Source organism: Oncorhynchus gorbuscha, linkage group LG03 (assembly GCF_021184085.1).
Source record: "Oncorhynchus gorbuscha isolate QuinsamMale2020 ecotype Even-year linkage group LG03, OgorEven_v1.0, whole genome shotgun sequence".
In the NCBI taxonomy this organism is placed as follows: domain Eukaryota; kingdom Metazoa; phylum Chordata; class Actinopteri; order Salmoniformes; family Salmonidae; genus Oncorhynchus; species Oncorhynchus gorbuscha.
Genome location: NC_060175.1, coordinates 40571708 through 40690411, shown reverse-complemented (window position 1 = coordinate 40690411; position 118704 = coordinate 40571708). Strand labels below are relative to the sequence as shown.

At 43.7% G+C, this 118704-nt stretch overlaps 3 protein-coding genes across 10 annotated transcripts; 1 reads left to right on the top strand and 2 right to left on the bottom strand.

The window, feature by feature from the left end:
• Nucleotides 1-2049: 2049 nt before the first annotated feature.
• On the bottom strand, nt 2050-39305 carry LOC124031379 (chromodomain-helicase-DNA-binding protein 5-like). 5 transcript variants are annotated; one of them, XM_046342531.1, is made up of 39 exons: nt 38779-39305; nt 28079-28230; nt 21415-21663; nt 21178-21296; nt 20519-20766; nt 20321-20412; nt 19948-20074; nt 19622-19788; nt 19293-19511; nt 18888-19094; nt 18461-18672; nt 18113-18244; nt 17707-17821; nt 17421-17612; nt 17024-17224; nt 16771-16908; nt 16404-16525; nt 15927-16100; nt 15668-15809; nt 14968-15217; nt 14739-14863; nt 14262-14541; nt 13663-13835; nt 13268-13442; nt 11893-11979; nt 11648-11736; nt 11426-11559; nt 10631-10775; nt 10211-10376; nt 9999-10078; nt 9558-9777; nt 9328-9417; nt 9057-9221; nt 7788-7896; nt 7541-7673; nt 7060-7321; nt 6752-6915; nt 5483-5609; nt 2050-5223 (listed from the first exon to the last, which is right to left on the bottom strand). In XM_046342531.1, exons 1-39 carry the CDS (start codon nt 38843-38845, stop codon nt 5099-5101), a joined length of 6174 nt encoding a protein of 2057 aa, XP_046198487.1. In that variant the 5' UTR covers nt 38846-39305; the 3' UTR covers nt 2050-5098. The 5 variants fall into 5 exon arrangements, with proteins under 5 accessions (XP_046198487.1, XP_046198489.1, XP_046198488.1 ...); XM_046342533.1 differs by having other exon boundaries at nt 11893-11958; XM_046342532.1 differs by having other exon boundaries at nt 14274-14541.
• A 15236-nt stretch (nt 39306-54541) lies between these two features.
• On the bottom strand, nt 54542-59541 carry LOC124031378 (60S ribosomal protein L22-like). The gene is made up of 4 exons (XM_046342530.1): nt 59485-59541; nt 58813-58929; nt 56561-56685; nt 54542-54728 (listed from the first exon to the last, which is right to left on the bottom strand). The coding sequence occupies exons 1-4, from the start codon at nt 59494-59496 to the stop codon at nt 54584-54586; spliced, it is 399 nt and encodes a 132-aa protein (XP_046198486.1). The 5' UTR covers nt 59497-59541; the 3' UTR covers nt 54542-54583.
• A 473-nt stretch (nt 59542-60014) lies between these two features.
• LOC124031377 (RING finger protein 207-like) lies at nt 60015-85350 on the top strand. 4 transcript variants are annotated; one of them, XM_046342527.1, is made up of 19 exons: nt 60015-60156; nt 60348-60376; nt 60761-60951; nt 64017-64152; nt 64360-64504; nt 65518-65599; nt 65689-65764; nt 78431-78556; nt 79057-79103; nt 79882-79954; nt 80146-80214; nt 80312-80380; nt 80685-80791; nt 82877-83054; nt 83187-83372; nt 83531-83582; nt 83740-83857; nt 83961-84053; nt 84203-85350. In XM_046342527.1, exons 2-19 carry the CDS (start codon nt 60365-60367, stop codon nt 84351-84353), a joined length of 1911 nt encoding a protein of 636 aa, XP_046198483.1. In that variant the 5' UTR covers nt 60015-60156; nt 60348-60364; the 3' UTR covers nt 84354-85350. The 4 variants fall into 4 exon arrangements, with proteins under 4 accessions (XP_046198483.1, XP_046198485.1, XP_046198482.1 ...); XM_046342529.1 differs by lacking the exon at nt 60761-60951 and having other exon boundaries at nt 60087-60156; XM_046342526.1 differs by lacking the exon at nt 60015-60156 and having other exon boundaries at nt 60195-60376.
• Nucleotides 85351-118704: the final 33354 nt, after the last annotated feature.

Here is a 118704-nt window from a genome sequence, read left to right as displayed (position 1 = left end):
TAATAGCGTTTATACACACTATATTCAGTACTAGGATTCAAATAAAATTCATACATCTATACAGTAACATAATAGTATTCTGATTAGTCCAGCCTGATTGAAATGTATACATAATTGAGTCATTATTGATAAAAATCCCATAACCCTAATTCACTGAAAAATGTCTCAGATGGGCTATATATTCACTCATTGGGAGGCTCTCTCAACGAGCGGGATCCCGCTTATAAATACCTGGGCGTTTGGATTGATAAAGATCTAACGTTTAAAAAACATACTGATGAGCTAGATAAAAAGCTACGATTCAATATGGACATCTTCATTAGAAATAGATCTTGCCTCTCCGTGAACAGCAGGAAGCAGATTGTGCAGTCAACTTTCCTGCCGGAGAGTTGGACAGACATGTTGGGCTGAGGAGAATGTGGGCTCCTGAGTGACACAGCAGTCTAAGGAGAGTGCATCTCATTGCAAGAGGCATCACTACAGTACCTGGTTTGAATACATGCTGCATCACCTCCAGCCATGATTGGGAGTCCCATAGGGTGGCGCACAATTGGCCCAGCGTTGTCCGGGTTTGGCCAGGAAAGGCCATCATTGTAAATAAGAATTTGTTCTTAACTGATTTGCCTAGTTAAATAAAATAAGTAAATAGGGGAGATATGCCCACCACTTTTCCTTTCTATTTTCTTTACATACCTATTGCATTATTATTATGATCATTTCTCTGTATGTAATTATTGTTTTGTTGTTGTGGCAGCCTAGGGTATAAACTTTGTAAATGTACATGAATATTGTACCTGTAAGCAAAAAGATAATACAAGCAAAAAAAACAGCTTTTCTCCAGTTCCTTCATTCTCTTTATTGATGTTTCAGAGCAACTTGACTTACGTGACTTAGTCCTTTCAGCTCCTCAGTGGAGCATCTCCAGCTAACTCTGTTCTGGAACGTTTAAAAAAAATAATAATTCCAGGTGGTTCCTGCCTTCTTCATCTCCTTCTCATGTGTCCTGTTCCATGCCTTTTTTTGGGCGGCCAACCTTCCATTTGCCCTGTGGGTTCCACTCAGAGCAACAGGAAGTCTACTTAAAAATTAAGCTTCACAGTTCACACATACATACATACTCAAGCTGAGAATTAGCTTATTTTCTCAGATGTGCATTTATCAAAGCAACATTGAGATATGTCTATTGTTGTTGAGAGGATTTATTAAAATACATTGAACAAATACACAAAGTACAAAGTAAAAGATTACAATTAACTTTTTTTCATTGATTTGCAATTTAGCACAAACATCTGTACCATTATAATAACACTGCTTGAATTCAATAGCTCTCTCAAAGCTAGCTACACAGAGCAACCATCTCTTTCTTTACCAAAGTGAACCTTCATACAAAACATTTCACATGCTGTGCATTCTCCGCAACAAAGGTGCCTTTACCACGGTCTTTTGGTAGCTTTTTGAAGCCTTGTTTATAAGCATGTACATGTACCGTAAATATATTTATAATATTAGACTGAAGCCTTCTTACATACACATTACATTCATACTGACTTCAGTTTGATTGCATTTAATTTAAACAATTTGATTTCAGTCACTTCCGCACTCCGTAAGGAAACAGACGTGGATTTGATTGAACACATTCTGTGTGCACATTGCAGTTCTATGGCAACTACCCTGCAACATTCATTTTCTCTCACGCATACTATGAACACTGAACAAAAATATAAATGCAACATGTAAAATGTTGGTCCCATGTTTCATGAGCAGAAATAAAAGATCCCAAAAATGTTCCATACCATAAGCTTATTTCTCTCAAATTTTGTGCACAATTGTTTTTACATCCCTATTAGGAAGCATGTCTCCTTTGCCAATATAATCCATCCAACTGACAGGGGTGGCATATCAAGAAGCTGATTAAACAGCACGCTCATTACACAAGTGCACCTTGTGCTGGGGACAATAAAAGGCCACTTTAAAATGTGCAGTTTTGTCACACAACACAATGTCACAGATGTCTCAAGTTTTGAGGAAGCGTGCAATTGACATGCTGACTGCAGGAATGTCCACCAGAGCTGTTGCCAGAGAATTGAATGTTAATTTCTCTACCATTAGCTGCCACCTACGTCGTTTTATAGAATTTGGCAGTACGTCCAACCGGCCTCACAACCGCAAACCACGTCCAGCACAGGGGGGGAGAACCCTTTTGTGGGGAAAAACTCATTCTGATTGGCTGGGCCTGGCTCCCCAATGGGTGGGCCTGGTCATGTGATTGGCTGGGCCTGGCTGCCACCCAGGCTCACTCATGGCTACAACCCTGCCCAGTCATGTGAAATACATAGACTAGGGCCTAATTAATTCATTTCAATTGACTGATTTCCTTATATGAATTGTAACTCAGTAAAATATTTTAAATTGTTGCATGTTGAGTTTATATTTTTTTCAGTATAGTTAGGTACATGATCGATAAGAGTATGAGAGAGACAAAACACTGGAAATCTTAGTATTTACATAGCATTGCTATTTGCTTCTGTCCAGTGACACAATTCCAATTTATGACAAGGTGTGGGTCTTGTCCAAACCATCCAAAGCAACACTTTAGTTCACACAGGGACCCTCACATGACTTACAAATGGAGTAACAGGCTGAACAGAAACACTGGGACTGCACTCTCCATGGACAGAACATCACTGATAAACACGCACTCAATTGGGTGCAAAATAATAGCTTACGAACTGATATGTGCCCTATTTGTTGAAATTCCTATCTAAACTTCAGGTGAAGTGCTTTGTCTGAGAAGACAGTGGCCCAATCCCAAATGGAGCCTTAAGACCTACAGTACGCCCTATTCCCTTGGGAGATCTTAGAGGATTTGATGTAAGCAATATGGTTATAGCTCCACCTTGCCCTATGATACACTATCTGGACGTCTTGCCATGTTGCTTATACCGTTAAAATCCTCTCAGACCTCCACAGGTGCATAGGGAGTAGGGTTTAGCGGTCCATTTGGGATCAACAACTGAAACAATATGTAGTTACACATTCCAGCCAACAGAGGGCATGACAGAGCACCTCAGGAGATTCATATAAAAAGCCGCCAGCGCAGAGCTACAATCAGACCCTGTATACAGGAATCTCTTCAGTTCAGGATGGTCCATTCACAATTTCTTTCTCAAAACCTCCACATACTATAAGTGCTATAGCCCTGTCATTAAAAACAATACAAATAGGTAATGCCTCCACTCTTTGAGAGAAAAATAAGAGCAAACATTGCAATGAGAAAATTGAATACACACATTCTTGAAAAATCTGAACAAATGAAGTCTCATTAAACACATAAAACAGTAGTTTCACTTTGGACAATCACATTAGCAGACAGATGGAATAAACAGTATTGTCAAGTGAATCCATGCTGTCGCTCTGATACAGTTTAGTCCTCACAACACGCAATGCAATAAACAGTTCTCTTCCAAGGAACCCATATATAAAAAGAAACATAAAAATACGTTTTGATACTTTTTCTGCAATGCTCTCCAACCATGTTCCTTGATGGCTAATATCTATGAAGATTCTAATCTATAGATGATGAATTCCAACATGATAATTCCACCACTGCCCTCACTTCTTAATGAAAACATTTTCACCAAAGTCTAAGATTATCAGCATACAACCTGGGACGTTAGCCATCCAGGACACGGAGTGAGCAGCCGTCTTTTAGTGGCACTAAAGCAGTAAATACTGAAATAACACTTTACCTTAACATGAAGAACACACAATAAAGCACTTTTCATGGAAAACATGAAACCTAGGCCAAAAGGTGACGGACGCACAGTCAAAAGCACTTTTTTGATTTATCATTTCTCAAAATGGAACAGGGAGGGAGGAGCTGTATGTGTAGCAGGCAACAGCCAATAATCACATTCAAATGTTAAAGAAATACATGTACCATACCACTGGCAGAAATAGGCTAGTCTTGAGTCTCTTCTGAAATGTACAAATGGTTACAAACTGTACCACAGTTAGATATGTTCTGTAACTTCTATGTGATCGTCACTTTTTGCACTAATCCAGCCTGTTACAGTGTTATGCATGTATGCATTAAATTCACAATGATTATGCAAGGCAAAATAAACAGCACTCTCTTGAACTATGTACATTACAAGGGGGAACCCTTAGTATATTAGTAGCTTGCTCTGTAACTAGGATCCCTTTCTCCAGAGGCGGGAGATGGCAGTCTTTATGGGTTGAGGCATAGTGCAGCTGTACTTCCTTAAAGTCACTCTTATTCTTACAAGTTCCAACTCAAGGCTCTGCCCCGAAACTATAAAAACAAACACATGTACTACAATTGACCAGAGAATTGGCTGCTGTATGAGCACCCACTTATCATCTCTATAATTCTAGGAGGGGAGACTTATGCCTTCGTGGTTTTCCTTCTATTTGTATGTAGCTAAAGCACAAAGCTCCAGCAGAGGTCAGTCCCGCTGCTCAATGAAGAGGCCAATGATGAACGCAGGAGGAAAAGACTCAGAACGAAGGAGCAGAGCCAGGCCTAAATGGAATAAATAGACACAGATAAGTCTCATTACAGCAGCCTTGGCAGCTCCACTGGCTCATCTTCATGTGAACTTTGACTTTCCCAGCTCTCCCTGTAGCCAAGACAGGGCAGTTCCAGTCCTCCTACAAGATCACCACGGTCGTGTTCCTCTGCCCAGCCGTTGCTGACACATGGCAGAACTTACAACCCCTGGATAGGTATTTTATGTATAGCCATGTGGTGCCCGATGGCACAGTCGATGGCGTAGCACCCAACCATTTGTTGATGCATGCAACATCTGAGCAGGGGAACATGCTTCCACATGTCAGGTAGCAGAGGTCGGGGCGTATGAGGTCGTTTGACTCTCACATCCTAATAGACAGTTCCTCTGCTTGACTCACCAACCTAAGTCATAAAAGCAAATAGCTACAGCAAAGTATGTTGAAGAATCCTTGAAAGATAGAAGTGCAATTGATACGATAGACAGATACATCAGTGTAATGTTCTTAGTGTTATCCTATCATCCCTTGGCTTGGCTGACTCCAGATCAGTTTTGGAGTAGATTACCTAATCTTCAATACAGATAACATCACTGGGCTTGCCTGACTTAAGGTCAGGGGTGGTGACATCCCTCAGGTGGTCGCAGGACTTCTTGTCCAAGTGGCTGGATGGAGGAGGGGGGCCGTTGGACACTAGAAAGGGGGGGAATGATTGGGGAGGGGGGAGGGATACCAAACAGGGATATCAAACAAAGAGTGCTCAGCAAAAGAGATGACCCAAATAAAATATTTGAAGCTATGTATTCCCTAATATATTATTAGAAAGAGAAGCAGAGCAGTAGTTAATCTTACAGTGCTCCCCTCTTTTTCAGTTATCATACATTCTGTCCTCGACTGTTCAGCTGAAACATCTTGTATTACAGTTAAAGTCGTGCAGAGACAGGCCACTTACCACTGACATAGGGTCCCAGGGGCATCTGGCTATAGTTGACCATGGCTTCACCTGCAGGCCCCCGGAAACTGCCACCAAAGCCAGTGCTGTACATCTGGGAACAGGCAAATGAGCCCTGGCCGAACGGCTGGAGGTAGAGTAAACATTTTACACATCCTGTCAATGATGGAATCAACCAGTCACTTGGCTCTGTCATAACCTCACATGGTCTCTCCTATCATTGCTATGCAGACGACACACAATTAATCTTCTCCTTTCCCCCTTCTGATGACCAGGTGGCGAACCGCATCTCTGCATGTCTGGCAGACATATCAGTGTGGATGACGGATCACCACCTCAAGCTGAACTTCGGCAAGACGGAGCTGCTCTTCCTCCCGGGGAAGGACTGCCCGTTCCATGATCTCGCCATCACGGTTGACAACTCCATTGTGTCCTCCTCCCAGAGCGCTAAGAACCTTGGCGTGATCCTGGACAACAAACTGTCGTTCTCAACTAACATCAAGGCGGTGGCCCGTTCCTGTAGGTTCATGCTCTACAACATCCGCAGAGTACGACCCTGCCTCACACAGGAAGCGGCGCAGGTCCTAATCCAGGCACTTGTCATCTCCCGTCTGGATTACTGCAACTCGCTGTTGGCTGGGCTCCCTGCCTGTGCCATTAAACCCCTACAACTCATCCAGAACGCCGCAGCCCGTCTAGTGTTCAACCTTCCCAAGTTCTCTCACGTCACCCCGCTCCTCCGCTCTCTCCACTGGCTTCCAGTTGAAGCTCGCATCCGCTACAAGACCATGGTGCTTGCCTACGGAGCTGTGAGGGGAACAGCACCTCAGTACCTCCAGGCTCTGATCAGGCCCTACACCCAAATAAGGGCACTGCGTTCATCCACCTCTGGCCTGCTCGCCTCCCTACCACTGAGGAAGTACAGTTCCCGCTCAGCTCAGTCAAAACTGTTCGCTGCTCTGGCTCCCCAATGGTGGAACAAACTCCCTCACGACGCCAAAACAGCGGAGTCAATCACCACCTTCCGGAGACACCTGAAACCCCACCTCTTTAAGGAATACCTAGGATAGGATAAAGTAATCCTTCTCACCCCCCTTAAAATATTTAGATGCACTATTGTAAAGTGGTTGTTCCACTGGATGTCATAAGGTGAATGCACCAATTTGTAAGTCGCTCTGGATAAGAGCGTCTGCTAAATGACTTAAATGTAAATGTAAATGTAAACCAAAACTACCTATCACCACAACAGAGCCAATGACAGTACAGTACCTGTTGGGGCGGAGGTTCGTTGCCGCGGCTGGTGAGGCGGCTGAGGATGCTCCTCTCAGACATCTGCAGACGCGAAGACACTGGGGGGATCCGGGACAACATGTTGGGAAGCCGCGTCACATCCGCCTTCATGTCACTTAACAGCTCCTCCAGCTGGTTCAGTACTGGAACGCACACACACATACACACAGAACAAACACACACACACACACAGAACAAACACATAAACACACACACTGTCAATAACGAGAATGCACTAACGTATTCAATCTTATCTACAGTTCATGCAATGCTTAATTATTATTCACCCAGATCTTGAGTTTGTAGACAGTGTTTTAGTCCTGCTGCTGTGTACACACTGGGAGATGACAGACCTTTGTGCAGCACAGCGTTGGCTGGCTTGTTTCCAGCCAGAGACTCCTTGGACAGGTGCTGGTGAGACTCAGCCAGACACTCCACCTCAGCAAAGCGAGTGTTTAGGGCCATGGCCGGGTGGCTGGGGTCCTGGGTCATGTTCAGGTACGCTGCCCTCCTCAACTGCTCCTCTATCACCAGAGCCTGCTCCAACAGCTAAAAGAAAGGGAGAGGGAAAGAGAGAGAGAGAGAGAGAGAGAGAGAGAGAGAGAGAGAGAGAGAGAGAGAGAGAGAGAGAGAGAGAGAGAGAGAGAGAGAGAGAGAGAGGGTGGTGAGAGAGATGTGGAGATTGAATGTTGCCTTCCATTGTCTTGTCCACTTTTCAGATTCAAGGTGTTCACAAATGTGTTCGTATGACAGCAATAAGCATTTCACCTTAAAGCGACGAGCCAGGAACTTGTTCTTCATCTCCAGGTAATTTCCCTTGTGCATCTCAGTCTTGAAGGGCTCATTGTGGATGGCATAGCGTGGGTCGTTCTGAATGTCCTGCCAACGGGCATAGCCATGTCTGAGGTTCCCCCGTAAAGGAAAACAAACATGATAAAAGGGCTTCACATCACAAACAGAGAGACCTGCACACTGTGAATTCCGAACAGCTGTGTTAGATGCAGAGGAAGGATACGTTACGATGCCAGCCAGTAGCCAGTAGTCGTGGCGACGGTGCCAGATGTCATACATCTTCCCAGATGACACGGCAGCCCGCTCCTCGTTCTGCCACAGGGTGTGCAGCTCTGAGATATAGTAACACATCAGATCATACATCTACACTATATATACAGAAGTATGTGGACACCCCTTCAAATTAGTGGATTCGGCTATTTCAGCCACACCCATTGCTGACAGGTGTATTAAATCGAGCGCACCGCTATGCAATCTCCATAGACAAACATTGGCAGTATAAGGGCCTTACTGAAGAGCTCAGTGACTTTCAACATGGCACCGTCATAGGACGCCACTTTCCAACAAGTCAGTTCGTAAAACTTCTACCCTGCTAGAGCTGAATAAATTATGAATCATGCTTTACCATCTGGCAGTCCGAATGACGAATCTGGGTTTGGCGAATTCCTACCTTCCCTAACGCATAGTGCCAACTGCAAAGTTTGGTGGAGGTGGAATAATGGTCTGGGGCTGTTTTTCATGGTTTGGACTTAGGCCCCTTAGTTCCAGTGAAGGGAAATCTTAATGCTACAGCATACAATGACATTTTAGATGATTCTGTGCATCTAACTTGTGGCAACAGTTTGGGGAAGGACGTTTCAGCATAACAATGCCCCCATGCACAAAGCGATGCCATACAGAAATGGTTTGTCGAGATCGGTGTGGAAGATCTTGACTGGCCTGCAGAGAGCCCTGAACTCAACCCCATCAAACATCTTTGGGATGAATTTCAAAGCCTACTGCGAGCCAGGGCTAATCGCCCAACATCAGTGCCCGACTTCACTAATGCTTTTGTGGCTGAATTGAAGCAAGTCTGGAGTGCTGTATTTCCCATTCACATGCTCAAACTCCTGGACCTGGATACAGACACAACAGTGAGTTAACAAACTAACAACAGAAGAAACTGGATTTCTCCACCATTCTAGACTTGTTGCATTTTATTGAATGCATGCTATCTAAAACCAGATGCTAGAGGCAGGGAACCAGCCTTACTCAATCTAAACATAGGCTACAAGACATTTCTCAACCCTGTTAGGATGTAATGTTCCATTATCTAGTGGAAAGCCTTCCGAGAAGAGTGGAGGCTGTTATAGCAGCAAAGGGTGGACCAACTCCATATTAATGCCCACAATTTTGGAATGAGATGTTTGACAAGTAGGTGTCCAAATACTTTTGGTCATGTAGTGTATGTAATGTTCCTACACCTTAGCTGTTTCTCCCGCTCATCCCTCACCTGTGAAGCCTCCGTCGGCAATGTTGAACATGAACCTCATCTTGAAACCCTTCTTCTCCAGTAACTCCCTCCTGACCTCCTCCATCTCCTCCTGTGCTTCTTTTTCTCCATTCAGCCGTCCCTCGGGCGCGAGCAAGTCCTCGCTCTTGGCCTCGTCTGAAACAACTAAGGAAATAGAACAACTAGCTTACATTTTCGAGGTCCTCTTTCTGCAAAAAGTGTCACTCAGAGAGTGACAAGGTTTTAATGTTTTTCGCTGTTCCGCAAATACCTGGATTCAGTTCCTTCTCCTCAGGTTTGGCTGGAGCAGGATCACAGTCTCCTTTTTCTAAGGACTTCTCTGTCTCTCGACAGGGCTCCGCTAGAGGATCATTGACAAACAGATTGCCACATCAGAACAGAGACATGTTACAACTGATTTTTATGAAGTGGGACAAACCAAAGCCATTACACCAACCATTTACACTTCATTTGATTATAACCATGTAATGCACCACTCACCTTTTGGTGAGCTTTGATTGGACAACAGCTCTGTCTGTATGGATGGAGGCTCTTTAGGATTGATGGATGGCTCTATCAGTGCGGAGGGTATGTCTGTCATTTCACTGCACTCCTCTGAGGAGACTGGTTTGTCCTCTGTGCTGCCTTTCTCTGTCTCATCACTGTCAGGAGCGATGTCCGTCTTCTCTACCTGGGATGATGACTCTGTACTAACATGAGTCTGGAGAGACAACCATCACAGATGGAGAGGGAGACAGAGTAAAACAAAAAGGAGACTGTTTACTTTAAAAGGTGACAGTTAGAAAGTGGCATGTGTTTTGTATTATAATAATAATCAAATGAGATTTATGGGGAGATGTTTGAAGACAGTAAAGGATGGAGGGATGAGAAGGATAAGAGCGGGGAATAAAGGGACATTTCTGAAGAAGCGTGAACTCTGACCTCCAGTTCTGGCAGCTTCTTGCATTCCTGTTCTGTGGGCTCCTTGTCTTCAGCAGGCCCTGAGATCGAGTCCATCTTCTCTGTAGAAACAGCAAAACAATCACCAAACAGTGTCTCACATTTCCTGTCTATTGAATCTAATGAACTAAGCGGAGTTCTGAAACACACACACATACCACACACACTGGACAGGGTGAGGATGTGACTCTGACCTGGTGGGACAGGACTTCCAGGAGGCTGGGGTGTGGCAGCAGGGCTAGCAGGGACGGGGGTGTTGGGGTCAGAGGACAGACTCTCAGTCAGTTTCTTCAGCTCCAGTCCAATAGGGATCAGGTCTGGAGTGCTGTATTTCCCATTCACATGCTCAAACTCCTGGACCTGGATACAGACACAACAGTGAGTTAACAATCTAACAACAGAAGAAACTGGATTTCTCCACCATTCTAGACTTGTTGCATTTTATTGAATGCATGCTATCTAAAACCAGATGCTAGAGGCAGGGAACCAGCCTTACCCAATCTAAACATAGGCTACAAGACATTTCTCAACCCTGTTAGGAGGCTAACTTACTGCTTTCTGCTGGGTTTTATTCATGTAACTATTGAGTCATTGGATGACTGGTTGATAGGTACCTTTTTCCTGACCAGTGACATAACCCCAATCCTGGTGAGGACATGCTGACGGGACAGCCCTTCTCGTGGAACCCCATCTGCAAAGGTCTCCGCCCCGTCTGCCCCGGGCTCACAAAGATGTCTCATGAACAGGGACACGTAGGCCCTAAGAGAGACAGGGTCACATTCATACAGCTAATCAATTTCCGATCATAGTAACAAAGATACTTGAATTGGGGCCTCCCGAGTGGCGCAGTGGTCTAAGACACTGCATCGCAGTGCTAGCTGTGTCACTAGAGATTCTGGGTTCGAGTCCAGGCTCTGTCGCAGCTGGCCGCGCCCGGGAGACCAATGTGCTGGCGCACAATTGGGACAGCGTCGTCCGGGTTAGGGGAGGGTTTGGCCGGCAGGGTTGTCCTTGACCCATCGCAAACTAGCGACTCCTGTGGCGGGCATAGCGCACGCTGACACGGTCCCAAGATGTACGGTGTTTCCTCAAACACATTGGTGCGGCTGGGTTCCAGGTTAAGTGGGCATTGTGTCAAGAAGCAGTGCGGCTTGGCTGGGTTGTGTTTCGCCTCTCCCGAGCCCGTATGGGAGTTGCAGCAATGAGACAAGACTGTTACTACCAATTGGATACCACGAAATTGGGGAGAAAAAAAGGAAGAAAAAAGTAACTAACTAGAAAAAGATATATATATATATATATTTTTTTTTAATACTTGAACTAACATTGTCTTGCATTTCGTATGGGAGTGAACAGTAGACTGCAGCAGAACCCCAGTTAAAATACAGTACAGGAAGAGCTTTAAATACCTGAACTCTTTCTCACTTTTCCCTCTCAGGTCTCTGACCAGCCAGTGAGAGTTGAAGGCGTCCTGAGGAGGCATGCCCCAGCGCATGATAGCGTTGAGGAAGGCCTTCCGCTGACGGGCGTTGAACCCCAGCACCTGGCACAGGGCATTATACCTATTGGTCAAATCAATGTGCATACAAATGTTGTCTACTACATTAAAACCACAGTGCTTTCTTCCTTACCTCGATATTGCCCCCTACGCGTGCCAGCAGGGGTGGCAGAGGTTTGTCCCTGTCACTCTTCAGCTGCCTGCGAGAATGCCTGCGCCCACCTACAGAGAAACACCCCCCCCCACCACCATCAGCCAGGTGCCTCAGCAACATCTTATCAATGATAGGTTCCAGGCCCATCTACACAGGACAGAGCAGGCACTGAGAGAGTTAGTTATCTATAACGTAGTGATTACGCAGGTCTCATTGACACCCACCTTCCGGCCTCTCCTCGAAATCTTCGTCCTCGTCCTCGGACCCCACGGAGTACTCGGAATGATTGTCTGAAAGATCATCCTGCCACTCTGAGCCACAGATCAGATCAGAGAGAAACAGCACAGTGCATTCACTTGTGTAGGGGCCTACTGGGGGAGGAGGGGAGGGGGGCTAGCACCTCAGACCGCTACAGTGGGCATGCACACTGACACTACTCCACTACATCACTGGGGGGCAGGCATTCTTTCAAAAACTACTACTGACTAGCAGCAGAGCCTCTGTCTGTTCTGTCCTCCCAGCCACTACACTGGTGGACTGTGTACTTCATCAACATGTCTCTGAGTGTGCATTTGCTTTAGATGGGTTTAAATGTTTCCCTTTCAGTCTCAAATGCCTGTTGTTGAGCTATGGGGGGTAGTGTTATAAAAGGAACTCTACACAACTTGCATACTGTAACGCTATAAGCAATATAAAGCAATCAAGCTTCAAATGTGCTACTATTTTCAAGCAAGCTGCCATAGTTATGGACACACAGCCAAAGAAAGGCATAGTGTGCCACTCGTGTTACCAGAGGTATAACTAGAGCAGTGGGCTTCAAAGTTGGGGTCGCGGGGGAACTGCAGTGGGGTCGACAAATTAATAAATGAAAAAGTACATATTATTGTACGGGACCCATATGCTAAACATTTTGAGAAAGATCATTTGAAAAATACCATTTTATTGAGTAAATGTATTTATTGGTTTCTTTTCAAGATGAAAATGTGATGAATTGAAGGTTATTTGTTGATGTAAGAATATACATTTACCGATTGTAAGGTTGTGTCATTAGATTTGGGGTGGGGTCACGCAAAATTCTTGGGAAAAAAATGGGGTCCCCAGACATTCTGGCCAAAACAAATGGGGTTCCCACTGAAAAAGTTTGAATACCACTGTTCTAGAGTGATGCTAAGTTCACTCAAATGTTTTCTAAAAGGAGGGGGACCAATAAGCATAGCATTACTGTTACAGTAAAGGGATACTTCAGGATTTTGGCAATGCAGCCCTTTTTCTACTTCCCCAGAGTCAGATGAACTCATGGATCCATTTTCTATACTCTGCATCCAGTATGAAGTAAGTTAGAGGTAGTTTCATGAGCCAATGCTAACTAGCATTAACACAATAACTAAAAGTCTATGGTATCTACTAACATGCTAGCAGTTAATACGTCCAGTCATTGAGTTAGCAATTGCACTAACGCTAGAGACATGACAATGGTATCCACGAGTTCATCTGACTCTGGGGAAGTAGAAAAAGGACTTCATTGCCAAAATCCTGAAGTATCCCTTTAAAGAAGAAGAGAATAGCAGGCCAGAGTGTACAGTACAGTATGAGGCAAACCTTGGTCCTCCTGAGACGTGTCGTTGTAGTTGACCTGCTTGCGGATGCGTTTGCCTTTGCCCAGGTTGCGGGCCAGGTCCTCCTGCTGCTGCTCATAGTGGTGCCTCAGTAGCTTCTCCCAGTAGTCTGGATCCACATTCTCCTCCTGCTTAATGATCTCCCGCTGGGGCTCCTCCTGAACACACACGCATGCACACAACGTAAGAATACTGAACAAGGATACTCCAGGGTAAACTAAATGGTTAGCTACTACTGAATAAACACTGGTAATCAATGAGAATACAATGAAGAGACTGCTAAAATACTCACACATACACACTTGAGAATACATAACAGAGCCAATCCTAGACATAGCAACGCCCATGCTGACTGAGTGTGTTAGTGTGTGTCCTCACCTCTGCGTCCTCGTCTTTGACAACATACTGGGCCACCTTGAAGGAGCTGAGGTATTCGTTCATGTTCTGGATCTCAGTGTCCTCCGTGGCATTCTGGCTACGGTCCAGCAGCTTGGAGATGGCATTGTCATCATAGTGAATGACACTGCCCTCATCTCCATCCTTTATGTCCCCTGGAGTAAACACAAGTATCACAATATATCAGAGGGATACAGGCTGGTTTACTTTACATTCATGTCAAATCTAGAGACAATATTAGAAGAATGCAAATTGGTTTAATGCTCAGTTCAAAATGACTATATGTTCCTAGCAAAACAGGTCTGACTTTTCAAACAGAAATGCTAAACCCATGGGGTGAATTGTATATTGATCCCATACAATAATCCCTACTCAGTTATTTATTTGTCGACCCCACTGCAGTTCCTCCGCGACCCCAACTTTGAAGCCCACTGCTCTAGTTATACCTCTGGTAACACGAGTGGCACACTATACCTTTCTTTGGCTGTGTGTTCATAACTATAGCAGCTTGCTTGAAAATAGAGGCACGTTTAGAAGCTTGCTTGCTTTATATTGTGACACAGTGTAGTCAGTGTGCGTACCATTATTCTTACAGAGTTTTTGATGCGAACCCATGGCCCGTGCAGCTGCCTCCATCTCGTCCTTGAAGAGCTCCTCAGTGCCGAACTTGAGGATGTCGTCCAGCTCCTGTTTGGACATGGAGCCGGTCTTGGAGCCCAGGCCGGGCCTCACCACCAGGTGGGTCAGCATCATCTTCCTCTTGGCCACCTGGGTGATGCGCTCCTCCACGCTGGCCCGCGTCACAAAGCGATAGATCATCACCTTCTTGTTCTGACCTATACGGTGGGCCCTGCTGAATGCCTGCAGCAGAGAGATGGAGGGAGGGGAAGCGAGAGCGGCAGGGACAGTTACAGAGTTAGAAATAAAGAAACATAACAGGGAGTCAAGGAGGAAGACAAATAGAACGAGATAACACTGTGAGGGTTATAATGCATTCAGAAGACGGTATACTGTATGTACAGTATGCCTGTGTTAGTCGGTACCATGTCCCACAGTACCTGGATATCGTTGTGAGGGTTCCAGTCTGAGTCGTAGATGATGACGGTGTCTGCCGTGGCCAGGTTGATGCCCAAGCCTCCAGCTCGGGTGGAGAGGAGGAAGCAGAACTGCTGAGCACCCGGTGCTGCAGTAAGAATCAAGGCACATAGTCAATGGGTGAGTATGCGAGTGTGAGTGCTGTTTGTGCTGCTCCCTGCTGGAGAATGACAGAACAGCAGCGTAACTCACCGTTGAAGCGGTCGATAGCCTCCTGTCGTAGTCCCCCTGTGATGCCTCCATCAATGCGTTCATATTTGTAGCCCTCGTATTCCAGAAAGTCCTCAAGCAGATCCAGCATCTTAGTCATCTGGGAGAAGATGAGAACTCTGTGTCCTTCATCTTTGAGTTTCTTCAGCATCTTCTGGAGCAGGGTGAGTTTGCCTGAGGACTTGACCAGCTGGTTCCCATCATAAGAGCCATTGGGTAACACTGGTGCCTCCTGCGTATACACAATGAGCAAATAACCCAACAAGAGGCCACAGCCACTCACACACAGACAGTCAACTCTCACTGATAAACAAACATACCTGCATGTTGGCAGCCTATCAACTTCTACAATACACACCAGTGGAGGCTGCTGAGGGGAGGACGGTTCATAATAATGGCTGGAATGGAGTCAATGGAATGGTATCAACCACATGGAAACCAATGTGTTTGATACCATTCCATTCACTCCATTCCAGCCATTATTATGAACCGTCCTCCCCTCAGCAGCCTCCAATGACACACACATTTAGAAATACAATTCCTCCGAAACATCAGTCCCTCCCCGCACATCAGTCCCTCCCCGCAGGTCTTAGCATGGTCTACCCCCTCTGCCCTGTCTCCTCCCCTCCCCTCCCCTCCCTCCCTCTACCCAGAGGGATCCCATCTCTCCTCCCTCCCTCACCACAGCTGCCACGGGGAACAGATAGGGGTGGTTGCAGCACTTCTTCAGGTCCATCATGATGTTGAGCAGGGACACCTGGTTGCCCCCGCCCTTGGAGTTGAGCGCCTCAAAGTTCCGCGTCAGGATAAACTTGTAGTACTTCCTGTGGGTCAGAGGTCAAACATGAAAGGCGGGATTAGGCCTGGGGGAACCACTCTGAAGGGGTTTTATACAACAATGGGAGGTTCAACAGAAAAGTACTAGAAGAGGACTAACTAACTTCTGCATGGGGCTGAGCTCCACTCGTACAATGAGCTCTGTCTTGGAAGGCATATTCTTGAAGACGTCAGCCTTCAGTCTCCTGAGCATGTGTGGGCCCAGCAGATCATGCAACTTCTTGATCTGGTCCTCCTTGGAGATGTCTGCAAACTCCTCCAGGAACCCCTCCAGGTTACTGCACACAGAGCGAGCACAGACACAGCAAAACCGTTTATAGACACCATTTAAAGACAGCACAAATCCCCATTTGTTCCAGTCGATGTTAAGAGGAGCAACTGACGCTTAAGTGTCCGCCATGGCTTTAGGCTGTACTGTAAGCCTTAGTATGCAGGGATTTGAAAGGAGAACACCGTGGTAACAATTGAATCTCCCTCAGCATTAGGTCTTTGCTCTCAGCTACTGCAGCAGGTAAGAGGACCAAGAGGCAGGCTGCCAGGCTAATGGATGGCCACAGGAGGAAGTACAGCACAGCTCTTACTTGAATCTCTCTGGGGTGAGGAAGTTGAGCAGGTGAAACAGCTCCTCCAGGTTGTTCTGCAGAGGAGTGCCAGTCAGTAGCAGCTTATAGTAGATCTTATACCCATTGAGAATTCTGAAAAACTGTGGAACAGTGACAGCGACATTAGACACTCAGCCAAGCCACAAATAGAGTTGAGTCATAATGCTATGCAAGGTTGATGATGTTGGAAGAGAGGAGATAGATAAGTTACTGATCATAGATTGTAAAGAAATCAGAATTTGGACCTTAAGAAACACTATTAGCCAATTTACCGTTCACCAGTGACAAAAAAAACAACAATTACATCCATTTGTTGAATGCATTGGTTTACTTTGAGGTGGGTTACCTTTGACTGGTTGTTCTTCAGTCTGTGGGCCTCGTCCACCACTAGACAGGCCCAGTTAATGGAGCCCAGAATGGTCTGATCGATGGTGATTAGCTCATATGACGTCAGCAACACATGGAACTTGATGGCCGTGTCTTTCTGTCAAGACCAAAACAGAGAGTCTTATATATGACCACCACTCTCCTTTGGCCTGTAAATTACATGCTTGTCGATGTTTACTGAGATTCAATACATTTGTATTTTATGGGGATACCTTCATACGGAAGACCTTGCGGCCTGTCTTGACCACACTGTCCTCGAAGGTGAACTCGTTCTCCCGGATGACCGCCCGGCTTTCTTTGTCCCCAGTGTAGGTCACCACGTAGAAGTCTGGGGCCCACATCTCAAACTCCCTCTCCCAGTTGATGATGGTGGACAGGGGGGCACTGACCAGGTATGGCCCTTTGGAGTGACCCTGAGAGGGGAGGACATGTTTCAGCCGTGTTTCAGTCATGACTAAGGACACTGTTTGATGATATACACAACAGATATTGCATTACTACTTTCATCACTACTGATTCTATTGTGTATTGTATTTACTTAATAATGTCATGGAACATTTCATAAACAAATAGACCCCTGTTCTGTATGAGCCTGTCCTCCTCACCCACCTCTTTGTAGAGTGAGTAGAGGAACACGATGGTCTGGACAGTCTTGCCCAGGCCCATCTCGTCTGCCAGGATAGTGTCTGTGCCCTGTGCCCAGGAGAACCGCAGCCAGTTCAACCCCTCCAGCTGGTACGGGTGTAGGGTTCCCCCAGTGGCATTGATGTACCAGGGTTGATGTTCAAACTTGATGGTAGGCTAGTAACGGGGAAAGAACAACCAAAGGTGTATCAGCTTATTGTTAAGCCAATAGTACAGTATGTTTTCGTCCCTAGTAATGATTCCCACTCACATCTATGATTGGAGCGTTAGGAGGGATTTCTCTCTCCCTCCTCTTCTCCTCCTCTTTGCCCTTCTTTCCCTTTCTCACCACTAAAGGGCGCTGGTCGTCACCAATCATCTGCTCCCTGTCAAATCACAGGAGACGTCAACAAACAGTCTACTCTGGTTGTGAACTCGTGTGAAATATCTTTGTCTGTATGTGCATGCGTAAGAGAGAGAGAAAGAGAGATACAGTGAAAGAGAGAGAGAGAGACTTCTGTGAGTGTAATGTTTACTGTTCATTTTTGTTGTTTATTTCACTTTTGTATATTATCTACTTCACTTGCTTTGGAAATGTTAACATATGTTTCCCATGCCAATAAAGCCCCTTGAATTGAATTGAGAGAGAGAGAGAAAAGTTTGAGTTCTGAGCTGACCTGTGGTCCCAGTAGGAGTGTTTGGCGTTGTGATACTCAGGGACGTCAAAGTCATCCACCTCCCAGGTGCACTGGTCATAGGGCAGGTCTCTCCACTTGATCAGGTAGTGCACATCCCCATCCTTATCATAACTGTGGAGAACGCAATGAACAATAACAATCACAACTCTGGGAGCTTCAGAATACAAAAGGAAAGGTTGCAATTACATATTTCAAACCTGGGACAAAAATGTATGGTTGAGATTCCGGTCTCTAGTTTATTCCACTGTATATCAAGTGCTGAGCGTGAGTCTGGGGGAGAGAATGTCCCGACAGGGAGAGGAAGGTGTGTGTGTCTGGGGTGGGCACCTGTGGTTGAGGATCCTGTGGATGACCATCCACTCTGGCTTGATGCCGTAGCGGTAGAATCTCTCCTCCATGGCAGCGTACTCTGGGTCTTTACTCTTCCTCTTCTCGTTGTTCAGCTCCTCCTCCCCAGAGCCGTAGTCGTACGGAGGTGGCTCGTCCATGTCGTTCTTCCTCTGGTAGTTACGGTACATCACCGCGTGGTACAGCTCCAACTGCACACACCACAGACAAGACCATGGCTTAACCAACGATGCTGCAGAAAATTATTGTCGTATTTGTGACAATATGCTGTAGCAAATGTAGAGTCTTGTAACTTCTGCAAGCTAGATTTTTAAAGTGAGAGTAAGCCAGTATATTTGACCATGGCTGACTTTCAAACACTGGCAAACCCCTCAGCAGCAGTCAAACAGACAAATGTGTGTCTCACCTGCAGTTCACTGACCCAGGAGCAGTGCCAGTAGGAGAGACCAGCCCACTTGACAAACAGCTCCCTCTCCGGGTGGCCCTTCAGGGGGGGCTTTACCAGCGGGTCCACAGTCTCTCCATTGGGGCCAGGGGGCACCTCAGTTGGTAAGGGGGGGTTCCCCCAAATCCAGTGGAGAATTCTCTGTACCTTCCCCTTTGGAGGTGGGCACTAGAGGGGAAAAGAGAGTTGTGTGAGACAGCATGGTATTATCTCTCTGTTCTCTCTTGGGAGCCTGCACAGAGAATGACATTTTCATTTTGTTTCCAGCAGTCTATTTTAATAATGGAGAGCCAAGTGCATTCTCACAAATAACATGGTTCATCAACTGGATCATCACACTGACTGGTGGGAGAACTTGTCACTCACCATGCAGCGTGGGCACAGCCACTCCCCATTGGGTATCTCAGGCAGTGGAGGGTTGAGGCAGTGGATATGGTAGGAGGAGGGGCAGGTGTCACAGCACAGCAGCTCCCCTCCGTCTTTACACACTCTGCAGAACTCCAGGTGGTCGTCCTCTTCCTCAACCGCAACCTCCTCTTCCTCATCGTCATCATCTTTGGCCTCCCACTGGATGCCCTCCTTCTCCTGAATGCACAGATGAGGGATAGTGATCATGTATATTTTTCTACAATGTGATAGGGATGATATACTTCTGTTGTGTTTAGTGATAGTCCAGGTTAAGGTGTACTACTCACACAGTGGGGGCAGCTCCACTTGCCCTCGGGAGCTTTCTCCAGCTCAGGGTCCAGACACACCAGGTGATAGGCTTTGGGACAGGTGTCACACAGGATGATCTCCCCTCCCTGCTGGCACACCTCACAGTAGTCCTGGTGGTCTGTCTCATAGCCATCCCCATCCTCTCCTGAACACAAGACAGGAAACACAGATAAAAGTTAATGTAGTCTGTGTCTTCACACACACAGCAGTAACAGTCATTAGGTTATGAGGGTTATGAAAAGGTAGGAAGATATACAGTATAAACTAGTGGAACTGGTTAGTGTAGATAACGGACATTGCATACTTTTCCTTTTTTTCCGACCCTTCCGGGCTTTCTTCTTGGCATTCCCTGAGGTATCAGAGCGCACCGAGGCACTGTGGATGCTGACATCATCAAAGTCCGACTCCTCCAGCCCAAAGTCCTCCTCACTCTGCCAACAGACACGAGTCATTCACAACCACACAGTCAATCAGCAATGAGAGCCAATAATGTTCACACACAAGTTTGGACATAAAACCCCAAAATGTGTATTTTGGGTGCTGTTTAACTAAGACAATAAGCACACACACTGTACCTCATCCATACCTGAGTGTGGGAAGAACAATCTACTGTATCTTCTCAAGTCATAGTTATGTGACTTAAGGTAAGAAATAAGACGTGCCGCACCAAACCTTACCGAGGATGCTTTCTTCTTTGTTTTGGTCTTCCTCCCTTTACTTTTCTTCTTTACCTCCTTTACAGTCTTTGTTTTCCGTCGAACCCCAGGCCCTATAGGACAACAACATTCAGCACAGGCCAGAGAGGTATAGAGGGTACTTTATTAGTACATTTCAATACATACTGATATACAGAATTATTTAATGACAGCCCTTACCCTTTCCCTCTTTGGTTTTGGCTTTTCTGATTTGCCCAGGCTGAGAACTTGACAGTGTAGTGATCTCTTTGACAGAGGTGGGTGAGGCAACGGTGACCGTTTCCACGGCAGCAGCCACCGCAGCAGCCACAGCAGTTGCAGAGGTGCCTTTGAAGGGGTTGTTAGCGCTGAACTCTCGCCACTTGGCCCCTAACACTGTCATCATCTTTGACATGGGGATCTTAGGGTTCTTCTTGGCAATAAGTGGCCTGAGGAAAGTCAGGGAAAGAGAAAGAACACTGTAATCTTTCTATCTTGTTATTTTCTTAGTTAATTATATACTGTAACAATCACCTGAACTAGTGGTGACCCATCTGTGTGACGTCCCCTCTCTGTTGTGTGAGTACTTTGATTGTGATTTGTCAACCAATGTCTTGTGGTTCGGCACATTGGTCTCTCTGAGATACTCGGTCAATGCATTCAGTCTCTGAGCTTCCAGGCTGTCACACACAGCCACAACATCTCTATCTCTCTAACAAACAGTCCAGTGTTCACCACACTGCTCCAGTATCTCTATACAGTTTTATTTGGATATACTCAAACTACAACTAAGCTACACAGCCATGACAGCCATCCATAGACAAGAAAGGCAGTAAATGATGATCCTACATGTATAGTACCTGAGGAACTGGCTGAAGGCCTTGTAGTTGGTGAGGGTTGTATAGTCCTCCTCTGTGAAGCCATACTGCACATCCTCCAGACCCCACTCCTGCATCAGCTGACTGGACGACTTGGGCTCCTGGGGCACAACAACACTGAAGTAAGAGTTCAGTCTATAAATCCACAAAGGCCCCAAATAATATCAAATACATATCAAACTAGACAGAGATGTTTTAACAGAGGCACTCTTACTGTACCTTATTATTTTCATCATCTTCGTCATCATCATCATCGTCATCCTCCTCCTCCTCTTCTCTCTTCTTCCGTTTGGGTTTCTTCTCTTTCTTATCCTTAGGTTTCTTCTTCTTCTTTGTGGTAGAGGCGTAGGTGCTGCTCTCGCTCTCTGAGCCAATCTCTGGACCCTGCAGTGGACGGTCATCCTCCCGCTCAGGGATCTGCTCCTTCAAGTCACTGCCACCACCTCCTACTCCTCCACCTCCTCCTCCCTGTCACACACACAGATACAACATTGTTTATCGTCTCAACACTATCATTACTTTCACTTATAATCTCACCCCCTCTGCCTGTCAATCATTCAGGAGACATTTGATGCACAGACAATGAGTCAGCAAATAACACTAACATACAGAGTCTGTACTTCAAGAGGAAAGATAGTCCCCCATACCATCTGGATAATGATGACCATTTGTAACCGTTTCAGGAAGCTAGGCATATGTCAGTCTGTACTTCAAGAGGAAAGATAGTCCCCCATACCATCTGGATAATGATGACCATTTGTAACCATTTCAGGAAGCTAGGCATATGTCAGTCTGTACTTCAAGAGGAAAGATAGTCCCCCATACCATCTGGATAATGATGACCATTTGTAACCATTTCAGGAAGCTAGGCATATGTCGCACATCACTACTTCACAGGAGAGGCATTTGAACGTAAACATTTATTTTTTATCAGAATGCTTTTTTGGCAGGAATGCCTTCTGGAACATGTGAACTTTCATGTGCCTTTATAACAAAGGTGTATGCCATCTGTGTGAACTTTCATGTGCCTTTATAACAAAGGTGTATGCCATCTGTGTGAACTTTCATGTGCCTTTATAACAAAGGTGTATGCCATCTGTAAATATTAATGAAACGGTTCAATTACAAGCCTAGTTGGTTTAGCCACGAAAAAGCCAGGAACCTTCACACTAGCCACAATTGGCTGAGATAATGGATAGGCTGGACATGCCGGGAGATGAGTTCGAATTGGTCTGCCACGGAGCCCACGTCTGCCTATAACCGAAAGGTTGTAAGATAAAAAATCTGTCGTTCTGAACACGGCAGTAAACCCACTGTTCCCAGGCCATCATTGAAATTAAGAATTTGTTCTTAACTGACTTGCCTAGTTAAATAAAGGTTAAAATGTATGGATATTCCTTGCTACTGTGGATTTTTTGAAAAATATAATGTTAGCCATGGAGAAATGCAAAAGTGTTGCTATTGCTCTCAACAACAATGATACCCTGAATTTAGCAGGCGCTATTGACAAAGATCAGTGGGGAAATGTTGTGATGGACTGCTTTATGCACAGGGTCAGTGAAAACCAGAGTGACTTGACACAATGGGCCAAACAAGCTGTAGCTCAAAAACAAAACAGAAACGACACAGCTCTTACTTAGTTAAAGTGGTTCCAGTCTTCCGTGAAGCAGACTGGAACCATGTATACGGGTAAGAGTCTAACAAAATATTCAGATATTATAAGTTTCTAATTTTGTCAGAAAGTCGTTTTCATTGCAAGTTAAAGCATACTGTTCATTAGCTAGCGAACGTCAGCTTTCTGGCTCACTAGCTAACATTACGTGTATGATCTGTGTAGTAATATTATTTGTATCTCAGAAAGCTATTTGCATTGCTATATATAGCCTAATGTTAGCTAGCTACAGTAGCTAACATTGAAGTTAGTTGGTTAGCTTTAGCTACCTGAATATTCACACAACAGCATTTCATGCATGGTGGCTAGCTATGATAATCAATTTGTACGGTAAGGGTTGGGATTATAGTTCATTGTTTAGCTAGCTAACTAGCTACATGCCAAAACAAAAGACTTCACTTCGCCAGATGGTTACATGATCCATCAAGTTAGCCAGGTGTGTCTAGGGGTGATTATGGCCATCTATTGTATTTCATGAACATGCATACATGTCTAGACAATAATGACCCATCCACTTAGCTAGATGTGGCTGGGGGGTAGGTATAGCATTTTGTTCACATGACCCATTATTTACACACGTGTTTACCAGAGACAGTAAAGTGAAGAAAAACATGACCTACACCAAAGTTAGATTGGGATATAGGCCTAGAACTAGATACATTGTATTTTTACTAGAGGTTGGCCGATTAATCGGCAAGGCAAATAAATTAAGGCTGATTTCAAGTTTTCATAACTATCGGTAATCTGCCTTTTTGGACTCCGATTATGGCCAATTATATTGCAATCCACGAGGAAACTGCATGGCAGGCTGACCACCTGTTACACGAGTGTAGAATCAAAAGAACCTGGTGGATGCAAGGAGCCAAGGTAAATTGTTAGCAAGCATTAAATTTATCTTATAAAAAACAATCAATCTTAACATAATCACTAGTTAACTACACATGGTTGATGATATTACTAGGTTAACTAGCTTGTCCTGCGTTGCATATAATCAATGAGGTGCCTGTTAATTTATCATCGAATCACAGCCTACTTCAACTTCGCCAAATGGGTGATGATGTAACACAAGCGCTTTCACGTAAAAAGCACAATCGTTGCACAAATGTACCTAACCATAAATATCAATGCATTTCTTAAAATCAATACACAGAGGTATATATTTTAAACCTGCATATTTAGGTAAAATAAATTAATGTTAGCAGGCAATATTAACTAGGGAAATTGTGTAAATTCTCTTGCGTTCAGTGCAAGCAGAGTCAGGGTATATGCAACAGTTTGGGCCGCCTGGCTCGTTGCGAACTGTATGACCGTAATTCATTTGCCAGAATTTTACGTAATTATGACATAACATTGAAGGCTGTGCAATGTAACAGCCATATTTAGACTTAGGGTTGCCACCCGTTCGATAAAATACAGAACGGTTCCGTATTTCACTGAAGGAATAAATGTTTTGTTTTCAAAATTATAGTGTCCGGATTTGACAATATTAATGACCAAAGGATTGTATTTCTGTGTTTATTATATTATAATTAAGTCTATGATTTGATATTTGATAGAGCAGTCTGACTGAGCGGTGGTAGGCAGCAGCAGGCTCGTAAAGCATTCATTCAAACAGCACTTTACTGCGTTTGCCAGCAGCTCTTAGCAATGCTTGAAGCACAGCTCTGTTTATGACTTCAAGCCTATCAACTCCCGAGATTAGGCTGGCAATACTATAGTGCCTATAAGAACATCCAATAGTCAAAGGTATATGAAATACAAATGGTATAGAGAGAAATAGTCGACGCGTCATAATTCCTATAATAACTACAACCTAAAACTTCTTAACTGGGAATATTGAAGAACTGGGAATATTGAACCACCAGCTTTCATATGTTGTCAGGAACTTAAACGTTAGCTTTCTTACATGGCACATATTGCACTTTTACTTTCTTCTCCAACACTGTGTTTTTGCATTATTTAAACCAAATTGAACATGTTTCATTATTTATTGGAGACTAAATAGATGTTATTTATGTATTATAATTAGTTAAAATAAAAGTGTTCATTGTTCATTCAGTATTGTTGCAATTGTCATTATTACAAATATATATATATATATATATATATATATATATAAAAATCAGCCGATTGATCGGTATCTGCTTTTTTTGGTCGTCCAATAATCTGTATCGGTATCGGCGTTGAAAAATCATAATCGGTCAACCTCAAATTTTTACCTTGAGTTTTGCCTTATTTTAGGCTACTACTTTCCACTGTAGTCTTGAAATCTTTGCTTGTTTACTACAATACCTTACTCAGTATGTTTATCACATTGCCCCATATGTAAATCTGTAAAGAGATGGGTGGGGCTAAAGCTTAAGAGAGTGTGAATGATGCTGAATTGGTGTAGACAAAGAAGAGCTCTCCAATAGGGCCATTTTCTAAAAAGTGTGGTTACAAATGTATCAACTTTCAAAGCAGAATTACTTTACCAATGCTCCTCAAATGCACTTTCCCAGTGTTCCTCAACTGCAGTGTATGATACACCATTTTGTAGCTGAATCTCTACTTTTATCCAATGTAAGAAACACCATTTCAAATTTTGCTATATAAGACGGAATCGAGGTGGTCAGTCACATTTCATCAATTGAATATCTTATTGAATGATCAGAGGCTTGTTTACCTCTAAACTGGCTGCTGCTTACACAGAGAACTGCAACAACACAGCATCATACACCTTGAGCAGCTGCTCAATCACATCTCCCCCTCCCAGCCACAGTCAATAAGACTAGGGCAGGTATTGTCTCCATGGCCTCGCTATGGCAACATCTGGAAGGCTACACAGATGAACGTTTATAGATAAAGTGTATGAGTGAGCACTGGCATTGGCTTGTGTGTGTGTGTGTGTGTGTGTGTGTGTGTGTGTGTGTGTGTGTGTGTGTGTGTGTGTGTGTGTGTGTGTGTGTGTGTGTGTGTGTGTGTGTGTGTGTGTGTGTGTGTGTGTGTGTGTGTGTGTGTGTGTGTGTGTGTGTGTGTGTGTGTGTGTGTGTGTGTGTGTGCATGAAAGAGCTGTGTGCAGCTTGTTGCCTGTTGCACAGTAGGCCTGTGTGGATCCATAGAGAGACTCGCAGGCGTCTCGCTCTGTGGCGCAGGGGAAAGGCTCACGTTGCCGCAGCGCCCGCCAACTCCACCGCCAGCCCGTCTGTGTTGCCATGGCGACCAACCCGTGCAGAGTCTGGAGCTCTCTCTCTCTTACCCTCTCTCTCTCTTACCCTCACTCTATAGCAGCAGCAGCCAATGAAACAGTGCCATCCAATCAGACACGTTTGCATAACGAGCTTGTTATGCAGAGGCCTGTGGTTGCAGAGCCTGTGTTCCAGCGCCCGTCTAGACAAATCTCATTTATGCATACAGAGAAGGAGAGAGAATGAGTTTGGAGGGAGGTCCAAATGAAAAAGGGTGGAGGGGTGGTGGAAGTAGTAGAAGCAGAGAAGCAGAACCTCCGTTAATCTAGAGAGAGAAACTGCAGAGAAGTGACTTAACCCAACCACTGACGGCACACACAGGGTTCAATGGTACACAAACACATCACAGGATACATAAGACCAGCGTGGAAAGAAAGAGGAGGACTCTCCTGGGAGATCATGAAAAGTAAATAAAGTCCTAAAGCATAACCAAATGGTTTATTCCTATATATAACCACTTCCCTTTGGTATCAACTTCATTTCTGTTCAGCATCTAGTTTCAGTACTAAATTAAATTAGTACATACTAATTGTATAATGTGCAACCATTATTTAAGAAATGAATGTCAGATTGAATACACAAACTTCACATCCTTACGATACCATAAACACCCAACTGCGTACAATTGTACAGTGCAACAGGGGGGGGGACACTGCTGTCTATCAACTCGCAGTCCCCCTAAAGGGATTTCTCTCCTTAAAACTGATCTAGCCAGTCATCAGTGCTAACAGCTCTCCTGTGATGTGTGCTTGGGCCCTGCTTGAGGGAGTCTGAGCACTGCTTGCTTTCTCAGCTCTGAGACTGACCTGGGGGAGAGAGGCCCACTGACAGGGCTGTAACCTCCATTGATCCGTGGCCTATGTCTGACAGTAGACTTTGGGGAGAGATTGTAAGTGAATAACAGCTAGTTGTGGTTTCCCTTAACAGAGAGTGCTGCCTGATAAACACGTACAGTGTACTGTCTAGCAGAGCTTGTGAACTGAGCATGGAAAGAGAGCGGTATGGAGAGAAAGAGAGAGTGTGTGAGAAAGAGGAAAGAGACAGGGAGACCCCTCATTAGCACAGCAGGGTCCAATGCTCAGTGTTTGTCGTGGCCAGCCAAAGGGCCGGTGACAGACTGGCCACCAGAGCTCCTCACAGTGCAGCTGGCAGCCCTGGACAGGGACATCCCTGCTCTGTCACCGCCACAGTTCAGAACACTGATCAAACGCGAACACAAGCAGGGGACACACAAATGAGAAACAGGCACCGCAAAGCCAACACAAACTGTATAAAGAGCAAGGCCCTCAAATGGCAGAGGGATGTTTTACACCAAACACTTTACTCCGGCTCACTGTCACTGTGTTGCACCAAACATTTTCCCCTGACTTCACTATGATGTCTTTCAAGGCACACTTGTGGTTAACCTCAAATAGCCAAGAATCTAAGGAGCAGTCGTGGAAACAAATAAAATGCAGGAGTGGTTTGTTGTCTGTTTTGATATATGGTGGTGGTGTGGTATGTGGAGAGCCTCAGCTCAGTGCTGCTGTTTAAAGCTTGTTTTCTGAATGCCAGGAACTAATGCCTGGTAGAGTTCTGCTGTCAGAATAGCTCTGTCACAATGTTGTTGTTGGAACCTACTGGCACACGCTCTAGCACTCCTGACCGACCGCCCATTTTGACTGCCACAGGGACAGGCGCTTCTCCTGATCCACAATCTACACTAGCACTCAAAGCCCACAGCTTACACTGGCACTCAAAGCCCACAGCTTACACTGGCACTGGTGCCAAGTGCCCCTAAGCCAAAGACACTACTGTTTCTCCTTGAAATTAGAGAATAGTCCAAGAAACCAAATATTGTACCCCAGTAAAGAAATCGGAGTTCAATCCCAGCCAATATAAATGGCTGCTCAAGTACTACAGTATACGGCACAACATCTACTGTAGCTTTTTAGAGGTTCTGTGTTATTCTGCATGACATGATTGTAATCTGATAAGGGTTTACCTCCTTTTTCCTCTTCTTGACTTTGGGCATCTTTCCCTCCTTCATCTTTTTGGGTTTCTTCTTCTTCTGTTGTTTGAGGGAGTCGTTGTCAGTGAAAAAGCTGTCCAGAGGTGTGAGCGGGACAGTGTTACGTTGACCATCCTCATCCTCATCTAGACACACACAAACACAAACATGGCCTTCAGAACCACATGATACACGTATTCACAACTTTGACTCTTATTGTAACACATACAGATTTCATGGGGCTTCTGTTAGTCATCACTTTACCATCCTCCCCTTTTACCTTATATCCTGTTGGCCAGGCACGGCTCAAACCTTAACCTAGTGGGCTGCTACTTCTCTGTCAATTGTATTGTATCAATATTGTTGTATACATATAAGCATGCTGACAACAGTGTATAACGGTGCTCCAGACTTCAATGCTGCCATAGTGGGTCACAGAGGAGTAAGAGAGACAGCAGGGCCAGGGAGACTGCCTTAGACAGTAGACAGTACATCACTATAAAGAGACACTCCCACGGTGCCTCCTCACACACAAACACCGACTGGAGGGCATGAAATATGCAGCACATGTATCAGAGTCAATCAGCCAGCCAACACTAGACTAGCCCTGCAGCCTACCACTCCCAGAGGGACACTGAGTAGGGAGGAGGGGTTCCCCGTCTCCATAGCACAAACATTGGCTTGCAATCCACTTATCCTCCATTTAGCCAGGCTAGTCAAGAGGGGCCACACAGACACTAGGTGCTTCCAAGGTTCATTATCAATGAGAGACCCATAGAAATGTCTATCTATACATTCCCATTCACCACTGGATAAGCTGGATGCATCTTCCCACGTGTGTCCGGCAAACGGTACCGAAGCATTTACTCTCAGACCAACAGGCTCCAAGACAGCTTCTACCCCCAGAACTGCTAAATAGTCAAACTGCTCAATAGTCAATAATAGTACCCAAACTATCTGCGCTGACTCTATCTTGCTCTGACCCTACGCAAAGCAAAATATACACACACCATATACAGTGCATTCAGGCCCCTTGACTTTTTCCACATTTTGTTATGTTACAGTCTTATTCTAAAATTGATTAAATAAATGTTTTCCTCATCAATCTACACACAATACCCCATAATGACAAAGTGAAAACAGGTTTTTAGAATTTTTTGGCAAATGTATTAAAAATTAAAAACAGACATAGTTTATTTATGTTAGTATTCAGACCCTTTGCTATGAGACTCGAAATTTGAGCTCAGTTGCATCCTGTTTCCATTGATCATCCTTAATATATTTCTACAACTTAATCGGAGTCCACCTGTGGTAAATCCAAATGATTGGACATGATTTGGAAAGGAACACATCTGTATATATAAGGTCCCAAAGTTGGCAGTACATGTCAGAGCGAAAACCAAGCCACGATGTCAAAGGAATTGTCCATAGAGCTCCGAGACAGGATTGTGTCGTGGCACAGATCGGCGGAAGGGTACAAAAACATTTCTGCTGAATTGAATGTCCCAAGAACACAGTGGCTCCATCATTCTTAAATGGAAGAAGTTTGGAACCACCAAGACTCTTCCTAGAGCTGGCCGCCTGGCAAACTGAGCAATCGGGGGAGAAGGGACTTGGTCAGGGACGTGACCAAGCAACATATGGTCACTCTGACAGAGCTCCTCTGTAGAGATAGAGGGATCTTCCAGAAGGACAACCATCTCCAATCAGGCCTTTATGGTAGAGTGGCGAAACGGAAGCCACTCCTCAGTAGAAGGCATATGACAGCCAGCTTGGACTTTGCAAAAAGGCACATTCAAAAGGACATTCAAACCATGAGAAACAAAATTCTATGGTTTGATGAAACCAAGATTGAATTCTTTGGCCTGAATGCCAAGTGTCATGTCTGGAGGAAACCTGGCACCATCCCTAGGTTGAAGACTGGTGGTGGCAGCATCTTGCTGTGGGGATGTATTTCAGCGGCAGGGACTTGGACACTAGTCAGGATCGAAGGAAAGGTGAACAGAGCAAAGTACACAGAGATCCTTGATGAAAACCTGCTCCAGAGCGCTCACGACCTCAGACTAGGGCGAAGGTTCACCTTCCAACAGCACAATGACCCAAAGTGCACAGCCAAGACAATGCAGGAGTGGCTTCAGGACAATTCTCTGAATGTCCTTGAGTGGCCCAGCCAGAGGCCAGACCTGAACCCAATCGAACATCTCTGGAGAGACCTGAAAAGACCTCCCAACCTGGGAGAAACTCCCCAAAAACAGGTGTGCCAGGCTTGTAGTGTCATACCCAAGAAGACTCAAGGCTGCAATCGCTGCCAAAGGTGCTTCAACAAAGTACTGAGTAAATGGTCTGAATACTTATGTAAATGTGATATTTCAGTTTATATATACAGTGGGGCAAAAAAAGTATTTAGTCAGCCACCAATTGTGCATGTTCTCCCACTTAAAAAGATGAGAGAGGCCTGTAATTTTCATCATAGGGATACTTCAACTATGACAGACAAAATGAGAAGGAGAAAAAAACAGAAAATCACATTGTAGGAATTTTAATGAATTTATTTGCAAATTATGGTGGAAAATAAGTATTTGGTCAATAACAAAAGTTTATCTCAATACTTTGTTATATACCCTTTGTTGGCAATGACAGAGGTCAAACGTTTTCTGTAAGTCTTCACAAGGTTTTCACACACTGTTGCTGGTATTTTGGCCCATTCCTCCATGCAGATCTCCTCTAGAGCAGTGATGTTTTGGGGCTGTTGCTGGGTAAACAGACTTTCAACTCCCTCCAAAGATTTTCTATGGGGTTGAGATCTGGAGACTGGCTAGGCCACTCCAGGACCTTGAAATGCTTCTTACGAAGCCACTCCTCCGTTGCCCGGGTGGTGTGTTTGGGATCATTGTCATGCTGAAAGAACCAGCCACGTTTCATCTTCAATGCCCTTGCTGATGGAAGGAGGTTTTCACTCAAATTCTCACGATATATAGCCCTATTCATTCTTTCCTTTACACGGATCAGTCGTCCTGGTCCCTTTGCAGAAAAACAGCCCCAAAGCATGATGTTTCCACCTCCATGCTTCACAGTAGGTATGGTGTTCTTTGGATGCAACTCAGCATTCTTTGTCTTCCAAACACGACGAGTTGAGTTTTTATCAAAAAGTTCTATTTTGGTTTCATCTGACCATATGACATTCTCCCAATATTCTTCTGGATCATCCAAATGCTCTCTAGCAAACTTCAGATGGGCCTGGACATATACTGGCTTAAGCAGGGGGACACGTCTGGCACTGCAGGATTTGAGTCCCTTGCGGCGTAGTGTGTTACTGATGGTAGGCTTTGGTACTTTGGTCCCAGCTCTCTGTGGGTCATTCACTAGGTCCGCCGTGTGTTTCTGGGATTTTTGCTCACCGTTCTTGTGATAATTTTGACCCCACGGGGTGAGATCTTCCGTGGAGCTCCAGATCGAGGGAGATTATCAGTGGTCTTGTATGTCTTCCATTTCCTAATAATTGCTCCTACAGTTGATTTCTTCAAACCAAGCTGCTTACCTATTGCAGATTCAGTCTTCCCAGCCTGGTGCAGGTCTACAATTTTGTTTCTGGTGTCCTTTGACAGCTCTTTGGTCTTGGCCATAGTGGAGTTTGGAGTGTGACTGTTTGAGGTTGTGGACAGGTGTCTTTTATACTGATAACAAGTTCAAACAGGTGCCATTAATACAGGTAACAAGTGGAGGACAGAGGAGCCTCTTAAAGAGGAGAAAACAGGTCTGTGAGAGCCAGAAATATTGCTTGTTTGTAGGTGACCAAATACTTATTTTCCACCATAATTTGCAAATAAATTCATTAAAAATCCTACAATGTGATTTTCTGATTTTTTTTCTCATTTTGTCTGTCATAGTTGAAGTATTTCACTCCATATTTCATTATCTATCCTGATGGCTAGTCACTTTAATGTACAATATTTGGTTTCTTGGACTATTCTCTAATTTCAAGGAGAAACAGTAGTGGCTTAGGGGCACTTGGCACCAGTACCAGCGTGAGTGCCTTTATGTACATATCTACCTCAAATAGCTCATGCCTCTGCACAATGATCTGGTACTTGTACTCCCTGTATATAGTTCCATTCTCATGTATTTATTGGTATTATTCTTGTGTTACTATTTTATTTGGATTATTATTTTGGGCAGGGCTCGTAAGCAAGCGTTTCATGGTAAAACACCAGTTATATTTGGTGCATGTGACAACACCAGTCAAATGTTTGGACACACCTACTCATTCCAGGGTTTTTCTTTATTTTTACTATTTTCCACGTTGTAGAATAAGAGTGAAGACATCAAAACTATGAAATAACACATATGGAATCATGTAGTAACCAAAAAAGTGTTAAACAAATCAAAATATATTTGAGATTCTTCAAATTAGCGACCCTTTGCCTTGATGACAGCTTTGCACACTCTTGGCATTCTCTCAACCAGCTTGGGAAGTCACCTGGAATGCATTTAAATTAACAGGTGTGCCTTGTTAAAAGTTAATTTGTGGAATTTCTTTCCTTCTGTTTCTGTATGGAGGAATGGTCTAAGATCCCTACCCAATGTGTTCTTCAACTCATAAAACATTTTAGAAAAAGGCTCAGTGCTGTTATCCTCGCAAAGTGAGGTATTGAAATGTATTGAAAACAGGGGTGTCAATAATTTTAACTATCTTTTGAGAGAGAAAAAATTAAGTGTTAAATCAAATCTGTTTGCAGCCTGCCAGGCATGTCATCATTACGACAACTCAGCTAATGCTACAGCTCTTTCAAATGCACTCATGATAAAATTGGCTGAGATGACAAGAAATGCAGTTGTTTATTTAAGACCTACAGGAAGGTTGAGAGCGAAAATCTGCTGTTTCCATCTCAAGACATCTAATTCTCCTCCTTGCTGATATGTGAAACCCGCCATTATTTACCACCAAGTTTACCAGAAATGGCCACTACCATCAATGCAATTGAGACAAACACATTATGTCTGCACATGTAAAAATGTATTTAAGGCACCACATCTAAGTGTGTGATCCCAGAGAGAATCCTCTGGCGTTCTGGCAGCTATTGTTCTAATGCTCTGTGATGTCTTCCAGAGGTGGCTGCTTCATACCGGGTGATGAGGGGGATCACTGTGGCATGTGGCAAAGAACAGCTGGCACCAGGACCAGTTTGAACTAGACTGCAGCCTCACTTGGCACACTGTGCCCACATTGAAGCGTGGACGGCGGGCAGGCAGCACCGCTCTGACCTTCTTGCAAGGTCTTGGCCACCGGACCGCTCCATTAGAAGGGAGATTCATGACCCTCTCATTCCTGAGAAGTCCAGCATTTACAGGAACACACATTAGGCCACTCTCTCTGACAGGCTCCTTATGGAAATAGACAGTTAATGGTGCCCTGACCGCAAATGTGAAGAGTGACTTCAGGCTTCTCCCATCATTGAGAGGGTGTTTATAGCTCACTCTACTTATGTCTTAGGACACACAAAGGCACCCTCACATGCATTTACTCCAAAGCTTTGATCTCAAGGCCATCAGATTGTAAAACAGCCACCACTAGCACAGAGAGGCGGCTGCCTACCTACAGACTTGATATCATTGGCCACTTTAATAAATGGAACACTAGTCACCTTAATAATGCCACTTCAAGAATGTTTACATATCTTACATTACTCATCTCATATGTACAGTGAGAGAAAAAAAGTATTTGATCCCCTACTGATTTTGTACATTTGCCTACTGACAAATTATCAGTCTATACTTTTAATGGTAGGTTTATTTGAACAGTGAGAGACACAATAACAACAACAAAATCCAGAGAAACGCATGTCAAAAATGTTATAAATTGATTTTCATTTTAATGAGGGAAATAAGTATTTGACCCCCTCTCAATCAGAAAGATTTCTGGCTCCCAGGTGTCTTTTATACAGGTAACGAGCTGAGATTAGGAGCACACTCTTAAAGGGAGTGCTCCTAACCTCAGTTTGTTTCCTGTATAAAAGACACCTGTCCACAGAAGCAATCAATCAATCAGATTCCAAACTCTCCACCATGGCCAAGACCAAAGAGCTCTCCAAGGATGTCAGGGACTAGATTGTAGATCTACACAAGGCTGGAATGGGCTACAAGACCAGGTGACAACAGTTGGTGCGACTATTCGCAAATGGAAGAAACACAAAAAAACTGTCAATCTCCCTCGGCCTTGGGCTCCATGCAAGATCTGACCTTGTGGAGTTGCAATGATCATGAGAATGGTGAGCAATCAGCCCAGAACTACACGGGAGGATCTTGTCAATGATCTCAAGGCAGCTGGGACCATAGTCACCAAGAAAACAATTGGTAACACACTACTTCGTGAAGGACTGAAATCCTGCAGCGCCCGCAAGGTCCCCCTGCTCAAGAAAGCACCTATACATGCCCGTCTGAAGTTTGCCAATGAACATCTGAATGATTCAGAGGACAACTGGGTGAAAGTGTTGTGGTCAGATGAGACCAAAATGCAGCTCTTTGGCATCAATTCAACTCACCGTGTTTGGAGGAGGAGGAATGCTGCCTATGACCCAAAGAACACAATCCACCCCGTCAAACATGGAGGTGGAAACATTATGCTTTGGGGGTGGTTTTCTGCTAAGGGGACAGGACAACTTCACTGCATCAAAGGGACGATGGACGGGCCATGTACAGTCAAGTCTTGGGTTAGAACCTCCTTCCCTCAGCCAGGGCATTGAAAATGGGTCGTGGATGGGTACTCCAGCATGACAATGACCCAAAACACACGGCCAAGTCAACAAAGGAGTGGCTCAATAAGAAGCAAATTAAGGTCCTGGAGTGGCCTAGCCAGTCTCCAGACCTTAATCCCATAGACAATCTGTGGACGGAGCTGAAGGTTTGAGTTGTCAAACGTCAGCCTCGAAACCGTAACGACTTGGAGAAGATCTGCAAAGAGGAGTGGGACAAAATCCCTCCTGAGATGTGTGCAAACCTGGTGGCCAACTACAAGAAACGTCTGACCTCTGTGATTGCCAAAATTGATTTTGCCACCAAGTACTAAGTCATGTTTTGCAGAGGGGTCAAATACTTATTTCCCTCATTAAAATGCAAATAAATATATAACATTTCTGACATGTGGTTTTCTGGTTTTTGTTATGCTGTCTCTCACTGCTCAAATAAACCTACCATTAAAATTATAGACTGATCATTTCTTCGTCAGTGGGCAAGTGTACAAAATCAGCAGGAGATCAAATACTTTTTTCCCTCACTGTATATAATGTATACTATATCCCTTTCTATCTATTGCATCTTAGCTGCTCTGTCACTGCTCAGCCGTATATTTTATACTTATATATTCTCATCCCATTCCTTTACTAGATTTTGTGTATTAAGTTTTGTTGTGGAATTGTTAGATATTACCCGTTAGATACTGCTGCACTGTCGAATCTAGAAGCATAAGCATTTCGCTACACTCGCAATAACATCTGCTAACCATGTGTATGTGAGCAATAACATTAGATTTGATTTGATGTTGGTCTTTCTAGTAGCGGAAATGCTGTTATAGTGTAGCATTCTGAATTGTGGACTGTATGACTTCATGATAGAATCAGAGTAGTAGTCATTGACTGTGAGCTCACTTTCCTGCTCCTGGGTCTTGGGAGTTAGTGGTAATAAATGGCGGCAGTGCAGTCTCGATCTAAGGGTACAGAGTGATGGTGTGTGGGTGAGATAGCTGTACTGTGGGTCAGTTTAGGGAAAGTCAGCAGAAGCCTGGTGGTGGCAGGGTATAATCTGGTAGCTGATGTAACATTACAGCTCCTTTGTGATTTGCTATTCTTTTTCATGCACCATAAATATTATGAGATCACAGTATATTATTATGACAGTGTAATTAGAACATACATGTGCAGTTGAACAGAAATGCAGTGGTAACAAGTGTGACAGAGTAAACACATAAAACACACATTTACTTGGGTAAGCATTACACACACACACACACACACACACACACACACACACACACACACACACACACACACACACACACACACACACACACACACACACACACACACACACACACACACACACACACACACACACACACACGGTCAAAAATGGTGTCAGCTTTCACATTGGAGTCTCCAGAAATAGCCCCCACCAATCAGGGATGACTTTAGTAGGCACACAAAAGCCCATGCTAATCTTTCAATTTCATTGAAGGACGAAACAATTTCAAAAGGAAACAAGACAAAGAGAAATGTCAGAGGCAGTAGCAAAAGGTAAAACTGAGACACGGGGACAGCGCTAGTGACATGACCAAGAACAGGACAATGGGAAGGACAACAATGAGTTTGAGGCAGTGAGTGGTGGAGTGTATGGCTGTGACAGCAAACAGTAGAAGCTACTGTACTGTGGGTCCTCTGCTCTCCCTCCATAGCTTGTGGAGGGCCCTTGCCAATCCTGAAGTTCATTAGACTGCTGTCAAGCTTGGCTGGGTCTATATGAAGAACATTCTCATCAAAGCATCAGGCACATGCATGGTTAGGAAGATGCTATATGCACAATTATAGAACAGAACTGATTGATACACTCAGAGAAAATAAATCTAAAACATATGAAGAACCAACTGGAATATAATAGGAGCAAGGTGTATTTATTAACACATTCCATAGCTATTTGTATGCAATTTACCTCCCTTTTTAACCACTAGTTGTTGCTTATTTTACTAAAGTTCTGCATTACTGAAATCAAATCCCCCAACTAAAGATCCAGTTCCAACACAAAAAAAGTTACTTTGTACCAACACAAAAAAAGTTACTTTGTGAGTCAGTTTGCTCCAAAACACCCATGACTACATTCATTAACCTTTTCTGTATGTTCCAAAGTCAGAAATGTTGTTGGAAACTTTTTTAAATAAATGCAACATAATAATGTACATGTATTGATTCCATAGGCTACTATCAGAAAGAAGCTCAGACACAGGCATTTTGGTATTAATGACAGGCTAAATGCAAACCCCCAACTATCCACAGTGCATAAAACTCTTACACGCAAACAACATGAAATTCAAGAAAAATACTTAACATACAAAACAATACATTACAAAGGTGGGCCTAACGCGATGTCATTTTTGCACCATGATAAACTGGTGCCATAACCAGCCAACCATTTCACACTAATAGGCTAATGCAAATGCTAGGAGGGCAGGAGGGCATATTGGTCTGCCCTGGCTGCTAATCCAGGAGTAAACCATCTGGGGCCTGGCACTAGCTGGATGAGAAAAGTATGAATGTTTGATTCTATTTACTGAACTGACATGGTAGTATAAAAAGGCAGGCTCCTGACTTAGGCACTTGCTGTAGGGCACTTCATCAACTCACCCCTGGCTCAGCAACTGGCTCCCCAGAGATGTATGACCTGGTTGACAGTCATGGATGGAGAGATTTATGAACCAGGCTCAGGGGCCACATAGACACCCTCTTTAACTAGCAGTGTATATAAGAGGCATGTCCTGTTGCAGATGACCACATGAGTTGATGGGTTTACAGATTTCATACACCATGCTCTCACCATTCTAACTTTGGAGGATTCACCTGGTCTTGAGTGCATTAAATGTGCAGGCCTATTAGTTTTGTTCAGTCATATTCTGTGAAAGACTAACACAGCAGTAGTCCTGCATGGCTCAGTTGGCAGAGCATGGTGCTTGCAAAACCAGGGTTGTGGGTTTGAGTCCCACAGTGAACCAGTATGAAAAGGTATAAAACTGGATGCATTCACTACTGTAAATCGCTCTGGATGAGGGTATCTGCTAAATAACTCAAATGTGCAGTAACAAAGACACCATTGTGGAAAATGGCATGTGCAATTAACTAGCATGATGGATGTGTGGAGAGTATCAACCCATTGTGCTGGTTGACAGCCACAATCAGTTTGATTACATTTGACTTATCAACAGGACAGTTGCCCTAACCAGTGTTTTCCTGGTACACGTGGGTTCAGTCACAGCCTAGCACATTTGTGGCCACTACCGAATCAATTGGACAAGAGCTTCAAAACAATTGGGACACAGCTGTTCAATTTTGATGATGGTGCATCACCAGGGAGAGTTGGACAGTCTATGTACATTAATTTAGTAATAACGTATACCATTTATTTAGTTGTCACAACATGTGAGGTGAAACTTCTGACCTCAAATGGAAACACACAAATATATTATATTGTTGCCTAACAGCAAAATAAAAGGGCGCACCCTCAAAACAGCACAAATAAAATGGTGTGCATGTGCCTAATTCTAATAAGAAAAATGTAGGATATATACTGATCGCAATCAAAGTCAAATGGAGATCGGTGGCCTAACATCTGAGCTTTTAATATAAATAAATCTCGAGAATGCACGGATTGTAGGCTGTCCCCCTTTTCTCGGACCGGCTCATTTCAGTACCACAGATAGTGGCTTTTCATTCGTCTATCTATATCATATTTGAAGATGACACATTGGCGACAAGTGCGGACATGTGCCCCTGAGGAAAACAACGGGTTGTGCAAAAATTGAAACGCTTACTGCACCCCACCCCTCTTGTCTCCTATAACGTACAGTACGACAAGCCCTTTTCCCGCATTCAACTAGGCGTAACAGCGCAAAATATCTGACGGGCAGAAACTCCCCCCACCTTACTTCACTCGCTCACCTGGTATTTCGTCTTCAAAATCCATGTCCTCTTGTCCCTCGTCTTCATTGCTTAACGACCCAGGCATCTTTATCGCATACCAAAAAACCTCTTGCCTGAGAATTAACTGAAAGTTAACCCTCAAAACGCCACTGTTCACCTCGTATTGCCTCCCCGAAAATAATTATTTGGGTCTTGTGTAAATAAAATGTATATCTGTATATTTTCAAGAATGATGACTTCCCTCTTTTTGTAGGAAAACATGTATTTCCTTTTACACTCTTCTCTATCCAAGTCCTCCAGTCTGAAAATAAGAAAGAGACAAAACTGGAACACACATGCCCAGATTGTGACGTCTGGTCTGTTGCCATGACAATCCATCCCATAATTTTCACCACAACTAGTTAAGTCATGCTCCCCTAGTTACCACTTTTACTAGTCGTATGCAGTGCTGCAAGTAGCAATGTCAATGTGTGCATCTCTCCCCGTCTGTCTCTTTGCCCGTTTTCCCAAGCAAGTCTGTAGAAATTGAGGTTACACCAGGATATGGGGAAAAAACTTCACTCAATCCCCTCCTGAGCCCCCACTTCGCATTTAGTCTGAAATTGATTTGATGCAGTGTAATGTATCCAGTTGTAAGACCATCTAAATCCAACTTGGTTTGAATAATCGACAAATTTGCGTATTTTAACGAAACGTGGGCTATTATGACAATGGCAAGAATCATAAAGCCAAGTTAATATATCTATTGGCATTATTAAACTTGAGGCAATGTGGGTAATTCGTCTTTAAACTTTAAAATATAGGTTGCAAATAGCTCGCTGACACAAGGGCAACGATAATATGTTTGTGTGTATTGCATGCGGCGCATGTTGAACAGTCAATGTTCCAAAGTAATATTCTACAGAGAATGTATTCGTTCCTGAAATTATTGCAACCTACACTAAACTTGTTTGAATTGGCAATTTCAAATATATTATACATTTTGTTTGAGCAATTATTTAGTCAAGGTATACATGCATTCAACAAACTTACTTGTTTTTTCACCTACACAAAATTGCAAGTACGCAGCCAGTGCTGTGTTGATTGCTTAGAACAGTTGTCAAGGTTACGCTGCAACCTGAACTCAGGGGTAGACATAACATAGTCCATTTTAATCCGGAAACCACAATTATTATGAAATATTACGATTTGTATTGGTATTTATTAACTTGTGGATGTCCATCATCCACCTTCGTATGATATGTTAATTTATTTTATTTTTGAGGGGGTGGATCAGCTTTAATATTGAGGATAGATTATTGCTTCCATCAATGTAATTGTCTGCATAATTTCCAATCCCTCATATATGTTTTTGGTAAATATATCTATATCTATATATAGATATATATATGTGTATGTATGTGTATATATATATATATACACATACATTCACATACCCACATATTTATATATATATATATATATATATATATATATATATGTAGGAAACAGGTACAAAAGTATCTATATCCACAGTAAAAACAAAAACTATATCGACATAAGCTGAAAGGCCGCTCAGCAAGGAAGAAGCCACTGCTCCACAACCGCCGTAAAAAAGACAGACTACGGTTTGGAACTGCACATGGGGACAAAGATCGTTCTTTTTGGAGAAATGTCCTCTGGTCCTATGAAACAAAAATAGAACTGTTTGGCCATAATGACCATCGCTATGTTTGGAGGAAAAAGGGGGAGGCTTGCAAGCTGAAGAACACCATTCCAACCGGAAAGCACGGGAGTGGCACCATCATGTTGTGGGGGTGCTTTGCTGCAGGAGGGACTGGTGCACTTCACAAAATAGATGGCTATAAAAATTATGTGGATATATTGAAGCAACATCTCAAGACATCAGTCAGGAAGTTAAAGCTTGGTCGCAAATGGGTCTTCCAAATGGACAATGACCCCAAGATTCACCCAACTTATTGTGGGAAGCTTGTGGAAGGCTACCTGAAATGTTTGACCCAAGTTAAACAATTTAAAGGCAATGCTACCAAATACTAATTGAGTGTATGTAAACTTCTGACCCACTGGGAATGTGATGAAAGAAATAAAAGCTGAAAGAAATCATTCTCTCTACTATTATTCTGACATTTCAGATTCTTAAAATAAAGTGGTGATCCTAACTGACCTAAGACAGGGAATTTTTAAAAGGATTAAAAGTCAGGAATTGTGAAAAACTGAGTTTAAATGTATTTGGCTAAGGTGTATGTAAACTTTCGACTTTAACTGTATATAAACATATATATATATATATATTTATATATATATATATACACAGTGGGGCAAAAAAGTATTTAGTCAGCCACCAATTGTGCAAGTTCTCCCACTTAAAAAGATGAGAGAGGCCTGTCATTTTCATCATAGGTACACTTCAACTATGACAGACAAAATGAGAGAGAAAAAAAATCCAGAAAATCACATTGTAGGATTTTTTATTAATTAATTTGCAAATGATGGTGGAAAATAAGTATTTGGTCACCTACAACCAAGCAAGATTTCTGGCTCTCACAGACCTGTAACTTCTTCTTTAAGAGGCTCCTCTGTCCTCCACTCGTTACCTGTATTAATGGCACCTGTTTGAACTTGTTATCAGTATAAAAGACACCTGTCCACAACCTCAAACAGTCACACTCCAAACTCCACTATGGCCAAGACCAAAGAGCTGTCAAAGGACACCAGAAACAAAATTGTAGACCTGCACCAGGCTGGGAAGACTGAATCTGCAATAGGTAAGCAGCTTGGTTTGAAGAAATCAACGGTGGGAGCAATTATTAGGAAATGGAAGACATACAAGACCACTGATAATCTCCCTCGATCTGGGGCTCCATGCAAGATCTCACCCCGTGGGGTCAAAATGATCACAAGAACGGTGAGCAAAAATCCCAGAACCACACGGGGGGACCTAGTGAATGACCTGCAGAGAGCTGGGACCAAAGTACCAAAGCCTACCATCAGTAACACACTACGCCGCAAGGGACTCAAATCCTGCAGTGCCAGATGTGACCCCTGCTTAAGCCAGTACATGTTCAGGCCCGTCGGACGTTTGCTAGAGAGCATTTGGATGATCCAGAAGAAGATTGGGAAAATGAAACCAAAATATAACTTTTTGGTAAAAACTCAACTCGTCGTGTTTGGAGGACAAAGAATGCTGATTTGCATCCAAAGAACACCATTCCAACCGTGAAGCACGGGGGTGGCAGCATCATGTTGTGGGGGTGCTTTGCTGCGGGAGGGACTGGTGCACTTCACAAAATAGATGGCTGTAAAAATTATGTGGATATATTGAAGCAACATCTCAAGACATCAGTCAGGAAGTTAAAGCTTGGTCGCAAATGGGTCTTCCAAATGGACAATGACCCCAAGCATACTTCCAAAGTTGTGGCAAAATGGCTTAAGGACAACAAACTCAAGGTATTGGAGTGGCCATCACAAAGCCCTGACCTCAAACCTATAGAACATTTGTGGGCAGAACTGAAAAAGTGTGTGAGAGCAAGGAGGCCTACAAACCTGAGTCAGTTACACCAGCTCTGTCAGGAGGAGTGGGCCAAAATTCACCCAACTTATTGTGGGAAGCTTGTGGAAGGCTACCTGAAATGTTTGACCCAAGTTAAACAATTTAAAGGCAATGCTACCAAATACTAATTGAGTGTATGTAAACTTCTGACCCACTGGGAATGTGATGAAAGAAATAAAAGCTGAAAGAAATCATTCTCTCTACTATTATTCTGACATTTCAGATTCTTAAAATAAAGTGGTGATCCTAACTGACCTAAGATAGGGAATTTTTAAAGGGATTAAAAGTCAGGAATTGTGAAAAACTGAGTTTAAATGTATTTGGCTAAGGTGTATGTAAACTTTCGACTTCAACTGTATATAAACATATATATACAGTGATATACAGTGGGGCAAAAAAGTATTTAGTCAGCCACCAATTTTGCAAGTTCTCCCACTTAAAAAGATGAGAGAGTCCTGTAATTTTCATCATAGGTACACTTCAAATATGACTGTCATGTTTTGTCTTATATTGTCTTGTCATTTTGCTTTTCCTTCTGTTCGTTTTCCCCCTGCTGGTCTTTTTAGGTTCGTTCCCCTTTTTCTCTCTCCCTTCCTCTCTCTCTTCTCTCTATCGTTCCGTTCCTGCTCCCAGCTGTCCCTATTCCCCTAATCAATCATTTAGTCTTCCCACACCTGTTCCCTATCTTTTCCCCTGATTAGAGTCCCTATTTCTCCCCTTGTTTTCCGTTTCTGCCCTGTCGGATCCTTGTATATTGTTCACCGTGCTGTGTCTTTGTATCGCCCTGTCGTGTCGTGTTTCCCTCAGATGCTGCGTGGTGAGCAGGTGTCTGAGTCTGCTACGGTCAAGTGCCTTCCCGAGGCAACCTGCAGTTTATTATCGAGTCTCCAGTCAGTTCTCGTGATTACGAGTGAAATTGTTTTTATGCTTTATTTACCGCTCCGATTTGTCTAGGAGTATTGCTATTTCCTTAAACTGGATTAAAGACTCTGTTTTCGCCAAGTCGCTTTTGGGTCCTCATTCACCTGCATAACAGAAGGATCCGACCATAGAATGGACCCAGCGACTACAGACGCTCGTAACACTGCCGTCGAGATCCAAGGAGCCATGCTCGGCAGACACGAGCAGGAATTGTCTGCTGCTCGTCATGCCATGGAGAACCTGGCCGCTCAGGTTTCCGACCTCTCTGGACAGTTCCAGAGTCTTCGTCTCGTGCCACCTGTTACTTCCTGGTCTGCCGAGCCTCCGGAACCTAGGGTTAATAACCCACCTTGCTACTCCGGGCAGCCCAAGGAGTGCCGCTCCTTTCTCACCCAGTGTGATATTGTGTTCTCTCTCCAACCCAACACATACTCTAGAGAGAGAGCTCGGGTTGCTTACGTCATTTCACTCCTTACTGGCCGGGCTCGAGAGTGGGGCACAGCTATCTGGGAGGCAAGGGCTGATTGTTCAAACAATTACCAGAACTTTAAAGAGGAGATGATTCGGGTTTTTGACCGTTCAGTTTTTGGTAGGGAGGCTTCTAGGGCCCTGGCTTCCCTATGCCAAGGTGATCGATCCATAACGGATTACTCTATAGAGTTTCGCACTCTTGCTGCCTCTAGTGACTGGAACGAGCCGGCGCTGCTCGCTCGTTTTCTGGAGGGACTCCACGCAGTGGTCAAAGATGAGATTCTCTCCCGGGAGGTTCCTTCCAGTGTGGACTCTTTGATTGCTCTCGCCATCCGCATAGAACGACGGGTAGATCTTCGTCACCAAGCTCGTGGAAGAGAGCTCGCGTCAACGGTGTTTCCCTGCTCCGCATCGCAACCATCTCCCTCCTCTGGCTCAGAGACTGAGCCCATGCAGCTGGGAGGTATTCGCATCTCGACTAAGGAGAGGGAACGGAGGATCACCAACCGCCTGTGCCTCTATTGCGGATTTGATGGACATTTTGTCAATTCATGTCCAGTAAAGCCAGAGCTCATCAGTAAGCGGAGGGCTACTGGTGAGCGCTACTACTCAGGTCTCTCCATCTAGATCCTGTACTACTATGTCGGTCCATCTACGCTGGACCGGTTCGGGTGCTACATGCAGTGCCTTGATAGACTCTGGGGCTGAGGGTTGTTTCATGGACGAAGCATGGGCTCGGAAACATGACATTCCTTTCAGACAGTTAGACAAGCCTACGCCCATGTTCGCCTTAGATGGTAGTCATCTTCCCAGTATCAGATTTGAGACACTACCTTTAACCCTCACAGTATCTGGTAACCACAGTGAGACTATTTCTTTTTTGATTTTTCGTTCACCTTTTACACCTGTTGTTTTGGGTCATCCCTGGCTAGTATGTCATAATCCTTCTATTAATTGGTCTAGTAATTCTATCCTATCCTGGAACGTTTCTTGTCATGTGAAGTGTTTAATGTCTGCCATCCCTCCCATTTCTTCTGTCCCCACTTCTCAGGAGGAACCTGGCGATTTGACAGGAGTGCCGGAGGAATATCATGATCTGCGCACGGTCTTCAGTCGGTCCCGAGCCAACTCCCTTCCTCCTCACCGGTCGTATGATTGTAGTATTGATCTCCTTCCGGGGACCACTCCTCCTCGGGGTAGACTATACTCTCTGTCGGCTCCCGAACGTAAGGCTCTCAAGGATTATTTGTCTGTGTCTCTTGACGCCGGTACCATAGTGCCTTCTTCCTCTCCGGCCGGGGCGGGGTTTTTTTTTGTTAAGAAAAAGGACGGTACTCTGCGCCCCTGCGTGGATTATCGAGGGCTGAATGACATAACGGTTAAGAATCGTTATCCGCTTCCCCTTATGTCATCAGCCTTCGAGATTCTGCAGGGAGCCAGGTGCTTTACTAAGTTGGACCTTCGTAACACTTACCATCTCGTGCGCATCAGCGAGGGGGACGAGTGGAAAACGGCGTTTAACACTCCGTTAGGGCATTTTGAGTACCGGGTTCTGCCGTTTGGTCTCGCCAATGCGCCAGCTGTTTTTCAGGCATTAGTTAATGATGTTCTGAGAGACATGCTGAACATCTTTGTTTTTGTCTACCTTGACGATATCCTGATTTTTTCACTGTCACTCGAGATTCATGTTCAGCACGTTCGACGTGTTCTCCAGCGCCTTTTAGAGAATTGTCTCTACGTGAAGGCTGAGAAGTGCTCTTTTCATGTCTCCTCCGTTACTTTTCTCGGTTCCGTTATTTCCGCTGAAGGCATTCAGATGGATTCCGCTAAGGTCCAAGCTGTCAGTGAGTGGCCCGTTCCAAGGTCACGTGTCGAGTTGCAGCGCTTTCTAGGTTTCGCTAATTTCTATCGGCGTTTCATTCGTAATTTCGGTCAAGTTGCTGCCCCTCTCACAGCTCTTACTTCTGTCAAGACGTGTTTTAAGTGGTCCGGTTCCGCCCAGGGAGCTTTTGATCTTCTAAAAGAACGTTTTATGTCCGCTCCTATCCTCGTTACTCCTGACGTCACTAGACAATTCATTGTCGAGGTTGACGCTTCAGAGGTAGGCGTGGGAGCCATTCTATCCCAGCGCTTCCAGTCTGACGATAAGGTTCATCCTTGCGCTTATTTTTCTCATCGCCTGTCGGCATCTGAACGCAACTATGATGTGGGTAACCGCGAACTGCTCGCCATCCGCTTAGCCCTAGGCGAATGGCGACAGTGGTTGGAGGGGCGACCGTTCCTTTTGTCGTTTGGACAGACCATAAGAACCTTGAGTACATCCGTTCTGCCAAACGACTTAATGCTCGTCAAGCTCGTTGGGTGTTATTTTTCGCTCGTTTCGAGTTTGTGATTTCTTACCGTCCGGGTAGCAAGAACACCAAGCCTGATGCCTTATCCCGTCTTTTTAGTTCTTCTGTGGCTTCTACTGATCCCGAGGGGATTCTTCCTTATGGGCGTGTTGTCGGGTTGACAGTCTGGGGAATTGAAAGACAGGTTAAGCAAGCACTCACGCACACTGCGTCGCCGCGCGCTTGTCCTAGTAACCTTCTTTTCGTTCCTGTTTCCACTCGTCTGGCTGTTCTTCAGTGGGCTCACTCTGTCAAGTTAGCTGGTCATCCCGGTGTTCGAGGCACTCTTGCTTCTATTCGCCAGCGCTTTTGGTGGCCGACTCAGGAGCGTGACACGCGCCGTTTCGTGGCTGCTTGTTCGGACTGCGCGCAGACTAAGTCAGGTAACTCTCCTCCTGCCGGTCGTCTCAGACCGCTCCCCATTCCTTCTCGACCATGGTCTCACATCGCCCTAGACTTCATTACCGGTCTGCCTTTGTCTGCGGGGAAGACTGTGATTCTTACGGTTGTCAATAGGTTCTCTAAGGCGGCACATTTCATTCCTCTCGCTAAACTTCCTTCCGCTAAGGAGACGGCACAAATCATCATCGAGAATGTGTTCAGAATTCATGGCCTCCCGTTAGACGCCGTTTCAGACAGAGGTCCGCAATTCACGTCACAGTTTTGGAGGGAGTTCTGTCGTTTGATTGGTGCGTCCGTCAGTCTCTCTTCCGGGTTTCATCCCCAGTCTAACGGTCAAGCAGAGAGGGCCAATCAGACGATTGGTCGCATACTACGCAGCCTTTCTTTCAGAAACCCTGCGTCTTGGGCAGAACAGCTCCCCTGGGCAGAATACGCTCACAACTCGCTTCCTTCGTCTGCTACCGGGTTATCTCCGTTTCAGAGTAGTCTGGGTTACCAGCCTCCTCTGTTCTCATCCCAGCTTGCCGAGTCCAGCGTTCCCTCCGCTCAAGCGTTTGTCCAACGTTGTGAGCGCACCTGGAGGAGGGTGAGGTCTGCACTTTGCCGTTACAGGGCACAGACTGTGAGAGCCGCCAATAAACGTAGGATTAAGAGTCCAAGGTATTGTTGCGGCCAGAGAGTGTGGCTTTCCACTCGCAACCTTCCTCTTACGACAGCTTCTCGTAAGTTGACTCCGCGGTTCATTGGTCCGTTCCGTGTCTCCCAGGTCGTCAATCCTGTCGCTGTGCGACTGCTTCTTCCGCGACATCTTCGTCGCGTCCATCCTGTCTTCCATGTCTCCTGTGTCAAGCCCTTTCTTCGCACCCCCGTTCGTCTTCCCTCCCCCTCCCGTCCTTGTCGAGAGCGCACCTATTTACAAGGTACGTAGGATCATGGACATGCGTTCTCGGGGACGGGGTCACCAATACTTAGTGGATTGGGAGGGTTACGGTCCTGAGGAGAGGAGTTGGGTTCCGTCTCGGGACGTGCTGGACCGTTCACTGATTGATGATTTCCTCCGTTGCCGCCAGGATTCCTCCTCGAGTGCGCCAGGAGGCGCTCGGTGAGTGGGGGGTACTGTCATGTTTTGTCTTATATTGTCTTGTCATTTTGCTTTTCCTTCTGTTCGTTTCCCCCTCCTGGTCTTTTTAGGTTCGTTCCCCTTTTCTCTCTCCCTTCCTTCCTCTCTCTTCTCTCTATCGTTCCGTTCCTGCTCCCAGCTGTCCCTATTCCCCTAATCAATCATTTAGTCTTCCCACACCTGTTCCCTATCTTTTCCCCTGATTAGAGTCCCTATTTCTCCCCTTGTTTTCCGTTTCTGCCCTGTCGGATCCTTGTATATTGTTCACCGTGCTGTGTCTTTGTATCGCCCTGTCGTGTCGTGTTTCCCTCAGATGCTGCGTGGTGAGCAGGTGTCTGAGTCTGCTACGGTCAAGTGCCTTCCCGAGGCAACCTGCAGTTTATTATCGAGTCTCCAGTCAGTTCTCGTGATTACGAGTGAAATTGTTTTTATGCTTTATTTACCGCTCCGATTTGTCTAGGAGTATTGCTATTTCCTTAAACTGGATTAAAGACTCTGTTTTCGCCAAGTCGCTTTTGGGTCCTCATTCACCTGCATAACAATGACAGACAAAATGAGAGAGAAAAAATCCAGAAAATCACATTGTAGGATTTTTAATTAATTTATTTGCAAATGATGGTGGAAAATAAGTATTTGCTCAATAACAAAAGTTTATTTCCACCTGTCTATTCCATTTGCACAACAGCATGTGAAATTTATTGTCAATCAGTGTTGCTTCCGAAGTGGACAGTTTGATTTCACAGAAGTGTGATTGACTTGGAGTTACATTGTGTTGTTTAAGTGTTCCCTTTATTTTTTTGAGTAGTGTATATACACACACATATATATATATATATATATATATATATATATATATATATATATATATATATATACACACATACACTTAAAAAAATATATACCTTCCATTTTTTATTCCCGCAAACTCTACCCCCTCCCCCAATTGGATTAAACTAATAAACAATAACACTTTGGCTTCTACTTCCAGTTTATACATACTATACACAATTTACAGACACAATCCATTTTACAATAGTTATATTTTCTTTGTTTTTAGTACAGGCCTTCCTCTATTTCTGATGTCCATCCAGTTTGATTTCTCCTTCATATGATATGTTACCAATTACAATCCATCTATTACTGAGTAAACACCTTCATAATATTGAGTTCACTCCAACGCTTCCCACAGTTGGTATGATACTTTACCTCACGTGTAGTATGTATTCGTTTGTGGATGTCCATCAACCATTTTGTGTGATATGTTACAAATTACAACTCATATGTTACGAATTGCAATTCAAACAATATGTTAAGAATTCGCATACATGTACAATATGAAACTAATTACGTAGGATTTGTTAGGAATTCCAATTTGTTGTGGATAATGCTATCATTAGCTAGCTGGCTAATGTTAGCTAGACTAGGGGTTAGGGTTAAGGTTAGGAGTTAGGTTAAAGGGTTTAAGGTTAGATTTAGCTAAAATGCCAAGTAGTTGCAAAGTAGCTAACAAGTAGTACATCGTTGAAAAGTTGCTAAAATGCTAGTTGTCTTGGTGAGATTTGAACATGCAACCTTTGGTTGCTAGGCATTTGTTTTATATGCCCGTTCACCTATCCACCCCAGACTAACCAACCTCCTTTAGTTTTTGTCTTAAGTAACCGTCTGTTTTATTTAACCACACCAAATGTAACATATTATACTAATTCCAGTGTCTTGGATTTACTTTTACTATGTTATGTCTCCTCTATGAGACCAGGCTGGAATGGCACACACAATCCATGTCTCAATTGTCTCAAGGATTTAAAAAAAATATATCCTTCTTTAAGCTGTCTTCTCCCCTTCATCTCGATTGAAGAGGATTTAACAGGTGACATCAATAGGGGATCAAAACTCTTACCGGGATTCACCTGGTCAGTCTGTCATGGAAAGAGCAGGTGTCCTTAATGTTTTGTACAGTTAGTGTACGTTACGAATTGCTATTCCTACTGAAAGAGAGCTACTGACACAACCCCCAGATAGAGGAGAATAAAGCAGCCAAAGAGTGAACACACACAGGGAACTTTATTCACATACAGGAGACAATGAATATGGGGATGCATATGAGAATGTACATGGGGATGGTTCTGTAGGAAAGGTAATCGTTTTGTAATGGACCGAAAACTAGGTAATGAATACACACATACTGAATGAATATACCAGGGCACAAATCAAGATACAGAATAGAGCAGTAATAAATGTCAAAGGACTGTATAGATTGTATATGCTATAAACACAGAGGGGCAACATAAAATACACAACAGTAGTAACCAACTATGAAGAACAATATACAAATATCACACTTTGGGCACCCATCCCATCTCACAAGTTCAGAGATATGAATGAGTCCAGTTGTTGATGGGCAGAGACAGAGATGTTGCTCTCTGCCACTGCTTTAGGGAGACTGGAGGTATTGTGTGACCTGTATAGTCAACCTAGTAACCTACCTAGCAACCTATCAGGGCACAGGCCACAAAGGTCAGAAAGAGTTTGAGAGGCAGGTTTATGGTAACCCGTTGTGCAGCTAAGGGGTTGTGAGGTGCTGATAAGTCACCAGCAGGAAATTCCTAACAGCCACCCCTAAATATGAGCAGCATATTTACGCCACCCCATCAGAGGCAGGCAAGAAGCAGCCAGGGGACAGAGTGCTGAGGTTGTCCATATTGATGGCACTTCAGAGTAGGGCCAGCCCACTGCAGCAAGTCAGGTGCTGGGGGGGCTCCCCCACAGAGGCGGGCCAGGAGTGCCCCCATGTCCAGGGAGGAGAGCAGGCCCAGCGGCAGCGACTCCCCAACTGAGGCAGTCCCTAGCAGCGGAGAGCAACCTCAGTGGTGTTCCCCCACAGGGGCTTGCTGTTCCCCAGTAGAGGAGATAAGGCCTGGCTGCGACGGTTCCCAAACTAAGGCAGGCAAGTCCGCCAGTGCAGGACCCAGGGCAGGTCCCAGAGCAAGGCCCAGATCAGAAGGCAGTGTTGGTGAGTCCAGGGCAGATGGTGGATCAGCTCGGACCCCAGGAGCAGGAATATGTAGTGCCTCTGAGACAGGACACTGGGGATTCAAGTCTGGGTAGTCGCCCGCGATTAAGTCTGGTGAGTCCCACACAGACACATCGGGGGTTGAGTCCAGCAGCAGCAGGACCAGGATTGGAGATCGATCATGTGGTGCATGCTGGGTAGGGGCATCCCGGACAGAGGCATCCTGGACAACCCAAATGGGACCCAGGGCTGTGGATGGGTCAGGTGAAGCAGTACTGTCAGTAGCTGGTGATAGTGGTGTGGCTAGGTCTTCCCATGGGCCCAGGTCAGGGCTGGACCGCTCATCAGAGGTAGCAGCAGACAGGTCCAGTGCTGCTGGAGGGTCCCCTAGTTCAGGAACAGGCTGAGAGTCAGAGGCAGGCATGATCTGGTGGTGGTGAGGAATTGGGTCCTGTCAGCAACATAGGCTGCCTACCCCGTGGTAATTCTGCTGGAGTCACATAGACTGCCCGAGCCAGGGAGAGGGCTCCCCCAGAATCCACAGCAGTGGAGGGGGGATCGGGAATGACATCTGCAATCGACTCAAGCAGGTAACTCCAGAGGAATGTGATTGACCACATGAAACAAAGGAATATTGCAATATTTATTGTTTAGAGGCGCTGCATTTGAAAGCAGATCCGAAAAGTCATTGCAACCATAGCGATCCTATTATATTACTCGAGGGGCTGTCATAAAACTTCAAAGTTCCAGAATTGGGTGAAAATGGCAGCCAGGGAGAAATCCAAACCAGTCTAATTGGAATGAAGGGCAGAGGCATAATCCAGATTTTTCTGGATTATGTAAAAGTACCAGTAATGTGTATCAGAAATTGTGTAACACAATTGTCAACCTAAAATATTTTCATATAATTATAAATACAGTTTATACCGGTTTTATACACATGTTCTATAAATAAAATAGCCTCTAAAAAATATGTAAACAGACCATAAATGTCTACATTTTTTCTTGGAAACCTGTGTGCTATTATTTTATTATAATCTATTTAACCTTTATTTAACCAGGTAGGCCAGTTGAGAACAAGTTCTCATTTACAACTGCGACCTGGCCAAGATAAAGCAAAGCAGGGCGACAAAAACAACACAGACTTACACATGGGATAAAGAATTGTACAGTAAATAACACAATAGAAAAATCTATATACGGTGTGTGCAAATGTAGTAAGATTAGGGAGGTAAGGCAATAAATAGGCCATAGTGGCAAAATAATTACAATTCAGCATTAACACTGGAGTGATAGATGTGCAAATGATGATGTGCAAGTAGAGATACTGGGGTGCAAAAGAGCAAAAAATAAATAACAATATGGGGATGAGGTAGTTGGGTGGGCTATTTACAGATGGGCTGTGTACAGGTCCAATGATCGGTAAGCAGCTCTGACAGCTGATGCTTAAATTTAGTGAGGGGGATATAAGTCTCCAGCTTCAGTGATTTTTGCAATTCGTTCCAGTCATTGGCAGCAGAGAACTGAAAGGAAAGGAGGCCAGAGGAGTTGGCTTTGGTGATGAGCAGTGAAATATACCTGCTGGAGCGCGTGGTATGGGTGGGTGTTGCAATGGTGACCAGTGAGCTGAGATAAGGAGGGGCTTTACATAGCAAAGACTTATAGATGACCTGGAGCCAGTGGGTTTGGCAACGAATATGAAGCGAGGGCCAGCCAACGAGAGCATACAGGTCGCAGAGTGTTGGAGGCTATTTTGTAAATGACATCGCCGAAGTCAAGGATCGGTAGGAGAGTCAGTTTTACGAGGGTATGTTTAGCAGTATGTGAAGGAGGCTTTGTTGCGAAATAGGAAGCCGATTCTAGATTTAATTTTGGATTTGAGATGTTTAATGTGAGTCTGGAATGAGAGTTTACGGTCTAACCAGACACCTAGCTATTTGTAGTCCACATATTCTAAGTCAGAACCACCCAGAGTAGTGATGCCAGTCGGGTGGGCAGGTGCAGGCAGCGATCGGTTAAAGAACATGCATTTAGTTTTACAAGAGGCCACGGAAGGAGTGTTGCATGGCATTGAAGCTCGTCTGGAGTTTAGTTAACACAGTGTCCAAAGAGGGGCCAGAAGTATAAAGAATGGTGTCATCTGCGTAGAGGTGGATCAGAGAATCACCAGCAGCAAGAGCAACATCATTGATATATGCAGAGAAAAGAGTCGGCCTGAGAATTGAACCATGTGGCACCCCAATAGACTCTGCCAGAGGTCCGGACAACAGGCCCTCCAATTTGACACACTAAACTCTATCTGAGAAGTAGTTGGAGAACCAGACGAGGCAGTCATTTGGGTAAACCAAGGCTATTGAGTCTACCGATAAGAAGCCTTGGCCAGGTCGATGTAGACTGCACAGTACTCTTTTATCGATGTCGATTATATTGTTTAGGACCTTGATCGTTTAGGACCTTATAAGACACAATATCACTTGTTGCATTTACAGTGCCTTCAGAAAGTATTCATGCCCCTTGACTTTTTCCACATTTTGTTGTCTTACAGCCCAAATTTAAAATTGTATTAAATTGATTTTTTCACACAATACCCCATAATGTCAGTGGAATTGTTTTTCAAAATGTTAACAAATTAATAAAAAATAAAAACGCTGAAATGTCACGAGTGAATAAGTATTACTGAGGAGTAAAAATGTGCTTAAGTCTCATATGTTGCATGAATTCACTGTGTGTAACAATGATTTTTTTAATGACTACCTCATCACTGTGCCCCACACATACAATTATCTTTAAGGTCCCTCAGATGAGAACTTCATTTCAAACACAGATTTAACCACAAGGGAGGTTTTCCAATGCCTTGCAAAGGGCACAAAAAAAAAACATTGAATATCCCTTTTAGCAGAATAAAATTATAACACTTTGGATGGTATATCAAAATACCTAACCACTACAAAGACACAGGTGTCCTTCACCATGAGTCCAATCGTGACTAAAATAGTTTAATGCTGTGACAGAAAACTTAGGATGGATCAATCACATTGTAGTTACCCCACAATTACTAACCTATATATAATTGACAGTGAAAAAGAAGCCTGTATAAAAGGAGAGCTTCAAGCTCCTCATCCACACACACAGTAGTGAGGAAGCCATGACATGACTCTTCCCAGTCAGGTTGTAAAGATCTGACATGGGCCAAGAGTGGTGAGGACGTCCCAGTACATCTCTGGGGGCCCGAGTTTCCTGCCATCCAAGACCTCTATATCAGGCGGCGTGAAATGAAGGGCCGGGAAATCCTTAGACTCCAGCCACAGACTGTGCTCTCCACTTCATCACAGCAAGCGGTACCAAGTTGCAAGTCTGACACCAACAGACTACTGAACAGCTTCTATCCACAAGCCACGACTGCTCAAAATGTCTACAGACCATTTGATTTTTGCACCGTTTCTACGAACACTCAAAAGGGCCCTACACTCCATTTGCTCACACGTAATATGCACATATTTATACTGACTAAAACACACACCCAATCACATAAGCTGATGGTACTGTTTAGCATATCCTGTTGCCTAATCACCTTACCCATATCTACCTCTATCACTCCAGTATCCCTACACATTGTAAATATGGTACCAGAAGTGTATTTAGTATGATTGCTTACTTTATGGGTGTTCTTCTACATCTTGTTATTTTTAGTACTACATTGTTATTGATTACTGCATTGTTGGGTTTAGATTTGGCAAGAAAGGAATTTCACTGTACTTGTGCACATGACATTAACTTGTAAGCACAGAACTCACCCTCACATTATAAAGAATACAGGTTTTCAAGTCTAACCAGCTCATTGCAAAAGTAGTTACAATGACTTCCAAACATTATGCAGATTTAGTCCAAAATCAGCAAATAAAATCCATGGGAGAAGCTTTTGTTCTTTAGACATTTTATTGACAAAAGAAAGCATGGATTTAGTCTTCGTCCTCCTCTTCTTCCTCATCCTGGTTGATCTGGAAGTATCGCAGTTCATAACTCTCCTTGGTGTTGGCCACCACACGCAGCCAGTCCCTCAGATTGTTCTTCTTCAGGTATTTCTTGGTCAGGTATTTCAAGTACCTGGCACATAGAAGGGCAGTGTCAGCAATTTAAAACACCATTGAAAATGACATTACATTTTGAGTACTTCTCAGGCTAGGCCTGGGGTTTATTCTGGATGGTGCAACATAACAGAACGTTCAGATAGAACAGACAATATATATAACTTGCAGAACCTCAAATCATCAGCTCCATATTTAACCATTCGATCTGCAATGTGCCCCCCCCCAAATGCACTCTCCGGGTTCAATTTAGAGCAGGTCTTGGCACCCCCATAACAAATCAGGGATCCCACCTAAGATTTTAACATTTCTACGTGAGACTCCCCCAACAACTGTTAGAGATAGACGTCAGGCACCCCAAGACACTTCAGTCATCTACAAGAGTCAATGTGTAACTTAAACCTTGACCCCCCCCCCCCCCTATTACATAAAGCCTAGATGTACTAAATCACCACGCATTAATGCTAGTCAAATGGCATTCACATCTTAAGTCAACTGTGTAAATCTGACCAACAAACTGAACCTGTTCAAAATACTGAACCTATCCATATCAGAAGAAAAGGATCAGGGATACATCCAGGGATCTATGTGGAGGGTACGGATGTTAAAAGGCTTGTTTTAAAAAGAGCCCCGTTTGCTTCCCTGCCTGTACTGCAACATCTATATTAGAATCCCGGAAAGCCAAATTCACACGGGGAGACGTCCATGAACGGCGTGAAATGTGTGTGCGAGAGTTGTGTTAATTCACAGACCACGTAGCATAACCAGCATAATTGTCATGAAAAGCCATAATAAACAGTTGTATCATCTTAAAATCGTAGTAGCCTAAAAGGCACTAAGTAGACCAACTATACATTTATTTTCTGTAAATGCATCCTGTTATTTTAACAGCATTGTGCCACGTAGACTCAAGAACAATAGACTGGCGTCATTGTTTGACAAGCTATACGCGCGGAATGCCGTTGATGCTCGCAGCCCGTCTGTTTTATCTCATTTAGTCCTGTGCATTCCATTTCAAACGCACTACTTCTCGTGCATAAAGAAAAATGTAATAAACACATTTTTAAAAAAAGAAAACACTGCTTGCCGTGTGATTCTGGGCCACAAAATTATATATATATAAATATATATATACACACACAAGTTAAACTATAAAATGGCATGTCCAGAGACTGAAAAGCTCAAATAAAACATTGGGGGGGGAAGATATTGCACTGAATCAAATTATTAATTGGTAATTATTTACTGCCCGTAAGGGCGGGGTGTCGCTAGTGTTCCATATTTCCTGCCATGTAGGCCCAAATATAGCTTCAGAAGGTGCTTAAGAATCCATGAATGTCTAAGAGGGTACATGGTGACTTGGAAACAACCATGTTACTTGGAGACCTCGATCAGATCATAGCTTCTCATCCCCTTGTGGAAATAAAGCTGACTGAAGTCAAAAATAAACATTGTGCGTTCTCTTAACTTTTTCTACTCATATTCATCTGCCTGTCTAATGATAGTATTTTATGTGAAACACTAATAATCACTTTAAAGCACTCCTTCAAACAATGAATTAGACTTGGGATAATCTCCAGACTGTCCATCAGGTAAGACAACAGAAAGCCAATCAAAGCCCAACATCGAATGCAAAACCGCTACCGCTTGCTGCCTTCGTAAATGCAATACCACAACACAACTGAAAGCAAAGGACAGTTCCACCTTCCTAATAAAAACAGGTGAAAATGCAATACATAACCGTGGACACAAACCAAGTACCACCATCAGACAACACAACATAAAATGGAAGATGATGTTGCTCGCCACATCACAAGGACAATTCACTAAATTAAGATTTCATTCACATACCTTTTGGAGAATGGCACCTCAGAATTCACAGAGATTTTGCTCTTGCTCCTTTCAATGGACACCACGCCACCACCCAGGTTCCCAGCTTTACCGTTGACCTTGATGCGCTCCTGCAGGAACTGTTCCTGTAGAAGACGAGGCCAAAGGTGGATTTTAGGACAAATATGGAACCATCCCAACTGAATACTACCTGTAATGAATGCTACATACTGCTGCAAATATTCTGTCAATATGAGAACCATAAGTTGAATATCATTTACATTTTAAACATTTTCATTTTGCCGACTCTAGTAGCAATTTACCGTTTGTGAATTTTAATATAGGTAGTTATGTACGATAACCACAGTTATAGTAGCCTAGTCTAGAACCAGGCTTCCCTAATCGGAAAGCCTCCTGAATTCAATGGCAGAAAGTAGCTACAATGGGGTGGAAACCCCATGTAAATCATTAACACCTCAAATGTTAAACCAATCAAATCCCTTGCTTGCGCAGATCTCTAAAAAGGTGCCCACTAGATTAGTGCCATAGGTGCGTGAGGATGGTCAGGAGTACAAAAGTATTGAGTACAAAACAGAATTACGTTTTTCTCCAGGTTTTCTGCAACATTGCAAACTAGCATGCGCAACAACTCTGCAAAATGTGTCCTACACGGTCGGAAAACAGTGACAAACATTACACACAGCACCCCTTCTACAGGCATGTGGGGGTATGGGTCTTGAAATGTAACATCCGCTGAAAGCTGGCAGACCATTCGAGCAGTTGACTTACACAAAATTCTACAGACCTCCACAAAGGAGGCATGACAACGTCACTTGGGAGATATGGCTACACGAGACTAAGGTCACAGTCACTGGCCATGCATCATTTTTGCAAAGACCTTGCTTTTTTATTGTGAGCTCATTTACTTGTAGTTTCCAGTTATTTCATTTTCATCTGATGAAAATTAAGCTATTTTATGCCAAATGTGTTTTCCGTGAAGGACAACTATACTTGCATGTCCCTGATCACTCAATCGAAGCAAACAACAACAACAACAAACACTTGACTTTCAATATAAAAACACGACCCCTGGACTCTGATGATCCTGCTCCCACTTTCTCCTGATGTGCTTATTTACAAACACGTGACTGGCTCAACTTTGCTGGGGAACTAAGCTTCACAATGTTAAATAATATAACAGGTGAAATAACGCAATCTGCTTTATCTCCTAACGCATTGCACAAGTTGACGGCGGGTATTTAGTTAAATAGCTGAAAATATTAAAACGTATATCGAAAAGCCCAAGTTTCAATGGTATTGAATAACTATCCCGTATATACAGTATACTGCCCAAGCCTAGAAAACATAGCTTACCCATTTCCGAGAAACTTTCCTCCCCACTGAAGGCAAATCTATAATACCTTATCAGTCGGTAAGGGTTATAAAATGTTAAAACTATGGTAAAACAAACATTTAAATTAAAATGTTACGAAGTTCACTCACTCCATACTAGGTCCCAGATGGAAGCTCACCTTTATGGAGATAAAGAGTGTATTCAGGAAGTGGGATATAAATATACATTTATTTTCACACATTTTATAACCCGTACTGACTGGTAAGGCATCACGGATTATAATTTTGTCTTCGGTGGTTGGAAAAGTTGATCAGAAATAGGTCAACCAGAGGGCTGGTAAATATGCTTTCGGGGATATGGGACGTAGGCTTCAGCGACGGTTGCCCATGTGTACAGGTCTCCTGGAACTAAGAGGCTAATTTGTGACAGGCAACGGGTACACTGCAGCTCATGACTGGAACGAGCTGCAAAAAAACCTCACTGGACCGTTTTACCTCCAAGACTCAATCATGGACACTCTTACTGACAGTTGTGACTGCTTCACGTGATGTATTGATGTCTCTACCTTCGTGCCCTTTGTACCGTTGTCTGTGCCTAATAATGTTTGTACCATGTTTTGTGCTTCTACCATGTTGCTACCATGCTGTGTTGTTGCTGTGATGCTTATGTCTCTCTTTATGTAGCGTTCTCTTGTCGTGATGTGTGTTTTGTCCAATATTATTACTTTTAATCCCAGCACCCGTCCCCGCAGGAGGCCCTTTGCCTTCTGGTAGGCCATCATTTTAAATAAGAATTTGTTCATATCTGACTTGCCTAATTAAATAAAGGTTAAATAAAAAAAATATGTAACATGTCTAGTAATAAAGTATGACATTTAATAGGATATTGCATGTTATTTTCTCTAACATAGGCTACTTACAAAGTTGGCAGCATCCATGATGCCATCCTCCACTGGGTGAGTGCAGTCCAGGGTGAACTTCAGGGCCTGCTTCTTCTTCTTGCCACCCGTCTTGGTCTTTTTGACGACCTGCTTCTTCTGTCAGGACATTGCAGAGGGTCTAACGTTATTAACTTCAACATTAAAAATACTGAATGGGACACCATACTGTGTCATTTTAGTATCTAACGTGCTAGATTGTTTTGAAATTAGCTAACTTGATTGATTTGTGTTATCAAACTGGTCCGGAAATGTTTGTTCGTGACGTGTGTAAACTAACGATGGGACTAGACTTTAGCATATCAATTTGGTAACACATTTGATCAAACATATTTTAAAAACGGTCACGAATGTGACTATAATTAGCACGCTAACTTCTAGCTAGTGTATTTCCCGCTGGCTAGCCACCCATCGTTCACGGTTACTACTAGCATTTGCCAACTCGCTAGCTGTGTTAGCTACTATAGCTAAATTGCTACAACGTGGTTCAATGGGTGCAGGCCCAACTGGTAAACAAAGCAATCGATTGGTGCTACAATATTTCTTCGGAAACGCAGTTCAATGTGGATTTATTACGCAAACATTAACTACAATAAACGACAGACAAAAAGTGATATACTTAGCTATACAACCTATTTCAACGTGAGTACTCACAATCGGAGCCATGTTGGCCGGCGATTCTTATCCAGAAAGGAAGAGGCAGGGTTTGCTAAAACCTATATCCGGTCTACATAAATACATGAAATACATGAATCTGTGATAGATTAATCCAGGAGATATTCTATGCCCAGTTTGAGGTATAAGTATTTTGGCAAAAACAGATGAATAATTGTTCTACACTTCGGCTACAGACCATTTTGAGGGTAGTCCAATTCAACAATTATTATTGACAATTAGTATAACTTCAACAGGCACATGTAGGCTACAGGTATCCTCTAAATCCTGTTGTTGCCCAAAAGAAAATAGCTTCTCTCTACAATTGAGTCAAAAAGCCTGCCCTCATTTCAATATTTTTGAGACTGCAGCATATGTGTTGGTGGTGATACCCATTCAATCCCTGATTCCTGGTTAACTAAGGGGAGAATATTCTATATTGGGGGGATTTTTCCTCTGCTGACATGGCAACAATATCTGATTTCCCTTTTGTCATCTGTGACAGTATGGTTGCACCGTTGGCCCATCCCCAGTCCCCCACTCTGTGAGCAGAATGGCTGCTGGCTAGGGGAGCAGTCAGCTGCCTGGCGTCAGGGCTCAACCAGGCCACTCCAGAAGAGTTTCTGCATTGCTGTCATTCCTGCTGGGGGTAGTTGATAGTACCACTGAAAGGTAAGACAGTAGCGCTCTGTGCTGTCCATATGTAGGAACAGACTCCATCCACTACACTTTTACAGTGAGCTCTTGTGTTGGGGATGCCTTGTGTTTGGTTGGACATATAGAGCAGTAGGCTACAATAGAAGTACTAATATGACAAAACAATAGAACTTTCATGTCACATCATGTGTGTTTTTTCATCACAGCACTGAGGACTCCTACCATGGCTGGCAAGGTAAGTGAAAGAGGGAAGTTATCTCTAACCTAACTGTTCCAACTAAATTAGACTAAAGGTATGGTAGTATTATGTACTGCATTAGCCTGGGTACCAGTGGGGTAATGCTAATGTTAAAGTTCCACTTCTTGTACTCCGAGTCATTGGCATTGACACAAGGTAAAAGCAGTGGAATGTTAGCAGAAAGTGACTGGTTCCCAGGCTAGTCCTGCATCAGATTATTCCATTTGAAAAATGATCTATATGATCTCAAACTCTATATATGAAGTCAAACATGTTGTCCTACTTACATCGTGGCTGATTTTAAATGTCAGTTTAGTTAAAAAAAAGAAAGAAAAAGAGGCTAATCCTAAGGGATTCACTGTCACTACACTCTCTCTGTAGATGGCAGGGGGTGTCCTCTCTCCTTTGGATAATCTGTGTGGAGTGGACTGTTCCAATGTCCATCCCCTGTTTTGTCACCTGTGCCATGAGCAGTACCAGCACCCATGCCTCTTAGACTGTTACCACATCTTCTGTGCGCACTGCCTACAAGGCAGAGCCAATGAATGTCATCTCAACTGCCCCCTCTGCGGGTAAGAGACTGAACTTAACTTACTGAAAGAAGCTTTCTGAACACACAAGCTGTGCATTTGATTTGACACTATTGTTAGTCCAAGACTAACTAAATGCCCCAACCACATTTGTATCTTTGTGGTGACCTATAGTAACTTGTTTAAACATTGGGTTTGAGCATAAGGCATTGCATCTCAGTCTTGGCTATGAAATAGGAGGAATCCCCTTAAGAATCTGTGTAACTCTCCAGTTCTACAGGGTGCTTAGAGCATACATCCTGCACAGCCAACTCTGATCTACACATGAATGGAGAACATGACAGGGACTCACCTATCCTTACAATCAATACCAGCCTTAGTGGATTAAAGCCAAGCAGTCTACTAAGGACTATGGCGCAGAGTGACCTGGTCTAGCCCGACCAGGGCAGGATGGTTTGAGTGGCTAGGACAGCTGCAGGGTCAGCCCTGGCTCTGAGTTAGCACCATGTTAAGGCAACCATGCAGTCACACTACAATAAAACCTACACAGGCATCTTGGCAATGGAGCCGGGAGCTCAGGGCAATTAAATGTGACTTCACAGTGCCCAATCCATGTTATCCCCTACTGGAGAATGAGTCATGGCCAACAGTATTACCTAAAGGCCCTCTGGATTAGATTAGCTCTCACTGATCAAAGAGCACACGGCTATGTGGAACAAAACTTCTCCAGGAAAAAGATTATACTGGAAATAAAACTGATCTTAGATTGGGCCTTTTCTATCACTAAAGAGAGTTTTCAGCATATGAACTTATCACTTATCTTTGATTATCTTCAAACCCAAAAACACAAGCAGATACAAAGAAAAGTGGTGGCTTCCCCATTTAGATCACTGGATCAAGTAGTGATGAGCAAAACATTGGGGATGATGTTACAGCCAAACTGATACACTGCTTTATACAGATACCCCAATGTGCACACACTGGTTGAATCAATGTTGTTTCCAAGTAAGTTCAATGAAATTACATTGAAACAATGTGGAGTAGATGTTGAATTGTCATCTGTGCACAGTGGGACAGTATGCAGCTGACATGAGCAGTCATTTCAGTCCATTTCCTGAATACATCCTGAGGTTCCCTGATCAACTCCCCAACGTGAAGCCAAACAAACAGTAGACTGTAAAATAATCCTACAACTAGCTGTAAGATTATCGCTTCTGCGGGTTCTGATAGTATCAAAGCCTACAGATAAATCTGTCCCTGTAGATCTCTAGTGGTCCAGAGGGGCTTTGTTGCCCTGCCTGCCCAAGCCCACAACTGCTATGGTTGCTTCTTTGTTCTGCAGTTGCATTGTCCCCCCAGAACCCAAGGTCTCCTTGTGTGTTCTGTGATTACATATCTGGGATGAAACCAAACACTGGATCCCATCCGATCATGCAAGATGATAAGTTAAATAAAACATAGTTGGTATGAATACGACTGCTATGGGATGGTTTCCCTATTTAAAATTGGCTCCCTGTGGCTCTCGACTAGGCATAATTTATACCAGAGTTCCTCTCATTCCAGGTATTGAAGAGCTTGCAGGAGTGAGCAGATGGATCTATGGAGGGACCATTGTGTAGTAGGCTACTAGAGTGAAGTGTGTTCCGAGGGGAGATAACCCAGTGGGCACACTCTCTCCCTGCAGGTCCCCCTGGCTCTGTGGCCTGTGCATGGGCAATACAGAAGTGCTGTTTGTTGCTATTTTCATCAGTACTACCAACCATCAGCGGTGGGAAAACTATCCAATTGTCATACTTGAGTAAAAGTAAAGATACCTTAATAGTAAATTGCTCAAGTAAAAGTGAAAGTCACACAGTAAAATGCTACTTGAGTAAAAGTCTAGAAGTATTTGGTTTTAAATATACCTAAGTATCAAAAGTAAATGTAATTGCTAAAAAATACTTAAGTATAAATAATTTCATATTCCTTATATTAAGCAAACCAAATGGCCACTTTCCCTATTTTTATTTAATTTACGGATAGCCAGGGGCACGCTCCAACTCTCTGACATCATTTACAAACGAAGCATGTGTTTAGTGAGTCCGCCAGATCAGAGGCAGTAGGATTCTCTTCCCTCCTCGCCAATGTTTATCAAGTTTGCATAGCAACAGGGTCTATTGTGTGCTACTAATAGGAGTGTAGCAAATTCCCGAGATTACATGGTTCTTGAGTGAGTGGATGGCAGTGGTGTAAAGTACTTAAGTAAAATGACTTTTTTGGGGCATCTGTACTTTACTATTAATATTTTTGACAACTTTTACTTCACTACATTCTTAAAGAAAATGATGTACTTTTTACTCCATACATTTTCCCTCACACCCAAAAGTACTCATTACATTTTGAATGCTTAGCTGGACAGGAAAATGATCTAATTCACACACCTATCAAGAGAAGCAGTATTACACAGGTGACCAGGGATGTTCTCTTGATAGGTGTGTGAATTAGATCATTTTCCTGTCCAGCTAAGCATTAAAAATATAATGAGTACTTTTGGGTGTGAGGGAAAATGTATGGAGTAAAAAGTACATCATTTTCTTTAAGAATGTAGTGAAGTAAAAGTTGTCAAAAATATTAATAGTAAAGTAAAGTACAGATGCCCCAAAAAAGTCATTTTACTTAAGTACTTTACACCACTGCCATCCACTCACTCAAGAACCATGTAATCTCGGGATTTTGCTACACTCCTATTAGTAGCACACAATAGACCCTGTTGCTATGCAAACTAGATACACATTGGCGAGGAGGGAAGAGAATCCTACTGCCTCTGATCTGGTAGAACCAGGTCAATGTTAGAGGTTGCATACTTAAACTCTAAAGTGAATTATTGTTTGACATGTTTATGACATGCCATGTGTTTTACCTGTAGTAAAAAACTACTGCCACGTACTGAATTCAGAATATGTTAGCAAAGCTTCTGCGATTAGATATGTTGCACCATCTGCTGGAGAGCCTTGGGAATGCAACTCACTACTCTTTTATGATCAGTGTAGCGAGAAATACAAATTTGAATGAAGCACTGCATGAAACATTTTTCTGTGCTTTTGTTGCTGGATCCATCTGTGTCACAGATACCCATCAGTTGTAAAAGGAATGAATGCACTCCCACCAGAGGACCGTCTGCTGAAGTTCCTAGTTGATAATTCTACCGATGACTGTGAAGAGACAGTCCAGTGTGCCAACTGTGACCAGCAGAGCAACAAACAGGTACCTCAAAACAGAAATAACTCTAACAAACCATGCTATAGATCTTAATAGAGAGCATTTATTATCATGGATCATATTGTGTGTGTGTGTGTGTGTGTGTGTGTGTGTGTGTGTGTGTGTGTGTGTGTGTGTGTGTGTGTGTGTGTGTGTGTGTGTGTGTGTGTGTGTGTGTGTGTGTGTGTGTGTGTGTGTGTGTGTGTTTTATAGGACACAGGGCCAATGTACTACTGTAACACGTGTAGCCAGCCCCTGTGTGGAGCTTGCAGGGATTCCACACACAAGGCCAAGATGTTCTCCCACCATGAGATTGTGTTCCTGGCCAAACGCACCAAAGTGTGCCACCGGATGTGCTGTGAGTACCACCTGTGTTATGTTCACACTACAACAAGAGCTCAGCGGCTTCTAGCTATAATTACATTGTTATCTAATAATAACCTATGGTAACACTTTACGTTAAGTTTCCCCTATTACTGCGTAACTAACACAGTAATAACTGTTAACAACATAGATTTGACTAAGCTAACCAGGAGAAATGAAGAGACATGATAACATTAGGTATAACCCTTTTAGTTGCATTGCACAATGTAACAATCTTTGAGAAAGAACGGTGTACTTGCACTTTACATTCAGTTGCTTGCTTCTGGGTAGGTACATTGTAAATACATGCATATCCCTTGTAACAACAATGTAATTACAGAGTTGGTTGTTAAAGATTGTTACATTGTAAAAAGGTTCATCCTAATGTTCTCCTGTCTCCTAGTTTATCCTGGTTAGTCTATTGTCTGCAAAGGTTATTACATTGTAACTGCATAGTAACTATAAAGATTATACCCTACTGGGCTACACTTTACATTCAGTTGCTTGCTCCTGGGTAGGTACATGATAACTACAAGTATATCCTATGTAACTACAATGTTCTTGCATTACACTTGATTCAGTATAGCCTTTGTGCCAGGTCATAACATAGTAATAAACTCATTGAAAATGGCCAGTAGTTAATGTGCCTTGTTACAATTGTTGTTACCAGGTCCTAGCCTATTTATCAATCCTGGTATTGCATGTGGATTCAATGGTAGTGGAACCTTGTAGTTACATGTACCAAGATCAGATTTTGGTTTGAGTTATTAACATGGTAATTCACAGGTGACTTTCAAATGTGTAATTACAAAACATTAGTTATATAGTGGAACACGAGAATGTGTAATGATAACATCATTAGTTACATGTAAAATAACCTTCATCAAGTGAATGTGTAATTAAGTGTTGCCTAATCTATTGACACAATTGTCAACATGTTCATGGGATGATTATCTTATTGTAAGGAAACAATGATGTGATGGTCTAACATAATGTTTGTCTCCACAGCTCTCCACGATGAGCCCTACATCATGTTCTCCACAGAGAAGAAGTCGATGCTCTGCATCAAGTGTTTCAGAGACATGCAAGTGTGAGTGAAGCTCCTACTACAGCGATGCCACAGATTCAGACAGGAACACTGTGAGTAAAGCTAATTGATGTTTCTGCTAAATTCCACAGAGAGAGCCGGATACACTGCATCGATATTGAGACAGCATACATACAAGGCTGTGAGATACTAGACCAGGCAGTGCTGGTAGGTGAATTGTGACTTTTGTTCTCTAGATACATTGTGTGTTATCCCAGCTAGAAAAACAAAGAGAGTTGCACACTCTATCTATAAACTCCAGGTATGTATTGGGTAAACAACCAATGTTTCGGCATCACTGTGCCTTCTTCAGGGTGATGTCATGAATGCTTGAACCAGGTTATGTAGACAAAACAGTGCAATTAGTGTAACCAATTACAATAGTGAGGGGTGTGTCATAATTGTCAGGTTAATTCAAATTAATTTTGTGAAACTGTTAAAAGACAATAGTTTACAGCATATTGAATATATTTGGCTATTGTTATCATAGCATAAGATTATCATCACAATACATGATTGTTTCATTGAATTTCACATATACAGTGGGGCAAAAAAGTATTTAGTCAGCCACTAATTGTGCAAGTTCTCCCACTTAAAAAGATGAGAGAGGCCTGTAATTTTCATCATAGGTACACTTCAACTATCACAGACAAAATGAGGGGGAAATCCAGAAAATCACATTGTAGGATTTTTATACATTTATTTGCAAATGATGGTGGAAAATACGTATTTGGACACCGACAAACAGCAAGATTTCTGGCTCTCACAGACCTGTAACTTCTTCTTTAAGAGGCCTCCACTTGTTACCTGTATTAATGGCACCTGTTTGAACTTGTTATCAGTATAAAAGACACCTGTCCACAACCTCAAACAGTCACATTCCAAACTCCACTATGGCCAAGACCAAAGAGCTGTCAAAGGACACCAGAAACAAAATTGTAGACCTACACCAGGCTGGGAAGACTGAATCTGCAATAGGTAAGCAGCTTGGTTTGAAGAAATCAACTGTGGGAGCAAATATTAGGAAATGGAAGACATACAAGAACACTGATAATCTCCCTCGATCTGGGGCTCCACGCAAGATCTCACCCCGTGGGGTCAAAATGATCACAAGAACGATGAGCAAAAATCCCAGAACCACACGGGGGGACCTAGTGAATGACCTGCAGAGAGCTGGGACCAAAGTAACAAAGCCTACCATCAGTAACACGAGGGACCAGGATGACTGATCCATGTAAAGGAAAGAATGAATGGGGCAATGTATCGTGAGATTTTGAGTGAAAACCTCCTTCCATCAGCAAGGGCATTGAAGATGAAACGTGGCTGGGTCTTTCAGCATGACAATGATCCCAAACACACCACCCGGGAAACAAAGGAGTGGCTTCGTAAGAAGCATTTCAAGGTCCTGGAGTGGCCTAGCCAGTCTCCAGATCTCAACCCCATAGAAAATCTTTGGAAGGAGTTGAAAGTCTGTGTTGCCCAGCAACAGCCCCAAAACATCACTGCTCTAGAAGAGATCTGCATGGAGGAATGAGCCAAAATACTAGCAACAGTGTGTGAAAACCTTGTGAAGACTTACAGAAAATGTTTGACCTCTATCACTGCCAACAAAGGGTATATAACAAAGTATTGAGATAAACTTTGGTTATTGACCAAATACTTATTTTCCACCATCATTTGCAAATAAATTCATAAAAAATCCTACAATGTGAATTTATGGATTCTTTTTTCTAATTTTGTCTGTCATAGTTGAAGTGTACCTATGATGAAAATTACAGGCCTCTCTCATCTTTTTAAATTGGAGAACTTGCACAATTGGTGGCTGACTAAATACTTTTTTGCCCCACTGTATATTTAATTGTTTCCAATTTCATTAAATTTTTGTTACATGTAATATTTGCATAATAAGCATCATCAACAGGGGGAACATATTGGATGTATGTGGATACGCTGTATAAATAATATATTCATTTATAAGACTTGTTCATAGAAAATTGTTAATTAGAAGGGCCTGAGATCCAGTTGTGTAAAGTACTTAACTAAAAATACTTCAAAGTACTACTTAAGTAGGTTTTTGGGGTATCTGTACTGCTTTTCTATTTATTTTTTGGACAACATTTACTTTTACTTCACTACATCACTAAATTATGTACTTTTTCTTCTATACATTTTCCCTCACATGCAAAAGTACTTGTTAAATGTTGAACGCTTAACAGGACAGGAAAATTGTCCAATTCACACGTTGTTATCCCTACTGCCTCTGATCTGGCGGACTCACTAAACACAAATGCATAATTTGTAAATTATGTCTGAGTGTTGGAGTGTGCCCCTGGCTATCTGTACAATTTAAAAACAAGAAAATGTCATCTGCTTTACTTAATATAGGATTACTATATTACTATAGTAGTTGTAGGTTTTTATGCAGTTCCCAAGACCCGTCTGTGAGTTACTTTGACCACTGGAAAAATAGTTATTTCGTAAATACTGCAATGAGGGTTGGATTGAATTGAGCCCCTAATCCTTCATTTGCAAGGTGATGATTGCACTTTTCTTCCCAACACAACACCGCAATAATTGTCAGCCCCTATAGGGTATTCAAATGTACACCGCAATAAATGTCAGCCCCTATAGGGTATTCAAATGTACACCGCAATAAATGTCAGCCCCTATAGGGTATTCAAATGTACACCGCAATAAATGTCAGCCCCTATAGGGTATTCAAATGTACACCGCAATAAATGTCAGCCCCTATAGGGTATTCAAATGTACACCGCAATAAATGTCAGCCCCTATAGGGTATTCAAATGTACACCGCAATAAATGTCAGCCCCTATAGGGTATTCAAATGTACACCGCAATAAATGTCAGCCCCTATAGGGTATTCAAATGTACACCGCAATAAATGTCAGCTCCTATAGGGTATTCAAATGTACACCGCAATAAATGTCAGCCCCTATAGGGTATTCAAATGTACACCGCAATAAATGTCAGCCCCTATAGGGTATTCAAATGTACACCGCAATAAATGTCAGCCCCCATAGGGTATTCAAATGTACACCGCAATAAATGTCAGCCCCTATAGGGTATTCAAATGTACACCGCAATAAATGTCAGCCCCCATAGGGTATTCAAATGTACACCGCAATAGATGTCAGCCCCTATAGGGTATTCAAATGTACACCGCAATAGATGTCAGCCCCTATAGGGTATTCAAATGTACACCGCAATAAATGTCAGCCCCTATAGGGTATTCAAATGTACACCGCAATAAATGTCAGCCCCTATAGGGTATTCAAATGTACACCGCAATAAATGTCAGCCCCTATAGGGTATTCAAATGTACACCGCAATAAATGTCAGCCCCTATAGGGTATTCAAATGTACACCGCAATAAATGTCAGCCCCTATAGGGTATTCAAATGTACACCGCAATAAATGTCAGCCCCTATAGGGTATTCAAATGTACACCGCAATAAATGTCAGCCCCTATAGGGTATTCAAATGTACACCGCAATAAATGTCAGCCCCTATAGGGTATTCAAATGTACACCGCAATAAATGTCAGCTCCTATAGGGTATTCAAATGTACACCGCAATAAATGTCAGCCCCTATAGGGTATTCAAATGTACACCGCAATAAATGTCAGCCCCTATAGGGTATTCAAATGTACACCGCAATAAATGTCAGCCCCCATAGGGTATTCAAATGTACACCGCAATAAATGTCAGCCCCTATAGGGTATTCAAATGTACACCGCAATAAATGTCAGCCCCCATAGGGTATTCAAATGTACACCGCAATAGATGTCAGCCCCTATAGGGTATTCAAATGTACACCGCAATAGATGTCAGCCCCTATAGGGTATTCAAATGTACACCGCAAGTGGCAATAGGTGTCAAGAACTCGGCGTTGTGCCACTGTGAGCTAACTGTCCAGAGCCGTATTTGTATGCAATGCACATAATTGTATTTTCAGAGCGTGCCAGTGGACTTCTGGTAAATATGCTTTAGTGATAAAGTGTTGGGATCAGGTACAACTAGGTTTACCCACCCCCCAAAATTCATATTTATAAGCAATTTCCCCCACCCACAACTTCTCACCAGAATGCATGTTTTATTTTATTTAAAGGTATTGGGCAAAGGCTGAAATTGGGGGTGAGAGTTACATTCTGAGAACGTGAAGATAATGTTTCATAAAAACAATCTTAAGTGTGTTCATGTGTGTTGGCCGCAGTCATTAATTGACCACACCTGATCTTAATGAGTGCTTGTTTCCTTTGAAATGGGGTCTATTTGGATAGACTGAAATGAACAGCTGTGTTAAAAAATACAGTATGCTAGCACCATTCTGGTGGCACTTTGGACTAATTCAATGGATAGAGAATCGAAGATTATATGTTCGAAGCTCATTGATCCCATGTCAAAATAAAATGTGTTTGCATGATTAATGCCAAAGGAAATTACATTCCATATGTTCAAACAAGTTAACTGAAAGTAAGTTAGCAATGTTATCGAATGTCTTATTGAAACATTCAATGAAAGTTTTAAGAAAGTTATTCAAAAACCTTGAAATTGAACCTATAATTTCCGTTCTCAGTGTCAATAAAACCTCTCATGAAAACCTTCAAGGAACCAGAGTAAAATGTTCTCACAACCTCCCTGTAACCTAAAAATATATGTTACTAGAACATGCAAAATTGTAACTACTAAAGTATGTCAGGAATCATATTGCTTTGTTCCCATAACCAATTTAAAACCAAAAAGATACATTCCCACAACTTCCAAGGACAAATGTGCGCTAGCTGGGATTACATTGATATGTCACAGTCACTACCTCTGGAAATCACAGTTTTCCTCTGCAAGGGAGAAATTGAGCCATTTTTTACATTCAGCATCAGTATTATTTCTAACAAAGATACACTACATGACCAAAAGGATGTGGACACCTGCTCGTCGAACATCTCATTCCAAAATCATGGGCAGTAATATGGAGTTGGTCCACCCTTTGCTGCTATAACAGCCTCCACTCTTCTGGGAAGGCTTCCACTAAATGTTGGAACATTGCTGCGGGGACTTGCTTCCATTCAGCCACAAGAGAATTAGTGAGGTCGGGCACGGATGTTGGACACTGATGTTGGGCGATTAGGCCTGGCTCACAGTCTACCTTACATTCACCCCAAAGGTGTTTGATGCGATTGAGGTCAGGGCTCTGTGCAGGCCAGTCAAGTTCTTCCACATCAACTTCGACAAACCATCTCTGTATGGACCTCGCTTTGTGCATAGGGGCATTGTCATGTTGAAACAGGAAAGGGCCTTCCCCAAACTTTTGCCGCAAAATTGGAAGCAGTGAATAGTCTAGAATGCCATTGTATGCTGTAGTGTTAAGATTTCCCTTCACTGGAACTCGGGTGCCGAGCCCAAACCATGAAAAACAGTCCCAGACCATTATTCTTCCTCCACCAAACTTTACAGTTGGCACTGTGCATTAGGGCAGGTAGCGTTTCTCCTGGCATCCGCCAAACCCAGATTCGTCCGTTTGACTGCCAGATGGTAAAGTGTGATTCATCACTCCAGAGAATGAGTTTCCACTGCTCCAGAGTACAATGGCGGCGAGCTTCACAACACTCCAGCTGACACTTGGCATTGTGCATAATGATCTTACTCTTGTGTGCGGCTGCTCGGCCATGGAAACCCATTTCATTATGCTCCCGACTAACAGTTCTCCTGCTGACGTTGCTTCAGAGGCAGATTGAAACTCGGTAGTGAGTGTTGCAACCGAGGACAGATTATTTTTCGGTGGCCCCTTTCTGTGAGCTAGTGTGGCTTACCAATTTGCATTGTAGCCGTTGTTGCTCTTAGACATTTCCATTTCACAAAAACAGCACTTACAGTTGACAGGGGCAACTCTAGCAGGGCAGAAATCTGACGAACTGACTTGTTGGAATGGCGTCATCCTATGACGATGGCCACGTTGGTATTTTATTAGGATCCCCATTAGCTGTTGCAAAAGCAGCAGCTACTCTTCCTGGGGTCCACACAAAACATGAAACATAATACAGAATGACATAATACAGAACATCATTAGATAACAACAGCTCAAGGACAGAACTACATACATTTTTAAAAAGGCACACGTAGCCTACATATCAATGTATACACACAAACTATCCAGTTCAACTAGGGGAGAGGCGTTGTGCTGTGATGTGTTGCTTTATCTGTTTTTTAAAACTAAGTTTGCTGTTTATTTGAGCAATATGAGATGGAAGAAAGTTTCATGCAATAAGGGCTCTATATAATACTGTACGTTTTCTTGAATTCTTTCTGGATTTGGGGACTATGAAAAGACCCCTGGTGGCATGTCTGGTGGGATAAGTGTGTGTGTCAGAGCTGTGTGTAAGTTGACTATGCAAACAATTTGGGATTTCCAACACATGAATATTTCTTATAAAAAGGAGAAGTGATGCAGGCAGTCTCTCCTCAACTCTTAGCCAAGAGAGGCTGGCATGCATAGTATTTATATCAGCCCTCTGATTACAATTAAGAGCAAAATGTGCCGCTCTGTTCTGGGCCAGTTGCAGCTTAACTAGGTCTTTCCTTGCCGCACTGAACCACACGACTGGACAATAATCAAGATTAGACTAAACTAGAGCCTGCAGAACTTGCTTTTTGGAGTGTGATATCAAAAAAGCAGAGCATCTCTTTATTACCATCTTTGCAACCATTGAATCTATATGTTTTGACCGTGACAGTTTACAATGTAAGGTAACGCCAAGTAATTTAGTTTCCTCAACTTGTTCAACAACCACACCATTCATTACCAGATTCAGCTGAGGTCAAGCACTTAAGGAATGATTTGTTCCAAATAAAATGCTCTTAGTTTTAGAGATATTCAGGACCAGTTTATTACTGGCCAACCATTCCAAAACAGACTGAAACACTTTGTTAAGGGTTTCAGTGTTTTCATTAGTGGTGGTTGCTGATGCGTATATGGTTGAATCATCAGGATATATGGACAAACATGCTTTGTTTAATGCCAGTGACAGGTCATTGGTAAAAATAGAAAAGAGTAGAGGGCCTAGAGAGCTGCCCTGCGGTACACCACACTTTACTTGTTTTACATTAGAGAAGCTTCCATTAAAGAAAACCCTTTGAGTTATATTAGATAGACAGCTCTGAATCCACAATATGGCAGCGGTTGAAAGCCATAACACTTAAGTTTTTTCAACAACAGGTTATGGTCAATGATATCAAAGGCTACACTGAAATCTAACAGTACAGCTCCCATAATCTTCTTATTATCAATTCCTTTAACCAATCATCAGTAATTTGTGTCAGTGCAGTACATGTTGAGTGCCCTTCTCTATAAGCATGCTGAAAGTCTGTTGTTAATTTGTTTACAGAAAAATATCATTGTATTTGGTCAAACACAATTTTTTCCAACAGTTTACTAAGAGCTGGCAGCAAGCTTATAGGTTTGCTGTTAGAACCAGTAAAGGCCGCTTTACCACTGTTGGGTAGTGGAATTACTTTGGCTTCCCTCCAGGCCTGAGAACAAAGACTTAACTTAATGCTCAGATTAAAAATATGACAGATAGGAGTGGCTATAGAGTCAGCCACCATCCTCAGTAGCTTTCCATCTAAATTGTCAATGCCAGATTTGTCATTGTTGATCGTTAACAATCATTTTTCTACGTCTCCCACACTAACTTTACAAAATTCATACATGCACTACTTTTCTTTCATTTAATAGTTTTTTATGCATGAATATAATTGCTCACTGTTTGTCATGGTCATTTCCTGCCTAAGTTTGCCCACTTTGCCAATGAAATCATCCTTAAAAAATTGCAACATCAAAAGTTTTGATGTTTGTCTTTCTGCCCATAATTTTATTTACTCAAGTTTTTTTCCATCATTGTTTATATCATTGATCTTATCTTCATAATAAAATGTCTTCTTCTTTTGGTTGAGTTTAGTCACATTTTGCAGTAAGTCCGCCAGGCAGATGTGCAGCCAGACGTATTAGTCACTCCTTTTGCCCCATCTCTTTCAACCAAACAGTTTTTCAATTCCTCATCAATCCATGGAGCCTTAACAGTTCTAACAGTCAGTTTCTTAACAGGTGCATGTTTATCAATAATTGGAAGAAGCAATTTCATAATTTCATCAAGTGCCGCGTCTGGATGCTCCTCAAAGGGGGGGGGGGTCAAAATCAAAAGTAACAGTCTGTGTCTGGTGCGGCCACCAGCTGCATTAAGTACTGCAGTGCATCTCCTCCTCATGGACTGCACCAGATTTGCCAGTTCTTGCTGTGAGATGTTACCCCACTCTTCCACCAAGGCACCTGCAAGTTCCCGGACATTTCTGGGGGGAATGGCCCTAGCCCTCTAGTCCCAGACGTGCTTAATGGGACTGAGATCTGGGCTCTTTGCTGGCCATGGCAGAACACTGACATTCCTGTCCTGTAGGAAATCACGCACAGAACAAGCAGAATGGCTGGTGGCATTGTCATGCTGGAGGGTCATGTCAGGATGAGCTTGCAGGAAGGGTACCACATGAGGGAGAAGGATGTCTTCCCTTTAATGCACAGCGTTGAGATTGCCTGCAATGACAACAAGCTCAGTCCGATGATGCTGTGACACATCGCCCCAGACCATGACGGACCCCCCACCTCCAAATCGATCCCGCTCCAGAGTACAGGCCTCGGTGTAATGCTCAAATGCAAATCTGACCATCAACCCTGGTGAGACAAAACCGCGACTCGTCAGTGAAGAGCATTTTTTGCCAGTCCTGTCTGTTCCAGCAATGGTGGGTTTGTGCCCATAGGCGACGTCGTTGCCAGTGATGTCTGGTGAGGACCTGCCTTACAACAGGCCTACAAGCCTCAGTCCAGCCTCTCTCAGCCTATTGCGGACAGTCTGAGCACTGATGGAGGGATTGTGCGTTCCTGGTGTAACTTGGGCAGTTGTTGTTGCCCTGCAGTACCTGTCCCTTAGGTGTGATGTTGGGATGTACCGATCCTGTGCAGGTGTTGTTACACGTGGTCTGTCACTGCGAGGGCAATCAGCTGTCCATCCTGTCTCCCTGTCTCGGTGTCTTAGGCGTTTCACAGTACGGACATTGGAATTTATTGCCCTGGCCACATCTGCAGTCCTCATGCCTCCTTGCAGCATGCCTAAGGCACGTTCACACAGATGAGCAGGGTCCCTGGACATCTTTCAATTTGTGTTTTTCAGAGTTGGTAGAAAGGCTTCTTTATAGTGACGTAAGTTTTCATAACTGTGACCTTAATTGCCTACCACCTGTAAACTGTTAAGTGTCTTAACGACCTATCCTCAGGTGCATGTTCATTAATTGTTTATGGTTCATTCAACAAGCATTGGAAACAGTGTTTAAACCCTTTACAATGAATATCTGTGAAGTTATTGGATTTTTACGAATTAACTTTGAAAGACAGGGTTCTGAAAAAGGGATGTTTCTTTTTTTGCTGAGTTTATATTTGTAACAGCGTTCGTCTGTTGAATGAAGAAAGTCGGACTGAAATGCAGCGTGTAGGTTACTCATGACTTTAATGAACAGAATAGCGGTACATGAAATAACTGAAATACAAAAACAACAGAATGGAACGGGAAACTAATTACAGCCTATCTGGTGACTACAACACAGAGACAGGAACAAACACCCACAAAATACAAAGCGAAAGTCAGGCTGCCTAAATACGGTTCCCGATCAGAGACAACGATAAGCACCTGACTCCAATTGAGAATCGCCTCAGGCAGCCAAGCCTATACAACAACCCCGAATTAGCTGCGATCCCAAATACTACAAACCCCAATACGAAAAACAACATATAAACCCATGTCACACCCTGGCCTACCCAAACATATAACAAAAACACAAAATACAATGACCAAGGCGTGACAGAACCCCCCCCCCCCCCCCCAAGGTGCGGACTCCCGGACGCACCTCAAGAGCATAGGGAGGGTCCGGGTGGGCATCTGTCCACGGTGGCGGTTCTGGCTCAGGATGTGGACCCCACTCCATTAATGTCCTAGTTCCTCCCCTTCGCGTCCTGGGATAATCCACCCTCTCCGCCGACCATGGCCTAATAGTCCTCACCCAGATCCCCACATAACTGAGGAGCAGCTCGGGACAGAGGGGCATCTCAGGACAGAGGGGCATCTCAGGACAGAGGGGCATCTCAGGACAGAGGGGCATCTCAGGACAGAGGGGCAGCTCGGGACAGAGGGGCATCTCGGGACAGAGGGGCAGCCCGGGACTGAGGGGCAGCCCGGGACAGAGGGGCAGCTCGGGACCGAAGCAGCCCTGGACTGAGGGGAAGCCCTGTACTGAGGGGAAGCCCAGTACTGAGAGGAAGCCCAGTACTGAGAGGAAGCCCAGTACTGAGATGCTCAGGCAGGTAGTAGGCTCCGGTAAATCCTGGCTGGCTGGCAGATCTGGAAGAGACTGGTTGTCGAGCAGATCTGGAAGAGACTGGTTGTCGGGCAGATCTGGAAGAGACTGGTTGTCGGGCAGATCTGGAAGAGACTGGTTGTCGGGCAGATCTGGAAGAGACTGGTTGTCGGGCAGCGCTGGGCTGACTGGCGGCACTGGCGGCGCGGGGCAGACTAGTGGCGCTGGGCAGACTAGGAGCACTGGCGGCGCTGGGCAGACTGGGAGAACTGGCCGCGCTGGGCAGACTGGGAGCACTGGCGGCGCTGGGCAGACTGGGAGCACTGGCGGCGCTGGGCAGACTGGGAGCACTGGCGGCGCTGGGCAGACTGGGAGCACTGGCGGCGCTGGGCAGACTGGGAGCACTGGCCGCGCTGGGCAGACTGGGAGCACTGGCCGCGCTGGGCAGACTGGGAGCACTGGCCGCGCTGGGCAGACTGGGAGCACTGGCCGCGCTGGGCCGACTGGGAGCACTGGCCGCGCTGGGCCGACTGGGAGCACTGGCGGCGCTGGGCAGACTGGAGACTCCGGCAGCGCAGGAGAGGAGAAAGGCTCTGGCTGTGCTAAACAGGCGAGGCGCACTGGAGGCCTGGTGCGTGGTGCTGGAACTGGTGGTACTGGATCGAGGACACGTACAGGAAGCCTGGTGCGGGGAGCTGCTACCGGAGGACTGGTGTGTAGAGGTGGCTCTGGATAGACTGGACCGTGCAGGCGCACTGGAGCTCTTGAGCACCGAGCCTGCCCAAGCTTACCTGGCTCGATGCCCACTCTAGCCCGGCCAATAGGAAGAGCTGGTATGTGCCGCACCGGGCTATGCTCCCGCACTGAAAACACTGTGAGCTCCATAGCATAACACGGTGCCTGCCCGGTCTCTCTAGCCCAACGGTGAGCACAGGGAGTTTGCGCAGGTCTCCTACCTGGCATAACTATTCTCCCTTCTAGCCTCCCCCCAATATTTTTTTTGGGCAGCATTTCAGGTTTCCTTGCCAACCGTGTTCCCTCGTATCGTCGGCTCCTATCTCCCGCTGCCTCTGCTCTCCTTAGTGCCTCCACCTGTTCCCATGGGAGACGATCTCTTCCGGCCAATATCTCCTCCCAAGTGTAACAACCTTTACCATCCAACACGTCTTCCCATGTCCATTCTCCGAATAATTCATCCTCCCTTTGCTGCTCCAGCTGTCGCTGCCTGTTTAAACCAGCGCCTCTCCGTTTTAGCCGGCGTGTCTCTTTCTTTGACTCGATTCGCCTGTAGCCCTCTTCGCAATGCTGAAGCGAATCCCAGGCGGGCGCCTGCACTCTCTCTGGGTCTGCCGCCCACCTGTCGATTTCTTCCCACGTCGTATACTCCATGCCTCTACCGTCCATAACGTCCTCCTTTAGCTCCTGCCAGTTATCTACGCTGCTCGGTCCGTGAGAGTGTTGGGTGTTTCTGTAACGGCGTTCGTTCGTCTGTTAAATGAAGAAAGTCGGACCGAAATGCAGCGTGTAGGTTACTCATGACTTTAATGAACAGAATAGCGGTACATGAAATAACTGAAATACAAAAACAACAGAACGGAACGTGAAACTAATTACAGCCTATCTGGTGACTACAACACAGAGACAGGAACAAACACCCACAAAATACAAAGCAAAGTCAGGCTGCCTAAATATGGTTCCCAATCAGAGACAACGATAAGCACCTGACTCCAATTGAGAATCGCCTCAGGCAGCCAAGCCTATACAACACCCCTAATTAGCCGCGATCCCAAATACTACAAACCCCAATACGAAAAACAACATATAAACCCATGTCACACCCTGGCCTACCCAAACATATAACAAAAACACAAAATACAATGACCAAGGCGTGACAATATTAGCCCACACAGCTACAGCATGCCAAGTTTAGGACCTCATATTGAAGCTTTTAGAGAACCCAAGCCCCCAACTGATGTATACAACAATCTTTCAATTATCTACTTTGGTTTAGATACAAGCATCATGAAACTTCATTTGACATAGTGAAAATACAATTTTTGGGGACCTAAGTTTGCTTACCACTTTTTCAATGTGGTTTCTTCCTTCACAGACTACATGAAATGATGTTCTCTTCCTAAATATTTGGTCAAATTATACATTTTGTGTATGGTCACATAAAAACAAGGGTGGCTCAACATACCCCACTCTCCCCTAACACACTCACAACTCCGTGGCCTAGTATGAATCTCCCTCTGCAACTCTGTTTCCATGCTGTATTTTACTTGACATAATATAGGATGCTTATGTTGTCGATTTTGAAAAGGTACCGAGTTTGAGATAAAGCATATGATCATGTGCGTGGTTTAGCTACAGGTGAGTGAGAATATATACCATGATCATGTGTGAGCCTTGCTTTCTCTGTAGGCAGTGAAGGAGCTGCAGACATCGGCCCGTGAGGCTATTATCATGCTGAGGGCCATGATAGGGGCGGTGGGCTCCAATATGGAGGAAGAGGAGAATGCAATCTGCAACATCTTCACCAGTATGCAGGTAAGGACTCTTTTCATGACTCTACAGGACTCTTTTCAGGTCACCTGAAAAAAAAAGATTATGTTGTTATTGAGATTTGAATGTATTAAATAAGCATTGTGAAGTTTAACTATCTAAGTGCAACACAATAATATGATTCCACATTTGAATATGTGATATGCCCTTTACATGGAATATATAACTTTGAAGATGCTATGATGGTGCCTCACCACTGGGTGACTCTCTTGCTCTTTTTGTTAAAAGATTGCAAGGGTCTTCAGCTCTCAACAAAAACTCCACGAATGGACCAAACCCATACTGGTACAATTACAAGACAATGTGTACCACAAAATTACATTTTAGAGGAAATGAATCAGAAGCTAAATCCTCAGACAGTTATTTTGAAAAATGGAGGGCGGCAAACAAGGCCAACAGTCTTTTTCACAGTAGACTGACTACTAGCAGACGTTTTCATATCCATTTTCCTTGTGGTTAATTTTTTCTCTGCTCTCATCTGACAGGAAAGACTGGCTGAGAGGAAGACAATTCTGTTGCGAGCGGCTCAAAGGTACTGCATTACTTTGCTATGAAACTGTTGCTTTGACAACATAAAAACTATGGATAGGCAATCTGATTGGCATGGATTGAACTTAGCGATTTTCCCTAGGTCTCAATGTGCTTTACATTGTACAGTTTGTACATAGCTAGCAAATCTCATTTACCAATACGAATGTATTGCAGCGATTATATGTTACACCCTGATGTAGGCTAGTTTCTATTTGACCCCATGAGATAGACTTCACAGTAAACAATTCAAACAAGAATGACTGGGCAAACAGAGTAAGGACTGCTTCAACACAACTACTCATCATTCCATGTCCACAGCTGCAGTTCATGGTTACATTTAATCAATGACAATGTGTAGATAACCTCTGGTATTGATATTTACTCTCTGGTAGCAGTTCATCACAACCAGTGGAGCAGGAAGCTAGATCCTGGGGGCCACTGGACTGCAACATTACTGCCTCTGAAGTCTGTATAGGAGAGAGTGTATCAGGTTGCATTGTGTAGAGATCTTCATTGAGATTTTTGGGCCCCGTGTCCACCATCTTTCACGGCTCGCTGCCTGGAAGCGGCCCAGTGACTGTCTGGATTCCCAGAAGGGAGTTAAAAGCTATTTATGGCAGGCTGTGTGTTTCCGTCTCAGTGTCTGTCGGTGTGTATGTGTTTGTTACGGAGAGCAGAACATAGATAAGGACCTGGATACATGAAGTATGGGTTTCTGTATTGCATAACCCTCTGCATCGAGTGGATAGACGTGTAGTGGAAATGTTGTGTGTTTGTAGCCAACATGAAGAAAAGGAGAAGGCGCTAAAGGAGCAGCTCTCACACCTTGCTGCCCTCCTGCCAACCCTGCAGGTTAGATCATCATATCTCTATATCCCCAGGCCTGTAATTAACAGTGTAGGCCAATAACTAGTTGTTACCTAGTTGATACCCATAAATACATTTGACAGTGGTATAGTTTTGCCATTATTACCTGGACAGTTTATTATTCACAAGCCCTCCAGTGTGGTTGACCTCTGACCCTCTCTGATGCCCTCTCCAAGGTTCACCTGGTCACCTGCTCAGCCTTTCTCAGCTCAGCCAACAAGTTTGAGTTTCTGGACATGGGATATGTGAGTACTGGCACTTTATATTCTGAAGAGAATCAAAGATAGAATGGGTAAATTAACCAGAGGTTTGCATCAAACATGGTGGCTCTCTCCTCCACAGCAACTAATGGACAGGCTGCGGAGGATTGTGAAGCTCCCTCATCAACTGCGACCAGTACAAAGCAGCAAAGTGAGTGTGGCTTGTCTACTCTGTTCTTACAAAACAATGTGACTTCAATCCACACTGCCCTTACAAAAAATATTGCTGTTTTGAAACTGCAGTAAAAGTGCAGTAACTGCAGTCGACTGTGGTATTTTGGATGCAGCAATTGCAGAATAACTGCAGTTATACTGCACACTGACTGAAATCTTTTTTTCTAAGGGTGTCATGTACAATTTGCATTTAATACTATACACACAGTAAATGTGTTGTCTCTTCCTTCAAAGAAAGGTGCTAGCCAATCTCTGACCCAGATGATCTCTCTCTCCCTCAGATTAACACAGGCTACAGGGTTGAGTTTGCTCGCTGTCTGGAGCCCCTCCTGCTGCTGGGACAGCGCCGCCCAGCCTCCATTACCGGAGCAACTAGTATTGCAGCCCTGTGAGTCTGCTTGGCCTTTAACTCTTGTGCAAAATATTCTTCCCTAATCTCTGTCTTTCAGTGCACAAGTGGGGCTTTTTAATGAGACCAAATCTCTGGACCCAAATGTTTGCACATATAAAATATGAGATGATCTCCTTGAAACATGAGATATAATATAACCAATTCTTGGAAGCACAACTGGCAGATGGTGATAACCACAGAGAGAGGGAAGGAGACTCCATTATGAGCCCCACTATGTCACTTATCCTGTCTGCCTGTAAGCTCTGGGCACAGACATGCTTAGGCTACGTAACTCACCTTTTTGGTGGCGGTCTTCCTGTTATAGCGGGCGCTAGTCCCATCCTTTCCGTGCCAGAAATACGGGTGATAACAGTGGGCTGGGCCAGAGTGACCAGCGCAAAGCCAGGGTTCCAGGAAACAGCTTTTTACAGCAAGGCTCTGTGTCTGTCTGGATATCACAACACAGTCTGGATCCCAAGCAAACCTTGACACACATGACAGTATGTCTCTCAATACACACACATACTGGGGTGTCAATGTATTTGGCTGTATAAGATACAGTGAGGATGACTGGACCCAAATTCAAGGACTGAGCTTATACTGAGCTTAGCTGTTACCAGAGTTTTAACAGAATCAAAATGTCCCCTTCCAGAGCCTTGGTTCCTAGTTGGTGTAAGCTATAGTTGTAGGTATTTGACACAGACATAGAGATTCATTTGTTTTCAAAATGGACCCATTTGTTCTTACAAACTCATTCAGATGCAGACTCTGTCCCTGTCCATGTAGACACAAGGGACGCATGCTCTCAGACCAATTTTCCACATCAATCACTCCCAACTGTTCACAGGTCTGTAACTCCCCCTTTTCCCAAACCCCCAACATACTGACAGTCCTCCCTCCCAACCAGTGCCCCTTCCATGTAGGATACGGAGTGGGTGGGGACGGCACTGAGCAGGCTGGCACTATTTTTATCAGAATTTCACAGAACTCTCCAGGATTCATCTGGTAGCTAGGCACACAGGAGTGGCGGGGCCAATTTGTTCCATGCCACTGATGTCACTGCTTTTGCCAATGTCTTAAATTGGTATCAGTGGTGGGGGCAGCAAGTGGATGCTCAGAGGACTAAATGCGTATGGCAGGGTGAGAAAGAGACACTCACAGCAAACAATCAGAGACTCACTCTCGGGATAGTTCTACTGCTGTATCAGGGCATGTGCCAAGCAAGAAATCAAGACTGAAAGCATTCCAGGGCCCAGGTAAGCTGCATGTCTTTACCAGTTGTGTGCCGATAAACTTTTCCGTAATCATAGAATATCTGTCTTTACCAACTGGCTAATGATATTTCCACCTGTTATATATTCCAGAGTTTATTCCGTGTTTCATTGGTATGATACATAGCCCTCCCTCATTCGTGGACAATTGTAAACTATGACACATATTTGGTTAAAATTGTAATATTAAGTGTTAGGAAAGTCTGTTAAAGTGGTCTACAGTATTACATGAATCTATTACTCCAGTGGTAGTGGTGGTGGTGGTAAGGAGTGAGGGAAAGGCAGGTCAGGGCCCGCTGTCTGTCTGTCCTGGTTGTCTCTTTGTCTTAAAGCTCACTGGAGACGGGGAGAATTTTATGTTTCCAGTTCAGCCGGGTCTCAAAAGCGACTCAAGTACAGTCTACAATATTTATCATTTCCATTTGTTGCAAATACAGTATATGAAGCAATGGTTCTATTGTTCAAAATGTTTAGCAAAGTAATTTTCTGAACTGGAACTCGGGCAAGCAAATGTTTTACATTGTTAGTTGTAAACATGGTCTTCAGAATGCCATTATCGGAATAGCCTGTGTTGAGTTATGGTTTTGAGGTGCACGCTTCAACTATGAATCACTCTCTCTGGAACATTAGCAGTGAGAACACCTGAATATAATATTGAACATGAGGGACAGTATATTTATATAAAATGGGATAGATAGGCTGTAAAACGTACTCCCTGATGTATATATTTAGAGCCTTAAATAAATAACTGTTACTTAGGACGAGGCTTCCCGATGAATGATGCCCTGTGGTTTTATCTCCCCTCCCTCAGGCTCCATTCCCCCTTCTCCATGTCGTGCCGCTCCCCGTCCCTCAGTGACATGCCCCTGGGCTCGGCCGCGGGGAGAAAGTCTACCTCCCACCGCTACATCTGCACCAAGGTCCTCCTGGCAGAGGGGGGCGACACACCCTTTACTGAGCACTGTCGCAGCTATGAGAACAGTTACAGGGTGAGTGACATGACCACAATGACAACAACTATGGGTAGAGCGACTTGGCCACTTCACTTGTGATAGGGTGTCTGTGACAGTGTTGGTGCGTGCGTGCGTGCGTGCATACATTCATCTATGTGTTTGACCCAGACCCTCCAGACTGAGATCCAGAACATGAAGGACCAGGTACAGGAGCTACACAGGGACCTGACCAAACACCACTCCCTCATCAACACAGACACCATGGGGGAGATCCTGGACCGCTCCCTGCACATCGATGGACAGATCTCCTCCCAGTACTCCTCTGTGGAGACCATGAGGGCTCTGTTTGAAGAGGTACATCCACAGGCCCCATATCGAACAGCAGCAATATGTTTAGGAGGTCAAGCAGCTTATAGATCCTTTAATATATCCTATGTTTTGTGCATATGAATGACTTGGCCTTGTGAATGATTTGGCCTTATTAAAGTAAGTAAACCATATTTCTCTTTTAGATTTGGGAGGAGACCTTTCAGAGGGTCACTAATGAGCAGGAGATCTATGAAGGTAAGGTTTACCCATTAACTAAACATCAATCTGTTGTATGTACTGTATGTACATTTGGACTTGGTAACATGCATCATGATCTAATCCCATTTTTGGATGTGATGCATGTGCTTTGTTCTGTACTTTGACATGGCATTTGTGTTCGACCACATTCTAGCACAGCTCCACGACCTGCAGCAGCTGAAGCAGGAGAACTTGTACCTGACCACCATCGCCCGACAGATTGGACCATACATCCTGTCTATCGCCAAGGTTAAAGAGCGCCTAGAACCAAGGTAATAATGATATACGGTTCCCTTACAAACTACAACTCCATCGATACAAAATACAGAAATTCTATGTCAAATATATAATTAAGTAAAATACTGGTCAAACCAGATTTCAGGAGCCCAAAGAGCTTCATGATGACCGCACAGAAACCATGCTGAAAATCTATGAGGACACCTCTATGGCCATGGACGCACAACACAGGTAACTTGCAAACACATAACTGTTGTTAGTCTGTATACTACAGATAATATAAATAATGACCGGAAACTGGGACAGATTCCATTTTATAATCATGAAGGTGTTGAATGCACTATCCCAGCTATGTACCCTCTCTTTGTTTTCCTTGGCAGTGAAGACCACACCTGTCCCACTGACAGTGACTGGGAAAAGAACATGGACAACCGCTCCCTTATCATACAGTCTGATGAGGCTTCCATCAAGACCAACGACTACCATTGGCCAGGAAGGCAGACAGCCAATTACAATGAGATGCCATTATAAAGCAGAATGTTACACTTTCCCCTCCCCCCTGTTTCCTGTGTGGCCTCCAGCTCAACACAACAGGACAGGGACAGCATGTGACATTATCCTCTGTTCAGATAGTCGCTCCTGACATTTCATGGTGACATTTCTTGGCAGGGAGGTGTTGTCATCAGCTCAGAGGTGAGTCCTTAGACAAACAGGTGTCAGAGGACTCCACTGACACTCACTGGACTCAATGACTAACAAACTGGAGTCAATGGACTCACTGAGAGGGCGGTGAATCCCCTCCAATCTCACTTGTCACTTGTCAATGTGAAAAGATCAATCTGATGGACCAGTAGATCACCTCATTATGGACTGAATGGATGGAGGATCTGCAGTTTTATGCTGAGGAAGTGACTGTGACCACCATGTCTCAATCAACAATGCATGGTTTTAGACCTGCAATAACATACAGAGGGAGAGTGCTTCCTCAGTTGATATTTCTAAAATGGTCATATGTTGTTATGCTGTGTTGTCCTGAAAGGGCTGTTCGTTTGATTGTATGGTTCTAAAACCAACGGTTGTATATTGTATCATATGATCACTAGTTATATACAGTACATAGTGGAATGTATCTGGTGATGTATGGCTTGTTGGTCCTCATCCTCAGGTCATAGATAGTGCTGGTGTGACCTCAGTAAATACAACAGTCAAGTGTAATGATGCACATCAACTTGTGCATTAATCATGGAGAAACTGGGTGAGTATTGTCAGTGTGTTTTCCTTAAATTACCCAAGAATATGCAGCAAATTGGTGAAGCCGAGCTTATGTGAGGGAAGCAATGGCAAAAATGTTGCGTCAGGCGCTGCTCCAGAATCTCCCGTGTGTTCAATTAAGTTGAGAGCTGGTGACTGAGACGGCCATGGCATATGGTTTACATCGTTGTCATCTTCATCAAACCATTCACTGACCACTCGTGCCCTGTGGATGGAGGAATTGTCATCCTATGGGGGCATAGCCATGGTAACCGCATACCCCATAATGACAAATGCGAAAAACTGTTTTTTAGAAATGTTTACAAATGTATAGAAAACAGAAATACCTTATTTAGATAAGTATTCAGACCCCTTATGAGTCTCAAAATTGAGCTCAGGTGCATCCTGTTTCCATTGATCATCCTTGAGATATTTCTACAACTTGATTGGAGTCCACCTGTGTGTTAATTTAAATTGATTGGAGACGATTTGGAAAGGCACACACCTGTCTATAGAAGGTCCCACAGTTGACCGTGCATGTCAGAGCAAAAACCAAGCCATGAGGTTGAAGGAATTGCACATAGAGCTCTGAGACAGGATTGTGTCGAGGCACAGATCTGGGGAAGGGTACAAAAACATTTCTGCGGCACTGAAGGTCCCCAAGAACACAGTGGCCTCCATTATTCTTAAATGGAAAAAGTTTGGAAACCAGCGAGACTCTTCCTAGAGCTGGCCGCCCGGACAAACTGAGCAATCGAGGGAGAAGGGCCTTGGTCAGGGAGGTGACCAAGAACCCAATGGTCACACTGACAGAGCTCTAGACTTCCTCTGTTGGGATGGGAGAACCTTCCAGAAGGACAACCATCTCTGCAGCACTACACCAATCAGGACTTTATGGTAGAGTGGCCAGTCAGAAGTCACTCCTCACTAAAGACACATGACAGCCCACTTGGAGTTTGCCAAAAGGCACCTAAAGAGTCTCAGACCTTGAGAAACAAGATTCTCTGTTCTGATGAAACCAAGCTTGAACTCGTTGGGCTGAATGCCAAGCATCTCGTCTGGAGGGAACCTGGCACCATCCCTACGGTGAAGCATGGTGGTGGCACCATCATGCTGTGGGGGTGTTTTTCAGCGTCAGGGACTGGAAGACTAGTCGGAATCGAGGCAAAGATGAATGGAGCAAATAACAGAGATCCTTGATGAAAACCTGCTCCAGAGCGCTCAGGCCCTCAGACTGGGGTGAAGGTTCACCTTACAACAGGACAACGACCCTAAGCACACAGCCAAGACAACGCAGGAGTGGTTTCGGGACAAGTCTCCAAATGTCCGTGAGGGGCCCAGCCAGACCCCGGACTTGAGCCCGATCGAACATCTCTGGAGAGACCTGAAAATAGCTGTGCAGCAATGCTCCCCATCCAATCTGACAGAGCTTAAGAGGATCTGCAGAAAAGAATGGGAGGAACTTCCCAAATACAGGTGTTCCAAGCCTGTAGCGTCATACCCAAGAAGACTCCAGGCTGTAATTGCTGCCAAAGGTACTGAATACTTATGTAAATGTGATGTGTCTTTTATTATTTAATAAATTAGCAAACTTTTCTGAAACTGGTTTTGCTACGTCATTATGGGGTAATGTGTGCAGATTGATGAGGATTTTAAAAAAATCTATTTTAGAATAAGGCTGTTACCTAACAAAATGTAGAAAACGCCAAGGGTTCTGAATACTTTCCGAAGGCACTGTATGTGGAAGTATCTGCTGTCAATATACTTTGAATCGCTCATTAAGTGTTTTCATTATTGTGTCAGTTACCTATAAATATTTATCTGGTGTAAATACTATTCCTTATTTGTCCTTTCCCATTTTCTTGTATGTTTCTTTTTTGTTTGTCTGTTGAAGACATGCCCAGACAAAAACGTATTCCCATATTATAAGAAAGTCGTTGCTTCACCAGTAATTAATATCCCCTTTGTATTGTGGATAGAAGCAGGAATGACCTCTATGCAGGAAAACCAGGCACACATACAGATGGATGATGTAGAGCAGAGGGTGAAGGTTATTTACGTTACAGTATGTGATTTTAGGTCTGTTCAGCCCCGCTGCTTCTCAGAAAATATTCAGGTCAGGCTGTACCTACAGAACAGGGCTGTCTCTCCTCTGCAGAGGAGTCAGGGGTGCACACTCATTAAAAACACATTTATGACAGCAGAGTAAAGACTGAGTTTGCTGCTCTGGCCATCCACTGCCTCCCCGTGGTCGTATATCATCTCATTGAACATCTAAACCTTGTTTCATCCCCTGTCCACTATAGAGGGTATTGGTGACAGATCCCAGCCAGGTGTTGAACAGTAATTGGAATCAATGTTGATCCCCTTATCACCACGGTGACAGGTGCTGGGGCAGCCATAGAAAAATGTCAGAGGGCAAGAGAGTAGTCCCATGGGATTGTGGATCCTCAAGGAAAAAACACATCTCACTAGCACCAACCGAACCTCTTCACATACGCAAACGTGCGCACGCACAAACTAACACACAGGCTCACTGACAATGTCAATGCAAGGCAATTTCCTTCACTATTCCCTGTCTCTCAGCTGTATAATTGAAGGCTGTCTCTCAGCCTAGGGTTTCTAATCTGATCCCTGTCTCTCTGAAGGTCCCACTGTCCTCGGTCTCCACGGCTACAACAGGGAGCTCAGATGCTGATGGAACAGAGTGACAAGAACACACTGACCAGTCCACACAGGAGAAACACACACCCACTGGATTCACTGAAACTAGGGCAGTTACACACACAGTATGGGTCTCACACACACACACACACACACACACACACACACACACACACACACACACACACACACACACACACACACACACACACACACACACACACACACACACACACACACACACACACACACACACACACACACACCAGCTGGAGTGATAGGTCTTTTTCCAGCTCCCGCCGTTAACATGCGTCATTCGTCCTGATCTTGACCTGATATTTTAAGTGTAAACAGACAAGATCACAATGCGTCCTTTAATCGACTACACTTGTATAAAAATGTGGGCACAATTAGAATGTGTTCAAGATCAGGTCAAAGACTGCCTGTTAGAACCAGGTATAAACAGTCTAGGTAATTTGTAAAGTGACTACACATAGGTAATAAACAGCCAGTAGCAGCAGTCTAAAAACAAAGAGGGGAGGGGGGTTGTCTCACCTTGCTACTTTAATATGAATGCACTAACTGTAAATCGCTCTAGATAAGTGTCTGCTAAATTACTAAAATGCAAATGTAAAATGTAATCACACTCCTGTGGAGACAAGATAAAGACAATGTACAGTAGCAGTGTGGTAGCCTCTCAAAGCCGCCTGATCCCGAGAGCTTACATTAATGTTGCTCAGTCTGGTACAGCTCTGGATAATACACTGGAACCGTGGCCTTTTCTTGATTTCCTTCTGTAACAGTACAACTTTAGTCCGTCCCCTCGCCCATACCCGGGCTCGAACCAGGGGCCCTCTGCACACATCAACAACTGACACCCACGAAGCATCGTTACCCATCGCTCCACAAAAGCCGTGGCCCTTGCAAAGGGAACAACTACTTCAAGGTGTCAGAGCAAGTGAAGTCACCGATTAAAACGCTATTAGCGCGCACCACCGCTAACTAGCTAGCCATTTCACATCGGTTACACTTCTATCTGCCTTTGAGTGTCGCAGTACGGAAAGAAGTAGGAGAAAACAGGGAACTGTTGACCCATCCTATCAATGACCTCGCATAGTGGTAAATACTGTATGTCTTGTATGTGAGGCTGACAAGGTGTGCAAAGTGAGAAATGTTCTATAGGGAACAGCCTTACTGTCATTCCTTCTTCTTTTACACATAATCCTTGCAAAATTCCAAAGTAATGCTAAAACAAACAAAGGAGAAATTGCCTGTTCCACTTATGTATGCGCACGGTCTTGTTCCATGTAATATAACAATAAAACCCAAATCCCTGCAAAATCCTTCACCATTGGATATCATTTTGAATTAGGTGATCAGTCCAATACTGATGAGGCATTTCTTACAATGCTAAAAATCCATACTCTTATGGCTTCGGAATTCACTCACCGAAAACCTCTGGAGGATCGTTGCTAACGCAATGAAAGACCTGACAAACAGAGCTCTTTTTATTGCTCAGAACAAATGCAGTCACTGTGCCCTTGACTGGGAGGGATCACAGGTGTGTGTGTCAGAGGATGTGTCAACCCAGTAGCACACCATGCAGGACTCAGGAGACAAAGCCCAGCAGTCCCTATATTAATCATCAGCTGGTTGGGGCTGACAGCCCCTGCTCTACTCCACCTCCTCTTCCCCTTCCTCCTCCTCCAGCCTCCGTTCTCGTTAGGAGCTCAGCAGGAATGAATCATTAACAGATCAGTTACTCGTTAATTAAGACCTCTCCCAGATGCTCTCACAGGGGGAGAGAGAAAATAAAGAAAGGGAGAGAGAGAGGAAGGAGAAAGGCACTCAACACTGAAGCCAGCATGTGGTGTGATATGGGTATTTCAGAGACGAGGAGCGATCATATAATTCCTATAGAGGCACTTCTTCCTCAGAGATGCAGTGGGAGCTACATGAACAAAAATAAGGCTTATGCAGCCTTAGCCAACCTGATGACAATGAGCCATACAAGGGTTAACACACAGTGTGTACCAGGTACTTTCAATTCCAGGAGGCATAGATTATCACTCCAACTACATCGGGTTCATACAGGAGAGGTGGTAGACTATCAAGCAACACTACTGATGTGTGATGATCACAGGCCAATTTTAAGTCACATGCTGTTTCTCTTCTCCCATGTGAAAAGTGCACTGGTGCGGCACTCCACAAGTGTCAGGAGAAGAACTGCATACCAGAGTGATTTCTCCCCTAATAGCCAAATCCCGAATTCTTCTTAGATTCCTTAGATTGTCTGTTCAAATCTACTTTCACAATGTATAACATATAATACCTACGAGATAAATACAGTTGAGTGTGAAAAGGGCAGGGCTGTAAACCAATGTAGACCTGTGTCCTGTCCAGTCTATTCTGATCAATCAAAGCAGTGGTGGGGCTGTGGAGCCGCCGCTCCTGACAGGGAATATCAGGGCCAAGGTTAACAGAGACATGTCTGAGAGGAGAGAGACAGAAACAAAGAGAAGTGAAGAAGAAATAGGGGGGGGGGAGAGGGAGAAATTAAAAGGAAGGAGCATGGTAGGAACATCATTAGGGAGATGGTACTGCCTGTTTTGCAGGCTTGTTTTCAAATTGCTGTGCGTTTTGTTGCCAACCTATTTTGCTACCTGACAACTTTACGGGTTTCACTTTTTAATTACCGTTCATATATTTATTTTTTCCTCGACTTTTTCACTCCGGACGCTTTATCTGGACACGATTCGTCAGGACCTCCAACAGCCGAAGCTAAGTAGTAACATTAACATGATGCCTTCTAATTGCAGCCGCTGTGCTCGCCTTACGGCGAGGATAGCTGTACTGCAAGCCCAGCTTCAGACGCAATCGTTAGGCAAGGGTAATTTCAGTGTAGGAAAGGATGAAACAGCGTCTGTGCCACCAGTAAGTACAGATAGTAGTATAAATCCCCTGGCACAGTCCCCGCAGCCGGACAACTTTCTCACGGTTTCTGGAAGGAAATGCTGTAGGAACGCTCAACCGGTGTCGCTCATTCAGCAGACAGAAACTTTCAACCGGTTCTCCCCATTAAGCAGCGGGTCGGTGTCAGAGGCCGAGTCTTCTCTGGTCTCTACTCCTCCCGTTACGGGGTCTGAGACGCCGAAGCTTCCCACCATTAGCTCTGACAAATTGAAAACTCTAGTCATTGGCGACTCCATTACCCGCAGTATTAGACTTAAAGCGAATCATCCAGCGATCATACACTGTTTACCCGGGGCAGGGCTACCGACGTTAAGGCTAATCTGAAGATGGTGCTGGCTAAAGCTAAAACTGGCGAGTGTAGAGAGTATAGAGATATTGTTATCCACGTCGGCACCAACGATGTTAGGATGAAACAGTCAGAGATCACCAAGCGCAACATAGCTTCTGCGTGCATATCAGCTAGAAAGATGTGTCGGCATCGAGTAATTGTCTCTGGCCCCCTCCCAGTTAGGGGGAGTGATGAGCTCTACAGCAGAGTCTCACAACTCAATCGCTGGTTGAAAACTGTTTTCTGCCCCTCCCAAAAGATAGAATTTGTAGATAATTGGCCCTCTTTCTGGGACTCGCCCACAAACAGGACCAAGCCTGACCTGCTGAGGAGTGACGGACTCCATCCTAGCTGGAGGGGTGCTCTCATCTTATCTGCCAACATAGACAGGGCTCTAACTCCTCTAGCTCCACAATGAAATAGGGTGCAGGCCAGGCAGCAGGCTATTAGCCAGCCTGCCAGCATAGTGGAGTCTGCCACTAGCATAGTTAGTGTAGTCAGCTCAGCTATCACCATTGAGACCGTGTCTGTGCCTCGACCTGGGTTGGGCAAAACTAAACATGGCGGTGTTCGCCTTAGCAATCTCACTAGGATAAAGACCACCTCCATTCCTGTCATTACTGAAAGAGATCATGATACCTCACATCTCAAAATAGGGCTACTTAATGTTAGATCCCTTACTTCAAAGGCAATTATAGTCAATGAACTAATCACTGATCATAATCTTGATGTGATTGGCCTGACTGAAACATGGCTTAAGCCTGATGAATTTACTGTGTTAAATGAGGCCTCACCTCCTGGCTACACTAGTGACCATATCCCCGTGCATCCCGCAAAGGCGGAGGTGTTGCTAACATTTACGATAGCAAATTTCAATTTACAAAAAAAAAAAATGACGTTTTCGTCTTTTGAGCTTCTAGTCATGAAATCTATGCAGCCTACTCAATCACTTTTTATAGCTACTGTTTACAGGCCTCCTGGGCCATATACAGCGTTTCTCACTGAGTTCCCTGAATTCCTATCAGACCTTGTAGTCATTGCAGATAATATTCTAATCTTTGGTGACTTTAATATTCACATGGAAAAGTCCACAGACCCACTCCAAAAGGCTTTTGGAGCCATCATCGACTCAGTGGGTTTTGTCCAACATGTCTCTGGACCCACTCACTCTCACAGTCATACGCTGGACCTAGTTTTGTCCCATGGAATAAATGTTGTGGATCTTAATGTTTTTCCTCATAATCCTGGACTATCAGACCACCATTTTATTACGTTTGCAATTGCAACAAATAATCTGCTCAGACCCCAACCAAGGAACATCAAAAGTCGTGCTATAAATTCACAGACAACACAAAGATTCCTTGATGCCCTTCCAGACTCCCTCTGCCTACCCAAGGACGCCAGAGGACAAAAATCCGTTAACCACCTAACTGAGGATCTCAATTTAACCTTGCGCAATACCCTAGATGCAGTTGCACCCCTAAAAACTAAAAAAATGTCTCATAAGAAACTTGCTCCATGGTACACAGAAAATACCCGAGCTCTGAAGCAAGCTTCCAGAAAATTGGAACGGAAATGGCGCCACACCAAACTGGAAGTCTTCCGACTAGCTTGGAAGGATGGTACCGTGCAGTACCGAAGAGCCCTTACTGCTGCTCGATCGTCCTATTTTTCTAACTTAATTGAGGAAAATAAGAACAATCCGAAATTCCTTTTTGATACTGTGGCAAAGCTAACTAAAAAGCAGCATTCCCCAAGAGAGGATGACTTGCACTTTAGCAGTGATAAATTCATGAACTTCTTTGAGGAAAAGATTATGATTATTAGAAAGCAAATTACGGACTCCTCTTTAAACCTGCGTATTCCTCCAAACCTCAGTTGTCCTGAGTCTGCACAACTCTGCCAGGACCTAGGATCAAGAGAGACGCTCAAGTGTTTTAGTACTATATCTCTTGACACAATGATGAAAATAATCATGGCCTCTAAACCTTCAAGCTGTATACTGGACCCTATTCCAACTAAACTACTGAAAGAGCTGCTTCCTGTGCTTGGCCCTCCTATGTTGAACATAATAAACGGCTCTCTATCCACTGGATGTGTACCAAACTCACTAAAAGTGGCAGTAATAAAGCCTCTCTTGAAAAAGCCAAACCTTGACCCAGAAAATATAAAAAACTATCGGCCTATATCGAATCTTCCATTCCTCTCAAAGATTTTAGAGAAGGCTGTTGCGCAGCAACTCACTGCCTTCCTGAAGACAAACAATGTATACGAAATGCTTCAGTCTGGTTTTAGACCCCATCATAGCACTGAGACGGCACTTGTGAAGGTGGTAAATGACATTTTGATGGCATCGGACCGAGGCTCTGCATCTGTCCTCGTGCTCCTAGACCTTAGTGCTGCTTTTGATACCATCGATCACCACATTCTTTTGGAGAGATTGGAAACCCAAATTGGTCTACACGGACATGTTCTGGCCTGGTTTAGGTCTTATCTGTCGGAAAGATATCAGTTTGTCTCTGTGAATGGTTTGTCCTCTGACAAATCAACTGTACATTTCGGTGTTCCTCAAGGTTCTGTTTTAGGACCACTATTGTTTTCACTATATATTTTACCTCTTGGGGATGTTATTCGAAAACATAATGTAAACTTTCACTGCTATGCGGATGACACACAGCTGTACATTTCAATGAAACATGGTGAAGCACCAAAATTGCCCTCGCTAGAAGCATGTGTTTCAGACATAAGGAAGTGGATGGCTGCAAACTTTCTACTATTAAACTCGGACAAAACAGAGATGCTTGTTCTAGGTCCCAAGAAACAAAGAGATCTTCTGTTGAATCTGACAATTAATCTTAATGGTTGTACAGTCGTCTCAAATAAAACTGTGAAGGACCTCGGCGTTACTCTGGACCCTGATCTCTCTTTTGAAGAACATATCAAGACCATTTCGAGGACAGCTTTTTTCCATCTACGTAACATTGCAAAAATCAGAAACTTTCTGTCCAAAAATGATGCAGAAAAATTAATCCATGCTTTTGTCACTTCTAGGTTAGACTACTGCAATGCTCTATTTTCCGGCTACCCGGATAAAGCACTAAATAAACTTCAGTTAGTGCTAAATACGGCTGCTAGAATCCTGACTAGAACCAAAAAATTTGATCATATTACTCCAGTGCTAGCCTCTCTACACTGGCTTCCTGTCAAAGCAAGGGCTGATTTCAAGGTTTTACTGCTAACCTACAAAGCATTACATGGGCTTGCTCCTACCTACCTCTCTGATTTGGTCCTGCCGTACATACCTATACGTACGCTACGGTCACAAGACGCAGGCCTCCTAATTGTCCCTAGAATTTCTAAGCAAACAGCTGGAGGCAGGGCTTTCTCCTATAGAGCTCCATTTTTATGGAACGGTCTGCCTACCCATGTCAGAGACGCAAACTCGGTCTCAACCTTTAAGTCTTTACTGAAGACTCATCTCTTCAGTGGGTCATATGATTGAGTGTAGTCTGGCCCAGGAGTGGGAAGGTGAACGGAAAGGCTCTGGAGCAACGAACCGCCCTTGCTGTCTCTGCCTGGCCGGTTCCCCGTTTTCCACTGGGATTCTCTGCCTCTAACCCTGTTACGGGGGCTGAGTCACTGGCTTGCTGGGGCTCTCTCGTGCCGTCCCTGGGGGGATGCGTCACCTGGGTGGGTTGATTCACTGTTGTGGTCGGCCTGTCTGGGTTCCCCCCCCCCCTTGGGTTGTACCGTGTCGGAGATCTTTGTGGGCTATACTCGGCCTTGTCTCAGGATGGTAAGTTGGTGGTTGAAGATTTCCCTCTAGTGGTGTGGGGGCTGTGCTTTGGCAAAGTGGGTGGGGTTATATCCTTCCTGTTTGGCCCTGTCCGGGGTGTCCTCGGATGGGGCCACAGTGTCTCCTGACCCCTCCTGTCTCAGCCTCCAGTATTTATGCTGCAGTAGTTTATGTGTCGGGGGCTAGGGTCAGTTTGTTTATCTGGAGTACTTCTCCTGTCCTATTCGGTGTCCTGTGTAAATCTAAGTGTGCGTTCTCTAATTCTCTCCTTCTCTCTTTCTTTCTCTCTCTCGGAGGACCTGAGCCCTAGAACCATGCCCCAGGACTACCTGACATGATGACTCCTTGCTGTCCCCAGTCCACCTGGCCATGCTGCTGCTCCAGTTTCAACTGGCCTGGGCCCTAGGACCATGTCCCAGGACTACCTGACATGAGGACTCCTTGCTTGTCCCCAGTCCACCTGGCCATGCTCCTGCTCCAGTTTCAACTGTTCTGCCTTACTATTATTCAACCATGCTGGTCATTTATGAACATTTGAACATCTTGGCCACGTTCTGTTATAATCTCCACCTGGCACAGCCAGAAGAGGACTGGCCACCCCACATATGCTCTCTCTAATTCTCTCTTTCTTTCTCTCTCTCGGAGGACCTGAGCCCTAGGACCGTGCCCCAGGACTACCTGACATGATGGCTCCTTGCTGTCCCCAGTCCATCTGACTGTGCTGCTGCTCCAGTTTCAACTGTTCTGCCTTATTATTATTTGACCATGCTGGTCATTTATGAACATTTGAACATCTTGGTCATGTTCTGTTATAATCTCTACCCGGCACAGCCAGAAGAGGACTGGCCACCCCACATAGCCCGGTTCCTCTCTAGGTTTCTTCCTAGGTTTTGGCCTTTCTAGGGAGTTTTTCCTAGCCACCGTGCTTTTACACCTGCATTGTTTGCTGTTTGGGGTTTTAGGCTGGGTTTCTGTACAGCACTTTGAGATATCAGCTGATGTACGAAGGGCTATATAAATAAATTTGATTTGATTTGATTTTGATTTGTTTTGGGGGTGGGGGGTGGGGGGTGGTGGGGTACCTTAATAAAAACGACTTCTTACTGCACTATAAAATGTTCAAGAAGAGTTCAAGTGGGTTCTATTATAATGCCTGTCAGACAGGCTCTCTGATAAAGAGTCAATGAAAACCATTTAGCCAACGGTAGGCATGTTGTGTTGTGCACTGTGAAAGAAACAGTGATCTGTGCTGTTCTGGCTATGTCTTATATAAAGGCAAGTGTAAAACATCCATTGTTTGAGCTACAAAATTGTTTAATTGTCTAGTGTTTTCATAGACAAGTGCAAGGAGCTTAGCAATACTTTTTAAAGTACATTTTTTAAAGTACATTTTGCAATTCTGTCTACCCTGGATAATTCAATTAAACACTCCATGAACAATGTAAATGATATGTTAGGTGTTGTGTTTTTATTAACTTGTAGATAGAATTTCAAGGTGGTGAATGTTTGGTATTCACCCATGTTACTTAAATCAACGTGGCTGATAACTCAGATCAATAAAGAGTTTGTTTGATCAAGAGAACAACTCAACACTGCTAGGACATACAATGACTGTGAGGGAATTTATGTGTAAGACTAAGAGTTGTGTTCTTTGACAAAGGCTTAAGTGCATTTACATATGAAAGACAATTATTTATTTCAGCTTTTATTTCTTTCATCACATTCCCAGTGAGTCAGAAGTTTACATACACTCAATTAGTATTTGGTAGCATTGGCATTAAATTGTTTAACTTGGGTCAAATGTTTTGGGTAGCATTCCACAAGCTTCCCACAATAAGTTGGGGGACTTTTGGCCCATTCCTCCTGACATAGCTGGTGTAACTGAGTCAGGTTTGTAGGCCTCCTTGCTCGCACACGCCTTTTCAGTTCTGCCCACAAATTCTCTATGGGATTGAGGTCAGGGCTTTGTGATGGCTACTCCAATACCTTGACTTTGTTGTCCTTAAGCCATTTTGCCACAACTTTGGAAGTTGTGAACACCATCCCAACTGTGAAGCACCGGGGTGGCAGCATCATGTTCTGGGGTGCTTTGATGCAGGAGGGACTGGTGCACTTCACAAAATAGATGGCATCATGAGGAAGAAAAATTGTGGTTATTTTGAAGCAACATCTGAAGACATCAGTCAGGAAGTTAAAGCTTGGTCCCTCAGCTTTTTACCAAATCAGAGGCAGGGTGGCACTTTGCTATTGTTTCAACTGTAGATTATAGCTTTAACCCAGACGGTATGGAAGGCACCAATCCACTGGGCACACACACTGGTTGAGTCAATGTTGTTTCCACATCATTTCAATGAAATTTCGTTGAACCAACATGGAAAAGACATTGAATTGACATCTTTGTCCAGTGGGAAGCATCTCATACTGTGTGTTCAGACAGAGATACAAGTCTGATTTCAAAAAGTACACTCACATTGAAAGTATGTCACAGTACCATTGCAAAACAAATGACTCGCATGTGACTACATGTTGACCTTCTCATGACACTCCTAATCCTGAAACAGGAACTACCCTTAGAGGGTTATGTTCAGTTTCACAACAAATAGATCAAATTATTTAAGTCCTTCCTGAAAGCTGCAATGCGTGTCATGTACAGTCAGATGGGGAAGTAAAACTAGAAACATCGAGGAGAAGGTGGTGCTGAGAATAGCTTATGAATAGCTTACAGTAACATAAGGTTTAGTAAAATAACACAAAACCAGAGCACTGGTTAATCCAAACACTGTGTCACGTCTTGGTCTTAATATTTTGTGTTTTTGTTAATTATTTGGTCAGGCCAGGGTGTGACATGGGTTTATTTTGTTGTATTTCGTATTGGGGTTTTGTAGTTATTGGGATTGCGGCTGAGTAGGGGTGTTGTATAGGCTTGGCTGCCTGAGGCGGTTCTCAATCAGAGTCAGGTGATTCTCATTGTCTCTGATTGGGAACCGTATTTAGGTAGCCGGGGTTTCACTGTGTATTTCGTGGGTGATTGTTCCTGTCTCTGTGTAGTGTTCACCAGATAGGCTGTAATTAGGTTTCACGTTCCGTTTGTTGTTTTGTATTTGTATAGTTATTTCATGTATCGCTTTTTTCATTAAAGTCATGAGTAACCACCACGCTGCATTTCGGTCCGACTCTCTTTCAACAAACGAAGAACGCCGTTACACACTGACAATAATACTGTTGGAAACATGTCATGTCCATCTTTCAGGGTTAAGACCAATGGTCCCTCTAAGGTTTTTCATCACTGAGAAAATTTCAGGTCTGCTGAGTGCAAACTTGAACATTGTGAGAATTCTGTGGAACCTCCGGCACGGGTTTACTGTGATTTTTAACAAAAAGCTGCGAAAATTCGCATGAGCCCTAACAGGTTTTAACCTGTCTATCTACTTGTCTTTCAGACAAGTGACTTACATTTAGTTGTGTTGCTTGATGCAAGAAATTACTTAACAAAATAAAATGCACCATTATTCCCATATAAGAGAATCAGACAAATTATGCTACCTTCTGCCTATTGGCAACTTAACTTATTCAAGCCTGTCTCAAAATACAACACTGCCCTTTAAAGACTAAAAAAAGCTATTTACCGGACTCTCTTTTTCAAAGTGTCATGTTTTGTCTTATATTGTCTTGTCATTTTGCTTTTCCTTCTGTTCGTTTTCCCCCTGCTGGTCTTTTTAGGTTCGTTCCCCTTTTTCTCTCTCCCTCCCTCTCTCTCTTCTCTCTATCGTTCCGTTCCTGCTCCCAGCTGTTCCTATTCCCCTAATCAATCATTTAGTCTTCCCACAGCTGTTCCCTATCTTTTCCCCTGATTAGAGTCCCTATTTCTCCCCTTGTTTTCCGTTTCAGTCCTGTCGGATCCTTGTATATTGTTCACCGTGCTGTGTCTTTGTATCGCCCTGTCGTGTCGTGTTTCCCTCAGATGCTGCGTGGTGAGCAGGTGTCTGAGTCTGCTACGGTCAAGTGCCTTCCCGAGGCAACCTGCAGTTTATTATCGAGTCTCCAGTCAGTTCTCGTGATTACGAGTGGAATTGTTTTCTATGCTTTATTTACCGCTCCGATTTGTCTAGGAGTATTGCTATTTCCTTAAACTGGATTAAAGACTCTGTTTTCGCCAAGTCGCTTTTGGGTCCTCATTCACCTGCATAACAGAAGGATCCGACCAAAGAATGGACCCAGCGACTACAGACGCTCGTAACACTGCCGTCGAGATCCAAGGAGCCATGCTCGGCAGACACGAGCAGGAATTGTCTGCTGCTCGTCATGCCATGGAGAACCTGGCCGCTCAGGTTTCCGACCTCTCTGGACAGTTCCAGAGTCTTCGTCTCGTGCCACCTGTTACTTCCTGGTCTGCCGAGCCTCCGGAACCTAGGGTTAATAACCCACCTTGCTACTCCGGGCAGCCCAAGGAGTGCCGCTCCTTTCTCACCCAGTGTGATATTGTGTTCTCTCTCCAACCCAACACATACTCTAGAGAGAGAGCTCGGGTTGCTTACGTCATTTCACTCCTTACTGGTCGGGCTCGAGAGTGGGGCACAGCTATCTGGGAGGCAAGGGCTGATTGTTCAAACAATTACCAGAACTTTAAAGAGGAGATGATTCGGGTTTTTGACCGTTCAGTTTTTGGTAGGGAGGCTTCTAGGGCCCTGGCTTCCTTATGCCAAGGTGATCGATCCATAACGGATTACTCTATAGAGTTTCGCACTCTTGCTGCCTCTAGTGACTGGAACGAGCCGGCGCTGCTCGCTCGTTTTCTGGAGGGACTCCACGCAGTGGTTAAAGATGAGATTCTCTCCCGGGAGGTTCCTTCCAGTGTGGACTCTTTGATTGCTCTCGCCATCCGCATTGAACGACGGGTAGATCTTCGTCACCAAGCTCGTGGAAGAGAGCTCGCGTCAACGGTGTTTCCCTGCTCCGCATCGCAACCATCTCCCTCCTCTGGCTCTGAGACTGAGCCCATGCAGCTGGGAGGTATTCGCATCTCGACTAAGGAGAGGGAACGGAGGATCACCAACCGCCTGTGCCTCTATTGCGGATTTGATGGACATTTTGTCAATTCATGTCCAGTAAAAGCCAGAGCTCATCAGTAAGCGGAGGGCTACTGGTGAGCGCTACTACTCAGGTCTCTCCATCTAGATCCTGTACTACTATGTCGGTCCATCTACGCTGGACCGGTTCGGGTGCTACATGCAGTGCCTTGATAGACTCTGGGGCTGAGGGTTGTTTCATGGACGAAGCATGGGCTCGGAAACATGACATTCCTTTCAGACAGTTAGACAAGCCTACGCCCATGTTCGCCTTAGATGGTAGTCATCTTCCCAGTATCAGATTTGAGACACTACCTTTAACCCTCACAGTATCTGGTAACCACAGTGAGACTATTTATTTTTTGATTTTTCGTTCACCTTTTACACCTGTTGTTTTGGGTCATCCCTGGCTAGTATGTCATAATCCTTCTATTAATTGGTCTAGTAATTCTATCCTATCCTGGAACGTTTCTTGTCATGTGAAGTGTTTAATGTCTGCCATCCCTCCCATTTCTTCTGTCCCCACTTCTCAGGAGGAACCTGGCGATTTGACAGGAGTGCCGGAGGAATATCATGATCTGCGCACGGTCTTCAGTCGGTCCCGAGCCAACTCCCTTCCTCCTCACCGGTCGTATGATTGTAGTATTGATCTCCTTCCGGGGACCACTCCTCCTCGGGGTAGACTATACTCTCTGTCGGCTCCCGAACGTAAGGCTCTCGAGGATTATTTGTCTGTGTCTCTTGACGCCGGTACCATAGTGCCTTCTTCCTCTCCGGCCGGGGCGGGGTTTTTTTTTGTTAAGAAAAAGGACGGTACTCTGCGCCCCTGCGTGGATTATCGAGGGCTGAATGACATAACGGTTAAGAATCGTTATCCGCTTCCCCTTATGTCATCAGCCTTCGAGATTCTGCAGGGAGCCAGGTGCTTTACTAAGTTGGACCTTCGTAACGCTTACCATCTCGTGCGCATCAGAGAGGGGGACGAGTGGAAAACGGCGTTTAACACTCCGTTAGGGCATTTTGAGTACCGGGTTCTGCCGTTTGGTCTCGCCAATGCGCCAGCTGTTTTTCAGGCATTAGTTAATGATGTTCTGAGAGACATGCTGAACATCTTTGTTTTTGTCTACCTTGACGATATCCTGATTTTTTCACCGTCACTCGAGATTCATGTTCAGCACGTTCGACGTGTTCTCCAGCGCCTTTTAGAGAATTGTCTCTACGTGAAGGCTGAGAAGTGCTCTTTTCATGTCTCCTCCGTTACTTTTCTCGGTTCCGTTATTTCCGCTGAAGGCATTCAGATGGATTCCGCTAAGGTCCAAGCTGTCAGTGAGTGGCCCGTTCCAAGGTCACGTGTCGAGTTGCAGCGCTTTCTAGGTTTCGCTAATTTCTATCGGCGTTTCATTCGTAATTTCGGTCAAGTTGCTGCCCCTCTCACAGCTCTTACTTCTGTCAAGACGTGTTTTAAGTGGTCCGGTTCCGCCCAGGGAGCTTTTGATCTTCTAAAAGAACGTTTACGTCCGCTCCTATCCTCGTTACTCCTGACGTCACTAGACAATTCATTGTCGAGGTTGACGCTTCAGAGGTAGGCGTGGGAGCCATTCTATCCCAGCGCTTCCAGTCTGACGATAAGGTTCATCCTTGCGCTTATTTTTCTCATCGCCTGTCGCCATCTGAACGCAACTATGATGTGGGTAACCGCGAACTGCTCGCCATCCGCTTAGCCCTAGGCGAATGGCGACAGTGGTTGGAGGGGGCGACCGTTCCTTTTGTCGTTTGGACAGACCATAAGAACCTTGAGTACATCCGTTCTGCCAAACGACTTAATGCTCGTCAAGCTCGTTGGGCGTTATTTTTCGCTCGTTTCGAGTTTGTGATTTCTTACCGTCCGGGTAGCAAGAACACCAAGCCTGATGCCTTATCCCGTCTTTTTAGTTCTTCTGTGGCTTCTACTGATCCCGAGGGGATTCTTCCTTATGGGCGTGTTGTCGGGTTGACAGTCTGGGGAATTGAAAGACAGGTTAAGCAAGCACTCACGCACACTGCGTCGTCGCGCGCTTGTCCTAGTAACCTTCTTTTCGTTCCTGTTTCCACTCGTCTGGCTGTTCTTCAGTGGGCTCACTCTGCCAAGTTAGCTGGTCATCCCGGTGTTCGAGGCACTCTTGCTTCTATTCGCCAGCGCTTTTGGTGGCCGACTCAGGAGCGTGACACGCGCCGTTTCGTGGCTGCTTGTCAGGTAACTCTCCTCCTGCCGGTCGTCTCAGACCGCTTCCCATTCCTTCTCGACCATGGTCTCACATCGCCCTAGACTTCATTACCGGTCTGCCTTTGTCTGCGGGGAAGACTGTGATTCTTACGGTTGTCGATAGGTTCTCTAAGGCGGCACATTTCATTCCTCTCGCTAAACTTCCTTCCGCTAAGGAGACGGCACAAATCATCATCGAGAATGTGTTCAGAATTCATGGCCTCCCGTTAGACGCCGTTTCAGACAGAGGTCCGCAATTCACGTCACAGTTTTGGAGGGAGTTCTGTCGTTTGATTGGTGCGTCCGTCAGTCTCTCTTCCGGGTTTCATCCCCAGTCTAACGGTCAAGCAGAGAGGGCCAATCAGACGATTGGTCGCATACTACGCAGCCTTTCTTTCAGAAACCCTGCGTCTTGGGCAGAACAGCTCCCCTGGGCAGAATACGCTCACAACTCGCTTCCTTCGTCTGCTACCGGGTTATCTCCGTTTCAGAGTAGTCTGGGTTACCAGCCTCCTCTGTTCTCATCCCAGCTTGCCGAGTCCAGCGTTCCCTCCGCTCAAGCGTTTGTCCAACGTTGTGAGCGCACCTGGAGGAGGGTGAGGTCTGCACTTTGCCGTTACAGGGCACAGACTGTGAGAGCCGCCAATAAACGTAGGATTAAGAGTCCAAGGTATTATTGCGGCCAGAAAGTGTGGCTTTCCACTCGCAACCTTCCTCTTACGACAGCTTCTCGTAAGTTGACTCCGCGGTTCATTGGTCCGTTCCGTGTCTCCCAGGTCATCAATCCTGTCGCTGTGCGACTGCTTCTTCCGCGACATCTTCGTCGCGTCCATCCTGTCTTCCATGTCTCCTGTGTCAAGCCCTTTCTTCGCACCCCCGTTCGTCTTCCCTCCCCCCCTCCCGTCCTTGTCGAGAGCGCACCTATTTACAAGGTACGTAGGATCATGGACATGCGTTCTCGGGGACAGGGTCACCAATACTTAGTGGATTGGGAGGGTTACGGTCCTGAGGAGAGGAGTTGGGTTCCGTCTCGGGACGTGCTGGACCGTTCACTGATTGATGATTTCCTCCGTTGTCGCCAGGATTCCTCCTCGAGTGCGCCAGGAGGCGCTCGGTGAGTGGGGGGGTACTGTCATGTTTTGTCTTATATTGTCTTGTCATTTTGCTTTTCCTTCTGTTCGTTTTCCCCCTGCTGGTCTTTTTAGGTTCGTTCCCCTTTTTCTCTCTCCCTCCCTCTCTCTCTTCTCTCTATCGTTCCGTTCCTGCTCCCAGCTGTTCCTATTCCCCTAATCAATCATTTAGTCTTCCCACAGCTGTTCCCTATCTTTTCCCCTGATTAGAGTCCCTATTTCTCCCCTTGTTTTCCGTTTCAGTCCTGTCGGATCCTTGTATATTGTTCACCGTGCTGTGTCTTTGTATCGCCCTGTCGTGTCGTGTTTCCCTCAGATGCTGCGTGGTGAGCAGGTGTCTGAGTCTGCTACGGTCAAGTGCCTTCCCGAGGCAACCTGCAGTTTATTATCGAGTCTCCAGTCAGTTCTCGTGATTACGAGTGGAATTGTTTTCTATGCTTTATTTACCGCTCCGATTTGTCTAGGAGTATTGCTATTTCCTTAAACTGGATTAAAGACTCTGTTTTCGCCAAGTCGCTTTTGGGTCCTCATTCACCTGCATAACACAAAGATGTCTAGAAGTGCACACATTTTGTGCTCTTGTAGGAAGCAATCACTCCCCCATTGCTGACTACAAATGATACTTGACTGGGCTAATAACTCACTAACTAGCAAAGGATATGAACGAACGTGTACACTGTGCTACATGTAGCTCTCGGTTTGATCTCAAGACAAGCTCATTCTGTAAAAAGAGTCCAGTTCAAAGTGAATGGCACTGATCCATATATGGCAATGGTCTATTTGCATATAGGCTTACTGCAGCTGATTGGTTATGGTGCACCGGTCTGTGTAGAGTACCAGACTGAGTCTTGCCTATCAATGCAACAGAATCCTACTCTGACACATACTGACTACAACAGTTTTGCATACCAAGTCTTGCATAGTTTGTTTTTGCTTCATTATGTTGAATTGAAAGTAGATAATATTGCGTTGATTCGATCACAGTTCCTACTGTAAAGGGAAACATTGACAGGTATTAACAGGGAAAACTAGATAGTTCAGTGAAGTTTAATCTGGTGCGTTTCTGTGCAGGGCGAGCTGATATTTCTTCTGTGAGGAGGTCCTGGGGGAGTTGCCTGCCCACACATACTCGGAGCTTAGGGGGAACATTGGTTATGACAACAAAGATCTTTCTTCAGACATGGCACAAGGATGTCACCACAAGGATGGCACGTTGACAACCCCATGAATTAATTTATGTACTTTTTGTTATATGTCGGATCCCAGTAAGACTAGCTGTCGCAATTAGCTTTGTCTAATGGGTAATCCTAATAAATCAAATAAAATCATAATTTCTCTCATCTGTAGACTAATAAACTGCAGTTTTCTCGAGTCATAGCGAGAGGACCACACCAAATCATCACCTGACTCCAAGTTTACTTCAATATGATGGTTATTAGGCCTATATAAATATTTGACCATAAAGTCGTTTCAGCAACCATTTCTCGCAGAATTAATTTTACACACAAAAAGATCCCACCATAACTTTTCCATCAAGTTATGCGCATAAAGTCATACCATATAAAACAAATCACGACAGCTGTGAAGGAACCAGGAAGTTTCAGTACAATTTGATAAATGTTGACAGATCATTTGTTCTTTCTACATGGTGGGATCTTTTTGTCAGTAAAATTGATTTAAGCGAGAAATGGTTGTGGAAACACCTTAATGTTATGAACCGACACAATCGTAGGAGCTAACTACTAGATATGTAGAAGTTGGACGGAAGAAGACTTAGTGCTGCTTATCTTGCAAAGGGGGCAGTCTAGCCAAAATGGAGCGTGGCTGATAGCGAAATGAAATTGGAGTTGTGGATAAATGTACCTCCATACACTATGACATCACTCACTGATTTTTAATTTCCACCAAAGTCCATTTGGTGGGAACACCACTGGTGGAAAAATGCACAGATTTTCTTTATGCGGATTTTGGAATACTCGCAACAAAATCTGTCGCCAATTGGATGGAAACCTAGCTAGTGTAGAAAGAGCAAATGATCTGTTGTCCTTTAGAAAATTGTAATGAAACTTTGTTTCCGTAGGACTTTCCTCACAAAAAAACTGTGGTTAGTGATTGCGTACCATAACATCTCAAATGTAATCACAGCTCTCATTTTACTGTTATGCAGTGACTGAGGTATTTCAAGTTCTCTCCATATGCCAGTGTATGTGACATTACCCTGAGCATCAAGCATACTGTACATGTCATATTTTACCACGACAGTATGTATTTAGATCAGGACATTATTGGCCCATAGTTGGTGAGGGTAGGCAACAACATCTCCACCCCGCTGATCCTCAACACTGGGGCCCCAAAAGGGTGCGTTCTGAGCCCTCTCCTGTACTCCCTGTTCACCCACGACTGCGTGGCCATGCACGCCTCCAACTCAATCATCAAGTTTGCGGACGACACAACAGTGGTAGGCTTGATTACCAACAACGACGAGACGGCGTACAGGGAGGAGGTGAGGGCCCTCGGAGTGTGGTGTCAGGAAAATAACCTCACACTCAACGTCAACAAAACTAAGGAGATGATTGTGGACTTCAGGAAACAGCAGAGGGAACACCCCCTATCCACATCGATGGAACAGTAGCGGAGAGGGTAGCAAGTTTTAAGTTCCTCGGCATACACATCACAGACAAACTGAATTGGTCGACTCACACAGACAGCATCGTGAAGAAGGCGCAGCAGCGCCTCTTCAACCTCAGGAGGCTGAAGAAATTCGGCTTGTCACCAAAAGCGCTCACAAACTTCTACAGATGCACAATCGAGAGCATCCTGGCGGGCTGTATCACCGCCGGGTACGGCAACTGCTCCGCCCACAACCGTAAGGCTCTCCAGAGGGTAGTGAGGTCTGCACAACGCATCACCGGGGGCAAAGTACCTGCCCTCCAGGACACCTACACCACCCGATGTTGCAGGAAGGCCATAGAGATCATCAAGGACATCAACCACCCGAGCCACTGCCTGTTCACCCCGCTATCATCCAGAAGGCGAGGTCAGTACAGGTGCATCAAAGCTGGGACCGAGAGACTGAAAAACAGCTTCTATCTCAAGGCCATCAGACTGTTAAACAGCCACCACTAACATTGAGTGGCTGCTGCCAACACACTGACACTGACACTGACACTGACTCAACTCCAGCCACTTTAATAATGGGAATTGATGGGAAATGATGTAAATATATCACTAGCCACTTTAAACAATGCTACCTTATATAATGTTACATACCCTACATTATTCATCTCATATGCATACGTATATACTGTACTCTATATCATCGACTGCATCCTTATGTAATACATGTATCACTAGCCACTTTAACTATGCCACTTTGTTTACATACTCATCTCATATGTATATACTGTACTCGATACCATCTACTGTATCTTGCCTATGCTGCTCTGTACCATCACTCATTCATATATCTTTATGTACATATTCTTTATCCCCTTACACTGTGAATAAGACAGTAGTTTTGGAATTGTTGGTTAGATTACTTGTTGGTTATTACTGCATTGTCGGAACTAGAAGCACAAGCATTTCGCTACACTCGCATTAACATCTGGTAACCATGTGTATGTGACAAATAAAAGTTGATTTGATTTGAATGAAGCACAGAATAATATACAAAGGACTCTTACAGTTCACAGATACCCATATGAAAGGAAGACTGAATTGGCTTTGAAAAAACACAATTTAACAAAAACATGGATTCCTTCATGAAACCATGCCTTTCCAAGACAATAAAGTGAGTGCTGTGCTGGCTCTCAGTAGGAGTTGCTTCAGCCTTGGTGTCCCTGGCCTGGTTGAAGGGGTTGGCTGAGCTGGTTGTCTGGTCCTGCTGGTCAATGGACTGGTAAGCATCTCTGTTTCGTGTTACACTTGGGAAGCCTGCTGTGCAGAGATTAGACAAAAGGTCTTGAAAATAAAGTTACTGGTACAGTACATTATATCAAAGAAACCTGTTTCACTTCACTGACATTCATATCACGGTGACATACTATCACGCCAAATCCAGGATGGCAGCATGTCAAGTCGTTTGTCTGTGACTAGTAGATTTTAACCTACTAATAACCTATTCATTTATGGTTGAGTAAATCCCCAATTTCCTTGTTGTGTAGTGCAAACTATTTTGTTTTGCTGGTGTAAAGATTGCGGGTCTCCCTCAACTCAGATACACATCCCCCCCCCCTCGTGACCCTATATCTGTCTGGCCTGAGTTCTTCCCTCAGCTTTCCCTCCACAGAGTGTCTCGTCCAAGCTGCTCCTCTTCACTCTCCTCCTGGCTGTCAGAGGCAGCTCAACAATCCCCAACCCGTTTTCTCAATCAACCCCCACACCCAATCTACTCACACACGCACAATCACATACAGACTCATACATACACACTGTCCCTCTCTCCCCTTACCTTTCCTTGGCCTCCATTTCTTACATCTCTCAGAGAAAATGAAAAATTTTGTGGTATTGCTTTGTGCATTGACTTTACTGAACTCCGGAGAAAACGAACATTGTCGCTGGGTGAGTACATCTGACAATGTGCTCTCCAGTCCATTAGACATTTTGTCTGCGGGAACTCGCTCTTTTTCACTCCATCCACTCGTCCAAGTGCCGATGCATTTGTGGCATGATGTGAACAGTACGAACTTGTGTCACTACCAAAGTCTAATGGTTTTAAATGACTGTTTTGTATTGTCTGGAAACCCACTTGTAGAATTTGCTTGCAGTTGGTGTCTTGAAAAAGATAAGCCGTGCAAGGTTATTAAACAGAGGTCACTAGTTATTCTTCTTTTGTTAATATAAGGTAACGTGCAATCTAACCCTAATATGTAAAGTCTCCAAACCCCCTCTGATTTTAAAATCTAGATCTGGTTTTGGTATTTTTCATTTAAATTTACACAGCCTGTTAAAAATGGATGGGGTTAGGATTTGGGCCAAATCAACTGATGCTGATGTAATTGTATTTTCTGAAACCTGGCTCAGCAAGTCTATTCTTGATAAGGATTTTTGTATAAATGGTTACCATGTGTATAGCACTAATCGAGTTAAGAAAGGTGGGGGTGTGGCTATATGTGTAAAGACTAAATTCCTTGTAAGTGTGGCAAAGTCAAACTATTTGCAAACAGTTGGAATTTATTGCTTTGAATATTGAGGTTTCAAAGGTCTCTCTATAACTGTGATTGGCTGTTATAGACCCCCCTCTGCTCTCTGTGATGCATTTTCTTCTCTGATGCACCTTATGTCTAAACTTCTTTACAGTGAAATGATCTTGATTGGTGATCTCAACTGGTTGGTGTTGGTTAAGTCGGTGTCTGATGATTTAAAAATGTTTTGTAATTATATGAATCTTACCCAGTTCATTAACTCACCCAAATCTCTCCAGAGAAATTTACCCTGATTGACTTGAGATTGACAAATGTTCCACAAATATTCTGCAGTTGATGTGTTTTGATTTAAGTGACCATTGTGCTGTTGTTGCTGTTAGAAATACTAATGTTCCTAAGACAAACCCACGCTTTATTCGTAAGAGAAATTTGAAGAGTTTTAATGAGCAGGCTTTCTTTCATGATTTGTTTTATTTTGACTGGAACAAGATTGAGCTTATTCCTGATGTGGAAGCTGCCTGGAAAGTTTTTCATGATGGTTTTCTCCAAATAGTAAACAAACATGCCCCATTCAGCAGGTTCAGGGTTAAAGGGCGGGATAATCCATGGTTTTCTTCTGAGCTGTCTTGTATTATTCACAAACGTAATCTAGCCTGGGCTAAAGCAAGGAAATCATGTTCTGATGCTGATTGGCTTCTTTTTAGGCAGTTACGAGACAAGTGTTCTTTTCTTCTCAGGAAGGCCAAGTCTGAATATTTTCTGTCCGTTACCACTGATAACCTGAATGACCCTAGAGAGTTTTGGAAGGCTATTATGTCTGTGTTTGGAAACAGTAATGTTAATGAATTACCGTCATGTGTATCGAAGGACTTTGTTGCTGTATACGACGAAACTGAAATGCTGAATTGTTTCAATGAGCACTTTGTATCATCTGGTAGGCTGTTTGATTCAGTGTCCTCTGTCTCTGTACAACGCTGTGTGGATGAACCAGCGAGAGCTGGTCTAACTTTGAGCTTTTTGCCATTCTCAGTGCAGGGGGTACACAAAGCCCTGAAATCCATAGATCAGAAAAAGCATGCAGGTCCTGATCTTCTTGATCCCTGCATTTTAAATCTTTCAGCTGACTTCATAGCTGAACCACTTAAATATCTGTTCAATCTAACCCTGAAATGTAATGAAATTCCAAAGATCTGGAAATCAGCATTTGTCCTATCACTTTTAAAAGGGGGAGATCTAACTATTTGAAATAATTATAGGCCAATCTCAAAGCTGTCATCCCTGGTGAAAATACTTGAAACCCTTGAGTGAACAGCTAAGAGTTATTATATACTTATCAATATACAAAATTGAGCATCAGGAAGACACATAGCACAATTACCGTTCCCATGAAGGTTTTAAATGATATCACTGAAGCCCCTGACAAAAAACAGCACTCTCTCACTTTTTATTGATCTAAGGCTTTTGATACAGTCGATCATGCTATATTGAGGCAGAGATTGTTGAATGTAGGTCTTTCAGAGCATGCAGTTGCATGGTTTGCTAACCATCTGTCTGATAGTGCACTCAATTTGATGGGCTCATGTCTGTTAGTAATGGTGTGCCCCAGGGCTCTGTACTTCGTCCCCTCTTATTCACTATTTATATAAATAATTTAGACAAAAGTACAACTTCACTTTCATGCTTATAATACTGTTATTTATGGTTGTGCCTCGTCTCTCACAAAAGCTTTCCAGAACTTGCAAACTGCTTTTTATACTGTTCAACATACCTTGTGTCAATTGAAGCTTATCCTCAATACTGACTAAACTAATGGTGTTTTCTAAAGCAAGAAAGGGACCTCAACCTTTTACCTATTACTACTTGTCAGGGTAATGATATTAGTCTAAATCTTTATAAATATCTTGGAATTTTAATTAATGACAGCCTCACTTTTAAACTGCATATTCAACAACTTACAAAAAAAAATGAAGCTGAGATTTTATTTTAGGAATAAGGCCTGCTTTTCTTTTGAAGCTAGGAGGCGGCTAGTATCAGCTAAATTTATGCCTATGGGGATATTTTATATAAGAATGCTTCCACTTAGTGTTTGAGATCAATTGACACCCATTACCATGGCGCATTGAGATTTATTTTAAACCGCAAAACTCTTACGGACCACTGCATTTTAAATACCAGGGTTGGCTGGCCTCCTCTAGTCACTCGTAGGCTCAGTCACTGGTATACTTTTATTTACAAAAGCCATTTTGTGTTTACTACCATTTTATTTGGGCATTTTTATTGTTCAGAAATGTTGTGGGTACGCTCTTCGTTCGCAGGGCTTTTATGTACTCTGTGCCATCGGCTTGGAACGCCTTACAAAATAATTTAAAACTGGATGACTTGTTGCTGCCTATCTTGGCCAGGACGCTCTTGAAAAAGAGATTTATAATCTCAATGAGCCTTTCCTGGTTAAATAAAGTTTAAATAAGAATCACTTAAAAATGTTGATAATTTGAACTCAAGGCTTCTCAAGTTCTGGCTGCATATTGATCAGCCGGTAGGACATATTTCTGGATATGGTCAATCAAATCATGCTTAATTGAATGCACTCTTTGAGCCTCAAATAAAAACGGTCAAATGTTCTATTACAGATTTAACATAAAAAGCGAAAACATCAACTTCCATTTTGAGGAGGTTAAATGTTCCTTCAGAAAATGACAAATTACATTTGACGAAATGGTATCGTGTCTCTGTGCTCAGATGAGCCACAGTCAATGAAGAAGAAAAAATGGAATAGGACATCAACCAGGAGATAATGAACTGAATGTTTTTAAATTGAGACTGCTCAGGAATGGTTTACACTGAAAACCCTGAATATGAGCCCTACAAACACCACATCTCAAACAAACATGTGGGGATAACCCTACCACAACAGGTTGCAGAATTCCCTCATGATGAAGCACTAGTGCTTACTGAACAGTTCCCCAATCCTGGATGGTCACTCAGACAGGCAGCCGTTGGTATTTGTCACACCCTGACCATAGTTTGCTTTGTATGTTTCTATGTTTTGGTTGGTCAGGGTGTGAGCTGATTGGGCATTCTATGTTACATGTCTAGTTTGTCTAGTTCTATGTTTGGCCTGATATGGTTCTCAATCAGAGGCAGGTGTTCGTCATTGTCTCTGATTGGGAACCATATTTAGGTAGCCTGTTTGGTGTTGGGTTGGGTTTTGTGGGTGATTGTCCTTGTTACTGTCTCTGTGTTACTTTGCACCAATATTAGGCTGTTTTGGTTTTCGTGTTACGGTTTTTTTTTTTTTGTGTGTACTTTGTTTCATTAAACATGGATCGCAATAGCCACGCCGCATTTTGGTCTGACTCTCTTTCACCTAAGGAAAACTGTGGCAGTATTCTAGAACCTTGATCAGAGCTTCAACGTAAAGCAATCAATTCTAATATAAGAGCCAACCTTGGCTTTCACAATATGGAAATGAGAACAAAAACACTGAAGCAAAACAAACTTGGTAATTTTGACTTAAATATAATTTCTTAAAAATACAACTTAAAAAATGTTCTGCAGAAATTAATTAGCATGGTAGTAGATATCCATAGACTCCCAGTCATTGCGCTAACACTAGTCAGCATTGGCTCATGAAACTAACTAACATCCTTCAATCTGGACACAGAGACAAAGTACTCAAAGTTGTGTTAAAATCTCCAATCATCTGTTTATGACCTAAAATGTTCAACCTTATTCTTAGCTATTTTGATAAATACAGGCACAGTCCACAATAGTCTTGCTACTTTTTTGTCTTACAAACACAAAACAAATATCAAGCAAGAATATGTAAAAATAATTGTCATAGAGTTTAGGGAGCAGTGATTTAGGAAGGAGGGACATGTAGATATGATGTGAGATTGGCAGAGGAATATGGATGGAAAGACATGAGTACAGATCACTGAACTACAGATTCTGCTGTCATGTAAAGGAGTGGACAGTCAGAAAATAGAAAAGTGAGGTAGGCCTGTAGCTCTTCAGCCCAGCGTTTCCTTTACTTTGTGTGAGGGGAGGAGAGGATGGAGTGGAAGATGGAAGGAAAGGCATGATGAAAAAGGATGGGGATCAGTAGCGGTAGCCAATAAAAGCACTCTCAGGCCTCCCGGGTGGCGCAGTGGTTAAGGGTGCTGTACTGCAGCGCCAGCTGTGCCATCAGAGATTCTGGGTTCGTGCCCAGGCTCTGTCGTAACCGGCCGCGACCGGGAGGTCCGTGGGGCGGCGCACAATTGACCTAGCGTAGTCCGGGTTAGGGAGGGCTTGGCCGGTAGGGATGTCCTTGTCTCATCGTGCACACAGTGTTTCCTCACAGTGTTTCCTCCAACACATTGGTGCGGCTGGATTCCGGGTTGGATGCGCGCTGTGTTAAGAAGCAATGCGACTTGGTCGGGTTGTGTATCGGAGGACGCCTGACTTTCAACCTTCGCCTCTCCCGAGCCCGTACGCGAGTTGTAGCGATGAGACAAGATAGTAGCTACTAAAACAATTGGATACCACGAAATTGGGGAGAAAAAGGGGTCAAATCAATTTTTAAAAGCACTGTCAGCACTATCCGTGGTGCAGCGACTGTCCACTGAGGTCTCTAAGTCTGAGGGGTCAGAGGGCAGCAGCACAGGGGAGACAAAACACAAACCGGGTCAGAACATAAAGACACCAATCAGACGAGGAGTTTCTACTCACAGACAGAAAGCTACAGATAACACTTAAATCACAACCAGTGAGATAAGTGAAAAGGAAATTACCATGAGATGTTTGGGATGGGATGATGAAAATGGACAAACATGATATCAAATTCCATGTTATTTGTCACATGCTTCATAAACAGATGCAGACTAACAGTGAAATGCTTACTTACGAGCCCTTTAAAAAAATGCAGAGCGAAAAATGTAAGAAACAAAATAAAATAAATAGGATTTTACAGGGGTTTGTGCTGACTTAATATTCTTGATGAAAGTGGAATAACTACCTTAAAATGTGTACTTCTAAAGCTATATCCGTACCCATTGGATGCAGTGATCACAATATAGTGGCTATATCCAGGAAAACCAAAGTTCCAACAGCTGGGCCTAAAATAGTCTATAAGAGATCATACAAAAGATTTTGCTGTGACTTATGTTGATTATGTTAAAAAAAATGTTGGTCTGATGTGATTAATGAGGAGCATCCAGATGCTGCACTTGATGAAATTGCTTCTTCCAATTATTAATAAACATGCACCTGTTAACTTCCAAAGGTATGGGGGGCAGCATTTTCACTTTTGGATAAATAGCGTGCCCAATTTAAACTTCCTGCTACTCTTGCTAAGAATATAAGATATGCATATTATTAGTAGATTTGGTTAGAAAACACTGACGTTTCTATAACTGTTTGAATCATGTTTGTGAGTATAACATAACTTATGTAGCAGGTAAAACCCAGAGGACTAACCGTTCAGATTTTTTTTTTAGGTCTCTGTCTGTTCAGTGAGTTCTCATTGGGAAACGATATTTCTTAGGCACTTGTTTTCAGTTCCTACCGCTTCCACTGAATGACATCAGTCTTTGGAATTTGGTTGAGGTTATTCCTTTGTGCAATGAAGAAGTACGGCCATCTAGGAACTGGGTAACACTGTTGAGAGTGCGCAAAAGTAGCGTTGGTTTGTTATCTTCCTGTATTGAACACAGACCCGTCTTCAATTTGATCGATTATTAACGTTTAAAAATACCTAGTTGCATTACAAAAGTTGCATTACAAAAGTAGTTTGAAATGTTTTGGCAAAGTTTGCAGGCAACTTTTGAGATTTTTTGTAGTGACGTTGCGCAAATTGGAAGCTGTTTTTTTTCTGGCTCAAACGCGCCAAATAAATGGACATTTTGTATATATATGGACGGAATGAATCAAACAAAAGGACCAATTGTGATGTTTATGGGACATATTCGAGTGCCAACAAAAGAAGCTCAAAGGTAAGGCATGGTTTTGCCGCGCTGCCTTTTCCCTGGCTTTTGGCCAGGTGGGACGCAAGCGTCCCCTATACATTAAGAAGTTAAGAAACTGACTGTTAGAACTGTTAAGGCTCCATGGATTGATGAGGAATTGAAAAACTGTATGGTTGAAAAAGATGGGACAAAAAGAGTGGCTAATAAGTCTGGCTGCACATCTGACTGGCTTACTGCGAATTGAGAAATTGTGACTAAACTTTATTATGAAGCCAAGATCAATGACAAAGAATGATGGGAAAAAACTTCATGAAATTATGGGTGGAAAGACAAATTCAACTCCATCTTTCAACAAATCAGATGGCTTATTCAACAGACAACAATTACGTTATTTTTTATTTATTTTTCATTGGCAAAGTGGGCAAACTTAAGCAGGAAATACCCACAACAAACAGTGAGCAATTATATTCATGCATTAAAAAAACAAATAATGGATGAAAAGCAGTGCAAGTTTTAACTTTGTAAAGTTAGTGTGGGAGAGGTGGAAAAAGTATTATCAATCAATAATGACAAACCAATGTGAAAATCACATTGACAACTTAGATGGAAAGCTACTGAGGATGTTAGCTGACTCTATAGCCACACCTATCTATCATATTTAATCTGAGCCTAGAGGAAAGTCAAAGTAATTCCGCTACCCAAGAATGGTAAAGCAGCCTTTGCTGGTTCTAACAGATGTCATGACGTTGGCCTGGGGATAGGTTTATGACAGTCATAAAGACCTCTTCTCCCATTTTCCCTCTCTACCCTACGGAGGTTACTTTTACAAACCCCTTGCTTAACATAGAGATTCTGGGAACATCAGAAGGTGCGGGGAAATGAACTATATTCTGGTAATCTGACCAATTGCAGTGGTACTTAATTAATGAATATGATGTCAGTTCGGTTGTCATCTGAGACATTCTCATCAAGATAAGATGACAAACTCTACAGTGGAAAGTCTACACATAAGAGTTATCGGATTCACATGGAATTGTTGTTCAATTTAAATGTTTGAATATGAAATTATTTGTGAAAGGATGAAATGTGATTTTAGCTTCTAAAATGTGAGATTCGGGTTTTTATCAGGTTAGGGCTCTGCTCAATCAGTGGCCCACCCTTGTGAGGGGACATGGGCTATAAAACTTTTCAAACACGCCCTCCTCTCCCTTCCTATATAAAGCCTTGACGACAATATAACCTCCTGTTCCGAGGATGTGGGGACGACGGTCCGATGTCAGAATGGTTCAGATAAAAACTACAGAACGAAGCCAACATCAGCATGAGCTTTGGTTGCGAATGGTATGAACTTTGAACTCTTATTCACTACAGAAGTGATACCTCCTAGCCGTTGAGTTAGCAACAGCAGATGCAAACGAGGGTTAGGAAGGAACAGACAGAGTATCCCGTCTAACACACAACAACGTTACTATAACGTATCAAATTGACAACCAGAAACATTCTTCAAAGGAAAAGGGACTCGGTTGGACAACACGGCCTTCCATCTACCACCAACCTACCGAAGCGCAGCTCAGAGTAAATATTTATTGTATTTTCCTTTTCCAAATGGACGGTAATTTGGAATGCATAAGATACTGTATTTACGATAGCACAGCTTCGCCCTTTGTTCCTCAGACTTCCCGCTCTTTCACTAAAACCCAGACCCCTTTCTTTTGTGTAACAAGCTGTCATATCTGTTCTGCCCACCAGGGACGTTTTCCTTTATGAAGTCATTTGTAATCAAGTTATGATTTAATTATGTGTATGTGTAATTCTGTGTGATTAGTTAGGTATTTGATAAATAAATAAAACCCAATTTTGTATTGCTGATTCAACTTATTAGCCAGGGTTCGTGCAGATAACCAAGAATTTACAACTTTCAGATGAGACTGAATTAAGATGACGATTAATATTGACTGCTATTGATGTAAAATATTACTCGGTCTTTAAGAGTTTATTCGGAAGATAACAGCTCTATATTATTTTGTGGTGCCCCGACTCTCGTTATTTTGTGGTGCCCCAACTCTTGTTATACCACCCACCACTGCGACCTGTATGCTCTAGTCAGCTGGCCCTCGCTACATATTTGTCGCCAGACCCACTGGCTCCAGGTCATCTACAAGTCCATGCTAGGTAAAGCTCCGCCTTATCTCAGTTCACTGGTCATAATGGCAACACCCACCCGTAGCACGCACTCCAGCAGGTGTATCTCACTGATCATCCCTAAAGCCAACACCTCATTTGGCCGCCTTTCATTCCAGTTCTCTGCTGCCTGTGACTGGAACGAATTGCAAAAATCGCTGAAGTTGGAGACTTTTATCTCCCTCACCAACTTCAAACATCTGCTATCTGAGCAGCTAACCGATCGCTGCAGCTGTACATAGTCTATCGGTAAATAGCCCACCCATTTTTACCTACCTCATCCCCATACTGTTTTTATTTATTTACTTTTCTGCTCTTTTGCACATCAATATATCTACCTGTACATGACCATCAGATCATTTATCACTCTAGTGTTAATCTTCAAAATTTTCATTATTCGCCTACCTCCTCATGCCTTCTGCACACAATGTATATAGACTCTCTTTTTTTCTACTGTGTTATTGACTTGTTAATTGTTTACTCCATGTGTAACTCTGTTGTCTGTTCACACTGCTATGCTTTATCTTGGCCAGGTCGCAGTTGCAAATGAGAACTTGTTCTCAACTAGCCTACCTGGTTAAATAAAGGTGAAATAAATAAATAAATATTTTTAAAAAATACATTTACATGATTAGCTCAATCAGGTAATATTAAATACGGGAAAATTATTTTATAGAATAGCATGTCATATCACTAAATCCGACATAGCCAAAGACATGACACAGAAGACCTCTAAAACTATTTGATTTTTTTTTGTGTTTGACCAAATACAATGCTATTTTTCTGTAAACAAATTAACAACATACTTTCAGCATGCTTATAGAGAAGGGCACTCAACATGTACTGTACTGACACAAATGACTGCTGATTGGTTGAAAGAAATTGATAAGATTGTGGGAGCTGTACTGTTAGATTTCAGTGCAGCCTTTGATATCATTGATCAACCTCAGCTCTGAATACATGATATGGCAATCTAATATAACTCAAAGTGTTCTCTTTAATGTAAGCTTCTCTAATGTCAAACATGTAAAGTGTGTTATATCGCAGGGCAGCTTTCCAGGCCTTCTACTCTTTTCTATTTTTACCAATGACCTGCCACTGGCATTAAACAAAGCGTGTGTGTGCATGTATGCTGATGATTCAAACATATAGGCATCAGCAACCACAGCTAATGAAGTCACTGAAACCCTTAAAGAGTTGCAGTCTGTTTTGGAATGGGTGGCCAGCAATAAACTGGTCCTGAACATCTCTAAAACTAAGAGCATTATATTTAGTTCAAATCATTCCCTAAGCTCCAGACCTCAGCTGAATCGGGTAATGAATTGTGTGGCTGTTGAACAAGTTGAGGAGACCAACTTACTTGACAGTTTACAATGTAAGGTAAGGCCATGGTCAAAACATATTGATTCAATGGTTGTAAAGATGGGGAGATGTCTAGCCGTAATCAAGATATGCTCTGCTTTTTTTACACCACACTCCAAAAAGCAAGTTCTGCAGGCTCTAGTTCAGTATAATCTTGATTATTGTCCAGTTCTGTGGTCCAGTGCTGCAAGGAAAGACCTAGTTAAACTGCAGCTGGCCCAGAACAGAGTGGCACATTTTGCTCTTAATTGTAATCAGAGGGCTGATATAAATTACTATTCATGCCAGTCTCTCTTGGCTAAGAGTTGAGGAGAGATTGACTTCGTCACTTCTTTTTATGAAAAACATTAATGTGTTGAAAATGCCAAATTGTTTGCTTATTCAACTTACACAGGTCTGACACACACTTATCCCACCAGACATGCCAACAGGGGTCTTCTTATAGTCCCCAAATCCAGAACAAATTCAAGAAAGTATACAGTATTATATAAACCCCTTATTGCATGGAACTTCCATCTCAAATAAACAGCAAACCTGGTTTAAAAACAGATAAAGCAACACCTCGTGGCACAACACCTCTCCCCTATTCGACCTACATAGTTTGTGTATGCACTGATATGTAGGCTGTGTGCCTTTAAAAAAATGTATGTAGTTCTGTCCTTGAGCTGTTCTTATCTAATCATGTTCTGTATTATGTTTCATGTGGACCCCAGGAAGAGTAGCTGCTGCTTTTGCAACAGCTAATGGGGATCTTAATAAAATACTAAAAATACTAAGTATTCTGTTCTCATGTACAT

Bases quoted from the DNA above. Each gene is read 5' to 3' on its own strand.
- LOC124031379 (XM_046342531.1), bottom strand. From the start codon at position 38,845: ATGCCTGGGTCGTTAAGCAATGAAGACGAGGGACAAGAGGACATGGAT. The intron at 20,767-21,177 runs GTACTATACATG...GACTTTCCTCAG, and splicing joins GCCTTCAGCCAGTTCCTCAG to GCCACTTATTGCCAAGAAGA. The intron at 7,322-7,540 runs GTGAAATGCTTA...CCTTTCTTTTAG, and splicing joins TCCTGGCTCGTCGCTTTAAG to CTGTTGGAGCAGGCTCTGGT.
- LOC124031378 (XM_046342530.1), bottom strand. The intron at 56,686-58,812 runs GTAAGTAGCCTA...CGTCTTCTACAG, and splicing joins TCATGGATGCTGCCAACTTT to GAACAGTTCCTGCAGGAGCG. The intron at 54,729-56,560 runs GTATGTGAATGA...TCTATGTGCCAG, and splicing joins GAGGTGCCATTCTCCAAAAG to GTACTTGAAATACCTGACCA.
- LOC124031377 (XM_046342526.1), top strand. From the start codon at position 60,317: ATGTCACATCATGTGTGTTTTTTCATCACAGCACTGAGGACTCCTACC. The intron at 80,215-80,311 runs GTGAGTACTGGC...TCTCCTCCACAG, and splicing joins AGTTTCTGGACATGGGATAT to CAACTAATGGACAGGCTGCG. The intron at 80,381-80,684 runs GTGAGTGTGGCT...TCTCTCCCTCAG, and splicing joins GACCAGTACAAAGCAGCAAA to ATTAACACAGGCTACAGGGT.